The 139,588-nt window shown below is 44.3% G+C and overlaps 7 protein-coding genes, 1 long non-coding RNA gene and 2 pseudogenes across 21 annotated transcripts; 6 read left to right on the top strand and 4 right to left on the bottom strand.

Annotated features, from left to right (window-relative positions):
* Nucleotides 1-27,648: 27,648 nt before the first annotated feature.
* Nucleotides 27,649-42,148, bottom strand: ANP32E (acidic nuclear phosphoprotein 32 family member E). Of its 4 annotated transcripts, none has more exons than XM_080916197.1 (7): nt 41,802-42,148; nt 37,936-38,085; nt 37,104-37,226; nt 35,670-35,835; nt 34,823-34,980; nt 28,768-28,822; nt 27,649-28,039 (listed from the first exon to the last, which is right to left on the bottom strand). In XM_080916197.1, exons 1-7 carry the CDS (start codon nt 41,853-41,855, stop codon nt 27,969-27,971), a joined length of 777 nt encoding a protein of 258 aa, XP_080772323.1. In that variant the 5' UTR covers nt 41,856-42,148; the 3' UTR covers nt 27,649-27,968. The 4 variants fall into 4 exon arrangements, with proteins under 4 accessions (XP_080772323.1, XP_080772324.1, XP_080772322.1 ...); XM_080916198.1 differs by having other exon boundaries at nt 34,859-34,980; XM_080916196.1 differs by lacking the exon at nt 41,802-42,148 and adding an exon at nt 41,262-41,611 and having other exon boundaries at nt 34,859-34,980.
* Nucleotides 42,149-50,182: 8,034 nt separating this feature from the next.
* On the bottom strand, nt 50,183-50,519 carry LOC308419824 (cytochrome c, somatic-like; annotated as a pseudogene). The gene has a single exon. The product of its transcript is annotated as a cytochrome c, somatic-like (transcript).
* A 13,946-nt stretch (nt 50,520-64,465) lies between these two features.
* Nucleotides 64,466-67,321, top strand: LOC308419476 (annotated as a pseudogene). The gene is made up of 2 exons (XR_013975663.1): nt 64,466-64,604; nt 66,739-67,321. The product of XR_013975663.1 is annotated as an uncharacterized misc_RNA (transcript).
* Nucleotides 64,466-71,191, top strand: CA14 (carbonic anhydrase 14). 3 transcript variants are annotated; one of them, XM_080915209.1, is made up of 12 exons: nt 64,466-64,604; nt 66,739-66,759; nt 67,364-67,385; nt 67,629-67,808; nt 68,464-68,606; nt 68,785-68,880; nt 69,006-69,072; nt 69,222-69,379; nt 69,457-69,577; nt 69,755-69,775; nt 69,871-69,955; nt 70,566-71,185. In XM_080915209.1, the coding sequence occupies exons 1-12, from the start codon at nt 64,599-64,601 to the stop codon at nt 70,630-70,632; spliced, it is 987 nt and encodes a 328-aa protein (XP_080771335.1). In that variant the 5' UTR covers nt 64,466-64,598; the 3' UTR covers nt 70,633-71,185. The 3 variants fall into 3 exon arrangements, with proteins under 3 accessions (XP_080771335.1, XP_080771334.1, XP_080771336.1); XM_080915208.1 differs by having other exon boundaries at nt 67,328-67,385; XM_080915210.1 differs by lacking the exons at nt 64,466-64,604; nt 66,739-66,759; nt 67,364-67,385 and having other exon boundaries at nt 68,469-68,606; nt 70,566-71,191.
* Nucleotides 71,192-71,432: 241 nt separating this feature from the next.
* Nucleotides 71,433-74,844, bottom strand: APH1A (aph-1 homolog A, gamma-secretase subunit). Of its 2 annotated transcripts, none has more exons than XR_013974996.1 (7): nt 74,507-74,844; nt 73,789-73,959; nt 73,572-73,645; nt 73,221-73,343; nt 72,940-73,067; nt 72,337-72,544; nt 71,433-72,087 (listed from the first exon to the last, which is right to left on the bottom strand). XR_013974996.1 is itself a non-coding variant. In XM_080915211.1 (7 exons), exons 1-7 carry the CDS (start codon nt 74,617-74,619, stop codon nt 72,023-72,025), a joined length of 798 nt encoding a protein of 265 aa, XP_080771337.1. In that variant the 5' UTR covers nt 74,620-74,844; the 3' UTR covers nt 71,433-72,022. The 2 variants fall into 2 exon arrangements, 1 of the variants encoding a protein (XP_080771337.1); XM_080915211.1 differs by having other exon boundaries at nt 72,421-72,544.
* A 3,428-nt stretch (nt 74,845-78,272) lies between these two features.
* LOC308419478 (uncharacterized protein C1orf54 homolog) lies at nt 78,273-85,369 on the top strand. Of its 2 annotated transcripts, none has more exons than XM_080915214.1 (6): nt 78,273-78,370; nt 80,281-80,367; nt 81,185-81,243; nt 81,784-81,909; nt 84,432-84,530; nt 85,289-85,369. In XM_080915214.1, exons 1-5 carry the CDS (start codon nt 78,325-78,327, stop codon nt 84,525-84,527), a joined length of 414 nt encoding a protein of 137 aa, XP_080771340.1. In that variant the 5' UTR covers nt 78,273-78,324; the 3' UTR covers nt 84,528-84,530; nt 85,289-85,369. The 2 variants fall into 2 exon arrangements, with proteins under 2 accessions (XP_080771340.1, XP_080771339.1); XM_080915213.1 differs by having other exon boundaries at nt 84,429-84,530.
* Nucleotides 85,370-87,045: 1,676 nt separating this feature from the next.
* CIART (circadian associated repressor of transcription) lies at nt 87,046-90,426 on the top strand. 3 transcript variants are annotated; one of them, XM_080915490.1, is made up of 7 exons: nt 87,107-87,149; nt 87,398-87,566; nt 87,718-88,126; nt 88,269-88,344; nt 88,603-88,681; nt 88,762-88,873; nt 89,881-90,426. In XM_080915490.1, exons 3-7 carry the CDS (start codon nt 87,779-87,781, stop codon nt 90,379-90,381), a joined length of 1,116 nt encoding a protein of 371 aa, XP_080771616.1. In that variant the 5' UTR covers nt 87,107-87,149; nt 87,398-87,566; nt 87,718-87,778; the 3' UTR covers nt 90,382-90,426. The 3 variants fall into 3 exon arrangements, with proteins under 3 accessions (XP_080771617.1, XP_080771616.1, XP_080771615.1); XM_080915491.1 differs by lacking the exon at nt 87,398-87,566 and having other exon boundaries at nt 87,046-87,149; XM_080915489.1 differs by having other exon boundaries at nt 87,398-88,126.
* LOC308419714 lies at nt 87,893-94,701 on the bottom strand. 2 transcript variants are annotated; one of them, XR_013974999.1, is made up of 3 exons: nt 94,581-94,701; nt 88,780-88,881; nt 87,893-88,031 (listed from the first exon to the last, which is right to left on the bottom strand). It is a non-coding gene; the product is annotated as an uncharacterized lncRNA (long non-coding RNA). The 2 variants fall into 2 exon arrangements; XR_013975000.1 differs by having other exon boundaries at nt 87,894-88,031; nt 88,598-88,881.
* Nucleotides 94,702-94,717: 16 nt separating this feature from the next.
* On the top strand, nt 94,718-104,219 carry MRPS21 (mitochondrial ribosomal protein S21). Its single transcript, XM_080915488.1, has 3 exons — nt 94,718-94,804; nt 95,631-95,752; nt 102,516-104,219. The coding sequence occupies exons 2-3, from the start codon at nt 95,670-95,672 to the stop codon at nt 102,694-102,696; spliced, it is 264 nt and encodes an 87-aa protein (XP_080771614.1). The 5' UTR covers nt 94,718-94,804; nt 95,631-95,669; the 3' UTR covers nt 102,697-104,219.
* A 3,835-nt stretch (nt 104,220-108,054) lies between these two features.
* On the top strand, nt 108,055-131,547 carry PRPF3 (pre-mRNA processing factor 3). 2 transcript variants are annotated; one of them, XR_013975005.1, is made up of 16 exons: nt 108,055-108,181; nt 110,186-110,378; nt 112,343-112,473; nt 114,892-115,038; nt 116,113-116,196; nt 116,354-116,574; nt 118,548-118,854; nt 119,465-119,631; nt 122,364-122,443; nt 125,519-125,662; nt 126,333-126,432; nt 126,609-126,722; nt 127,872-127,990; nt 128,212-128,305; nt 129,605-129,666; nt 131,210-131,271. XR_013975005.1 is itself a non-coding variant. In XM_080915655.1 (16 exons), exons 2-16 carry the CDS (start codon nt 110,234-110,236, stop codon nt 131,354-131,356), a joined length of 2,052 nt encoding a protein of 683 aa, XP_080771781.1. In that variant the 5' UTR covers nt 108,055-108,181; nt 110,186-110,233; the 3' UTR covers nt 131,357-131,547. The 2 variants fall into 2 exon arrangements, 1 of the variants encoding a protein (XP_080771781.1); XM_080915655.1 differs by having other exon boundaries at nt 128,212-128,295; nt 131,210-131,547.
* Nucleotides 131,548-139,588: the final 8,041 nt, after the last annotated feature.

Below are 139,588 nucleotides of genomic sequence, written 5' to 3'. Positions count from 1 at the left end.
CTCCCCCTCCCCTGCCAGCTTCACGGCGCTGACATTTAGGGCTTGATGTTGCCAGGGCCCATCCTGTCGGTTCCGGTCTCTACCCCCAGGTGCTGTGCCACTGAGACCAGGTGTGACAACCAAAATAGCTAGAGACCGATCACTAACGGTCGCCAGGGAGCAAGTCACCCTGAGAAACCACCGCAGCTACAGAGATAAGAGGTAAGGAAACAGCTTGTTTTAGCGGAATATGAGCGGCAGGCAGGGGGTAGGTGGGGTGACCCGTGTATGTTATAAAGATACACGGCTTCTTTTGTTGTTTATTATTTTATGTGTATGGGAGTACTGCCTGCATTTGTATCTGTGCAGTGCCCTTGGAGGCCAGAAGGGAGTGTTGGATCTTCTGGAAATGGAATTACAGCCGGCTGTGAGCCGTCAAGCAGGTTCTAGAAACTGAACACAGATCCTCTAGAAGAGCAGTCAGAGCTCTTAACCCCTGGGACATCTCTCCAAGCACCGTTTTTTTTTTTTTTTTTTTTTTTTTTTTTTTTTTTTTTTTTTTTTAAAGCAGGGTCTCCTGTAGCTCAGGCTGACCTCGGAATCACTATGTAGCCAAAGCCGCCCTTAAATTCTCGATCTTCCTTTCTTTGCCTTCCTTTGCTGGGATTACAGCCAATGTGCCCTGTGTGCGTGTTTTACACTATTGTGGGCTCTGTTACTCAGTAGTGTAGCTGTACAGGTGCAAATTCCTGTTCCCAGGATCTTGAAATGGAGGTTTGTTAGCTGTGATCAATCACCCCCTAGCTGTGATCACTCCCTCCCTCCACTTCAGAAACTATTGCTTTACTGGCTGTTTCTATTGGCCTTACCCATCCCTCTCTAATTCAATGCAACTAGACAATCTTCTGAATGTACTATAGAGCAAATCACAGCCTTCAGACTTTTATCTTTAAAGGACTGGTTTGGGACGTACATTTGAAACTAGAACCTAGAAATGTGTGTGACTTAGCTAGAGTAAAAAGCTAACAGGAGACAAGAGAGGTGGCCTAGCTAGGTTTGTTTGGTTGGTTGTTTTTTTGAGGAAGGGTGTTTTTTCTGAGACAAGGTTTCTGTATACGTCTGGCTGTCCTGGAACTCCCTCTGTAGACCAGGTTAGTCTTGAACTCCAAGATCTGCCTGCCTCTGCCTCCCAAGTGCTGGGATTAAAGGTGTGCACCACCACGGCCCCACTATGACTCAGCTATTAAGAACACTGACTGCTCTTACAGAAGACCTGGGTTTGATTCCCAGTAGCCACATAGTAGTGCACAACCATTTGTAACTCCAGTCCCAGGAGATCAACGTCCTCTTCTGGACACACATGGTGCACAGACAAATATGCAAGCGAAACACCCAAACACATTTTTTTTAAAAACCAAATAAAAATTAAATCTGGAAAGCTGCGCTCTGGCTGGAGAAAGCTGTCAGCAGACATCAGGGGACCTTTCCCCGGCTATGTTAAAAATTCAAGCTGGGTTGTCGTCCTTCTCTTCAAAGAGGCGGCTGACTTCAAACAAGCAGATCTTCATGAAGACCCTGACGGCCAACGCCATCACTTTTGAGGTTGAACCCAGCGACACCATAGAGAAAGTCAAGGCCAAGATCCAAGAAAGAAGGCACTCCCACCCGCACAGGCTGGGAACGACAGAGGATGGCCGCACCCTGTCCAGCATCCGAAAGAGTCCACCTGACACCTGGTACTGCGCCTGCGCATTGGCAGCATCAAGCCGTCCCTTCATCAGCTTGCCCAGAAGTACAACTGTGACAAGATGATCTTCAGCAAGTGCCACACACGCTACACCCCCGTGTAGTCAACTGCCTCAAGAAGTGCGGCCACACCAACAACCTGAGCACCAAGAAGAAGGTCGAACAAAGCTGGGCCTGTACCTGGCCTGTGACCCCGGGACCAAATAAATTCCTCTTCCGAGCTGCTGGGCGGCGATGGTGCACACCTTTAATCCCAGCCCTCCAGCAGGTGGCGCTCTGTAAATTCAAGGCCAGCCGGGACTACCTAGCAGGTCTCAGGGCAGGGCTAAACACAAAACAACGCAAAACAAGTTCAAATTTCTCTGAAATGTTATCATAAAACATCTGGAAGTTGTCTTAAGCACGTAACTCTAGAAATCGGCTAATATACTCATTGCTAACTGCACAGCTCTTTCCAAGAGAGAGATTTGGTCTCCCTCCTAAAGAACGACAGTGGCCGACCTGTGGCCTACCTCCCAGACCCTGCATTACCATTCAGAACTGAAAGGGTTGCAGGTGGGGTTAAGGAGTTCAAAGTGGGCTAAGTCTGGGGCCTTGGCATTCACGGGGCTCTTTGTGAGAGACAGAGAGAGACAGGAAGTCAGGGCAGAGAAGGGAACACGGGGATGGAGCCGAGGCACGAGGGGCATGACTGCTGCTTTCCAAGAGGACGCACTCAGGGGTCAGGGAAGGTGAGCTGGGTCTAGAAGCTGTAAACGGCAGGGAGAGGTTCACTCCCAAACCCTTCAGAAGCAACACAACCCTGCAGGCATCTTCCAACTAGGATTCTAATGCCCGTTTCAAAACGCCTTGGCTCCAAAACTGTAAAACGGGTCCATGCTGTTGTAAAGGATGTTTGTGGGATTCTGTTCCAGCAACAACGAGAAGTGGTTAGAGGGGTTGCTAGTTACGTTTTTTTAGTACCTTGTCCTGTTAGAACTTCTGCATTTGAATACTCATTGGACTGTGTATGTTATAAAACTCCGTGAGTTTTCTATTCTTCCAGAAAACCAGAATTCAGTTCCCAGCACCCACAGGCCCTACACAGCCATTTGTAACCCCAGTTCCAGGGGATATGATGCCTTCTTCTGGCTTCCTTAGGCACCAGACATGCCTGTCGACAAGACACCACACACATAAAATAAGTTTTAAAAACTGTATGTTCTTTTCCTCAGTGCTAATTATTGTCATATTTCCCCTAAAATATGCATGCCATGTGTATAGATAATATATTCCAAGAGTGGAAGCCAGCGGTCAACACACGTATAAGTAAATCCTCTGTCTGGCATCAAAAGATGAACGGAATACATGCATTTAAATATGTGGCCAATTTAAAAGGCCACCTGCCACATCTCAAGAGATGACAGAGATCTAGGGACCCCAACCATCCTGGCTTTGAGAAGGCTAAACTTGGACTCAGAAAGCAGAATCTGACTTCAGAAGGCAAAGGAGCAGGAAACCGCTTCTTGGTGTTACTTTAGCAGAGCAGACCTTCTTACAGGTCACAAACAGCTGTGGCAGTCGCTATAGCAACAGCTGAACTTGATAAAAGATGGAGAAAGTCGGCCTTGCTGCTTAATACAAATGCCTGACGGTATGTGCTCTTCTTCCAGCACCCTGCCACCAGTGTGGGAGCTGCTTGGATGTTAGGCCACTGCATGGCACCCATACAGTCACCAGCACCCCAAATCCCGATGATCACAAACATTCTTCTGTCTGGTGTGGCCCACACTCTCCTAAGCTGTTCCGAAATAACAGAAGTGATAGCATCAGCTCCAAAGTAAACAGCTGGCCTCTCTGCCTCCACCCAGAGTGTTCGCTATTGTTCCGCATCAGCCCATGAGACTTCGTGAAGAAAACACTAGACCAGTCATTCTCAACCTTCCCAACCCTGCGACCTTTAATACAGTTCCTCATGCTGTGGTGACCCTCAACCAGGAGTTCATTTCACTGCCACTTCATAGCTGTAATTTTGTTATGAAGTGTAATGTAAAAATAATCTGATATGCAGGATACCTGAAAGGGTCCTTTGACCTTGAAGGGGTTGCAACCCACAAATTGAGAACCATGCTCTGAACAAAGCCTTGTTACTTACGCTTCCCATGTACTTAGGAGCAAAAATGATGGTTACTTCACTATAGGAGTTTCTCTGACCAGCAAGAAAAAAAAAAAAAAAAAAAAAAAAAAAAAAAAAAAAAAAAAAAACAACTAAGTAACAACCTGCCCCTAAGAGATCTCCAGGCAGGCAACCCACAGACAACACCAGGCAAGACTGTATCAAGAGGGTAGGGGGTCTTAAAATAGCTCGCCTGGAGGACTTGGTGAGTAGTGGCCTAGGATACTCAAAATATAAGGAAAAACAAGAGCACAAAGAAGGGTGTGTTCTTTTCCTAGACATCTACAGCCAAACAGCCCAAACTTAAACCACCCAGAACCTTCTCTCCCCATTTTGAAGACTTGACGTCTGGAATCAAGACATTCACAGGACAAGCTACTTTGAAACAATCTCCCGACCCTATTTGAACAGACTGTTATAAGGGAGGGTTTCTCCATACAGAAGACTTACCCTGGACAGAAGCAAATGAGAGAAAGGGAGGGAATATCCATGTCTACTCCAGGAGAGCCGAGCACAGCTGCTGGAGGGAGGCCTCAGTCTTCTGGGACTGGGGACAAGATGGTTGGTCTCAGCTTCCTCGGAAACTTAAGGGAGCAGGGTCCTGTAGGGGTTGATATGTAAGAAGGGAAGTTATGCTGAAGTTGGGGGCTTAAGGGACTTGAGGTGAGATTGGCCCCGCAAGTTTAGCAGTTTGGGGAGTCACAAGAATTACTTTAAAGGGGGCCTGTCATTCAGGAGAAAGGGCTGAGGGATGTTGGTCCAGAGGGGAGAGGACTTGGTCTCCAATGTTGATAGGGGATGGATAGAAGTTATCGTGTGTGGCTTTGTTAGACAGTGCTCAGTTAAGTCCCATAGGAGGGGGCAGCAATGACAGAATAAGGGAGTCAGTTGGTGATCAGGGAGAGCCAAGGGTTTGGGTGAAAGAGGAGCCAGAGCCACTCCTCCAGACATGAATTCAAATGTCCAGATAAAAAGAGGTTGCTTGGAGGGAGTTCATAGCCTGAGAAGGACCATCGGCAGGAGTCTTACCCAATCGAGGTAAAGTACCTATGAGTTTCACAAGGATGTTTTTTTGAGGAGTGGTTAGTTCTTCTGTCTTTCCCAAGGACTGCGGGTAGCTATGGGACATGAAAATAACCAGGGATGTTGAGGACTTTAGATAGGGTTTAGGAGATACGGGGGAGGGGGTTGGTAGGGGGATCAAGGAATGATCTCTCAGTGAGGAGATCAGAGACTGAGACTGCCTGAGCCCTTTCGCTGGTGGTAGGGTGCTTCGACCCACCCTCGTACTTCTCCAGTGTGACAACTGTCCCATGATGGGACCTTATGGCATCTGTTACCTAGATAACAATTCCACAGCTTAAAGGTGGAGTTGATCACAAAGCTGCCCCCTCTTCAGACACCTGCTGCAAGCTATACATACCTCTGTCCAGCCAACCCAGCCATGTGCTAGCACAACTTAGACCCCACAGAGGTCTTTACTGTACTTACTTACATTTATTTTTTTTCTAAAGACTTGTTTATTTTATGTATATGAGTGCCCAATCTGAGTGTATACCTGTATGCCAGAAGAGGGCACCAGATCCCATTACAGATGGTTGTAAGCTGCCATGTGGTTGCTAGGAATTGAACTCAGGACCTCTGGGAGAGCAATCAGTGCTCTTAACCTGCCGAGCCATCTCTCCAGCCCTGCTTAGGTTTATTTTGTTATGGGTAATAATACTGGGGTCCCAGTAAGCTCTGCTGTCAGCAGAGAAACAAACAACAAGAGACAAGAAAGAAACCCAGTTCAGCACAATGTAGCTGGGCTGCTTCAGACTTCTGCAGTCTGGCCCCCAACCCATTTAATTTTTATATATTTAAACACAGTAAAACTTTGAGAAAGTTTGCATATGACAATCATTACAACAAAGCTTTAGACATGATTGCATCAACACTCCCTTGCAAAAGACATGTCTCTTGCAAAGCACCTGTGACCTCTTTCAAAACAGTGGTTTCTATAGATGGAGACGCAACGTTCAGAAGGGCCGGGGGAGGAAGAGTTCGTAACAAGCACAACAGCAAACTCTTTTGCAAAGTACACGGGACCTCTTTCATAAGATAGGTTCCGCTGACTGAGAAGCAATGCTCAGGATAAGGGGAGTTTGGGTGAGGGTGAGGGCTGACTCCACAGAATAGCAAAATATCACCACATCCACTCCAGCCCGCTGGGTGAACGGGAGTCAGTTTTGTCAGCTGAAGACAAAAGCCTGTGTGTTTAACAGTTTTAGTTTCTTTGATGCTATCTGTGGACACATGGACCTGTGCCCTCTACAAACCTCAAAGACAACCAATGATAAGTGAACTCAGGGTAAGGTCTAAGGGGCAGGATTTGGACACGGAGGCTGGGCTATCTGTTCCTGGCACATCCCAAGTTCACAATCCAGGATGATGTTCCACTGAGCATTCAAGTCCAGAGCTCCTTGGGAGACTTCATCAGATGAGCCTGGAAATCAAACCAGGGTTTCACTCCATGGGTGTAATTGATTAAAATCATTGGCCTTATTAAATTAAATTAAATCAATCACTCCATTTTACTCCATTGGAATTCAGGCAATAAGCTTCAAAGATCATCAGAGAGAAAGGATTCAAACAGGGGGCTCACTTGACAGCCTGCTCAGAGAAACAGGACAAGGGATTCCTCACTCCTGCAGGGTCACTTAACTTCCCCAGACATAAGCTGAGCATCCAGCAGACTGAACGGCCTGGACTTAGGGATAATTCATATTCCTCTGAACTCTGATGCCTGTCCTTTGTGTCTTAAAAGCTATGTTATTCTACCTAAATTTGTGTGTGTGTGTGTGTGTGTGTGTTTTATGTATGTAGGTGCCCCTCTGATGCCAGAAGAGAGGGCATCAGATCCTCTGGAGCTACAGAAGGATGTAGCCATCTGATGTGGGTGCTTGAAAAGAACTGCCAGTCCTCTGAAAAAACAGCAAGCACTCCCCCCCGCACTAAGCCATACCACCAGTCACTACCCACCTGTTAATAAGATCATAGCTGGGTGAGGGGTTTTGGGAGGCTGGAGAGATGGCTCAGTGGTTAAGAGCACTGACTGCTCTTCCAGAGGACCTGAGTTCAAATCCCAGCAACTACATGGTGGCTCACAAACATCTGTAATGGGATCTGATGCCCTTATCTGGTGTATCTGAAGACAGCTACAGTGTACTTATTACATAAAATAAATAAATCTTTTTTAAAAAAAGATCATAGGTCACTTGAAGTGGAAATTTCTGATTTCTTTAGAGACTCAACTGTGTTGTGTGAAGTCTTCTGGAAGCTGTCTGATGAAAGGATGTTTTGCTGGAGCAGATATGTGGTGTTTTCTGGAAGCTGTCTTGTGAAAGGATGTGCAATGTTTTGCTTCATCAGACACTTGAGAGGGTGCACAGTGTTCAGAAGAGTGTAAGTATGACCCGACAACAGTGGACAACAGTATTGCATTGGTTCGCCTTGCAATGCTTTGCTGGTCTCCTCTGATCTTCCCTTGGGATTCTGTAAAGAGAAACACACCAGAGAACTTCTGGATCAGGCAGCTACTACTGATTTGTGTTTGAATCAAACCAAAGAACTACTTCTAAACAAGTCCACATTCCCCTTTGTCTTTTTTTTTTTTTATAAACTACCATTAAAAAAAAAAATTACGTATGTGAGTACACTGTACCTGTCTTCAGACACACCAGAAAAAGGCATCAGATCTCATTACAGATGGTTGTGAGCCACCATGTGGTTGCTGGGAATTGAACTCAGGACCTCTGGAAGAGTAGTCAGTGCTCTTAACTGCTGAGCCATTTCTCCAGTTGCCCCCCATCCCCATCTTATTAAGCATCTTTCTCCCCTACCATTGATAGGTGGGCTAGGAGGGAGGTTGAAGCATGTGAAAACCCGTGTTAAAGTAGGTTTTGAAATTTTTAAGCCTGCAGTCCCTATTGCCCTGTGTTTGGAGAATGAGGCTGTCCATTGTCCCCTGCAGTGAACACCTTAGTGCTCATATATGAGCCTCTTAGGAAGGCTTTTCCAGTAATAAGCTTTCTTCTGGTTGCTTTGTTAGTCTAACAGGATGAATTTAAAGTCCATTTCTTTACGTCTTTAAGAGCAACACCAAGCTATGATAAAAATATAGTAAGTTTTTGTTTTGTTTGTTTTGCCAACTGGACACATGCTAGAGTCATCTGGGAAGGAACCTCAACCAAGAAAAAGATTGGTCTATAGGCAAGCCTGCACAGAATTTCTTAATTAGCAGCTGTGTGGGGGATGGGCAGCTCACTGTGGGGAGTGCTACCTCTGGTTCTATAAGAAAGCAGGCTGAACAAGCCATGAAGAGCAAGCCAGTAAGCAGCACCCCTCCACAGTTTCTACATCAGCTCCTGCCTGCAGGTTTCTGCCTAGTTTAAGTTCCTGCCTTGGCTTCCCTTAATGGACTGCAACTAGGGATATGTAAGCCAAATAAATCCTTTTCTTCCTTGAGTTGCTTTTGGTTATGCTGTTTCACCACAGCAATAGTAACATTAACCAAGACAAATGGATATGGGTATTTTGCCTAAACATATGACTGTGTACCAAATGTGTGCAGTACCTGTAGAAGCCAGAAGAGGGCACCAGAGCTTCTCAGGTTGTCGATGGGACATGGAACTTAAAATCTTGCCTTTAAAACATTAAATTTACCTCAAGGTTTTTTCTATTTTACTCATTTAAATTTATTTAAATCTACATGGATGTCTTCCCTGCATGGATGTCTGTGCCCATGGATGCCAGGAAAGGGCTCCAGATCACCTGGAACTGATAGACAGTTGTGGGCTACCATTGTGGGTAGGAGGAACTGAACCAGGATCCTCAGGAAGCTGAGTCATCTCTGCAGCCCTGTGTCACATGTTCATTCATTCATTCATTTATGTTTTCATTTATTTAATATGTATGAGTGCCCTATCTGAGTGTCAGAAGAGGGCGTCAGATCCCATTACAGATGGCTGTGAGCCACCATGTGGTTACTGGGAATTGAACTCAGGACCTCTGGAAGAGCAGTGAGTGCTCTTAACCACTGAGCCATCTCTCCATCCTCCCCCACCGCACCCCTGTGTTACATTTTTAAGGTAACTTAAGACAAGCTGAAACCTTTACAGGGGACTATGCTTTCCATCTGAAATGAAATGTCTCTCCATTTAATAGAAAAAAATATTCATATAAAGGCAAAAAGAAGGCTTGTTCTAAATTTTCCCCTCTGATAGTAACTTGTTTCTATGTCTTGTTTTGTGTTGTTTTGTTTTGAAGACAGTCTCATCCTGTCTCATGCTCTACAGGCAGACACCACTGAACCCAACTTGCTGCTACATTTTCTCCCTAGCTAGGTATTATTAAAATATTAAATTTTTTTCTGAATCGCTTTATTTATTCAAATAGTTTGGTTGAGCATAAACATTCTATCATTTAAGCCAGGACTGGTGTGCTTGTGTTCCTAGCACTGGGAAGGTGGGAGGCAGGAGAATTCCAGGTTCAAAAGCCAAGGCCAACCTGAGTGTTGGTAAAAAGTCCTCTACAGATGCTAGTTATTGGCTTTGTGCTTGGTGCAAAAGACCCTCACAGACTGGAGCTGCTAACTTACCCTCACAGGAGAGGAGAGATAGTTAACTTACCCCCCCCCCCAGGAGAGGAGAGATAGTTAACTTACCCTCCCAGGAGGAGAGACAGTTAACTTACCCTCACAGGAGGAGAGATCTCAGATAATTCTGCCATTCCGGCCACTCACATCTTCCTCTGCCGTCTTCCAGCTCCCATACTGTTTTAGTACTGTGATCACTTAAGGTTGATGGAGGGGGAGGGGCATGGTGAACTCATCTGCACAGCTATGGGGTTGTCCTCAGTGCTGCAGTGACACTTTTGGTGATATGGCCTATTTGAGGTCATTCCTGCTCAGTAGGCAATTAAGCCTGTTGGCTCACAAAGGTCACTGGGGGCCTATCTGAAAAGAAGGGACTTTTATACACATCTTCTGAGGAAAAATCTATTCCCTCTACCCCCCAAAAAAGAAAGAATTCCATCATCAACTTTTCTCCCCAAGCTTTAAATGACTAACTTATGATGCAGTTGTGTAAGTCACCAACACTTAGTACCCTTTTGTCTCCAATGACCACTCTGAAGCCTGCAGCAAGCCAGGTTTCTATTTCAGTGACACAGAACTAGACCCCATCAACAAAAACGTGATGGAGCACAGCAACTATCCTGTTTTGATGTCTGCTTCCAACATTCCACCAATCAGAGAAAAACAAAAACAAAGAACTAAGCAGTCACATGCAAACGCCCCATGTAGTCAAAGAGCCCATCTATAGCAAGTATTCTTAATTTTGCTCTTAATTTTGATGCAAAACTCCTCCGTCCTTCTTCTTCCTTCTCTTTTTCTTGCAGTTAAGAAGTAAAAGAACTCTCTGGGCTGTGGAGTTCAACTATTAAACATTTCAGAAGACTGAAGTTTGGTTTTCATTATCAAGGGCATCTGCACTCATACACACTCACACACACTCTCTCACACACACACACACACACACTAAAAACAAATCTTCAAGGAAATAAAAAGGAATGCAGACATTTCATGGCAAGCCACCAATTGAGGAGTGGTTACAACTCTGAACTCTCACCAACACTTCCAAGGTTCAAATCCTAGTCAGGGCAGCCTCCTTTCAGGTTAGGGGTGTAATTCAGTTGGTGGAGTTCTTGTCTAATACGCATGAGTCCACAGCACTACATAAACTGGACACTGTTTCTCATACCTGTAATCCCGGGCCTCAGGAAGTGGAGGCAGGAGAGTCAGGAGTTCAAGATCCTCCCTGACTTTATAGTGAGTTTAAGCCCAGCCTGGGTTACCAAAGACCTTGTTTCTAAAATAAATTAAATAAATAAGTGCCAGAATATGCTACTTTATCATAAGAATTCTTTTGAGCTAAATGCTACCTAAAATCAAACATAAATTTACAACTTATTAATTATTTATTTATTTATTAAAAATAAATTTAATTTACAATTAAAGTTGTGACACACACCTTTAATCCCAGCATTCCAGAAGCTAAGGCCACTAGATTTTTGTGATTTTTGAGACCAGCCTGGTCTACATTGGGGAATTTCAGGCCAGCCAGAACTACATAATAAGACCTTATCTTAAACAAATAACTGATCATTGCAGAATGTGGGGTTTGCCTTTAAAAGCCCCTTGGCCTAAATAAAGAGAAGCAGTTTCTCAATAAACCTGCCTATAATATAATAATAATAATAATAATAATAATAAATATAATATAGAAGTTTCTCAATAAATCTGCCTATAATATAAATTGGCTAATTTCACCTATGCAGAAATAACCTATTACATAGATCCTGAATACCTAAGTGTAGTCCCAACCTGCTGAATAAAGATTTTCTTTCTTTTTTCTTTACTGTGTTTATTGGTATTTTGCCTGCATGCATGTCTATGAGACAGTACCAGATCCCCTGAGACTGTAGTTACAGATGGTTGTGAGCTGCCATGTGGGTGCTGGGAATTGAACTTCAGCCCTGTTTAAGAGCAGGCAGTACTTTTCATTTCAGAGCCATCTCTCCAGCCCCAGGAATAAGACTTTCAGTTAACTCTAAACTGTGTTTGAGTGATCTTCCTGGGGGGCTTCCTGTAACACCATTCTATTCCTAATAAACTTATGATCAAACGGATTACTTTTGTGAGGAGCACTTCTGGAGTTACCTTTGACTTCTTGCTCGTGATTAATCACGAATGAGTCTGTCGACACCTGTCTTTGTTTTTAATTAAAACGTTCCTCTGCTTATGCGTCTGTCCTTGAGAGACTGTCCTAGCCTGAGGAAAACTGCCTTAGTCAAATACAGATACTGTATACCGTAAGCTCAGCACGTAAGGATTTGTGGTCGCTGCTTATCTTCCTGGGATTGCTCAAGCTTTGCTTGCCTTTAAAAGATACTGAGAAAATACACTTGCTCACAGGCATGGTATTAACCTACGACACTCCCATCTCTGTCTCTTGCATCTTCTTTTGGCCTTTCCTAAAATCCTCCTCACTTCCCAGTCGTGGTTCCCACAATAACTGGTAGGCTTCTGTCAGCAGCTGAAAAGATCAGGCATGCTCGGAAGCACATTTGTGTGTGTGTGTGTGTGTGTGTGTGTGTGTGTGTACGTACACATGTGGAGGCCAGAGGTCAGTCTCAGCTGTTGTCTCTCTTGAGACATCACCTGGTCCCCCCCCCCTGCAGACAGGGTTTCCCTGTGTCGAACCAACAGTCCTGGCGGGCTGACTTTAAATTCAGCGGACCACCTGCCTCTGCCCCTTTAGTGCTGGGATTAAAGGCGTGCAACCACCACCCAGCTGGATTATTGCTTTTCAGTGGACAATTTTAAGATTGAGATGGCATCTTTTAGGTGACAAGAACTAACCACAAAGCTATAAACTGTTTACAACAGAATGAAAGATATTAAGAGCCTAACTGTAGGGCTGACAAGATGTCTTCTCTAGAAAAGGAACTTGCTATACAGACTAGCAGCCATCATTCCATCCCAAAACCCACATTAAGTGGGAGAACAGATTCCACCGTTAGCCTCTGACCTCTACACACTCACTGTGGCATGCACGCCCGCACACGAATCACCACATTAATCTCTCAGAATCTGTTATGTGGTTTGCCCACTGCCGTCCAACCCCAACACTGCCTCCAGCTTCCTAAAGTAAAAAAGACTCCACCAAGCCAGCTTCCCCAAGACAGCCAAAAAGCAACTGCCTACGAAAACGGAGCTCCGGTGTGTTCTTTCTGCTGCAGGGATAAGAAAACATATTGTTATTGGCAGGACACTGAGCACTCCACGGGTGTCGGAATGGACTCAACTCATTCCCAAGCTTCTATTCAGTAACTAGTGGGAAACACTGTGCAGGGCCTCAGAGCACACCCTCACTTCCGGAACACAGGTATGCTACTTCCGGAGGGAGACTATTGGTGCTTTGCAAGGGCCAAGTGAGGCCTATCCTGTTGGCCTATTTGAAAGCACTAACCTCTTGCTACCAAAGACAACACGTGATAGTCGGGGGCAGAGGGTCATCCTCAGCTACCTAGGAAGTTCAAACTCAGCCTATACTGCTCTACTGTTTGAGGTCAGCTTCCACTACATAGTGAGCCAGGGTTACATAGTAAGACCCTTTCTAATAAATAAATAAAAACCTATTTCATCCACATTCTCATCAGCCTGAGATGCAAGACCCAGAGTGTGGTCTGTGGGTGGACAGCTGCTTGAGTTTCTGTCCTATTTAATTGGACAGCCCTACTTGTCAAATGTTATAGATTATTGTGTGGATGTATTGTGGATTGAGAATTTAACATATAAAGAAAGATGGACCTTCTGTAACAAAGAATTTGCTCTCTGGCCTTACAGGTTTTCCACACTGTGGCCTAGCCTCCATGCCAGAAGTGATAAGGCAGGAGAAGGCATGGAATAAAAGCAGTTAGGATTCAAGGTTGTCTGGTTCCTGGGTGTGGGGGCTGGACTGGTCGCCGCTGGGTTGGGGGCGGGGAGACTACAAGGCCACACACCCTCTTCTTATCAACTCTGTTCAGAGAGCGACTTCAAGGAAGTATGGCCTGATTCCTGACGGGATTTCAGCTCAACAAAATAAGGACCTGTCTCAAGGAAAAAAAGAAGAGAATGAATGTGAAGCCGGGGGCTCGAGTACTTGGGAAGCTGAGACAGGAAACTCATAAGTTCCAATCAGCCTAAGCTGCAGTGAGAGACTTTCACCAAAAGAGAAGGAAGGAGAGAGGAGAAGAAAGGAAAGAAAGGGAGGGAGAAAGAGGAGGGGGAGGAAAGAGCACCATTTAGTCATTAAATTTTTAATAACGGGCTCTTCCAGGGATGTATGCTCCACTCCATTACCATCACTTTCCCCAGACAGCGTGTGCTTCCAAGTATGTTCCATTTTTAGTACAAACAACGGCTCCCACTGACTTCTTAGGGATGGGAGGGCTGCCAACTGACTGGGGTGACATTTGAAGGAAGTTCCCACCGTATTCTTTGACAGTTTCATTTACATAGACGACAGTTTGGTCTTTCTTGGAAACAGTATTTAGATTCCACAGACTGAAATGCAGTATTAATGACTACTAACATTAGAAGTAGGACTTAAAACTCAGAAATAACAATAGTCGTCTGATCTGGGCCTTTGATCCCAGTGCTTGGGAGTTCAGGCCAACATGGTCTACATGGTGTGTTCTGGAATGGCCAGGGCTATGTAGAGAAATTCTGTCTCAATAATAATAATAATAATAATAATAATAATAAAGCAAGGCAAGAAAGGAGGAGGAGTTCTGTATTAAATGAAACCATTTATATTCTTTACAGATTGGATTAGACACTTAGTTTTAACTTCAGAAAACTGGAAAAAAAAAAAAAAAGCCAGGTATTAATATTGGTAAACCACAGCCATGGCTTGGTACCTTGACCTGACTAGGAGTCATTAGAGAATGAAGGACACACGGATGGAAAAGCTGGGGTCAGGTGGGCTGCATGCACTCTGACGGAGCGGCACCAACTACGTGGCACCCTAAAGTGTTTACTAGGTACAGCACACGGGGGAGGGGTCACCTAATCTTGGTAGGAGGTCTCCGTGAACAAAAAGTGTCTGGCCCTGAACATCCCGGGAAGAGGAAGCTGAGTTGCTAGTCTTTGCACACCATCAATTTTGCCATTCGGACCAGAGGAAGAGTTTGCGGTCCCTCTGAGCCTCCCCTCTGGAGGAAGACTTTGCCCACGGGTCCTTGGCATGACCAAGTCCCTATCATCCAAACACACTCACTGAGAATGTCATCTGCTCTTTACAGTCACTCGAGGCCTCCTCTGCTGTGCCCTACGTTACTATTTTAAAATAATCAGATAAAAGTAAAACAGAATGAATTACATGCTTTTTAAAAAGGAACATCACAAATCATTGTACAACAGGACAGGTTAGTGTTAGGTGACTCACAATTTGAGGTTATGCAGAAACAAGATTATTCAGGGAATGGCCCTGCTTCTGACAGGCAGTTAATAGGCACCCAGGCAGGTCTGGTGTCCCGAGTGTAGCTCCCTAGAGAGATGGGATCCAAGCTCAGGACATTTGGTGTCTAAATTCAGGAGTACTGTCAAGGTCACTCCTGCATTTGAACACAGTGCACGCTGTGTACTTCGGCACATCTAGCTCTCTCTGATGGTGAGTAAAGGGCCCACGCCTGCTCCAGAACTTCCTGTCGTGAATTTCTGCTTGAACCAAATAATGTTAGCTGATGTTACTTACTGTTTAAGCCTGGGCCACACGTTATGCACATAAACTAATTCCCAACATTTAGCACATTAATAAACATAAATTAAACAAGGATCCCTAGAACAAAAGAGAATGAACTGACCCTCACATCTCTGAAAGATAAGACATTTTCTACATAAACTAGGAATAAAACAGTTTACTAGACAAATATTTTACACCTTCATGTAACCCAAATATACAGACAAAGATTAAACGTAGTACTTTCATCTAAAATGACAAAGGATTAAATATCATTATTGTTTTTAAAGTCAGTGGGATCTGGTTGTACAAACCTTTTAACCTCAACACTCAGGATGACATCTGAGATGGAGTCAGCCTGCCTTACAGCATGGGTTCCAGGGCAGCCAGGACTACATAGAGAAACTGTCTTGAAAAACAAAAATAGTGATAACTAATAAGAAGTTTACGGAGCACAAAGATAGTTGTATTTAAGGGTAGTTCCACTCTTTCCGAGTTGGCTCCTAGCACCTAAAACCACCTGTAACTCCAGCCCCAGGAGATCTGGCACCCTCTTTTGGCCTCTGTGGGCATCCAGTCTCACACACAGAACAGTTTTTAAAAAAAATATTAATGGGGTTAGAAAGAGTACTGGCTGCTCTTCCAGAGAACCCAGGTTCAATTCCTAGAACCCACATGGCAGTCCACAACTGTCTGTAACAATCTCTCTGCCACCTTAAGCACATGGTACAGGCAAAACACTCAAATGCATACAATAAATAAATAAATAAATAAACAAACAATTTTTTAAAAGAATTAGGAATCAAAGCAGCTGGCCACATGTTGGCTCTCAGAGCAGTGGGCACAGGAGCTGGTTAATGCTCAGCTTGATCTCTCTCCTTTTATGCAACCCAGGCCCCACCCACAATTCTTCCCAATAGTGGGTGTGGACATGGTGGCTTGCTGTGTACCCAGTGTCTGTGAGCGGACTGTCGCCTGTGATTGATGGCATCACTTAGAGCTAGATTGTTAACTTTCTTTTTTGCGGGGGGGGGGGGGGGAGTGAGGTGGGAGTTGTTCCCCCCTTTTTATGTGTAAACAATAAACTGTGTACTTGAAAAAGACACTTAACTGCCTCCCTGTGACAACGTAAATTATGTCTGAGACAGCTACAGAGAAAACTGTAATGTTGAGTGGGGCCTAAGGGTAAAGTGTGTGTATGCATGCCAAGTGTGCCTCACGGAGGCCTGACAACTTTGGGTCCCCTGGAGAAGTCACACATGATAGAGAGCAACCTCACAAGGGTGCTGAGAACCGAGGACAGGAAACATTCAACCGCTAGGCCATCTCTCCAGCACAGCAGCACCCTTATTCTGAAGGTGACATTTCATTACAAGTGAGAGTATGCTTGGGTTTTATTGTTCTGCTTTGAGATAGACCTTCAATCTTCCTGACTCAGTTTCTCAGGCCCTAGGATTACAAATGTGTACCACAACATACAGCTATGTGTTTTTAAAAAATTATCCAAGGCTAGGCATGGTGTCACATGCCTTTAATTCCAGCACTCAGGAGGCAGAGACATGTTTCTGTGAGTTCCAGGACAACCATGACTCTGTCTCAAAAAGTAAAAATAAATAAGAATAAAAAGTATCCCAACATTTATGGATAGCCCTGAAAGTTTGGCAGAGACTTAATCATGTAAAAATTGCTGAATAGTTAGCCTATAGTCAAATATAACTAAACATAACAAAGAAAGGAAGGACTGGAGAGCTGAGTCAGCAGTTAAGAGCAGTTAGTGCTCTTACAGAGGACCTGGATCCTGTTCCCAGCTCCCACAGGACAGTTCAAACTGTTTCAGAGGTTCCCAAACCCTGTGGGCCTCAAGGGCAGGCATCAGGTGAACACCGTATACATATACACAGCTAAAACTCTCAAACACAGAAAACGAGAACAAATACACCTGAGCTAAGCTGTAGCTCAGTAGTAAAGAGCACCAGCTTTCTTCTGGAGGCCTCCGGTTCAGTTCCCAGCACCCATATAACCATCTGTGCCTCTGGTCCCAAGGGATTCTGGTAGAGAGCCTCAGCTGTAGGCGGGATTCCTGTGAGACTGCAGGTGCCCTCCGCTCAGCCCGTTGTTATCGGTGATCCAGAAAGGAATATCTGTCTGGACAGCCTGCCTTGCAAGGTGCTCTGTCTCACCTTGTGTAAACAATTTCAGACTGCGGGAGACACACAGTATTTTATGACTGCAACAATCTCCTCAATCCCAGGCCCTCGTGACGTCCCTAGGAGGGGTGGCAGCCAACTTTTTCCCTTGGGAGAGCTTCTCAACTTCCCGAGGGAGAGAGGCTGTGTGCCCTCATAAACATGGTCCCGTCTGTGGAAGGTCAGTCGCTCCTCCTGACTTCATGTCTTTACACTGACTCAGAAACCTAAAATGTAGTGCTGGAGGCCCAAGCCCTGCACACGGACCTCCCTGGTTCTCAGCCTCAGGCCGGACTGCATGGACCTGGCAGGACTGGGCCTCTCTCCCTCTCTGGCAGCTGTTTCTTTCATTCTCCTCCCACTTCCGTTGGTCTGACACAGCCTGACCTCCAGATGGAAGTCGTTCCATGCATCCTACACAACCAAAAACATCAGGACAAAGTAAGCCGTGCGATTTAACTGGGAAGCACCCAAGTAGTCCTTGGGAGCTCTTAGGTACCATCCCACCCCCATCTCACTGAGAGATTTGCAAACTTTCCACAGCCTAGTGAGCCTGGAAATGTACAAGCCGGGAGACGCCGTTCCTGCTTTCCAGGACTGTTTGATCAGTCCAAAACCCACGGGATACTGCTGCTTACTGAACTTGAACCCTATTTTAACCTTTGGTTCCACACCTACCTTGGGTTCCAAATTATCTGTGGGAAAGGACATACCCTTAACCTGGTCTAATCTAAAAAGCTCCGTTTGAGATACTTTAGACCAGCCATACTAGTCCGCCCCTCAGTTCCAATCTGGACTCAATATACACTGAGCAATGGCCACTGCTGGCTTAAATTGGGAACTTTCTATTTTAATATCCAAACATTTAGATAGCTTCATAAGATGGAATGGGGAATGGTCCAAGGTTCCTCCTACCATATAACCCCCAGTTCATCTGAACCCTTCCCATCGTTGCTATTCAGCTTTTGCAGCCAAGCCCAGAGCTAAAAGACTCAGCAAGTCTACTGGGTGTCCAAGCCTGCTTCCTCTGAGATAGAAGTCTTTCTAGTCTTGTGACTCCTTTGTCTAGATTCCTGCAGAGAATCTCTCGTGTTCTGTATGGATGTAGTACCTGTCAATAAAATGCTGATCGGCCTATAAGCTTAGGCAGGAAACCGAAGGCGGGACATTCAATAGAGAGATTGAATTCTAGGATAGAGCCAGGCACAGGAGGGTTCACCACAGTACACGAAAGCAGACAGCCACTAAAGCTGGCAGAGGTAACAAGCCACATGGCAAAACTTAGATTAAAGAAATGGGATAATAAGTTATTAGCTAGTCGGAGAATGAGCCATAGATTATAGCCAAGGTGTTGGTAAATACAATAAAGCCCCAGAATCGTTAATTCTGGGAACACAGGCACGGCTTATAGTAAACGCCCCTCACCAGATTGCTTGAGATCCCAGCCTCTGCAGTCTGCAAGCACCAGGCACACACATAGTGTACAAGCGGAAAAAATTAAAGAATAAACTTTTTTTTAAGTTAAAAAAACCTACTAGAAAAAAAGTCTATATTAAAGGAAAATGGATCAAAGAAACATAAGTTTATCAGATTAATCTAAAAAGTGTCTCTCAAAACCAGCTGGTATTCTGACTCCACCAAGGCCAGAGAACCCCCGGGGCACGCATTCCCCTTCTGTTATCTTTTTCTGTTATCTTTATCTTATACAGCATGCTAGAGCTCTACTCTGTCTCCAAGTGCTTGAAATGTGGCTAATTTAAGACATAAAACTCTACCTACTCCAAACTATACGGGCTTGCATGAAAACTAAATTTTAGTATTAATATTTTTGCATTGCTTACATGTTGAAATTATATTTGGATTGTTAAGTAAAACATATAGTCAAAATTGTTTCTTTCTCAGTGTAGTCCTGGGTGTCTTGGAACTAGCTCTGTAGACCAGGCGGGCCTCAAACTCACAAAGATCTGCTTGCCTCTCTGCCTCCCAGATTCTGAGATTAAAGGTGTTCACCAGCACCACCCAACTGTTTCTTCCTTTTTTAACAGGACTGACAGAAAATGTGACTTGAATTCTAGCTAGCATTAATATGTCCTTTTGAGAGTGATTAATGGATGGGCATTGCAGGAACACCGTAAAGTGCAAAGCAGACAATCAGACCTTCCCTGAGATGAGCAAATTGAAGTTTTGGCATCTGCCAGCCTCCTGGGTGCAAGCTGTCAGCACAGCCGTTCCCTGGCTGGCTGTCCCTCCCCTGGCTCAAGAGCTCTGTTCAGACTTCGTTCAGGGCTGGAGTCAGGAATTATTCGCTTTGCTGTCTACTGCACAGGCGCCTCAGGCACAGGTATCCACGTTTGCTAAACTAGATGCCTGGAACAATAGCTATCTGTGCATTACCTTATAAAGGATTTGTGCGTAAGTCTGCACTGTGTGAACCACAAATTGAACACACAAAGACTAAGAGGGGAGCAAATTATTCGGTTGTGTAAAGTGAGAACTGACCAATGTCTGGTGCAGAGATCATGAGAGCTCTGACTGACAGACACCTGCACAGCAGCTCCATCGAAGGATCGAGGCACAGGCCAGACGGTGATGACACCTCTGCATCCTCTCTGCTGAGAAAACAACTTCCCTGTCCATCTGCTAGTAATTATTCTTTTTCTTTTTTTTTCAAGATTTATTTATTTCAGTGTAGAGTGTTCTGTCTCCATGCCTGCCAGATCCCAGTACAGATGGTTGTGAGCCACCATGTGGTTGCTGGGAATTGAACTCAGAACCTCTGGGAGAGCAGCCAGTGCTCTTAACCACCGAGCCACCTCTGCAGCCCCAGCAATTATTCTTTAATGGTGTGGCAGAGTCAAGCAATGCTAAACACACGATCCTTTGGAATAAAAAAAGAGGGGTGGTCTTTAAATGTTTACTCTGTTAAGCTAGGAATGGTGGTGTATACCTTTGTCTGCTGCATGAGGAAAGCAGAAACAGGGGGAAATCTCTGTGAGTTCCAGGCCAGCCTGAGTTAGTAAGATTCTGTCTCAAAAAAGGAGGGAGATTGGAGAAGACGGTTCAGAGGTTAAGAGCACTGGCTGTTCTTGCAGGGGACCCAGGTTTAATTCCCAGCAACCACACGGTGGCTTAAAATTAGCTCTAACTGAAGTTCCAGGAGAACCAATGCCTTCTGGCCTCCTCAGACACATATCCAAATAAAATGCTCGTATATGTAATTTTTTTAGCACTAGAAATATTTACTAAGTCAAAGGGGGGAAAATCCTTTCCTGAGAAACTCTATAAAACTTTGACTTCTCAACAGACATAATATGCAGTCACTGATAATTGGATACTATCCCAGAAAGCTCTGAATACCCAAGAAACAACTCACAGATCATATGAAGCTAAAAAAAAAAAAAACCAACAACTAGCAACAAGTGTATAGCGCCCACTTAGAGTGGGGTACAACTAGACTTTAAACCATTAATAGCTCGAGAGCTAAGAAGATAGCTTTGTGGCAATTTTTGGTATTTAAAAATCATTGTTTAATCTTTACACACCAAGAAAACGTTGACTATTTCCATGTTACGTTTTGTTTTACATGTATTTTATGCTTATGGTAACTAGGAATATGGTAACTAGAAAAAAATGCATACTATCAAACCTTAAAAAAATCAAGTACTGACAAAAATATAATCATATGGTTTTATGCCAAAATGCTTTTAAAAATCTGTACATGTATCTCTTTTTTAAAAAAATAAAGTTGTAAGAAAAAAAATCTTTGACTTGATTTATTCTCTTGATAAATGGCACTAGTTAGAAGTCATGTGTCCAGAATCAAAATGACAACTTCACCACCACTGCTGTAGGTACCCTTGAATCCTGGGGACAATCCACTAAAGCCTAACCTAAGAAAAGAATACACTAGTTAGTGTTTATGATCAAACTCACTGGAAAGATGACAGAGGTCTGTCCCAGCTTTTGAATCCTGCTCACCAAGAACAGAATTTCATCTACTCCCTCAGATAGCATTTTGACATCTTGGTTATGAAAAACAAGAGCTAAAGAAATATAAACTGTAAGAACAGGCCATTCACGTAGAGTTTGGAAGAAGCTTCTGAGTACCAGCTTCAGCCAGTTTTCTCTCTTTGAACTGGCAGGCAGCACAGATGTCTCCTTTATCCTTCAGAAGTGAGGTGTTTGTCAACAGAAAACAGACTTTGAAAAATATGCAGCAATGAGACCTTATAGGCCAATGATTGGGCAGACCTTTAATGCCAGCACTTGGGAGGCAGGTGGATATCCAAGTTCCGGTCCAGCCTGGTCTACAGATTGAGTCCCACAACATCCAAGAATACAGAGATACCATGTCTCAGAGTGGGCAAAAATCCAAGTGTTTTACCACCTCTCCTTCCTGAGTGGCAGGAACCAAAGTACATGCTGTGTTGAGCTCTGCTCCACCCTTGTCCTTCTCCTTGGTTCTGTTTGAGGATAGGACTGGCTATGTGGCCTAGGCTGGCCTGCAGTTCAAGATTCTCCTACCTTTTCCACATTTCTTGTTAATTCCAAAGAACGGTCTGCTGTACAAGACAGACGCAAATATTCTAGAGTGGCTTATTGGTTCCAATAAAAAGGATTTATGGACAGTTTTACTTTGATACTTCTGACAAACTACCTTCAGCTGTGATTGACTAAAAGTCCTAATCCTGCAATGGACCTTTACAAGGTCACCCCAGTGGAACCCACTCATTTGGCAAAAGAGCCTTCGTGTTTTATGTGGTCTTGGTGTCAGTTTTTTTCAGTGCTCTCTTCCAGTACCTGCTCAACTTGATTGATCGATCTAATCTCAAGTTTGATCAATTTAGCAGTTCCAGGATTGGGGAATAGATAGATAGGAGGGTTAGCTCCTATGGACAAGAGGCCGAGGTCAGTGAAGAAACTGTACAAACAAGATGGAAAATCAAAAGTGGCCTTGGTTCCAAACACAGAACTTAAAACCGGAAACCCATTGAGATGGCTCGCCAGGACACACGGGAAGAACGGACTCCCCAAGTTATCCTCACCTGCGAGAAACATTCACACAAATAAATACATCCAATGTTTATTTATAAACTAGTAAGGGGTAGAGAGAGATAGTTCCACAGTTAAGAACACTGGCTGCTCTTAGAGAGGATCCTGGTTAAATCCTCAGAGGCTCACAAGCATCTGTTCTGAGTCTTACCTCCAAGGGCACCAGGCACACACGTGATACACAGACACACGCACGCACAAATTCATGCACTTATAAAATCTAATTTTAAAAAATTTTTTTTCTAATTTTTAAAATTCTCACTGTTAATCCTATCCAGAAAGATAATCTAATCTACATGTAATTCTTAGTGCTGCAAGTCTCAGAAAAGGAAGGCGGGCTAGTGGCTTGCCCACAGGTTGGGCGATGTCCACTAGCTGACATCGCTTCTCCGCCCTGCCTGTTTCTTTAGAAGACACATGACGTTGTTGTTTCCAATTACTGGTTAACTAGGGTTGGGCGATACTTTTCAACGTCAGGTTTTACTGAAATTACGAATCGTAAAGCAAGTTACAGGATACGAAGGACAACAAAGAACAGTCTAGACGATCCTTAAGGTCCGTAACGCGGAAGCTCCAGAGCCGTACTTCCGGCGCGATTCCGCATGCGCAAGCGCTCTGCCAAGGGACAAGGTAGAAGGGTGAGGGCAAGGCCTTGTCACGTGACCGACGTCGCGGCGGTTGTGGCCCTATAGTTTAGAAAGGCGTCCTTGTGATAGGGATTCGAGCGGTCAGGTCCCGTCTGTCCCTTCTTTCTCCTTAGCCCCCGGGGCAACCGTGTCCAGCTGATAAATCCAGGCCTGGCACGTACTTACGACCTGGGCGCGATGTGACGTCACATCCGCCTTCGTTAGCGAGTGCGCCACTGGCAGTTCCGTCGCAAATCCGGTTCTCCACAGGTCACGGATCTGCTGGGGCGCTCTGCTGTAGTAGCAGTGTTTAGAAAACGGAAAATAAGATCGGAAACTCGGGGTGCCCAGGGACTGAAGCAGAGGACTGACTCCCAAGAGCATTTAGATAAATGCCACGACCTGATCGCTCAAGTCTATCAAGACCCGATGCGTGGCAGCACGCTGGGTCGCCCAGGGATGAGGGGCGCGGTGGGAATCGCGACCTTAAGAGTCTCCTTAAAAGTTGGCGTCTAGCGCAGCTTCTGAGAGAGAACCCCCGCCATATTCCGATATACACGCCTTTATTACAAAAATCTGTAAAATCACCTGAACTCGAATTTTTAAAAAATTCCCACTGTTAATCCTATCCAGAAAGACAATCTAATCTACATGTAATTCTTAGTGCTGCAAAGATGGATTTAACTCAATAGTTTCAGAAAAGGGAGGCGGCTAGTGGCTTCCCCACAGTTGGGGCGGTGTCCACTCTAGTGAAGCAGAACAATTTGAGGCCAGTCTAGGCTAGACTGAGATCCTACCTCACAAAAATAAAAACTTTTACATCAGCTTTATTTACAGGTCCTTGTTGACTCCTAATAGTCCTGACAGCATGGGCGAGGTGCTGCCAAAAGCAGCTATGCGTGTGCCCTAATACAAAATCCCAACCTTAAAACACTAAGGATTATTATTGCTTAAAACAAAACCTATTTCATGTTCTCAAGTCGGAACTTTGTAAAAGCCAACCAATAACGATCATGTGACGCTATCGATAGGTTGTATGCCCTTTTCTCCAGGTGGAGAACCCACTCCGCCCTGTGGAGTGACCCTAGGCAAGAAAAGTCACAGACTTCCAGTAGGGTTGAGATCATGGCCGCTCTGGTGGTCTGTGTCAGCCGTTAAGAGTGGATGTGGCCAACACACACACACACAAGAACTTAAGATTTGTACAAACTTTTAGGGGCTGAAGGTGGCTAAACAGGAGCACTTGCTGCTCTTACAGGTCAGGTCAGTTACCAGCTTTCCCAGCTTAAAATCCTTGTTCCAAGGGCTCTGAAGGCTCACACATACTAAGTTAAAAAACGAATCAGTAAATCTTTGTAAAAATATTTTTACCAGGGTTGGCATTGAACCTTATTGTACACGGGAGGCAGAAACAAGTTATCTGCTGAGTTCCAGGCCAGCCAGGGCTACATGAAAACCTGCCTCTGAATACATAAATATTTTACAGCATTGTAGTCTTTTTAGAAATTCTGAGATAAAAGTTCATCTTGCAATTTCCATTTGAGGCATGATCTGTTTTTCTTCAAGTAGGGCTGTTCAATTAAATAGGACAGAAAGTCAAGCAGCTGTCCAGCCACAGAGCACACTCTGGGTCTTGCATCTGGCTGATGAGCATGTGGATAAGGCTTGCAGCAGTAGGTAGTAAGAATGCTGTCCTAAGGCACAGCTGCAGAATATCACCGAATCACACAACACTAGAAACAGAAATCTCCAGCAACTAGAGAAAAAAATGTAATTCAGAACCCAAAAGAACAAAGAATAAACCATACTTAAGAATGTTTTAAATCACAACACCTCATTAAACGGACTCATTATTTAATAATTTTACACAAACTCTGTAATCCTGGCTGGCCTTAAACTGTGGTAACTGTCCAGCCTCAGCACCTAAACGCTAGAATAACTACCATGAGGCGTCACACCAAGCTGTCAATGTCTTAAAGGCATAGACAAAGGCATGGTTGTGGCAGTGCCTTTGAGAACCTGGAGTTTGGATGAAGACAAATCTCTGAATTCAAAGCCACCCTGGTTTACAGTGTGTTCCTGCAGACAGAAATATAATGGCAATGCCCCATCCCCTCAAAAAACAACAAAACCAGATTTCAGTGAATAACTGTAGTTAAAAATAGTTCAATATTGTCCACCTCTCAAAAAGAATTCAGTATTTAACATCTTCTCTATACTGCAATCATGAAAACGTTAGCATACTTATAACTTGACAAAACACATTCCAGAATCATATATAAATCATATTAGAAGCCCAAAACTAGGGGTATAAAAACTTGTTTCAAGATACGCATGTAGGGAGCCAAGATACTATGTTTAGAAGTCTAGGGTTATTCTAGAAAAAACATATACTCCTGCGAGCATTTTATAAATACTTGCTGGTTTTTTATTTATTTTTTATTTTTGGATGTTGTCTCCCCTTTCTGAAAAGATTTATGAGGAAAAGGAGTTGTTTTTGTTTTATCAGACAGGGTTTCTCTGTGTAGCCCTGGCTGTCCTGGAACTCACTCTGTAGACCAAGCTGGCCTTGAACTCAAAGATCCACCTGCCTCTACCTCCCAAGTGCTGGGACTAAAAGCATGTGCCACCACCATCTTTGGAGTATGAGTTTTCTAGTACCTATTGTCACAAGTCTGACTGCCCTACAAGCCATTTCTGTTTTTAAAGACCTTTGAAACAGTAGATGGTAATTCTGAAGAGTGAACATCACACACTGAAGCTAATCATTATTAATAATGCTTCAATTTATTCAAAGCAATGCAGTTTCAAAAACTTAAGTTACAGCAGTCAGAAGAAAAAAAAAAAAAAAAAAAACCAAAATGGTCAGAAACACATGATCAGTACTGCCTGTCCTTGTGTTTAACACTGTGGTGGCTTTATTCAAAATACAGTTGCACAAAAGTATTAACTTCAAAGTCTCTAAGGACTTAACATATTGCATACACACGCACAGTACAGAGAGGGTTAGAGCAGAACCCAGAACTTCTACCGAATAGAAACCCCGCCCTTGCTTATTTGCATGAAAATACCACCAATAAAGCTAAATAATCTTAATAGTTATCTGGAGGCCCTGTGTCCTTTTTAAACTCAAAAACTCTAATTTTGATTGCACAATAGATGATTGATAAAAAGTCAATATATAGATTTCATTTTTAAAAATAAGCATTTATTTTGAACCTGGCATAGTTTGCAAAGAGAAGTCTTAGGGACTGAAAGCCCAAGTTCCGATCACCGAACTAAGGAAATGAAGTCAGTCCTCTGGAGATCCCTGCACTTGCACTGAACTCATCACACACTTATTTCAGTCAGGCATGCAACTTTGTCATTCTCTACAAACAAGCTCATACTTCTTATTTTAAGACACCAGGTCAGACATCTTAAGTTGAAAGTTGAAAGAGCAGCAGCCCCACAATTATGACCAATTTCTTCTATGTTTCCCAGAAGAGAGGCAAAACAATTTTGCTAATACTAAGTTAAAAAAAAAAAGTCAAAACAAAACAAAAAACTACTTTAGACATAGAAAACAAAAGTTAGTAACCAAGATTTAAAAAGCAACTGCCTTAAACATGGGGTTTCCAGGACAAGGGGACAGAGGCTTGTCTCCTCATTTTTGTTTAGTAGCCATATGAGAAAGAAAGCACATACTCGCACCCCAAAAGTTTTTCTATTTTTCAGATATCCACTTGAAATAAATACCAAATTCAAGATTGATTTGCAAAGTCTCCTATTGCCACTATATTCCAACCAAATGCTACATCTGATCAAGCTTTCAAACTACAGGAAGAATAATTAAAGGTTCCACTCAGAAACATAATAAATACTTCACAGCGTTGGTATCCAAATCACCTGGGAAAACTTAGAAATTAGACCTGGACGTGTTATTAGCTATCGGTTGTCAATCAGTCTGACCTCTGAGAAAGAGGATGCTGCTGCTTTACCCTAACACAGCCTCGTGTTCTCAACAAAGCCTGTCTGCGAACATGAAGCACCCATCACTGCAGATCAGCAAATACTCCGTCTTTTCCACTTCACTTGTTAGAAACCGAGACAGATGGCTGAGGTACAGATGAAGTCTCTGGGGTATCTACAGCTTTGCCAGCCTTCTTTCGGATGCAGACAGGAGTGAAGCAATGAAGGCAACAGAAGAGGAACAGCTGGGAGGGAACGCACCCCTGACCTGACAGCCCACTCAGTCACCCACAGGGAGGGCTCCACTGCAAGTCTGGACTTAGAAAAAGGCTCCTTAGAGCCTTGAACTGTATCAGTCAACAGAACAGAGCCCTGACCTGCCTTCTGAAGAGAATCCTCTTATTCTGCTTCTACTTTCCAAACGGTGACAGCAAAGCCCTCAGATACCCTCACCCCACCCCAAAAATCTGCCTTCAAGCTAATGATCTCTGGATCACCTCTGAAAAAAACAACGAAAAACAGCTTTATCGTTCAAGACTACTGCCATTTCATATTACAACTGAGTGTAATTTGTTAATTTATAAATAACTTAAACATTATGAATGAAATGCACCAAACTACACCTGTGTCAAAGCAACCATGTTTTAATTATGGGCTAAAAATGTCTAATACATTAAGCATGAATTATAAAAATCCAGGATCTAAATACAATGCTAGAGAATTTCACTATGGGAAGATGAATGAGAATTCTAAATACATTATGATTAACAGACTAGCAAATCTTAACCGGAATGGTAAGGCCAAAATAGTAAAACCACACTTTTCCTATAAAAAGTTAGACATCATCTCCTACTGGGACAGCTATCTTACATAAAGAAACAAAGACATTGTGATCACTCTATTTCGTGCCCAGGAGTGCCAGGCAGCCGCTCTCTCCCTGGAGGGTCTAATCGTCGTCTTCCTCCCCATCATCTTCGGCATCTCGCTTTCTTTTCTCTCCCCGGAGACCCTCTTCTTCTAAAATGGAAGTAAGATACTTGATTTTAACAATTGAGTTTTTGTTATTTTACAAAGCTTTTAACCTTAGTAAAAATGTGTCATGAGAAAATATAAGTTGTTTCCACTCTGATATTTCTTCCAACTTCAGAATATAAGGGACTTCAGAGAACCAGACTCTACACAAGAGACATGCTCACAAACAAACCACAACCTGAAGGTCAATCGAGACCAAGTGCTTAACAATGTGACTCTTTTAGGTAAACACAGTTCTGAAGAACTAGGTAAAGAGGAAACTAAAGGGACATCTGTGCCCAGACATTCCTTGCTCTACCCTGAGACTGCAGAGAAGTACAAATAAGCCTTGACTTCATCTCTGTTGGTGTGTGTTTTGAGAGAGGGTTTCTCTGGGTAAACCCAGCAGTCCCCAAAATCAGAGCTCCCCCTGCCTCTGCCTCCCAAATCAAAGGCATGAGTTACCATGCCTGGCTTTCATTTTTATTTTTCCATGTGGTTGCTGGGAATTAAAACCAGGTCCTCTAGAAGAGCTGCCAGTGTCTTTAAGTACAGATTACAAATTGTTTTTTGCTGTCATTTTGGTGGGATTAAATTACTCTTTCAGAACACTTATCTATGTGTCTAAGCATATTACAATAAGCAACAAAATTAAAGGCTTAAGGACCAGGGCAATCCCCACCAGACTCTGTTATCTTTAGATTCAGAATGTGCTTATGGTAGATGCAACTCACCCTCTTCTTCCTCTTCCTCCCCTTCATCAACGTAATCATCATCATCTTCTTCATCCTTCAAAGTCAATGTGAGAATGAATAAACCATAACATGGACTTCCACTGTTTAGTTAAGAGCAGCGGTATCTCAAAAGACAGTTTCTGCGTCCTTTGCTCTTGAAGCTAACTAAGCATTCAGACTTTTATAAACATAAGCTGTGCCTTCGACTACCATGTTTGAAGAGACCAGTCTCCAACAATGCAGATGCTCTCTGTGCCGTGGGACCAGAGTGCTAGTGAGCAACAGCACCAACGAAGGAGCTGTGGTCAGTCTGTACAATTGCTTGTTTGCTTGAGGCAGGGTCTCTTGACCCAGCCCAAGCTAACTCCTGACCGCACTGGTTCTGTCTCCCGAGTGCAGGGATGACAGGCATGCACCACTCTGTCCAGCTTGCTTTTAAATAGCCACATGTGCCCAATAGTTACTGTAAAATAAACCCTTCTGCTTTACAGATGGAGGAGATGATCTGAACCCTAACATCAAATATGGTTATGGTTATATGTTGACTATAAAAATGTATTTCGGGCTGAAGAGATGGCTCAACAGTTAAGAGCACTGTCCTGAGTTCAATTGCCAGCAACCACATGGTGGCTCACAACCATTTATAATAGAATCTGATGCCCTCTTCTAGTGTTTCTGAAAACAGCTACAGTGTACTCATATAACTATAATAAATAAATCTTTTAAAAATGTATTTCTCTAGACCTGTTTTCTAATCAATAAAAGCAACCAACAAACAAAAAAATCTGAAATCCAAAATGTTTCCTAACTCTTCAAAGTTTTGAGCACCAACATGCCACCAACAGCAGAAAATGGCAGGCGACCCTGCCCACACCATCATACTTGAGTTAACACAGGACACTGTGAGGTACACACGCATCTTTACTCCCAGCACCCGGGCATTCACCTGCCCTCACTTCTCCAAGGCTGAGCTCAGGACTGCATGCCATTATGCAGCTTCTCTGTGTCCTTGCCAGATAGCCCCTATGACCGTGAACACTGTACCCATTAGTACAATTAGCACAGCAGCTTTCCTCAGATGGGTTTCTCCCTTCTAAAAAGTATTATCACTGTGTGCATGGCATTACTGCTGTTGTGTATGCTAATGTATAAGGGACATGCATAGTACGTATGCAATTGTCTTTTGACAAGTTTGTGGACTCAGTTCTCTCCACTCTTCCATGGGTCGGAGGGACTGAACTTTGGCCACCAGGCTTGCACTATGTGGTGGGTTTGAGGTATGGTCACTGACTCACGTGTTTGAGTGCTTGGCCATAGGGAGTGGCACTATTAGGAGGGGCCTCACTGGAGTACATGTGGTCTTCCTGGAGGAAGTGTGTCACTGTGGAAGCTGGTTTTGAGGTCAAGTTAATCCCAGTGTGACATAGTCTCCTGCTGCCTTTGGATCAAGATGTAAAACTCTTGGGACTGGAGAGATGGCTCAGTTGCTAAGTGCACTGACTGCTCTTCCAAAGGTCCTGAGTTTAAATCCCAGCAACCACATGGTGGCTCACAACCATCTGTAACGAGATCTGATGCCCTCTTCTGGTGTCTGAAGACAGCTACAGTGTACTTATATAATAGATAAATCTTTAAGAAAAAAAAGATGTAGAACTCTCCAACACCATTTCATGTCCCGCTTCCCACAGGATAATGGACTAATCCCCTGAACCTGTAAACCAGCCCCAATGCAATGTTCTCCTCTGTAAGTGGTCATGGTGTCTCTTCACAGCAATAGAAACACTAAGACACACCGCAAGCGCCTTTACCCATTAAGCCACCTCACTGACCCGTTCTCACCTTCTTAAAATAACTCTGGTCTCCAGTGAGGTTTTCTCTTTTCTTGTTTTTACACCCTCTCTCTTACAGTCAATTACTCTTTCAATTTTATGCTCCATAGAATCAAAAGAGCAATAAGCTTATCAGAACTAAATGCACAAGAGACAACAGAGTAACTGTCAACCTGAGCACTCTAACCCAGCTGGGAATGGGAGACTTTATTACTTCATTCTCACTGCAAATGACCGAGTGCAAGATATATTACACATCTGAAAACAAGTACTCCAGGGTCTCTCAATCTTATCACAGTGTACTCAAGCATGCTCTATTAAGCAATGTGTGCTGGTACACACATGTAATTACTCAGGCAGAGATAGGAGGACTCCAAGTTCAAAGTCAGCCTAGGCTACATAGCAAGACTGTTTTCAAACCATTCAATGGGCTAGGAAGATGGCTACACAATCTGATTGCCAACCACACACGCTGAAAGGTGGCTTGGTGTTGAATGCCTACACTCTTGGCACAGGCAAAGCAGAAACAGGAAGATCCCCGGGGCTTGCTAGCCATCTAACCTTACTAAATTTGTGCATTCTCAATTGAGCACAAAACTAATAATTAGTGGTTAAGAATGATTTCTAGAGGGCTAGAGAGATAGCTCAGAGGTTAAGAACCCTGATTAATCTCTCAAAGGTCCTGAGTTCAAATCATGGTGGCTCACAACCATCTGTAATGGGATCTGATGCCCTCTTCTGGTGTATCTGAAGACAGCTACAGTGTACTCATATATAATAAATGAATAAATTAAAAAAAAAAAAAAGCGATCCTGAGCTCAACTCCCAGGTACCAAATGGTGGCTCATAACCATCTGTAATGGGATCTGATGTCCTCTTCTGGTGTGTCTGAAGACAGCTACAGTGTACTCATGTACATAAAATAAATAATTCTTTAAAAAAAAAAAAAAAAAGAATGCTTGCTAGGTTCTGAGTGTTGGCACACACCTTTAATCCAAAGGCTAGGGAGAGAGAGGCAAGGGGATCTCTGAGTTCAAGGCTAGCCTGGTTTACATAGTGAGTTCCTGGACAGCCAGGGCTACACAGAAACCTTGTTTTGAAAAAAAAAACAGAAGAGAAAAAAAGCACTGGCTGCTTTTCCAGGACTGGATTCAGTTCCCAGCACCCACACGGCAACTTACAACTGTATGTAACTCTAAGATCTGACACCCCTACAGGACATACATGCAGGCAAACACCAATGCACAAGAAATACAAGGAAGGGGAGGAGGCATTCTAAACATCTCAAAGATGCAAATCGTCATTTATTCCTAAAGAACAGAAAGTCCTTCATACATATGAATTCCTTGCCTCTGAAAAATGACTTAAACTCCCCAGCATTACATAAAACCAGACATAGTTGGGTAGTAGTGGTGCCAGCCTCATCTACAGAGTCAATTCCAGGACAGTCAGGACCACACAGAAAACCTTACCTTGAAAGACAAAAACAAAACAATTACAAAAAAACCCCAAAACCTATGTGGTAGCTAAGCCTGTAGCCCCAGCATTTACAAAGCTTAGGCAGGAGAACCATGAGTTCAAGGGCAGCCTGAGCCACACAGTGAGACCCCACTCACTGTGGGGAGGTAAAATTAACCAGGGATTTCCCCCCAGTAGTTACACTGTGACCCATGTCTGTAATTCTAGCTCCACGGGATCCTATGCCTCTTCTGGCCTCTGCAGTCACCATTCATACAGGCAGTACACAGACAGACATTCAGACATTATATATATATAAAATAAAAATTAAATCTCTTAAGGAAAAAGTACAATACATAACCCAACCTACCATTTCTGCCTCTTTCATCTTTAAGCAACAATGGTCTCTGAAGCTTGCCTGGCACTTAGCTCCTAAAAGCAAGGACTCTGGGGTTGCTTGGTCTGTTCTGAGACAAGGTTCCTCTGTAGCCTCGAGTACCCTAGAGCACACTAGGCAGACTTTCCTATCAATAAGTCCTGCACTCCGACTGCCTCACCCTCCTGGAGACCTGGGATTATAATCCTGAGCTACTCCATCCCCTGCTAAGACTTCATTTTGAACATCTTAACTATCCCATCCAGAATGAAAAGGCTTTCTAGTCCTGCACTAACTTTATGCTGTGTGTATTCAGAGATTTATGACCTATGCTTGGCCACCACATTTTGAGTTAATATACCCAAATATTCTGCAGAACAATATTCCTAAATGCCAATCAACGCAGGTGGCTGACAGTAACTTTTTAGGCAGGAGTGGTGGGAGGCACTCAAGAGGCAGAGGTAAGGGGGTACCACACACTCCATGGCATCCTGGGATGCAGAGTAAAATCCTGCAATACTCTCCACAAAACCTTTAAAGTGCCTGCTACTTACACTTAGGGAGGAAATCACTGACAGAAAATCAAATGAATCAAACCTAAGAGAACCATTCACACTGTTTAAATAAATAGGTTTATACAGTATATACTAAATAGGTTTTTTCTATAAACACTTAAGAGACTTCAAAATTTCTCATCATTACTGAGTATTTAATGACTCACAAAGATACAAAGAAAGGGCCTCATTCTTGCACATTTATTTATTTAAAAGATTATCAGAAGGGGGTGGAGACATATCAATGGGTAAGACACTGGCTGTTCTTACACAGGACCCAGGTTCAGTTCCCAGCACCCACATGACAGCTCACAACCATCTGTAACTCCAGTTCTAGGAGACTCAAGAACCAAACACACTCATGATACACAACATACACGTGGGCAAAACATTAAATGATACACATAAAGTAAATCTTAAAAAATATATATATCAGAAAAAAAAAAAAAAAAAAAAAAAAAACCATCCATCAGATATTGTCTACCTAACCATAGTAAAAGTAATCAGAAAAACAAGACATCTGCGTGTGTGGTCCTGAAGACTCTACCCCAGGCCATTCATGTCAGATAAGTGTTCTATCATTGAGCTACATCCCTAGCGCTGAAATATTTTAAAGGGAACAAGTATTTTAAATTATGAAGATAAAACTCACTTTAACATGAAGAGAAAGTAACTTTCAATGTACTAGCTACTAGATACAAAGATTAACAGCCCCTCATTTAAAGAACTCGCCACTCGGTAAAAGGCAGATGAGACCATCTCCAGGTAACAGAACCTAATCAAGATCAAGGGCAGCAGAGAATGAAGGGCTACCATGTGTGCTTTGGTGGCAAGAGACATTGTACAACACAAGGAGAGTAATGAGCGTATCTGCACACCACACAGGTGCACAGGGAAGAAATCCTGAGCAGGGCTGCCCTAGGCAGGGACCGCTTAGAAAGCTAAACGGTATGTAGCTAAGACTCTTCCAGAGGATCTGATCTGTTTCCAAAACTGCGGTGCCCACCTCTAAGTGCAGCTCCAGAGTACCCTCTTCTGGCTTCCACAGGCAACTGCATCCACACACCACACATTCACAGGCATGCACACAAACAACTTTTTTAATTAAAAAAAGAAAAGCTACTGCAAGAGTATAAAGAGATAACTGAAGGGGAAAAAAATCTCAGGTCTCTGCGTATCTACGATGTATCAACCAGGAACTAGGTGCTTTATATATATTCCATTGTTAAAGCAACTCCATGAGCTTGCTTGTATAAATGCAGGAAGAGGCTCAGACATTCAGAAAATGTTTCCAACACCTCATGACAGTAAAGGCAGTCAATTAGATACTTTGGAGATAAATAAACAGCAAGCAATGAATGGTAGTCCCTAAGAGTCACCATGAGATTCAGCTGAGTCTGCCCACCTTTCCGAGACCCAACTCAAAAGAGGCAACTTTTCCTTTTTTTCCTCCTTCTTTTTGGATGCTGGCCAGTCTTTTCTGACTCCGGGCTTCCACATCCCTTCCTTGCCCCGTGACCACTGGTCTGCTGTGAAACCTCAATGCCAACTTTAACACCACACTGGTTTTTTTTCCTCCTCCCCTCCATTCTCCTCTCAGGAGCTGCTCAGACTTGGCTCGCCTGCCCTGAGAGTTTTTAAATAAAACTGTCCTTGAGCTAAAAAACAAAAAGAAAGCAAGTGTTTATAGCTATCTGGATGTGCTATGGGACACCCAGTAGGAGGGAGAAAAGAAACAGATGCTTATCCGCACATCAATAAACAACTCACAACCTACTCTTCTCAGCACTTAGCCCTGTGCCAACCTTCTTCAGGGCGAATAACAAGTTTTCATTCACCTGAATTTCTTCTTTCATTAAGTATGAGAGGCCCACCTCCTCTTCTCCCTCTCCTACTTCTGAACCAGCTTCATCCTCATCCTCATCTTCCTCATCCTCATATCCTTCAGGTGGACCAGCTTCATCTTCTTCTTCGTCTTCCTCATCTTCATCTCCATCTTTAAAAAACAGTGTAAAAGATGAGCAAGTATCTGGGCAAATGCATCTTCCTGGTACGAGGCACCCCCTCACTCTTGCCCAATCATTCCAACACCTTAATCAAATTGTGGCAAATGCCACAAAGTACCCCTACATACTTTGCTTTAAAAACAAAACAAAACAAATTCTGGCCAGGCAATGGCAGTGCACGCCTTTAACCCCAGCGCTGGAGAGGCAGAGGCAGGTGGTTCTGAGTTTTTTTTGAGGTCGGCCTGGTCTACAGAGTTCCAGAATAGCCAGGGCTACACAGGAAGACCCTGTCTTGATAAAACAAAACAAAAGGTCCAAATTCATCAACTTTACAGCACTGTTCCATATCAGCCAAGAAGTACCTTTTCTAGGTCTGGGGATGTAGTTCAGCACACACCTAACATGTACGAGGGTGACCCCATCCCAGCACTGAGAGGACCTCTACAAAACAGATTTCCAAACACTAGACACACTGAAGTTGGTTTTACTTTGTAGTCATTCAAAGCCTGCTTGTTGCCATGCATGGTGGTAAGCGCCTTTGATCCAAGCACGAAGTGGGCAGAGAGGCAGGTGGTTCTGAGTTTGGGGCCAGCCTGATCTACCCAGTGAGTTCAACAGACACAGTTATGTAGAGACACCCTATCTCAAAATAAATAAATAACGAAAGTAAAAACCTTACCCTCATCCTCCTCCTCCTCCGAGTCCGGCGCTTCATTGTCCTCCTGATCAAATCCATCCAAGTACGTGATTTGTTGCAGCAGCTCAAAAATGCTTTCTCTGTAATCTTCCAGGTTGGTGATCTCACAATTAAACAAGTCAAGACTTTTCAAATTTTTAAGATTTTGCTGAAAAAGTAAAGTTAAAGGTTACAATCAAGAGTTTAAACACTGTTCTTCAGTTTTAATGAAAGATCTGAAAAACATACACTTGAAGTTAAAGAACAACTTTTTGCACTTTTAGGGTTTGTAAGGTCACTCCCCCAAGCACAGGAGGCAGCTCTCTATCAACACCACTGGAGTTTTGTCACTGCTGTGTCCCCTGTATCTCTCTTAGTTTCTTACAGTCACTCCAGGCTTAAAGAATCTAGGCAGAAATAGGAAACAGCACCCCAAGTGTAACCCAGCCAGGCCAGCCCAGGCTGCCAAGACTGTCTCCCATCTTTTCCTTCTTTTTAAAGATGGCAAGGCCTCGTTACATAGCCCAAGCTGGCCTTTAAAACAAAATGTAAACCTGAGCACCTGTTTTTAGTTTTAAATTAATCTTTTCCTTGTTATCAGAAAATAAAGAGATATACTACCTCAAAATGTAGGGGAAAAATAGATTTTAAAAAAATACTAAAAACTTAAAACCAGAATAAAGTCCTGAAGAAAATAAAAGCTCATCATTAAATACATATCACTGATTCCAAAACTCTAATTCCAAATAATATTTTTTTATTATATAAGTACACTGTAGCTATCTTCAGACACACTAGAAGAGGGCATCAGATCTCATTACAGATGGTTATGAGCCACAATGTGGTTGCTGGGATTTGAACTCAGGACCTCTAGAAGAACAGTCAGTGCCCTTAACCACTGAGCCATCTCTCCAGCCCCTCACCTGAATTTATTTTACATTTTAATTAAATAGAGCAGGGAGATGCATGCATATGCCATGAGCATGTGTGTGTGTAGTGGCAGAGAACAATTTTCAGTAGTGGGTTCCGAGGAACAACTCAGGCCTTCAAGCCTGGTGGTTAAGTGCCTTTTGAAAGGGGCTGGTTTGAGGCCTTTGTTTGAGAAAGGGTCTCTCTAAATAACCCTTGCTTTCCTGAAACTCAATATGTAGACCAAACTATTTTCAAACTCACAGAAATCCATGTGCCTCTGCCTCCCAGGGGCTGGGAATAAAGGCCTGTGATTTTAAAAAAGGGTCTCAACTCTGCCCAGGCCTCAACCTGGGGTCATCCTTCCTCTGGCTCAGTTCTGAGTGCCAAGACCAGCTGGACATTTTAAAGAAACGGAGCTATCTGGATTGCCAAGAGATATTTCCAAAGTCCCAGACTTAAACAAATTAGTAAGTGTATGAACAAACCTCAGACAAATCAAGTCCACCAACAAAGCCCTCCACTTACCAGCGCTTCGACTGTACTGAGATCTTTAATTTTGTTTCCACTCAGATTGAGGTAGGTAAGGTTTGGACATTTCTCTGCCAGGACTTCCAAGCCTCCAGAAATTATATTGTCACTAAGTTCCAACTACACATTCAACATGGAGAGAAAACAAAGACAAATGAAGCCTGAGCACTTTCAAAGGCACATCACCTGAGGAAACTCCTCCTCCTCTCCTGCTTCAATAAGTCCCATCTATCTGCAAACATATTAGAACCCACACAGAGGCTTGTCTGGCATGGCTCCAATTACCGTCATTTGGATTTTCTGATGGGGTCAGTGGCAGCTATTAAATCCAATTTTATGCCATAAAACAATTCTAATTTAAACTTCTAGGCATTATGGAAACTGATTCCAAAATCCTACAGTTCCCTTTTTTGTTTAAACAAGATCTCTTTGTAGCCCTGGCCATCCTGGAACTCGATCTGTAGACTAGGCTGGCCTTAAACTCAAGATATCTGCCGGCCTCTGTCTCCCAAATGGTGGGATCAGAGGTGTGTGCCACCACCCAGTAAAGAATTGTTTACTAATTTTTATTTTATGTGCAGTGGTGTTTTGCCTGTATGTATGTCTTTGTGAGGATGCTGGACCCCTTGGAACTGGAGTCAGAGTTGTGGCTAAGACTTGTACACTGGGAAATAGAGCCACTGTTCCAGCCTCCTTCCCTGCCTTTTTCTTATCTCTAGAAACTCAAAGACTTCTAACGGGCAGGTGAAATGCTCACCTCACTTACCCAAGAACTCAATAAGCCCGGCCACGAAAACCGTCACTGTGTCCTCACACGAATCCAACTCACCTTCCGAAGCTTATTTAAGCTGGGAAGCCGGGCCAAGGAACTTAGTTCCACGTTGGCCATACTAAGAAACTCCAGTTCTTTAAAGGTGTCATTCAGGCCTTCAATTTCCCCATTGACACACAAGCAATTATCAAGGACTAACTCTGTCACCTGTCAGAAGAAACATAATTAATAATTAGTTTGCATAACAACAGACCCTTCAACACATGACTATCAAAAACACCAATCCCTGCCAGGTGGTGACCTTTTTTTAAAGATTTATTTATTATATATTAAGTACACTGTAGCTGTCTTCAGACACATTAGAAGAGGGCATCAGATCCCATTACAGCCAGTTGTGAGCCACCATGTGGTTGCTGGGAACTGAACTCAGGACCTCTTAACCACTGAGCCCCGGTAGTGACCTTTTATCCCAGCGCTCCAGGGGCAGAGTCAGGAAGACTCTCCTAGTTCCAGGACAACCTGGTCTATAAAGTAAGTTGCAGGATAGCAAAGCTACAAAACAGAGACCCTGTCTCAAAACAAACGTAAAAACAAAAATACCAAGCCCCACACTGAGTGTGGTCTATGAGGCTGTAATCTCAGCTACTTGGGCACGAAGGGGGAGGGGTCACTTGCACCGGGGAGTCTGTGGCACTGGGCATGGAGTAAGGAGGCTGTAATCCCAGATGCTAGGGAGTGAAGGGTCACTTAAGCCATGTGGTCTACAACAGCCTGAAAGCACAGCAAGACCAACCTCAAAACAGTAAGTCCTCACCCAGATCCGTCTCCCCTCCTCACCCAGATCCGTCTCCCCTCCTCACCCACACTGTGAGAAGCTAATGTAACTCAGTTATGAGAGAGACTGACTTGAAGGCATTGTGGAGATTAGCCGAAAAGAGGATCAGCAGGGTGGAGGGAGTAAGGGAGGGGAAAGAGGAATGACCGTGATCACAACGAGCTATATACACATATGAAAAGTCTGAAACACGCTATATAATTTACATTTACTAATGAAACTTAATGGGTGGTGGGCTGGAGACAGCTCAGCAGTTAAGGCACTGGATGGTTCTTCCAGGACTTGGGTTAAATTCCCAGCACCCACACGGCTTCTGACACTGGCACACTGACAGGCAAACACCAATAACTTAAAATTAAATACACATAAACATGTATGCTTAACATACATATAAACATACATAAAAACAAAATTAAAAGTATATATTAAAAAAAAAAAAAAACAATGTGATTCAGCTATTACTGTTAGCGGTCCCTTCCACCTGAACTCAGAATCACTCAGACAGAAAGCCCAACTGTATAGATCCTACTGAAATGTGTTTGACTCTGAGCAGGAGCCACTCTTTCCTGACCTATGCTTACCCAGGGAGGAGACTCAAAGATACAAGGGGGAGCTTGTAGCTTTTATCACTTTTTCAGTTTAAGCCTCTGTATCTTTGGCTCATAATGCCAGTAGAATTCCAACCTTCAGGAAGTAATATGAGAAAGCTTCTAAAAGACAGCCCACCTTTGGGGTGTCAACTGAAGACAAGCAATATCACACCAAACAATATTCAAAATGTTATTTCTCCTGATTCTCAAACAGTCCCGTGGACTGTCCCATCCTTGAGGTATGGGGGGACTGGGTTTTTCTTTTTTTTTCTTAATGTATATGGTTGTCTATGTATATGTATGTGTATGCACCCTGTGCATGTATGTAATACCCAAAAGCCAAAAGGTGTTCGATCCCTGGGACTGGAGTTACAGATAGCAGTGAGCTGCTAAGTGGGTGCTGGGAAGACCAGGATGAACAGCCAGTGTTCTTAAACCCTGAGCCATCTCTCCAGCTCAGAAGTGGATTTCTTACTATCTCTGACCTGTAAGCTTATTTTTTTTATTTTTTTGTGTATTCATTTTTCCTCATATGTGCCTGGTGCCTTCAGAAGCCAGAAGAGGAATCGGACCCCCTGTTGTGAACCACTGTGTGAGTGTTGACTCTTAACCACTGAGCCACAGATCTGAGATATAGTAACAAAACTCAGTAGGTGCACCTGAATAGATAAAATCACAAAAGCAAAAACTGGTTCTCTCTCTCCCCAGAGTGAAAATGTCTATTTAAAGGCTAAAATTCAGCCACAACTGTCATCGTCTCTACTTGAGTGTAACTTTGGCATCATTTAAATGAGTAGAAATGGTACAGTGAAATCCCTGGGATATCCTACAGGAAGCCAAGGCACAAATGACTTGCATTAGATCACACTAAGAGTGCCAGGTAGTTGATTCTTAAGTCTGTTTTGTTTTGCATTTGGTTTGTTTTTCATTACAGGGTCTCTGTGTAGCCCAGGCTGTCCTGAGACTCCCTCTGTAGACTAGCATGGCCTCTAAATCAGAGATCCGCCTGCCTCTGCCTCTGGAGTGCCAGGATTAAAGGCCTAGGTTACCACACCAAGCAATTCTTAAGCCTTTGGATTCTAGTCTTACTCAGGGACAAAGAGTTCTGTAGATCTAGTGTCAGAATCCCAGCTCTTCAATTTCACTGCCTTGAGATTCCTGTTTGCTATTTGGATTCTAGAACAAACAACCCAGCTTACACGTTTTGCCAAGGAGAAATTAAATAAACGGGGTGCCTTATAAACTATCTATATAAACTAGGCGGTTACCACACCACACCAAAGGGAGGAGACTGCAAAAACTCATCATCGAGCAGTCCTCCAAATTGAAGGTTAAAGAATGGGGCGGAGGGGACGACCCACTTTTGCGCCACAAGGTTTCTGAGAAACTGCTTGTTTTGATTTGTTTTGCCTTGTTTGACAGCGTCCCGCTAGAAACCATCGTCCTAACTCGGTCTCCCCTCCCAAAGGCTGGGAATTTCTTGATATGAGAAGTACAGATTTACAGATATACAGAATTACAGATATCAGTCACCACGTCCTGCTGACAGCTTTCAACTTTTTTTTGAGTATTTCCAGAATCTTCTAAGCTCTAGAAAACTTCTAGTCCTCCCAGAGATAACCCTCACAGCAACAATGTTTCCGCCACCATGCTCTCGCCTCAAGTCACAGAAACCCGCACACCAACCACGAAAATGAACAGGGCTCGGGGACGAGTGTCTCTGCACCGTAACCGTGAAGGCCCGGCGGACGGCCGCCTTTGCGCGGGCGTCAAGGGACCACCGCGGCGCGGACCCTCGTCCCTCGACTTCACGCCGCGGCCGCGAACGAGCGAGCCTGGTCCCCGCCCGCAATCGCCAGACCCGCGGACCTGGCGTGAACCGCAAGGGAATCCAAAGGCGGGGGGGCTCGGGGGCGACGCTTCCCGGGGCCCCTCCAAGCCTCCGGACTCTTCCCTACCATCGCACGGCGCGCAGCGCGGCTCACCCGAGCCTCCCGCTTGCGTAGAAGTCCGCGCGCCACGCGGATCGCGGCCCGCGCCGTCGGGTCCCGGGATTCCGCTGCAGCCCCGGCCCCGGCGCGCACTGCCCGCGAATGGGCTCGGTCGGAGGGAGCGCGGGGCGCAGATCCGCCCGAACCCCACGCCCCGGGCCGCGGCCGGCCGACGGGCGGCGCCGCGGGAAAGTTACACCAACTTCGCAGGTGGCGAGGGCAAGGGGGTCGCGCCCACGCCGCCCACCCCCGCGAGGCCAGGCCGCCAGTCTGCGAGGACGCCATGGGGCTGAGCCCCCGCGCGCTCACGAAAATGCCCCTAGAAACTTAAGCCCTTCGCCATTTTAAGCACAAGAGCCTGGTGATTTAAAACTTAAAATAAACACCCCGCCCCCACCCCAAGTGGGGGCGCGCTTCCCAACCTGCCCTGCGCACCCAGCCGGACCCCCGAAGCCCACCCCTCACGATCTAGGGAGGGAGGGGAAGATGGGGGCTGAGTCATCTCACCTCCTCCGGGGCTCTGTTCTTCAACTCCATGTTAATCTTCTTCTTCATCTCCATGTCCTCCTCCTTTCCCCTCGCCTGCCCTCCCAACTACCCCCAACCCTAAAAAAACCTCTAAAGGTCTGGAGATGAATGAAAAGACGCAAAGACGAACGCCCACTACCACCCGGGTGTGGGAGAGAAAGAAAAGAATAGCAAATGGAGTCTGACGACTTGGGACTAACTCGGCTGCCCCCACCTCCTAGTCCACACACCCGCGCGCGCACACTCGGGCACGCACACACTTTCACACACAGAGAGAGACACGCGCGCGCCCGCAGTTCCTTCCCCTTCAATGGCTGCTGCGAGACTGAGCCTCCATGACACGGCACCGCCAACCCCCCTAGCCTACACTCCACCCACCTCCCAACGGGATTGGTCGAGTTCTTAGCGTCACACTACTCCATTGGGCTAGAGGATTGTCCATTTGTCTTTAGGGAGGACCTGGACCAGAAACTCAGTGTCTATTGGCTCTGACCAAGCGCGCAGTTAATTCGGATAGGTCCGCGAGGATGTACGTCCCAGAGAAATGATTTTGAATCCCAGTCGCCCCCCTCCTTTTCTTTGTGTGATTGGCGCGCTTTCCCTCGCTTGTAAGACAGTTTGGGTGTCTGTTGGGTTTGTTTTTGTTTGTTTGGGGTTCTCTCCCCCCCCCCCCCGCTTTAGGGTTAAGAGGAAGGGAAAAGGCGTCGTTGGCGTTCCCAGGTTGTAAGTGGGTCATGCAACACACTACACTCAGAGCTTTCGGTGGTCTTAAAGCACAAGCTTTCAGCTCTCCGGCCGAGGTGTAAGCAAGGGCGCCAGCATGAGCTGCGTGTTCGTGACACCTCCCCGTCCCGAACTGCTTGTAGAACAAGAGCGTGATGAAGGTATTTTAACATCCACCTAAAAGGAGGAACGGCTCTGAAAGCAGTTTAGTTTAGCACGTTGAGTCAGAAGCCTTTAAATAAACTGTCCAGGAGGAGTTGATACTGAGGTCATTTGTCGCTGCTAAAAAGTTGGAATATTAGAGCCGGGCGTGGTGTACACGCCTTTTAACCCAGCACTCGGTAGGCAGAGGCAGGCAGATCTCTAAATTCACGGCCAGCCTGGTTGGCACTTTAGAGGAAAAACACCACCAGCCTAAAGAAAATAATTCTCAGAAACTGCATAGCAAACCCTCTCTTTTCCTTCAGGAATCTACTTAAAATGTTCTTTTACGTGTGGAGCTGGAGAGGCAATAGCTCTTGCAGAGGACCCTGGTTCTACTTCCAGCATCCAATGAGGTGGCTTATAATCATCCATAACTACAATTCCGGGGAATTCAGTACCATCTTGTGGACTCTACGGGCTACAGGCACAGATGTGCTGCATGTACACACTTGCAGGCAAAACACTCAAATACATAAAAACAAATAAGTAAAAAAATTTTAAAGGCTGGAGAAATTGTTGGGACTCTGTAAACCCCACCCCTCAGTTACCTAGCAGCAGCCAGGTATAACCCACCCCTCAGTTACCCGGCAATAGCCAGGTATGCTTTGCCCCAGTGACCTGACACTATAAAAGGGGCTGCTTGCCTCCTCCTCGGTCTCTTGCTCTTTCTTCTTGCTCTCCCGCCCTCCCTCCTCCTCTTCCCCTTCCCTTCTCCCCCACCCCTTCCCTTCCCCTCCCTCTCTCCACGTGCTCAAGGCCGACCTCTACTCCTCTACTCTATTCCTCTCTTCTCTCTCTCTCTCTCTCTCTCTCTCTCTCTCTCTCTCTCTCTCTCTCTCTCTCTCTCTCTCTCTCTCTCTCTCTCTCTCTCTGCCTCTACTACCCTCTTAACTCCCTCATGACCTGAATAAATTCTATTCCATACCATAGAGTGGCTGGTCCCTCAGGGAGAAGGGATTCCCAACATGGCTCCCCCAGAGGCATTCCCCTCGCCTCCAGGCCTTGCTGCACCTCCATGGGCCATATTCCCCCTCTCTTCATTCTTTTCCTAACATTGGTGCTGAAACCCAGGAGTCGTCATTTAACAACATTGGTGCCCCGTGTGAGAAGATTAGATTTCCTCACGACCCGACCAGATATCTCTTTCCTTTCAGAAATGACTCAGTGGTTAAGAGCTGTGGCTGCTTTTCCAGGGGACCTTTCAATTCCCAGCAACCACATGACAGCTCACAACTGTCTGCAACTCAGTTCCAGGGGATTCGACATCCTCACACAGACATACACGCAGGCAAAATACCAATGCACATAAAATAAACATAAATAAATGCCTTTAAATTTTTTTTTCTGTTTAATGTTCCTGTAAGACCCAGATAATGGCACATTCCTTTACTCATAGCCTTCAGAAGGGAGAAAGGCAGGCAGATCTCTTGAGGCCAGCCTCTGTCTCAAAATAACAACAACAAGAATTTCTTTTAGATTCCTTTTTCTCTGCTTCCTGATTGAGATGTGACCATCTCCTTGCAATTCCTTCTGTGATGGGCTGTACCTAGATCTGTGAACTAAAACAAACCCTTTCTCCCTTCAAAATAGTATTTTATCTTTTGGGGGGGGGGGGAATACAAAACAGTATCTTCATATAGCCCTGGCTGTTCTGGTGCTCACTCTGTAGACCAGGCTGGCCTCAAACTCAGAGGTCCACTTCCTCTGCCTGCTGAGTGCTGGGATTAAAGGCGTGCACCACAGAGCAGGGGATGGTGTGTGGATGAGTTATGATGCCTATGCTTGTTCATTCAGGAGATCCCAGTGGTGCTTCACAACCACTTCACAACCATCCATAACTTCGGTTCCAGGGGATTCAACATCTTGTAGCCTCCAGGACACAGCATGCGTGTGGTGCACAGCCACACATGCACACAAAATACCCACACACAAAATTATTTAGAAGGGGCGATACACCACCACCTAGTTTTCTTGTTTGTTTTTGTTTTTGTTTTTTAAAGTGGTTGGGTTGATAGAGACTGAGTTTCTTCTGTGTATCCCTGAGTGTCCGGGAACTCATTCTAGTAGACCAGGGCCTACTAGATCCTCCTGCCTCTGCCTCTGGGATTAAAGATACACATCACCTCTCGCCCGGCATTTTTTATCTTAAAGTTCTTTTCTTAGTTCTGGTTATATTCATTTATACCATTGCTAGGATAATTATCCAAAGAAATTCCAGGTGATTTGGGGAAGTGAGCGAATTAGCACACATTTATCAGTGTCTCAGATTAGCGACCTTTGGGTTTCCAACAGACTCTCCATTCCACAAACCTTTACCCCACCCAGGCACAGGAACAAATAAGCTTATATTTCATAACAAATAGCACAAGTAACAAGGTGGCACCTCTGTTGGCCACCCAGAGTTAGCTGGAGTTTGTTGCTTTAATGCTAACAATGCTAAAGGAAGCCAGGACATGGGGATGGCAGGTGGCACATTCCTTTAATCCCAGCACTCAGGAGGCAGAGGCAGGAGGATCTCTGAATTCCAGGTCAGCCTGGTCTACAGAGTGAGTCCAGGAGAGCCAGGGCTACACAGAGAAACCCTGTCTCAAAAACAAAAAGAGGAGGAAGAGAAGAAATAGCCTGTCAAAACAAACAAACAAACAAAAATGTCAGGAAGAGCCTAGCACAGGTTGGGCAGGGCTGGGGGTAGGGAGATAATAAAAAATTATCTAAGAACACATTTTGGGACCGGCCAGAGAATGTATCCTGATCCCACATGAGAGCTTATAGCTGTTATAGCTGACCGTGAGGGAAAGCATCCCAGGAAGACATGCATGGTAACAAACGGAGAAGAAAGCATGAATGGGGGGTGGGGGGAGAGACGTTGTCTACTACGTTGCTGTTTGCTAAGCTAAGGAATGGAAAGAAAATAGAGAGAAAAAGAAATAGGAGCCAGACAGAGGCAGGCAGATCTCTGTGAGTCTGAGGCCAATCTGGTCTATACATGGAGCTCAAGGCCAGCTAAGGAACATATAGATCCCATCTCAAAAACAAGTGCTAGAATAGTTCCCTTAATCTGCCAGTGAGAAACAAGCATAGAGGAATTAATAAATAAATGTTAAAAATTTAAAGAGACCATGTCTTTAACCTTCAAAACCTACACTCATCTTCATCCACTGCCTTACTTGCCTTTTACCAGCCCCAGGCCTGCCCACCTGCCTGCCTGTCATCCCACTCACCTGCCGGCCCCTGCCCACCTGCCTGATGCCTACAGTCCTCACCATGGTGGGCATGGACTCCCCCTCTGAAGCTGTAGGCAAGCCCCCAGTTAAATGCTTCTTCTATCCGTTGCCTTGGTCACGGTGTCTCTTCACAACAGTCAAACTAACCGAGACATCCTTCTCCAGCCTCCATCCTGCTCTCTTCCTCTGAGCATGCATGGGTTGCATTACAGTTCACCAGCACTGGTCCTGGAGGAAACCAAAAGCATAGGGGAGTGGAGTCAGGACGTTTTTGCTCCTACCTTCCTCTATTCCAGGCACCTACAAGATGGTTAAGTCCCTCTGCTAAAAGCCACAGATTCTGTGGTACCATGGAATATGCCACTCCAGATTCTCCATTAAGAATCAACCCTTCCAGTTAGGGGGGTACAACTGGAAAATGATCTTAGCAGGCAATACCCCTGGTAGTGAAATTCCTTTGCTAAAGAAATTTGCCTTGCCCAGGGTTATGCCTCTTTCTGGACAAAGTCTCCATTAATACTAATCTGGAAGACCTAGCCTGACATTTTGTCAGACTTACATAAACTGAGGATTGTTTAAGCCTAAAAGCATTTTGTGGGTTTTCTGAGGTCTTGTAATGTAAGAAGGACTCAAACTGAGACCATTTTGAATAAAAACTCTATTTTGAATAAGTGTCAAATAAAATTAAAGTTCCCAAGACTTCTCTAGGTAACTGACATCCTACTTGGCAAATTGAGATATGAATGCTTAGCAAGTCACCCCACCACAGCTGAATAACCCAACAAATGGGAACAGGATAAATGTTCCGCAAAGACACGTTCCTGAGAAAGCCCTCCATCCCTAACCCCTGACTGGTGGGAAAATGTAGCTGGAACTTGGCATAGAGGGTTGTGGTGTTCAAGCTTAAAAGCTCGGTGACTTCCCTCTGGAGTTGGAAATGGTGCTTCAGTTCAGCTCCCGACTGCACTGTGGCCCTGATCGATCAGTAGAGACTTGATTACAGTCATTTTCTGTCATCTGCTTAAATAGTTACTATGATGAATGATCCAGGATGCAGTCAGCTCCCAAGTCTGTGCTGCTGGCTCAGACTGGCTCAGACTGGCTCAGACTGGCTCAGACTGGTCAGTTTTTGCTGCTTCATTCGATCAAGCTCTTGCTCTGTGTGAATCTTCATGCCTGCTTGGTTGTTTTGGATTTTCAGACCCTAACATTAGGTCTGTGTTGTCATTCCTTCTCTGCTTAGATTCAGTGTCTGTCTCCTGCCTTCTGCATATTGGCCTGCCTAGTAGAAGGAGGGAACTATTTCAGGTTTTCCTCTGATGACCAAACGTACCAGCTGTACCACTCACATGCACATGTGTGTAACTACAGAAATAAATGAAATGATTTAACTTTGTTTTAAATAAAATACTAACTGTGGGCTGTTCTTTACTTTCCCTTTCCCACACTAACAGCAGAGTTAGTAACACGCTCCTGTAATCACAGTACTTGAGAGGCCGAGGCAGGATGACTGAGAGTTCAAGGCCAGCCTGAACTATCCAGCAAAACACACACATCAAAACTAAAAGAAAAGAAAAAGGAACAAAAAGTAGTTGGTTTGTGGTCACTTGCAAAGTAAAGTGGACCTAATGCTGAAGCTTTTTTTTTTTTTTTTTCTTCAAAGTTCAAAGTGATTTGGAGTCCCCCAAAACAGTTCTCAACAGTAATTCTCTAAAATCCTGCCCCAGAAAACAAGGGTTGGAACTGGTCCTGTTGGCTCAGGGGAAGTTACCAATTCCTAGAGAACACTAATGGGTTTTAGATACTTTTAAATAACACATTTTTAATTATTTTGTGGTGTGACCACGGTTGTGTGGAGATCAGAGGACAGTTTTGTGGTGTGACCACGGTTGTGTCGAGATCAGAGGACAGCCACGGGGGTCTGGACTCTCCTTCCACCGTGTTGGTCCCTGAGATCAGACTCAGGCCGTCAGGCTTGGCTCAAGCACCTTTGCCTGATGCTCCATCTTGACATTCTCTAAAGCATTTTTATTCTCACCAGTGCACCAGATACAATGGACAGATCTCTCTAACCCCGGTTACGATATATAACAATAATAATGGAGTATAGCCAGACATAGATTTATAGACCATAAAAACAACAAAACACGGAAAGTGGATCTTTGATCTTTAAACTTCTATCTACTTTTCCTGGCCTGTGCTAAACAATAAGATGAGTTTATCTAGTCCACATCGATTCAGCATACAAACCCAACATGCACGGTTATAAGATAGACACATTCAGTGCCGGAAACCTGGAGACAGAATCTGAAATGCTCTTCTGTTACAGGACAGTATTTCCCTACTTAGTAACACAGTTTTATGTATTGCCAGGGTTGTTATTGAAATATTCCTCATCAGTTTGGCTGGACATCTGGGTGTGTCTGCAAGGGTGTTTCCAGGGAGCTTTAACCAGGCTGGCCTTGAACTCGGAGATCCACCTGCTTCTGCCTTCTGAGTGTTGGGATTAAGGGCGTGTGCCACCACTGTCTGGCTAAATAAATAATTTTAGAGCAAGGTCCTGAGGAGGAATGACATTTAAGGGTGTGTTCTGGCTTCCATACACATGCGTACACACACATGGTTGATCACTGCATGCACATGAGCAACTAAAGCTCTCACACGCTGCTGGTAAGGGTGAGGAGCCCATGGCCCTGTGAGACAGTCTACCGGTCCCTTATATAGGTGAGCATACATTTACCATACAATCCACAAGACTCATATAAAGATGACTTCACTCAAAGGCTCCTATGTCACTATCGAAAGTGGCCCTATCCTACAAAACTGGACACGACCCACATGTACTCCAGCTTGCCAGTGAATGAGCAGATGTGGTATGTCTACACCCAGAGAAACTCAGAGATAAAGCGGAGCAAATCCTGGCTACCCAACAACACGAAGGAATGCTAAGGGTAAGAAGCCACATCTAAAGGGATGTATAATTTGATACATAAGATGTGCTGAGAAAGCCAAAATTATAGGGTCAGGAAACAGTAGTTACCAAAGGCTGAGTGTGGGAAGAGAAGTCAACTACAAAGGGGCACACGGGACTTATTGCGGGGGTGGTGGTGATAAAACTGTTCTGTATCTTGATTATGGGGTACTTACCCAATGGATTTGTCAAAACTCATGGAAATGTACACTAAAAAGGGTGATTTTACTGCATGTAAATTATACCTCCTTAAGCCCGAGTTAATTTTTTTCACTGTATAAAGTTAAAAGGAACAACTGCACTATACACTTGAGAGTCACTTCTGAGCAAACCGGGCACATGAATAAATAACATAGGGAAGAATGTCCTCACAGGGAGACACTGAGAACGACTTAGTCCAGATACAAAGGGTTGGTGAGATAGATCACTCTGGGGTTAGGGGTGTAGCCCAGTGGGAGAGCATGTACTTAGCAAAGTACCTTTTTTCTTCCTCAGACTCTTACATACCAGGCAAGCACCCTACCACTGAACTCTATCCCCTTTTGAAACAGGGTCCCACTACATTGCTTTCTTAAGGTTTCTATTGCTGTGGCAAAACACCAGGACAAAAAGAAAGTTGGGGAGGAAAGGGTTTATTTGACTACTCTTCCCTCCCTGAAGGAAGTCAGGACAGAAACTCAAATAGGGCAGGGATATGGCGGAGGAGCTGATGCAGAGGCCATGGAGGGATGCTGCTTACTGGCTTGCTCCTCATCGCTTGCTTAGGCTACTTTCTTATAGAACCCAGGACCACCAGCCCAGGGGTGGCACCACCAGCAATGGGCTTGGGCCCTCCCACATTAGTCAATAATTAAGAAAATGCCCTGCAGGCATGCCCACATGCCTGAGCTTCTGAGGGCATTTTCTTAATTGAGGTTCCTTCCTCTCAGATGACTCTGGCTCGTGTCAGTTGTTGAGTTGGCATTAAACTGGCCCGCTTAGTTACCCAGGCAAGTGTTGAACTTTCGATCCTCCCACCCACCTTATCCACCTGGAGCAAGTGAGTCTGAGCCTGCCACTTCAGGTCTGGCAAAAAAAAATTTTTTTTGCACGTTACCACAAGTCAGTTTTGCTTAAATCAGGACTGTCCAACAAAAACATTGTTAGCCATTCATGATCTGAATTTGGTGTATGAATTAAATTGTGGTACACATTAAAAGTCATGAGACATTTGTTTTGTAATAAATAAGGCAGTGAAATTACTCATTTGAAGCCTTTTTATGATAAGCTATTAGGTCTGCCCTTTCTCCCTTCTTCTTAATTCCAACGAAGATCATTTTGTCCCAGGGATGTACTTTTTGGGATTCTCCAAATACTCCATCAGGGTATGCTCTCCCCAGGTGATGCCTTTGTTCTTGTAGGCATCTGTGTAAGAGAATCCAGCAGCCTGACCTGTCTTCCGCCCAAACAGACCATGGAGATTTGGTCCAGTCTCATGCTTGCCTCCCTTTTCCACAGTGTGGCACTGGGCACACTTCTGAACAAAAATCTTCCTGCCTTTTTCAACATCACCCATTTTAAAGTCAATCCGGGCTGGTCAACAGCACAACCGTTCAGCCTCTTAGCCAGACGTCCACTCTCTCCACGTCTGGCAAAATTACGGTATTTCAGTCCTATAAAGTCACTAAACTGTTGGCAAGAACTTAATATTTATTTATATAAAATAACTTTCACAAACTATGCATATGGTATGGTCTCATATTTGTAAAATCTAAAATGTATATGAACACAAAACACATACGTTTATATGTAGCATTGCAGAAAAGTCACCATCAGTGGCATCGGATGGTGGCATGAGCATCTGTCCGTGTTCCTGGGAGGTGGAGGAAGTCCAGGGTTACAAGCCAACCTGGGCTAGGCTACATAGTGAGATTTTGTCTCAAATTATTAAATAAATAACAGAGTGTGAACAGTGGTGGTCCCTAACAGGAGAATCCCTCTCTCTCTCTCCCTCCCCCCCCTTTCATTTTAGATACTCTTGTTAGGTATCCCAGGCTGGCCTCCAACTGATGATCTTCTTGCCACAACTTCCCAAGTGTTGGGCACACATGCAGGTACTTCACAATACCTGACTTTTCAATGTTATAGTCTTCAAGTCTTCCTAATGAGGTGTGGTGGTTTGACTAGGCTTGGCTCAGGGACTGGCATTATTTGGAGGTGTGGCTTCATTGAAGTAGGTATATCACTGTGGGCATAGGCTTTAAGACCCTCATCCTAGCTGCCAACTTTCATTCTCTATAAGACTAAAAATATGCTCTTAACCAGAGTCATCTCTCCAGCCCCTTTCTTTAAATTTTTAAATAATTTGCATTATTAAAAGTATTTGGGGCCAGTGAGATGGCTCAGCAGTTAAGAACACTGGCTGCTCTTCCAGAGGACCTGGGTTCAATTCCCAGCACCAACATGGTAGCTCACAACTGTCTGTAATTCCTATTTCAGGGAATCCTACACCTTTTCATAGATATACATACAGTTAAAAAGCACCAATGTACATTAAAAAAATGTTCTCACGGCGGGAAGGGCTCAAAGATGGCCTGTTGGCAGAGCCCCAGGGATAAATAACTTTATATGCAATGGCTGCTTCCAGCAGGTAGCCAGTGTAAGATACTGAGATACCAAATATGACTCAGCAGCTTAGCCAGGGCATCTTCCATAGTATTGCCATCACTACAGGAAGACAGAAAGGCATCTTCACCAACAGTTTGACTGGGTGCAAAGAAATATCCAGTGACCAAAGCATCCATAAGCTGCCCTAACAATGACTGCACAGTGAACATTTGGCCAAGTCAAGGTGTGGCACCAACATACAATGTTACTAAAGGCAGAGCTGGGAGAGTCTTAGTTTTGCTTTGTTGAAACAGGGTCTTACCTTGTATCTGGCCTGGAGCTCACTATATAAACCAGGCTGGTCTTAAACTCGGATATTCACCTGCCTCTGCCTCCTGAGTGTTGTGATTAAAGGTGTATTCTGCCATTTTTGGTGGGTTATGGTCTTGGGGAGTGTATTGGGCCAAAAACAGGTCAGATGAGGTAGACTGAAAACGAAAACTTGCCGGTCCAGGTGTAGTGGTGCACTGTTTTAATTCCAGCACTAGAAAGACAGAGACAGGTGGATCTCTGTGAGTTCAAGTCTAGCTGGTATACAGAAAAAGTTCCAGAACAGGCAGGACTACACAGGAAACACTATCTTGAAAAAAAAGAAGGAAGGAAGGAAGGAAGGAAGGAAGGAAGGAAGGAAAAAAGGAGACGCATATTCAATGGCAAAATACCTGAGACTCTGGGTTCTAGCTGCCAGGTCAACTGTTAAGCATCAGAGGTAAGTTGTTCTTAAACTTTACCAGTTATAAGCTTAAGACTTGAATACTGGATGGTGAGTTATGAATCTGTCTTCCTTGTATATCTGTGTTAGTAAAGAGTTGTTGATCTTCTTCCCTTTAAGTAATTCTGTTCGCTTTCCTTTTCTTGTGTACCATCATTAGCTACAGTCATGGGAGACAAACTTAATAAGGAAGCATGTGGACTTGCTTTATGAGTGTCTGATGTGTAAGAAGTCTTTTCCTATCAACCAAGCAAATGCCTTCATCACCATCCCAGCTATGAACAGATGCCACCAGACTATGTAGACAGAGGCTGGTTTTCTTACCTGTTTTTAGTGTTGTGATTCCAGTTTGCCCAAAAGGTCATTTGTGTGCTAACCACTGCATCTAAGCCTTTATCTGGCATCATAATTGCAGCCCAGTTATGATTCATACACTTTGAAAATGGGTGGAGGGGCATGCCAAGTGTGGCTTCACTTAGCAACTAAAGGGATCTTGATTACAAAGAGAAGTTACATTACAAGCTCCCGGTTCTCCACCTGCTGATGGGGTTCACTTCTTCTCAGCACTTGGAGCCTTTGCTTGTCACACTCTTCCCTTGACATGTAAGGAGGGAAATGGCTCTTCACCGTCCTCCTCTCTCACCCCTCCCTCTGGAGTGAAGTGTCTGATTAACTCCCACTCTCTTTATTTAACATGATTAATGTCCTTTTGTCAATGAGTTCCTAAGGGTTTTGGGGACAGACTTGAAGAAAACAACTGTAACAATAACTTCCTCCTAATGGTCACAGTGACCATCCTGATGGGCTCCCTCGGGACATTTCACCATCACAAGTGCTCAGGAATTTTTTTTACCCTGTCTTTTTCTTTGCTCCCCAGTACTACTCTAATAAAAGGTCAGCCCCCCCACCCCTGAAAAAAATAATCTGTTTATTTTCCACAGGACCAACCTTTATTTGTAGCTTAGGTTTTTCTGTAAAGTTCCATTACTGTGGACTGGACTAGGGCTGGCTTGTGATGATTTTTTTTTCATACACATTCTGTGCCATGTTGTTAAAAGGAATTATGCTTTGTGACATGGGTTGTAATGGATTCTAACTGACCTATAAGGATTTATTTTTTGAGATGTATTTTATTTTTAGTTATGTCTGGGGTGGGGGAGGTGTGGGTGCTGAAAACTGAACTTGAACCTTCTGCAAGAGCAGAATGTGCTCTCTTTAAAAATTGTTTCCCTTTTATTATATATGAGTCCACTGTAGCTGTCTTCAGACACCAGAAGAGGGCAGCAGATCCCATTACAGATGGTTGTGAGCCACCATGTGGTTGCTTGGATTTGAACTCAGGATCTCTGGAAGAGCAGCCAGTGCTCGTAACTCAAAGCCATCTTTCCAGCCCCTGGATATACTCTTAACCACCGAACCATCTCAAAAAGCTTCTCTTCTCTTCTATTCATTCTTTGAGACAGAGTGTTTCTACTCCAGATGGCCCTGGCTATCTTTGAACTCCTTTCATAGACCAGATCTCCAACTCAGAGATCCTCCTACACCCTAGGTACTGAGATTAAAGGCATATGCTACCGTTCCTGGGCACTGCGGTTTGTTTGTTTGTTTGTTTGCTTACTTTAAATTGCATTACTTTAGGGATGTTCTAGTATTTGCTTCTACTGTTTGAACACTGTAGATAATGTACAAGTAAAAAAAAATCTCATCAATTAGTCTATTCCTTCCTCTGTATTTTGTCATATCTGAGGTAAAGCATAACTCAGCTGATTTTGTTCACATTTTTAAAAAATGTATCGCTCTGTCTGTCTATGAACACATGTTGGAGCAGCTGTCGATAGGGGCTGGAGAAGGGCTTGGATTCCCTAAAGCTGGAGTTACAGGTGGCTGTGGACAGCCCAGTATGGATGCTGTGAACTGAATTCTGCTCCTCTGGAAGAGCAGCCAGTGCTCTTAACTCCTGAGCCATCTCTCCAGCCTCTGATTTAATATGCATTTTCAAAATGTCATAATTAGCTGGGCGTTGAGTTGCATGCCTTTAATCACAGCACTTGGATCTCTGTGAATTCCAGGCCAGCTTGATCTACATAGTGAATTCCAGGCCAGGGCTATATGGTGAGACCTCATCTTAAAAAGGAAAAAAAAAAGATAAACTTTATTCCAATCAAGTTTTTAAAATATTTTATGATATTATTAATGATTAGTAAACAATATTTTATAGTAAAAAAATTTTTTTGGAAATTTAAATAACTAGGGAGGAGAAGACTACTATTCTTTGCAAAGACCTCAAGTTCAAGTAACTACTTTTTCTTTTTCTAATTTATTTAGTGTGTATGGGTGTGTGTGTGAGAGAGAGAAAGAGAGATAGTGTGCATGTCTGTGTATGGGAGTGTAATGTGCATGATTGTGTGTGTGGTGTCCAAAGTCTGTATCAGGCTGTCTTCCTTGATTGTTCCCAACCACCAAAGGGGTGCATATTTTACATGAGCTCTAGGAATCAGGATATATTTTTAATTTTTTTTATTTTTTAAAGATTTATTTATTTTATGTGTATACACTGTGTTGCTGTCCTCAGACACTAGAAGAGGGAGTTGGATTCCATTAAGATGGTTGTGAGTCACCATGTGGTTGCTGGGATTTGAACTCAGGACCTCTGGAAGAGCAGCCAGTGCTCTTAACCACTGAGCCATCGCTCCAGCCCCAGGGATCAGGATCGTATCTTCATGCTTACAAGGCATGCACTTTCTCTGCTGAGTTATCGCCTTAGCTCTCTTTTTGTTTTCCATTGATTCTTTCTGAGTTTCACATCACGCATCCTGCTCCTCTCCCCATTCTCTAATGTCCTCCCTCCCCCCAAAATAAAAAACACACAATTTAAAAAAAAAAAAAGGAAACATCTCATCATAGAAGCTGCAATATGTCATAGTGTGTCCTACGATGCATCTGCGTCCACACATCCTCACTTGCAAATGTTCGTTGTAATGAGTCATTGGTCTGGTCTGAGGCGTCAGGCTTCTGTGACGCCATCAATATTGGATCACACCCAGACTCCTTCTGGTTATCCTGTTGTTACCCTGTGTCATGAAGATCCTGCAGCTTTGGATCAGCTGGACTGGCCCTTTCACATGTCCCAACTGGCCAACTGGGCCTGGGTGGCCAGTGAGCTGGTCAGCCTGTGGGATCTCCCTCATCTGCACTACCAAGGCGAGCTCTCCAGCGCTGCTGCAGCTAAGCCACCCAGTGCTGCCATAGGCAGGAGGCAGTCGGTTCTCTGCTCTCTGGTTCTCCGGTTCTCCTGCCCTCAGACCAGCTCACCGGCACACACCTCCAGAACCAGCTCTACTGTGCTGCTCAGTCTCGGTTCAAGGCTCGTTTTGAGTCCTGCTGCCTGCAAAGGGCTGAGCAGCTCTCTCCTCCCACACCCTCGGCTGGCTCACGTTTGTCTTCCATATCAGGGCCAGCTCCATTGTGCTGCCTGGGCAAGGCTTAGGTCCTGCACTCTCGAGTGTGGCAACCTGCGAGAGATGGGTTAGCTCTCCACAATGCAACAGCCAGTGAAGAGCGGGGCCAGTTCTGAACGGCCCCGGACATCCAGGTGGTCCCAAGGCGGCTCCCCAGACCAGGGACATCCCCACGCTCTCTATATGAGCCACAGACATCTGCAGCTGCGTAGCCACAGACCCAGACATGGCCCTCAGTGGCAGCTCAGCCTGGGACCTCACCATGCAGGGCTGGCCACTCAACAGGCTACGCTCTGCCCTCCCGTTCCATCTCTCCACAATGTTCAAGCTGTTCCACGTGTCTTTCTCGCATCTGACCGCCACAAACTCGCACGTTGTGTTGGTTCCGACAGCATGCTAGCCACATGGCTGACAAGCCCCTGGGTGACATTCTTTATCCTTACTGCAATGCATGGCAGCAAGTGGGTGTCTAGAGCCCACCTGTGGTGTGCACTGGAAGGCAAGTCTGTGGGCAACATGGCAGTCCACAGGTCTGTCTTCCTCCTCCCTCACAGCACTACCTGGATTTGATTTAATTTTTTAAAGATTTATTTATTTAATGCATACAAGGACACTGTTGTCCTCAGCAGAAGAGGGCATCAGATCCCATTACAGATGGTTGTGAGCCACCATGTGGGTGCTGGGAATTGAACTCAGGACCTCTGGGAGAGCAGTCAGTGCTCTAACCACTGGGCCATCTCTCCAGCCCTTGATTTGATTTTTATGTCTCTTAGGCATCAGACAGCTTTGGCCACCGAGCCAGGCACCAAGCGATGATGAACAAAAGACTGTCACCTGCTCTGCCTCTGACTGAGCAAGAGGGCCACCACCAACAGGGTGGCTCTTTGCCCATTGCCAGTGGGATCTCTTTGTTATTTTTAAAAGCCTTTATTCCAATCACTGGAGAAGCAGAGAGGAAGAGCACAAGTTCAAGGCTAGCCTGGGTAATTCAGTGAGACTCTATCTCCTAATTAGAAGTAACAAGAAGACTCAGCTAAAACTGGGCTAAAAACTCAGTTGTTTAAGCCCTCCCAGCCATCACACACAAGGCCCCAGATTCAATTCCCAGCTCAATAAACAAACAAACAAATAAATAACAAAGCTGGGTGGTGGGGGCACAAGGCTTTAAACCAGGCAGTCGGGAGGCAGAGGCAAGTAGATTTCTGTGAGTTCGAAGCCAGCCTGGTCAAGAGAGTAAGTTACAGGACAGCCAACCCAACAAAGAGAAACTTTGTCTCAAAAACACAAAAACAAAAATAAAATACAACAATAAAATAAATAAAAATGAAAAACTAGTGAATTGGGTCAGGCATGCTGATGATACAAAGCTGCAGCTTCAGCGCCCAGGAAACACTGACAGGAAAACCTGGAGTTCAAGGCCAGTCTGAGCTACACAGTGAGATCTTCATCTGAGAGGGAGGCTGTCTCAGTCAGGGTTTGTATTCCTGCACAAACATCATGACCAAGAAGCAAGTTGGGGAGGAAAGGGTTTATTCAGATTACATTACTGTTCATCACCAGAGGAAGTCAGGACTGGAACTCAAGCAGGTCAGGAAGCAGGAGCTGATACAGAGGCCATGGAGGGATGTTACTTACTGGCTTGCTTCCCCTGGCTTGCTCAGCCTGCTTTCTTATAGAACCCAGGTCTACTAGCCCAGGGATGGCACCACACACAATGGGCTGGGCCCTCCCCCCTTGATCACTAGTTGAGAAAATAAATGCCTTACAGCTGGATCTCATGGAGGCATTTCCTCAAGGGAGGCTCCTTTCTCTGTGATAACTCCAGCTTGTGTCAGGTTGACACACAAACCAGCCAGTATGGAGCCTAAACAACAACAAAAAACAAAAATAAAAGGAAGAAATGAAATTGGTGTGTAGTGTGTGCTTGGTGTTAGAACCAGTGTGTGCAAGGTCCTAACTTCTGCTCCCAGAGATGAGGTGAGAGGCCGAGGCGGGCGTGTGGGGTGAGGAGGAGAGAAATAGGTGGAAAGTCAATCTTCCCGATGTTCTTCAGCTCAGCACTTAATAAAAGATGTCGATGGACGAGTGAAAGAAGTAGCAGTCCTGTCCAACGACAGAGCTCCGGGAGCACGGGAGGAACTACACTCATTGCTGCAGATGTTACCTTATGGTTTTAAGAACATGTTCTAATCTGACCCGAGAGCAGACTCTCAACGTGGGGAGGATTTAGTGTGTACCAATGAGCTCACACAAGGTATTGCTGTGACATCCTCTGGTCACTGTCCTCTGCAGATTTACACATAACAGTTCTTTCCCACATAAGGGCTAGAGGGAGTGCTCTCTCCAGAGCACCGACTGCTCTTGCAGAGGACCTGAGTTTAGTTCCCAACACCCACATGGTGGCTCACAACCAACTGTAATGCCAGTCTCAGGGCATCCTGCATCCTCTTCTGACCTCTGTGAGCATGCACACAGTGCACTTGTATGTGTGTGTGTGTGTGTGTGTGTGTGTGTGTGTGTGTGATAATTACACATAAAAGAAAAATAAATAAATCTTCAAAAATAAGAAAGAGAAAAAGAAAAAGAAAAAGAAAAAGAGTTATGAAAATTTTCCACTTCCAAGGACATGGGTCAGGTCCCAGCACCCAAATGGTGGCTCACAACCATCCGTAACTCCAGTTCCAGGAAAACGGGGCTCTTTTCTGACTTCTGCAGGTAGCAGGTACACACACTGCAAATATGTACATGTTAAAAAATTCATGCTTTGAAAATAAATCTAAAAAATTTTTCTTGGGGGAAAAACAAAAGAAGAACTGGAGAGATGACTTAGCAGTTAAGGGCACTGACTGCTCTGACCAGAAGTCCTGAGTTCAATTCCTAGCAACCACATAGTGGCTCACAACCATTTGTAATGAGATCTGATTCCCAGTTCTGGCCTGTCTGAAGACAGCTACAGTGTACTCAAATTCATAAAATAAATAACTAACTCTAAAAAACAAAATAAAAACAAACAAAAAAGCAGAACAGAACAGAAAAGAAAAGCTGGTGATAGTTGTGACTTTAATCCCAGCACTTTTGAGAAGCAAAGGCGGGTGGATCTCTGTGAATTTAAGGCCAGCCTGTCTGGTCTACTTAGTTCCAGGATAGCCAGAGCTTCCTACAGAGAGAAACTCTGTCTCAAAAAACTAAAAAAGAAAGAAAAGAAAAAGAAAAATCTTTTCCTTAATGGGTATTGTTAGGGTTTTGCAACAGCATATCTTGGAGGGTAGGGGCCAAGGTATGTCTCAGAGATCACACCATGAAACAGATTTTTTGCAAGAGATTTATTGGGAGAGATGTGAAAGTACCTCTCGGAGTGGGGACGAAGACAGAGAGACAGGCCGGGAGAGCAGGAGAGCCATCTGTGGTGATGGCAGGACAGCCTGGGGGTTACCTGATTTCTAACAAGTACGGTGGCACACATCGGGGACCCCGACATTCTAGAGGCAGGAGGAGAAGAGTGAGAAGCTAAAGGCCAGCCTTAATTCATCACAAGCTCTAGGCTAGTGGATGTTGTGGGCCTCTTTGACCTGACTTGGGTGACCAATGGCAGACACACACTGGTGTGATGGAAAGTCACAGCAGCTTTGTTTCACACACCACAGATGAGGGGCTTTAGCTAATCTCTGTGAGGGTCCCTGTGGGGGCTCAGTTTCCGCTGCACACATCTGGAACGCAGATGGCCGATGCTTTATGTGTACGGTCACATCTGTACTCCCACAGAAAGAAAGCCTTGTCATCCCTCTGAGCCACGGGTCTGAGGCACTGGGCTCACTCACGTCAGCAGTGCACACCCCCTCAGGAAGTTGTCAGCTTCCCCCATCTGCTGTGGACACAGCATTCAGGTTAAGACCAGAAGAGGCCCACCTGAGCTACTGAGTAAGACACTGTCTCCAAATAATAATAATAATAATAACAGTAAATAATAATAGTAATAATAATGATGATAATGGGCTAGAGAAATGTGTAGTGGTTAAGAGCACTGGCTGTACCGCAGAAGACCAAGCATCTATGTGGTGGCTCACAACCATGTCTAACTCCAGTTCCAAAGGATTCAACACCCACCTCTGGTCTCCACAGATACTTTATCTCACACGCCAGCAGAGAAAACACATAAGATAAAAGATAAGTTAATTCACCTATTTTGATAAAAATTTTCAATAAAATTTTAAAACATTCAACAAAGCCAATTTACACGCCCATAATCTTTATGTAACTCAAGCAGAAGGATTAATGATGGAAGGCTAGCCTCAGCTACACGGGGAGTTTATATCTAGCCTGGGTTACTTAAGCGGAGGATGGGAGCTTGATGACCTTTCCCCTTCCTCCTCCCACAGGACATAGATTGTTCCAGAATATCATCGAGGATCCTCCTTTGACAAACTATTCTTTGGTGTCATCCGCATAGACTGTGCAGGCACTGCCTGCCTTGATGTGGCTGTTGTTACGTTATTAATGGGTACTCAGGCCTGGTTAAACCACACTGCTTACACTGCTGGTAGGTAAAAGACGAGGACCTTCTCATTGTCTAGTGCAGACACTGAATAAAATCTGCATCCCCGGAGATATGGAAGTGCTTTCGGACAAAGGTCAAGCCTTAGTCATGTTTTTAATTTTCAAAGCCATGACTGTACCTCGTACCTAGAAGTACCTATAAGATGCTTGCGAGGGAATTGTTGCTAACCTCAGAGACAATGGTGACCACAGAGTGAATGGGTGGTTTTAATCTCTACAGAGAATAGCAAACCCATCACGTCTGCTTCTAGGTATGAGATGCTCTCAGGGGATCTCCTGCAGATGAGTAGCATCTAATCACACTAGAGATGCAGACCTCTGGGGACCAGTAAAGTGGCTTAGTGGGAAAGGATGCTTTCTGCTAAGCCTAAAGACCCGTGTTCACCGCTCCCACCCACGTGAGGAAGGAGAGAACCAAATCCCACAAGTTGTCCTTTGACTTCTACACATGTGCCCACACATGCACACAAAAATAAGTAAATTTTTTAAAGATAACCCTCTAGACAAATGCCATGGTATGGGTATGCATGTGTACACCCTCAATAGATAAATAAGTGTAGAAAGAAATGCAGACTTACAGCATTTTAATGGTAGGTCAGGTGTGGTGCCTCCCAGCACTTGAGAGGCAGAGGCAGGCAGATCTCCATAAGTTTGAGGCCAGCCTGCTCTATATAGTGGGTTCTAGGACAGTCAGAGCTATGTAGAGAGATTCTGTCTCAAACCAAAACAAACAATATTTTAAAAAACAACCAAAGACCCCCAGAACTGTGGAGAGGCAGGTTAGAAATCTGTATATTACAAGGTTTCAGGTGACTAACACTCACCTGTGCTTGAGAACTAGTGGTGCAGAGAACCGCTCACGGGGCCTGGCTTTCATTTCCGATTTAGCCCAGCAACTTTCTCATCAGCCACAGCTGAATTCCTAACTCCCTCAAAATTCATTCTCCACCGAGCATAATAAGGAGTTTGGATGGATGCCTAAGGGCCCTGCTGTATAAAGGTCTCTGATAGACCAGAGGCAGAGTGAGAATGACAAACTGTACCCCAGAGTAGATCTGTTCATTTAACCCACACGTATTTACAACCCTGCCCTTTGTTCATAAAGGGTATCTATTGAACTGGAAAACTCTGAGCTCTCCCAGACGATTGACTTTAATTTGTAAGTACCTTTGTATTTGCTGAAGGGGCTTAGGGACTGAGGAGTCAGAAGACAAGTCGGCTTTACTCAATGCGACTGCCTATCAAATTAGAATGTTTCTACCCCCATTATAGCGCCGCAGTACACAGGGTTACTGGCTTTTCTTTCTGTTTGCTAGCCCTGTGTCTCTCGTTATAAGCTTTTCTAGAAGATCTAATTCCATCGAATCCGTCCCCCTCTCAGATTGTTGTTTTAATCTGATTCCGTCCTTTCTTGAACTCCCTGAACCCCACCACACAAACTCAGGGAGCTGAGTGGGTTTGCTCCAGGAACATTCTAAAGCAGTGAGCTTAAATACCTAAGTTAAGAACTTTTAAGAAAGGATAAACAAGTCAGCACACTGGAACACTTTGATCTGACATTCATTCACGTGTCACTGCTTTGCAAGGACAGGAGATGGCGCCACTCGGCAGCGGAAGGTCTCGGGTCTGATAGTCCTTGGGCCAGGTGCACGGCGAGGAGAGGGTTCAGGAGCAAGAAGAGTCACAAGAGTTTGACAAGAAGCTACGCAAGGAGATCGCAACCAGTCACGTTCTTTTTTTCTTCCCTTTTCCTTTCCCTCTTCACATAGCAGCCCCTTTGAACCTACTCCAAATCAACACAGCTAGAAAGCAGTGACTATATCCAAACAAAAAGTCAAACCCGAGTAAGGAAATTCTTTCTTTCTCTTAGAAACCAGTTTTGTTCACTGGGAGGGATTCGGAACTCCCAGAGAGGCTGCTTGCTCCGGAGCCTAAGTGTTGACTTGGGGCTAAGACGTTTTTAAAAAGACGCATTTTAGCTTTTGATGATTGTATTTTATGTGCTTTGGTGATTTGCCTGCATGTATGTCTGTGTGAGACTATCCGGTCCCCTGGAACTAGAGTTACAGTTGTGAGCTGCCATGTGGGTGCTGGGAATTGAACCCATTCCTCTGGGGGGGGGGGGGAGCAGTGAGTGCTTTTAACCACTTAGCCATCTCTCCAGGACCAGGGCTAAGACTTCTTTGAGGCAATATTCAATAGTGTGGGCAAAGTCTCCAAACCCTCAGCACCAACTGCTGTCCAAAAGGAATCCCAAGTTTTAAAATTTAAAAAGTCGTAGAGAAGCCAGGAGGTGGCGCCAGGCGAGACGCACTTCCTGGGAGGCTGAATGTCGGTCGCAGATGCTCCGGGAGAGCTCTGTCCTGACGGGGTTATTCTATCCGAACCTATTCCTACCGTGTGGATATGTATTGTCCCTCCTTTCACCCCGCCCCATCTCCTTTTAACTTTCCAGATTCCAAGGAAGTCTTAACTCACTTGTACATCTTTTATTCTTCCTAGATGAGATTGGATGGGGCTTTGGAAGAACTTTAAGACGGAAACTTGTTTTTAGGGAATGAAGTATTCACAAAGCGATAAAAACGTTATATAATATTTTTTAATTAAAAAAAAAAAATCCTTGCTCTGAAGCTCAGTCACGGGACAGAAAAGCGCTCTGAGCTGCTGTCTCCCCAAGAGTGATGACCCAGCACATGCATTATTCTGTTCATTTGGCTTTTATCCCGTGCCCTTGTTTGGCTTCTGCTCCTTTTGTTTTGGCTATTTATTGCTACTTGTTAGGAGTAAGGAGGGCAGAAAGACCTCACAGAGGTGTATGCATGCCCTGGGCCATAAGTGAAGGTTATGGAGGAGAGATTTCACCATCTAGCTTGAAGTTATCTGTGGTCTTCACACTCACTAATGAGGGACTTAGGATGTACATTCCGATCGGGATTTCTAGTCCCGTGGGGGAGCGCACACCAGCTCGCATTCCTGAGACGCCACGCAGCCTCCATGCTCCACTAGCTAACTCAGCTCCACCGTAGCAGGTTTCACTCGGTCCCACTGGACCTGCCTGGACCCTTTGTTGGGTGGGCGGGAAGCCCCTGGACCCCTCACCCACCTGGTCACATGGCCTTTCTATGGCCCCGCCCCTCTCTTTCTTTGGAGTCCGCCTTTTTCTCATGGTGACAGTAATTGTTTCTACAGCCACCCATCACTCCTCCTGTCCCGGCCTCTCTGCTAGAGGTCAGTGTCCTCTTCAGTGACAAAAGGCGCCCTAGATCTGGGCTCCCTGGGGAGGGAGGTGGCTGGTTCTGGTAGTTAGAATGCTGTCTCTCCCTGGTGCTGTGACAACCCCTCCCCCGCTGTGCACACAAATGGGCTTTATACGGCAAACAAAACCGCACCCCCACCCTAGACTACACAGGCACGTGGACCTAAGCCTCACCAAGGGAAGGGGGTGGTGACAGGCGCCAGAGAAAGAGTGTGGAAGACAAATATCCTCCTCGCCCCACTTCTTGCTCGCCACAATCCAGATTTTAAACGTTGACTTTCCACTCCCCACCTGCGCCCTGAGCCTCCAACTTCTCTTCTCCTACCTCCCGAATCTGAATTCTTTCTGGTTCCAACCAGCTCAACTTCCCTTGGTTTCAGAAACAGGTTCCCCACCAGCTGTCCCACACCACCCGGGGATGTGCTTCTCAGGCAGGCGAATGAGAACACGGTGTCCTGGGAGGGAGAGGTGCGAAACCCCCCTTCCCTGGCCGACAGCTCCAGGGGACACACATACGAGCTGCAGTGTAAATGGCAAAGGAAGAGCTCACTCCAGCTGGGCTCCTGAGCCAGGGCCAGGGCGCTGGGCTCTGCAGGGCCATCCTGCATGCCTAATCCGCTATTTAAGGAGCTGCTCGCCTGCAGCCCAGGCACCACCCCCCTCCTCACGTACACCGGTTCCGAGCCACCTTAAAAGCGGGAGGCAACTGTGAAGTTGCTGGCCAGTAAGTGGTGTGAAGACTACAGAGGGACATACAGAGAGGGCAGAGAGGAAGAGAAAGTGAGAGAGAGAGAGAGAGAAATTTATCCTGGGATCCAGAAGCTCGTTTTAACCTGTGGAAAATCAAATCCCTGGAAGTCTGCAGAGACAGAGACAAGAAGAAAAGGGACAGCACGCCAGAAACTCCTCTCCCTCCCTCCTTACCTCTCTTTTCTAGCCCCCAAATTCCCGGCCCCCTGTGCCCCATTGTGGGGATAATATGTTGCTCTTCGCTCTCCTGTTAGAGGTGACTTGGATCCTGGCTGCAGATGGGGGTAGGTACATCTGGTCTGTGCTAATGTCCAGCATGTGTACTTAAGTGGGGGAGGAGAGGTTTGGGAAAGGGAAGCCTAGGGGTTGGGGAAAAAGGCATGGGGTGGGAGAAAGACTATGGAGGAACTCCCTCCCATTCTTTCCCTGTTCCTCTCTAGCCCTCTATTCTATCTTGCTGCAGGGGAGAGCCAGCCGGAGGCTCGTGTGTGATTGCTAAGTGTAGGAAACCCGGCCAGCCACAGCTCTGCCCGCCGCTTTCCCCACTGCCCTAGTCCCAGGCAGCAGCTCTCCTGCCCTTCTTTGTTTATGCACTCCGCTGGTTAGGGAGAGCAGGGGTCGGAAGGGACACGTGCTGCAGTACTGCTCGGCTCAGGCCCGATTCCCAGCCGATCAAAGGATAACTCCATTACCTGCCAAGGTGCAGGGCAGCTTGTCCATTTCCCTGGAAGTAACACAACTAAACGTTTGCACAGCTCTCTACAGTGTACAAAGGATTTAAAGGAGCAGGAGAGAGGTGGAGAGACATTTGGGAAACCAAGCTAAGTTGCTCCTGGAGTCCAGGAACTCCTTAAGGATTCCCACAACTTTTTTGGCTGTTGTTGTTGACTTTTATTTAGTTGGTTTTTTTGAGTCAAGGTTTCACATGGCCAGACTTGTCTCAAACTCACTATGTAGCTGAGGTTAGATTCGAACTGTTTGCCTTTGCCTCAGCTCTGCATCACCATGCTTGGTTTTTATATCCTGTTTTTGTTTTTTTTTTTTTTTTTTTTTGGTTTCCCAGGTCTCATTCTATATCTAGCACATAGTAGGTGAAGGATTAAAGTGTGTTGGAAGAACAGGTTGGGAGGGGGATTATCTAGAAAGATGGGACCAAGGGATCCAAAAGAAAATGAAGAGCCGTAAATCTCTTCTGCGAAGAAACAATTTGGAAAGAGGAAAAGGAGGCATTAGAATCAGCCCATTCCACAGGAAGGGCAGGGCACCCTCACAAAAGCCAGAGAACTCTAGTTGTTGGGGTATCCCACCGGGATGGTGAATCGGCAGGTGGGCTATTTGCAGAGGTGCTTGAGCTGAAGAACAGGCTGTGTGGACAGACCAAGGACAGAAGGACAGACGAGACCCTGAACCTCTTACCAGTGTGAGCAGCTAGAAGCACAGGAGTGAGATGGGTCCTGTGCCACATGCTTGGAATCCCAGCTCCCAGGAGTCTGAGGCAGGATTGCCACAAGTTCGAGGTCAGCCTGAACCACACCATGAATACAGGGCCAGTCTGGACTACATAGCAGAATAAATAAAGGACTAATATGGGGGAAAAGGGATTTAGGATCTTCTTCCCAGTTTCTAGATTTAAATAGCACAAGTCAATCTACAAGAAGCAGGTTAGCCACAGGGGTCTGGAGGTTGATCCACAGACCCCTAGCGTTTTTGGCCAGAGACAGAACTGCGTGAGCTCCTGGCATGTGACCCGGCTGGCAACTCTCCTTGCTACACACAATGCTTCACTTTCATCCCGCCCTTACCAGCCTGGCTGCCTGTGCCCACCCACCACCCTCAACCTAGAATAGGCCCTACCCTGACTCCTGCCGGAGCAGAGGCTCCTGACGAGGGAGCTAGTGAGAGCAGAAAGAATGAAAACTTTGGCTGAAGGTGCTGTGCCTTCATCCCTGCAGTGACCAGCCCAGGCAAAGGACTAAGCCCCTCCAGTCTTCCGTAGCATAGCCACACATGGAACTTTTCCCATCTCCTTCTGTTCTCTGTGCTTCCAAGCCCTCTGCCCACACCCTTACTCTACCCCACCCCAACCTTCTAAGTGTTACACTGACTTGGCTGCAGATGGAAAAAGTAAGGGTTGGGCCGCCTGCACATTTGGATCCAGGTTAATTTTAGTCTCCCGGTTTTATCTCTTTTCCTTGCTCCTCCCTCTTTACTCATTAACCACAGGAGCAGCCTGGCTGCTTGTTTTAAGTAGGACCCCAGACCTTTCCACAAAGGTGCGTGGTGGTTTCAGTGCTTCCCTGGGGAAGCGCTGGAGTGGAGGTGGGCAAGAGCAGAAAAGGAGGAGGTGCCAGCCCGGCCGCCTGCAGGGAGAGCAGAGGCCAGGCTGCACTGGCCACAGCCCAAATCACTCTCTTACAGGTCACCACTGGACGTATGAAGGTGAGACTGGAACTCCAGATGGACTGGCACTCCTATCACCCTGGGACCCCCTCACCTGGCATGAAGACTTGTTCTAGGGCAGGGGAAGAGCTTTTCCTGAATGTTCTAGCTCCTCTTTTCCTCATTACACACACACATACACTGAGGTTTACACAAGTGGCTGCTAGACCCTGCTGTAATCATTAAATCCCATGTCTCCTGATTCAGCAAAAAAGCCAATTCGTCCTTCGTAAATCCGTGTGGAAATGGACCTGGGCGGGGAGAGGCTCAATGAACTCTGCTGCTATTCTTCTGCCTTTCTTCCAGTCCTCCCCCAGCCTGCCTCTGAAACTGGACAGGGCCTGAGGTCAGGAGGGAAAGGCCAGCAGGATACTGTGACTCTAGGGACAGTGGAACTCAATCCCTCTGAACTTCTGATTAATGACCTATCTGGAGTCAAAGCAAGGTCCAGTGTGAGAGTAACAAGTGAATAATAGAAAGGGTATCTGAACCCCAAGATTACTGGATAGGGTGCCCCTAAAGACACTCCATCTGTTAAGGGCCATTTGTTCTCTGATTCTCCTCCAAGAATTCAGGCTTTCTGTTTCCTCTTCCCCTCATTCAGCTTCATTGGCTTGAAACTACAGGTGAGTGAAAGCTACCATTCTCCCACATACTAGAGTAGCTGGAGAATCACCCCCTGCTTCTGGGGAGATGAGGGGTGCTGCAGCCTAGAGGGCAGTGGGGACTCACCTTACTCAGCCCTACCCAACTGAGTGCTGAGCAGTGCGTTTCTATTTCTACCACAACATTGGATTGGGGCTACTAAAGGGTGGTTGGGGCTGTAGGGCTGGACAAATGTCCATGGTAACTCCCCCCACCCCCACCAGGCCCACACGGTCAGGACCATTGGCCAACTTCTTACCCTGAGTGTGGAGGCAATGCCCAGTCCCCCGTCGATATCCAGACAGACAGTGTGATATTTGACCCTGATCTGCCTGCTATACAGCCCCACGGATATGACCAGCTTGGTACTGAGCCTTTGGATCTACACAATAATGGCCATACAGGTAAAAGACCCAGCTCCAAATAACTGCAGGGTCCAGTTCAGATCTTAATGAGCCAGGGAAAGCCAAATGGTGGTGGAACATGCCTTGGTCCTAGCACTTGGAAAGCAGAAGCAGGCAGATACCTGAGTTCAAGGCCAGCCTGGTCTACAGAGTAAGTTCTAGGACAGCCTAAGGTACAAAGAAAAATCCTATCTTGAAAAACACAAAAACAAAAAAGCCAGGGAACACAGAGTTCTGACTTGTAAAGTGTCAGAACTATCCACCAATGAATGTGGACATTAGAATGAGGTTCAGAGCTGGGCAGTGGTGGCACACTCAGAATCCCAGCACTCAAAAGGCAGAGGCAGGCAGATCTCTGAGTTTGAGGCCAGCTTGGTCTACAGAGTGAGTTCCAGGACAGCCAGGGTTACAGCCTGTGTACAGAGTAACCCTGTCTCAAAACAACAACAAAATGGTGAGGTTCAGCTCCTGCAGCAGAGGTGGGACTGGATGTCCATGATCAAGCTCAGTGTGCAATCAGGTTCACAGCACTGACTTAGGAATCTTAGAATCAGAGAGACTTTGCTAGAGTAGAGCCGGGCAACCCTGGGCCGAAGGAAGAGGAGAACAAATGGCCCCACATTCCTTCGCCAATCCTAGCCTGCTTTCTTCACAGTGCAGCTCTCTCTGCCCCCAACCCTGCACCTGGGTGGACTGCCCCGAAAATACACAGCAGCCCAGCTCCACCTGCACTGGGGTCAGAAAGGATCCCTAGAGGGGTCAGAGCACCAGATCAACAGTGAAGCCACAGCTGCTGAGGTACCCAGGAACTTGGACAAAGGATGGATCTGGACCCTTGAAAAATCCTATTGAAGAGATAAGACAAGGCTTTGGGGACAGAGACTTAGGTTGGGCAACTGAGGTGGTGACTAAAATCAAAGCCTTAGAGGGAATGGAGTAACATTTGGTAAAATGGTTTCCTTCTGCCTTCCTTCAGCTCCACATAGTCCATTATGACTCGGAGTCCTATGGCAGTCTGAGTGAGGCAGCTCAAAAGCCTCAGGGCTTGGCTGTCCTAGGCATCCTAATTGAGGTCAGTAACCCCTAACCCTTTATTTACATACATCCCTTAGGCCTATCTTGACTACTGGCCACTCTAAAGTTTACCACAAGCACTTACTCCAAACACCTCGCTTCTATCTTACATTCCTTTTATAGGTGGGTGAGACCGTGAATCCAGCTTATGATCACATTCTGAGTCATCTGCACGAAATAAGATACAAAGGTGAGTCCTAAAAACCTACAGTAAGAATCCAACTGCTGAGAAACTTTCAAGACTTGACCTGAGGCTTGGGAGGGGGAGGTAGGTAAGTGGTAGATTCTGCTTGGAGGAATCCTGTCCAGGAAGGCTGACCCTTGCTCTGCCTTCCTCAGATCAGAAGACCTCTGTGCCTCCCTTCAACTTGAGAGAGCTGTTCCCCCAACAGCTGGAGCAATTCTTCCGCTACAATGGCTCACTCACAACTCCCCCCTGCTACCAGAGTGTACTCTGGACAGTCTTCAGCAGAAGGGCCCAGATTTCAATGGGACAAGTGAGTGTAGGTGAATACACTTCAACCTCAGATTCTTGCCAATGCCCTGGAGTGATTTCTCCACTTCTGTTCCCCAGTTAGAGAAGCTTCAGGAGACATTATCCTCTACAGAAGAGGACCCATCTGAGCCCCTTGTACAGAACTACAGAGTCCCTCAGCCTCTCAACCAGAGGACCATCTTTGCTTCTTTCGTCCAAGGTGACTTGCAGGGCTCAAAAGAGATTGGAAACTGGGGACCCCAAAGGCATGAAATAGTGAGCCCTTGGGAAGAAGGCTGAGGGGAAAGGGTTCCCAGTACATCCCTGACTGGGAATCACCCCAGCAAATGGGATAATGTTCTGAAACATCTCTAACCCATGTTTTCTTCCTCTGCAGTGGGACCACTGTATACCACAGGTAAGATGGCCCTATGTTTCAACATGAGGGAGACCCCAGAGAAGATGGAAAGCCACAGGACCTTTTGACTGAGCTGACATCCTTGTCTCCCCCAGGAGAGATGCTGGGTCTAGGTGTGGGAATCTTGGCTGGATGTCTCTGCCTTCTGCTGGCTATTTATTTCATTGCTCAGAAGATTAGGTGAGATCCTACTTTCTAGCAGTGTTTATTTTCTAAAAAGCATTCTCAGTGGTGGGTGGTGACGACACACACTTTTAATCCCATCACTTGAAAGGGGATCTCTGGGTTCAAGGCCAGCCTGGTCTACAGAGTGACTTCCAGGACAGCCAGGGCACACAGAAGCCCTGTCCCTCACAAAAAAAAAAAAAAAAAAAAAAAAAAAAACCAAAAAAACAAAAACAAAGCATTCTCAGCCAGGCATGGTGATGCAGAACTTTAATCCCAACACTTGGGAGCTAGAAACAGGATGATCAGTGTGTTCAAGGCCAACCTGGTCTACATAGTGAGATAACTCAGTCTCCCCTGCCCCCCAACAAAATTCGCTTGAGGTTGTAGCTCACTGGCGGAGTACTTGCTGGGCATTCCCAGAGCCCTGGGTTTGATCCCCAGCATCACATTAAACCTGGCGTAAACTTGTAATCCCAACACCCAGGAGGTGGAAAAAAGAAAATCTAAGGTCATGATTATATACTTAGTGAGTTCCTTAAAAAAAAAAAAAGTATTTCCTGGTCTACTTCTGCTCTCACTTAGGACACTAGTCACTCCCATGAACCATCGCTCCCTTTTCCAGGAAGAAGAGGCTCGGAAACAGGAAAAGTGTGGTTTTCACCTCTGCTCGGGCTACCACAGAGGCATGAAGATGCTGTGGATGTCAGGGGGCCTCTCTAATAAGGGGGTGCAGGCACTAGGCTACCAGCTGCTGGCAGACACGTCCTAGATACCACCTCAATATACATGTGCCAGAGAAGCAAGGGTCCCAGTTCCTCTTCAAAGAAGGCTGAGCCTTTGGGCTTTCGGAGCTGTTTTCATGTTTAGTTATGACGGAGCTGAGGGTAAGCTCTGCTGTCCTCCATCTCACACTGCCATGTCTCCTCCCCACATACACACTGTAGTTTTATCCTCTGGGAAAAGGGGGCTGCTGCTGGAACTTTCATTATTTTTTTTTTTTTTTTTTGTTCAATATGTTTGAAAATTAAAAGGTTCTGACCTTAATTCTGAACTGTCTTTTGTGGCTTTCGAGGGTTGGAGGGTTCCTATGTCCTTTGAGGGTAAAGATAGGGATAGAGAAATAGGAAACTGGGGATGGGGTGGGGTGTGGTTATTAACTCCTTATATCCCATTCCTGGACAAGGGAGATAGCTTCTGGGAAAAGTTAACTCAGCTTGCACAAGTTACACCACCAACCGATGCTTCTTTCATCACACCCAGGCGTCCAACAGTGAACATTGGTGCTAGACTAGGAAGGATGGACCAGACCCACCAGGAGCTAGAAATCTCAATCCATTAGCCCCTCTTAAAGCCAAGTTCCCCCACAATTATAAAGTCCTTTTTATTAGTCAAAATCACAATCACCTTGATTAAAAGGATGGAATATCCCACCCTCAGCAGAAAAACAATACAGTAATAGAAAACCTCCCCAGCCCTCCCACACCCCAGTTAAAAACTAGAAAAAATGTCTGCCCTCTTGGCCTGCGATGCCATGGTAGTCTGACTCCTCTGGGGCACTGCCATAGAGTGGACCGACCCCCACAGCACCCTCCACTTCACCTTGGGGAAAGGAGGGGTGCTGATGATCATGGATGTTAAAATATGAGTTCCAGTGGTACCAGTTCCCAAACATGCACTTCCTTCCTTTTCCCCAGGGCCTGGGACCAAAGGGAAAATAGGATAGAAATTAGCCACAATCAGCAGATTCAGGAGCAAAAACACAGTTAAGGAGGCTCCTGGCACACCTCTTCCTTCTCCCCACTTTTAAAAAAAAGAAAAGAAAAGGCATTTTGAGGTCTTTATCATACCAAAAAATGGTTCCTTTCAGACCTGAGAAAAAGACCGAGATGTCCAGTCTGGGCAGGAGATTCTGAACTGAACTCCTCTACCCTTGAGCCTCCAGTAACCTCATCTCCAGGGCCATGGCTAAACTAGGTCCCTTTTCGTGACAACCTGCACTGTCCAGAACTGGAGATGGAGAAATACAGGACGAGGAGATCGGGAGGGCACCCCAGGCCCAGGGGTCCCCCCCATGTTCCCTCAGTCCTCGGGTGGGATGCGCAGGGCAGAGTACACCATCACCCGACTGTCCTCCTGCCGACGGCCTGCAGAGGGGAAGCGGGGTGAGTCATGGGCAGGGTGAGGGTAGAGCACTGACACATGGGGAGACCTGGACAACAAAGGGGTCCCCAGGTGGTGGGGAGAGATGCAGATTCAAACCCACCAGTCCCTGACGGGCTGCACCCAGGCTGCTCCTGAGAAAGCTTAGAGACTACAGGTCACAAATGGACAACGCCAAACCCGGAAGGAAGCGGGACACATCAGCGAGGAGACGGAGGATGAGGGCAATGGACCTGGGCTGGGGCTGGGTTCAGTCATGGGCAGTGGACAGGCAGATGGGAGCTGTCGGGCGATCAGTCCAGGTAGTCAGTCCTTACACGAAAGGCTGCGCTGGATACTTCGAAGGGAGCCTCCGGCTGTGACGAACGCCCAGAGCCCCATGGAAACAGTGACTGCATAGATGGGCAGCAGGCTGGCCTCATACCAGGGGTTTAGGAATGTCTGAGAGGACAGAAAAGAGGTTAGATTCTCCCCACATCTAACAGCGACATGCACTTTGGATCTCTGACCCAACTTCCCCCAGACATCCTATTCAGACTCTGTTTCCCTTCAGAGCACTAATATCTTATAGCTAAGGGAACTTTTGATTTCAGATTCCCTCAAAGGTTTCAGCTCTTCCTATTCACCTTAGGACTTCTGTGATAATCTGAGTAAGCAATGCAAACTCTTCCCCAGAGCAGGTGACCTAACTGAAGCTGAGGCGGCAGGACTCCGGAGACTACCTTTCTGCCTCCACCCAGAGTACGCTAAGACCACTTACTACGTGACAACACACATGCCACCCCACTCACCATTAAATGCTTTCTCCCTGGCTCAGGCCCCTATCTCCAACTCACCAGTCCTGATGTCAGAAGGTGACTCCCAACCACCAGGCCCAAAGCCCAGTACCGTCTCCTCTCACAGGCATCAAAGAACACAACTCCCCAAAAGGTATGGAGCAGGATAACGGCTGCTGTCAGAAAGGCTGCAGGGAGGGAGATGGGGAGGAGGTACATCCCTGATCGCCTCCTAGCCTCCTGAGATGGTGAGCCAGAGGAGTCTCCCAGGGAAGGTCAGTAAGTTAGATCAGGGCCAGGGAAGGATAGGGCATAAAGGCAAGGTTAGAAGTGAGCCTTACCTGATGTCAGGAAGTAATAGGGTGAGTCTCCATGGATCCCAACCACACCTGGCCCAAGTGCATCAGCCAAAATATTGATAACAGAGAAGACACCACTGATGATACCGAAGGACAGACCAGAAACTGGGGGGAGGGAAGGTCTCATCAGTGACCAGGCTCACCACAACCTCATTACCAGTACCTACTCCCCATGCCCAGGGAAAATTTACCATACCTACTCTCCCTCCAGACCGCCTCTCCTTGGAAGTCAAGTATGAAGAAAAACACTTAGCACAAGTGGATGTTTAAATTACCCAGAAAGGGAGGAGGGGGTGTCCAACTCCCTCCTCTGGTCCCTCTCCCTTGGCTCACCATAGGCCATCTGTCGGATAGAGATGGGTGATCTTCCGTCCTCACTTAGTGATGCTAAGCCCTCATCTGCCTTCCTGGGAAATAAAAGGAAGGGCAGAGATGTTCCTTTCCGTCTAATACCTCCCTTTAATGCCCCTTATTCCAACCACCCTGCAAGGGCTGGCCCACATCCCATATTACTGTCCCCTCTCCCTTCCAGATTACCCCTTGTCCTTACTTAAGGAGCTTGTAGTAGGCAAAACGGAACACTTCCTGGAGGAGGACAGAGACAGCAGCACCAAAAATCAGGAGGCCATACTGGAGCCGCGCATCTGATCGGTCTGTCACATGGACCAAGATGAACCAGACCACAGAGGCCAAGAGCAGGGAGACCAGCCAGAAAAAGGCTCTGAGAAAACACAAGGGCAATGAGAGAGGCAAAGAAAGGAGCAAGTGGAAAAATCAAGGAGAAAGCCAGCCTAGGACCGAATGTATGAAAAGTGGAAGTTGGACTTCCGGATGGTTAGGGAGACAGGGACTAGATAGGATAAGTGTCTCCACCAACAAGACACATCTGTAAGAATCTGAAAGCCGCAGAAGGGGTAGAAAATCTGGTTAGAGTTTTCAGTGAGATGAGAGTCAAAGTGTGGAAGCACGAACGGAGGGACAAAGTATCCATTCCAGGATCCTTGGCTGGCCGAGGTCAGCACAGCCCCCTCATTAATCTTGGCCTTGGGCCTTCTCTGACGTTGCCGGGAGGACTACAGGAAGAATCTGTGAAATCCCTGGAAGGCGGAAGCTAACTGCAGGAAATTCTCCTAGATCACGATTTGACCCTATCCAACCCTTTCCGACTTCTGCCCCCAACTCAGGCTCCCAAGCCTGCTCCAGTTCCTCCAGTCCTTTCTGTACCCCTTTCTCTACATTCGGGCCCGTCTCCACCACTCGACACTCACCCCGCCACCAGGATGATAACCCGAAGCGGGTCTCCAGCTACAGTGATCAGGAAAAGAGCGAAGGCTGGGCCGAACGCGACGAAGGTGCATCCGAAAAACACAGCAGCCCCCATGACTGGGCAGTTGGGGGAGGGAAAGAGCCCCGGCCAAGGCAGGCCAATGGGAGCAGCGCTCCGAGGGGGAGTCCGCGTGGGGCGGCGACGCAACCCCAGGAGGGGCGCGGTGCAATGTCACCCCCGGACCCCGGGGAAGGGGAAGGGGGGGTGCCAAAACCCCAGACGAAGGTCCGCCCGACCTCGTCTACGGAAGCCGAAGAGGGAACAACCCCCGGTTGCTGCCCCATGGCCACCTCCCATCTAATCCCCACCTCCGGAAGGCCAATGAATACTTGGTGGGGCGGAACTGCAGAGGCGGGGTCGTGGCAGCATGGCCATCTGGGAGTTGTAGTTTCTCATCCTCGGAGCCTTCCACTTGGTACTGGGAGTGGCTTCAGAAGAGTAGGCTGGGTGACTGAGCCCAATCAGAGCAAGGATTCCTGGGTTTGTTTGTGCCTTAACCACGGTTTCCTTTCTTCAGTCGGTAGAGAAGGGTGATAACCACTTTACCTATGACTAGAGAATCTTTGTCGGCGGCCGGGGGTGGGGTGGGGTGGGGGTTGGGGTGGGGGGAAGCGAGGGAAGATCCTGTTTGAATCTAGAGACAAATAAAAAAGAGCACAGGATAGGGATTGTGGGAAGATAGGGACAGACATTGTTCTTAACTTGAATTAGAGGAAATGACCCAGAGAAGCACCCAGAGGGATCAGAGTTAGGCTTAAAAGTTGGAAGTCTTTGGGCAGCCTAGTATAGGAATTATGTCTCAAATGAAGCCTCACTTGTTCTGTAATGACAGAATGAGAGGAGCAAGAGGAGCTGGGAGAGAAATATTAGGAAAATGTTTAGAAGGAACCCTGGAGTCACAAAGCTACTAGAGCAATGGGTCTGAGGGGAAATGACACCCGCCCCCCGCCCCCCGCCCCCCGCCCCCCTCCCTGAGCTGCTTAGTTCCTTTGATGTCATACTTCCTTTATTTATAGTCTGGAAAATAAACTTGGGGAGAGGGATTTCATATTAGCACGAATCGTCATTTGTATGAGGACAAGTTGGTCCTTAGAAGGCTGCCGAACAAAGAAATCCTACGATGGGAACTGATCATTTTGATCATATTTGAGAAAACCGTTTTTGAGGCTATACACAAAGCAATTATAACAAACTACAAAAAAAAAATTAAAAGATTGCCAGACTTCCTGGAAGTGATTTATGATGTAATTAATTACATACATGTAATTAATTACATACAAAATTAATACATGTGTACCACTCATGTGGGTGTCTTACACTTTTTCTCCAGTAAACTCTGAGGGGAAAGAAATGGAGAAAGGGGGTTTTATAAAAAGTCACTAGGCACATTGCTCCCCAAGATCAAGAAGATGGGAGCATCTCGGCCAGTGTTCAAGATCCCGTGTGTGTCCTGCTTCTAACCTCAACAGGCTGGGTCTGGGGAAATATGGATAAGGCCACTCTTCTCTGTGAGTTGTGAACATCTGACTATAGGGGACAGTCTGTAAACCTGTCCTGTGCATGATGAATCCACAGACACGTGCAGAGTGGTCAAGGACTCATTTTAGATGCTCATCAAGTATTTATTAAGTATGTGGGGCTTGTGGGGCTTTTGTTTTAATATTTATTTTATGTGTTGGGAGGGGCTGTGTCATGTATATCTGTGCAACACAACATGTATGTGCTTGGTACTCTTGGAGACCAGATGGACACATCAGACACCTCAGATCTAGAGTTACAGATGATTGTGATCCACCATGTGGTACTAGGAATCAAACCTAAGTCCACTGGAAGAGCAGCAGTGCTCTTAGCCACAGAGCCATCCATCTCTCCAGCCCCTGGTTTTGGGTGTTTGAGACAGGGTTTCTCTGTGTAGCTCTGGCTGTCCCAGAACTCACTTTGTAGACCAGGTTGGCCTAGTACTCAGAGATTCACCTGCCTCTGCTTTCTGAGTGCTAGGATTAAAGGCCTGTGCTACAACTTGGCGTATGTGGGTGTTTTAAAGATATTTAATTTTCTTCTTGTATTTGTTTTACAAAGTTGAAGTTCACAACATTATGCCAACATATAAGAATAGTCCTTTACTTAGTAGTCATACATCATCTGACTTCTAACCTATATTTTCTTGTTTGGTGTGTGTGTGTGGTTTGTTTGTCTATTTGCTTTTAGGATTTTGGAGACTTGGTCTCTCTCTGTAGCCCTGGCTGGCCTAAAACTCACAATGTAGATAGAGCAGGCTGGCCTCAAACTCATAGAGATCCACCTGCCTCTGCTTCCAAAATGCAGGAATTAAAAGGCTGTGACACCACATCTGACTGTGACACCACATCTGGTAGTGTTTTGTGTCTCAGTCATCATGCCTGTGAGGACTAGACCTAGCTTGTTATGCCCAGTAAATATGCTCTTGCTTCCAAACTGAGCAGAATGAAGACAGGAAATGCAGAAGGAGACAGAAAGATGAGGAACATCTTAAAGTGGGAAACAGGCATGGCACCCAACAGGAGAAAAGATAAAATCTGCTTCCTCTTTTCTTCCATCCTATGTCCAAGAAGATGGGGCAAAAGGGCAAGGTCAACACACAATGGAGAGAAATAACTGGCCCGGGCTGTTGCACGCCAGGGGCTACAACAAAGATACTGCCAAATCTACGTCTCCAGGGTTTGGTTAAGGTTTTATTAAGAGAGAGAGAAGCCAGAGGCGTTAGGAAGAGTTCAGAGAGGAGAGAGAAAGAAGCAGACTGTGAGCCTGGGCAGCAGACTGGATGTGGCCAGGGCTGCCTGTGAGAGGGGGGAGAAGAGCAGGGGCTGGGGAAGAGAAGGAGCACAGTGGGAACAGAAGAAACCAAGAGCAGTGAGTGTCCCTGTCATGAGAAGGGTGACAGCTGTGGGGAGGAAGCTGGATGGAGCTCTGGATATATGAACTGCCTTTTGAGGGTTGGGAATTGAAGTTTCCTTTGGACCTGAGAGTAGTAAGATTTTCTTTCTTTCTTTCTTCCTTCCTTTCTTTCTTTCTTTCTTTCTTTCTTTCTTTCTTTCTTTCTTTCTTTCTTTCTTCTGTGTAGACCTAAGTGTCCTGGAACTCATTCTATAGACCAGGCTTGCCTCCAACTCACATGCTTCTGCCTTCTGAGAGTGGTGAGATTTTATTTTATTTTTATCAGTAGCAATGCAGAAGGAAACTTGGGGAGTCAAACAATGGTTCATAAACACTGCTTCCATCCTCCAGAGAAGACCAGCAGAGAAGAGGCACTATTTATTTACAGTCTAAAAAAAAAAAAAAAAAAAAAAAAACCCTCACCCTTCCTCTCATCATTCCCATAGTGATAAAAAAGATCATGTTTCCCTCGAAGTAAAGAGCGACCCTGCATGGCAATGATAACTCAAGGCCTGCAAGAGGGAAGGTGAACTTTTGGGAGAATTGAGAGGGAGGAAGCAAAGGAGAGGGGAGGGGAAGCTCTGGTCCCAGCAGTGAGAGTCCTGAGTGGACCTAATCCGGGGCCAGGGGCTCTCCAGGAATAACATGTTAGCATCCATTAAGGGGGTTGCCTCTCAGTCCAGCAGCTGTGTAAAGATCTCCTGAGCAAGTAGGCGGAGAATTCCGTCCCCTGGGAGAAGAATCCAGTACCCTCCCAGCTTCACAGCAGCAGGGGAGGCGGGGTAAGTGTGGTGGGAAACAGCAATTTCCTTTCTTTACTTTTACAGTGATAGTGCAAAATCCAGAATGGATGTCCTCTTTACAGCCCTCCTTGTTGCACCTCTTATCCTGGGTAAGTCTCCTTCTGACCCCGGGCTTTTGTACCAGGTCTTTCGCTATAAGTGGGACGAGAGAAAAGATACAAAGAGAGCTAACCCTGGCATTTCAGCAGGAGCGGGACTGCTCTTCCCAGCTGTCGGAGTCAGGGGTGGGAGCAGAGCAGGGATCTGGAAACCAAAGGCAAAGCAAAGTCTTGTCAAAGAAGAGACAGGCTGGGGGAGGATGGAGCCCTATAGAGAGTTCCCTCAGCAAGTCTGAACTCGGATTTCTGTTCCTGTCACTACAAAGCTGAGCAGAAGAGTGAGGAGCTGTAAAGGAAAGACATGGGCACTTGGAAGTCCAGGGAGGGAGATTAGTGAGCGAAGCTAGAGTATCTCCTTCCCACAAAGTAGAAGAAAACAAACTTTCTATTGGCAAAGACAGGTGTGAGAGCCAAGCTTGATGGCACATGCCCAGCTCTTGGGACAGAGGGGAAAGGGTCAGAAATTCAAGGTCATCCTTGACTACATAGGGAGTTCCTGACTAGCCCCAGATAAATAATACTCCCTCAGCTGGGTGTGGTGGTCCAGGCCTTTAGTCCCAGCACGCTGGAGGCAGAGGCAGGCAGAGCTTTTGAGTTTGGGGCCATCCTGGTCCACAAAGTGAGTTCCAGGACAGCCAGGGCTACAGAGAAACCCTGCCTCAAAAATAAATACATACGTGCATACATAAAAATACCCTTTATACTAGAAAGAAACAAAAGCAAGCTTGGTGTGGTGACTCACTCCTTTCTCCCAGCACTCCTGAGGGAGAAACAGAAAGGTCTCTGAGAGTTCTAGGCTAGTTTGGTTTACATGGTGACTTCTAGGTTAGTTAGGGATACATAGCAAATAGTGTCTTTAAAACAAAAAAACATAAGTATGGGTTGGCTTAGGATAGTAGAAACTGGCTGCCTTCAGGGACAGAGTCCCAAGAGTAGCTTGGCTCCTTCCCCTCTTTGTTTTCTAGTCAGCCAGGTGTGTCACTGTTTCCCTTTCCTTTAAATCCTGTGTCCTTAGTTTGGGGTTGGAGGGATGTGTTTAGCCTAAGGCCTAGAATTCTGGATTCAATAATCAAAGCCACACAGTGTTAGTTTTGAAAGGGGAGACGAGCTATGATGGGTCATCTGGTCCAGCTGACTTATTTTTAAGGAAGGTGATATGAGGCCAGCTGTGGTAGTGCAGCCTTTAATCCCAGCATTTGGCAGACAGAGGCAGAAGCAAGCAGATCCCTGTGAGCTGGAGGCCAGCCTGATCTACACGGTGAGTTTCAGGACAGCCAAGGCTACATAGACCCTATCTTAAGGCAGGGGTAGATGGGGTATGAAGCAGACTTAATAAAATTCTGCTTAGTTAGTAATGGAGCTGGAAAAAACAAAAAACAAATCTGACTGAGTGTAAAAAAAAAAAAAAAAAAAAAAAAAAAAAAAAAAAAAAACCAAATCTGACTGAGTGTCAGTCTTTTGTGAGAAATGCTGGTAAGATTTTTCCCAAGCATAAAAAATTTGGTAGCATATGGAATCTATATGGCTTTTCTGAATTTTTGTCTCTGTCTTCCACTTTTAAAGGGTTTACATATGTCTCCCCTGGGGCTTAGAGTATGTGAAAGAATCTGCTTTCTATCCTGAGAGTTCTGCGCTGAGAGTAGAGTACTGGCCTCACTGTAGCTCGGAGCTAGGAGACTTGGGCCAATGTGGATGTACAGAGGCAGGGAGACCTGTGGAGAGGAGGCAGAGAGAAGGAAAGCTGGGAGATCTCGGATCAACAACATGTGTCCTGTTAGTGAGGTGCTCCAGATGCCTAGCTCCTCGTGCACTGTTGCTAAGGAACTCCAGATGCCCAGTTCCTTGTGCACTGTTGCTAAGGAGCTCCAGATGCTTCTGACCTACCTTCTTGTTCTCTGCAGGACAGGAATACGAGAATGAAGAACAGCTGGAAGAGGATGATTACTATCAAGTGGCATATTATTATTACACAATGACCCCTAATTATGGTGCGTATGTGAAATGCTCTGATTCTTAGTGGGGTAGAAAGATTTGGGGACTACTTAGTTCCAAGATTGTTCTTCATTTTGCAAAAGAACAACGGGACTAGTCAAATTTGGCTGTTAGCAAAACTTTCAAGACTCTTGGTATTATTTCTTAGGCTCATGATTTAAAAAAAAAAAGTAAGAATTTTATGCGTATGAATATTTTACCTGCATGTATGTGTATCACATGTATACCTGGTGCCTACACAGGTAGAAAGAGGGCACTGGAGTTGTTGATGGTTGTGAGTTAACAGGTGGGTCTGGGAACTGAATCCACGTCCTCTGGAAGAACAGCCAGTGCTCTTAACCACGGAGCCATCTCTCCAGCCCTTTAAGTTCATTATATTTTTGTGTTTTGGGACAATTTGGAAACTTTTTAATCTGTAAATCATTGTATATATTAGATTGACAATATAAACCCATACCCACGCACAAACAGTTAAAAAGATTTAGTTTTCAGTATTATTTTAAATGATGCATATGTGGTAAGGTATGTGCCTGTAAATGAAGGAAGACACTGTAGAGACCAGAAGTGTCAGAACTGGAGCTGGAGTTATGAGGGACTAGAGCCGCTCAGTGTGGATTCTGGAAACTAAACTGAAAAAGCAATCCATGTTCTTAACTTCTCAGCCATCTCTCTGGCTTGAATTCACAAACAGTTTAACACTAGACCTAACTAGAAGTAGTTTACACCAACACATTTTATAGTGTAGGTTAGGTGAAGTATCCTGAGAGTGAAGTTTCTTCTCCTTTCATTTGTTTCTTTTCTCTGCTTTTACAGATGAGTTTAGTGTAAACTTCACGGTTGATTACTCCATGTTTGAGTCAGAGGATAGGTTGGTGAGTAACTTCTTTATCTGAGAGGGCCAAGGCAAATAGCACTCAAGCAGAAGCAGAAAGGTGCTAAAGTGTGAGGTGGTGTGGTAGTCAGGTTCTATAATCACGGCTCTTGGGAAGCAGAGGAAGGAGTATTACCATGAGTACAAGGACAACATGGTCTACATAGCAAGTTCAAGTCCAGCCGTGACTATATAGTAAGACTGTCTCAGGGAAATGAGAGGGGGGAGGGGGAGAAAGAGAGAGAATGTGGGTCCCAAAAAGACCTTTAACTATAGCTGGGAGAAGGAAGCCAGAACCTAGTAGGCTCACTAATACATAGAGGAGTGGCAGTCAAGGGACTTGATGAATGGAATATACACACATTCAAGCCGTGCTAGCACCAGGCCCAGACAACCCCTTAGCTTCAGTTTTAATCCTGTGGGGTTGGAGGGTTAATTAGGAGGGTTGCTTGTAGGAAAAGATGAAAAACTCTAACTAGATTATCTATGGAGATATTGGATGGAAGAAATGATAACTATTTCCCGATCCTACCGAGGGCAGAACAGGTTGACTAAGGAGGTAACAACAACAGAAGCCATAGAGACTACTGCTTCCTCATACAGTCTTCAAACAGAACCTGTGGACCATCAGAATCCTGTAACTACAAAACCAGTGACCACAGAACCAGTGAGTCAAGTGGGGGTTGAGGAGGAGGGCAATATGGCATCTCTTACCCAGACAGACCCCAGGGCTGGTGTCCTGCATTAAACAGAGGGCAGGTCTTGCAGGAAAGGAGAACTTTATCATTAATATTCCCAAATATTCCCATGTAGGTGTTCTAGTTTGGTTTTCTTTTGCTGTAATAAAACACTGACAAAACCAACTTGGGGAGGAAAGGGTTTATTTCGTCTTACAACTACTGGGTCACACTTCATCAATGAGAGAAGTCAGGGCAGGAGCTCGAGGCATAGCTTTGGGAGGGACCCTGCTTACTTAGAGGGACATGGGTTGCTCCCATGGCTTACTCAGTTTGCATTTTTATACCACTTGCCCATAGTGGGCTGGGTACTCCCACATCAATCATTCATCAAGATTAGTCAAGAACATTCTCCCAAAGACATTCACACAGTCCAATCTGATGGAGACAATTCTCCAATTGAGGCTCCAGGTTCCCATGGGATTGTGGATGTGTTTGTGTGTCTGTGTGTGTGTGCACGTGCTGAGGCCAGAGGACAACTTTAGGGACTCAATTTGTTGAGTCTGAGTGGCGTGAGCTTCTGCCTGCTGAGTTGTTTTGCCAATCCAGATTTTGCTTTAGATATAACTTGAGACTAATGCAGCTTTGGCTTTTTTGGTGTTCTATAAGGAAAAGTAAACTTAGAGTAGTTTCTCCCACCTAAATAAGTAAATGTAAAAAAAAAATTACACAAGGCCTTTCACAATTGCATAATAACATGGTAGACATCAAGTTAGGGATAAACCTACCAATGGTCTGAAATGTCAGGCAGGACTTTGGGCTTATAAGCAATAAGGAGCCTAGTAAGTCTTTCAGCAGGGGGAAGACAGTGAAATCGACAACTGGGAAACTCATCTGACCATATGGAAGTACAGAATGGAAAGGTGTATACTATCCCAGGAACACCCGTTAAAGCCTGGACTAGGAAAGTGCTGATGCAGATTGAGAGGAAAAAAATAAAGTTAGGGGCTGGAGAGATGGCTCAGTGGTTAAGAGCACTGACTGCTCTTCCAGAGGTCCTGATCCCAGCAACCACATGGTGACTCACAACCATCTGTAATGAGATCTGATGCCCTCTTCTGGTTTGTCTAAAGACAGCTACTTATACGTAATAAATAAATAAATCTTTTTTAAAAAGTTAGAAGAAGAAAATGGTTTATCTTCAGTAATAAAGAAGGAGAATTAAAATAACCTACAGACTTTAATCATGTTTGGAGAGGTCCAGTGAGAAGGCTCAGATGGTAAAGATGTTTACCAGAAAGACAATCGGGGTTCAATCCCCAGGACCCATGTGACGGAAAGAATGAACTCTCACGTTATCTATTCTCTGATCTCTATGCATGTGCTAATGCACACACACGTGCATGCACACAGACAAGAAACAGAAATAAAATCAATAAACATGTTTGGGAAAATGTTTGATCAAATTGGTAACTGTTGGAGGCCAGAGTGGTTTAGGGGGAAATGATAAACTGGACAGTCCTGTGTATGTGTTCTGAAGGCAGCTGAACTAGATCAGGAGTAGAGACCTAAGGGCAAAGTTATATTGTGAAAGTAGAGAGGCCAATGACTAAGTCAGCGGAGGCAGATAAATCAACCAAGGAGAGAAGAGACAGGCAGACAGCGAAGGGACTAGAGGAGAAAGCTTGATATAATCAATCAAAAGCTACTGAGAGCCTGAAGAGAAAGGGGCATGAATGTCCCTAAGAACGTACCTTGAGTTGTTAAGAGAAAGTTAATTTTGTGGAATAAGTGATTGCAGAGTGTAAGCTGTGCGAAGTGTCCACATCTCCAAAGGCAGAGGCAGTTGATCTCCAATTAGAGGCCAGCCTGGACTATAAGTCAGAAAACCCATCTCAAGAGTAAGGAAGGCCCATGAAGTGGCACACACACCCTTGATTCCAGCACTAGGGAGGCAGAAGCAGGTGGATCTTCAGCTGGAGTTCCAGTCCAGCTTGGTCTACAGAGCAAGTTCCAGGATGGTCAGGGCTATGTAGAAAACCTCTACCTCAAAACAAAAAAGCAATACGACTTTATAAAGGACAAAAGGACCAAAGAGCAGCATACATGTAGTTGAACACAAATGGTAGATTTGGTAATATTGACAAGCAGAAGCCTGACAGTAAACACCCCACACACATTTGCAAATATGTGATAGGTTCTTATAGATGGTACTCTCCTCTTAAGCCCAGGAACTAAGTCTCATTTATCTCCCTGTTCTCCCGAAAAGCACCTATCACAGTGACTACTACAGTCATGCACACAAAGAGTAAAAAAATAAGTGTTATTGAGAGTTGTGGCCTCCCAAGTAGGAAGAATTCTTATTGTGATAGGGAGGAGGGCAGAATCTCCTTTGAGACCAGAGGTAAAGAAGGGATTAGTGTAAAGAGGTGGCTATCTTCCTGGAGCGGGAATGACAATTGCTAGAAGGATGACAATGACCTATTTGTGTATGTGGGGGGTGTTTTAGCAGAATCCAGGTCCGAACGATGCCATGTCTACTCTGCAGAGTCCTGGGTCCTGTCTTCTGTTATGGACCCTCCTTCAAGGAGGGGTGCATCTTTTGTAGAAGGTAAGAGGGCAGCCGCTGGCCTTAGTGGTGCTGTAAAGTAAGTCTTACCAGTTATCTTTGGTTTGTATTTCCAACCTGGACATCAGTTCTCATACGGTTAAAGAAAGAAGCAGGATCATCTTTAGAATATCTAATTATTTGATCTTGAAGAAAATTGAAAGATGTTGAAGCCAAGACCTTTGTGATGTTATTTTTTATTCGGATCTGGGAGGACTTTCAAGACCTCCTAGGAGAGAGACAGGCTGAATGGAGGCTTTTCCAAACACCCAACAAGCCTAGAAAATCAGAGCTGGTTCCATTCTGCCCAGGTTTGAAGTTATAGCAGGTGCCAGAGGTCAAAATGGGTGTGTCCTACAACCCTGTAGAGCCAAGAGGCAAAGTTCAGCAGTAGGAAAAAGGAGGCACCAAAGGGGCACATCTTTCTAAACAAATAGGATGGATCTTAGAACATGAAATCTGCATAGAGATGGGAGCAAAGATACTTACTTGACTTCCTACTCATTATTATTATTATTATTATTATTATTATTATTATTATTATTATTATTAACTATATGTGTGTGTAGGGAGGGCAGTGTTCACCTGTGTACTGGTACTCAGGCTAGAAGCACCAGAGTCCCTGGAAGGGAATTACAGGGGTTTGTGAGTCATCTGACATGAGTGCTGGGACTGGAACTTGGGTCCTCTGTGAAAGTGATATGTTCTCTTAAACACTGAACCAACCAACCTGACCCTATTTTTATCCCCCTTCCCCCCAGGTGAGAGAAGACTGCTATGACTCTTCAGAATTCTTTGGCAAGAATTTGTATGAAAAATAAAAAATTAGTTTTGCGTACTTCTTAATGAGTTTGTTCTGAAGTCAACACTGACATGTACACCAAGACTTGGGGGGTATGAAGGGCAGTTTAGAAGAATTACAAACCAGGGAAGCAGAGGCAGGCAGATCTCTGAGTTCCAGGGTCAGCCCCTGGTCTACAAAGTGAGTTCCAGGGCAGCCAGAGCTACACAGAGAAACCCTGTGTTAAAGGAGAAGGGAAAAAAAAAAAAAAAGAATTAGATATCAATTAATTAGACAGAAAATACCCTATAGAGTTTGGGATAGAATAGAGAATATTCACAGATGACAGGTTCATTCTGAGCCTGTAATTCTAACTCTATTTTGCTTCTTTATCTTAGGGTCCCACGTGGCTCAGGTTGAACTGATTGATCTCTTTGCATCCAACCCCTAGGATTACAGAAGCATGAGCCACCACACTTAGATTCCTTATATTTTATTTGATATTGTCGTGAAATTGTGTTTGGGGAAACAGTGTTGAGGTTTAATTTAGAAATCCTTTTCCTTTTACAAAAATAACCACATTGCTAAATATAAGTAAAAAAGCATTAGAGCATATTTAAAATAACCACACGTCTTCCAAACCATGACTTATATCCCTGTCCAACTTTTTATTTTAGTAAGACTATGCGTTTAAAAAAAAAAAAAAAAAAAAAAAAAGTCTCTTCTCTCGACCCCAATCAGAACTAGAGTGCCCCCTTGCGATTCTTCTGCTGTCTCCAGTCTACAGGGTCCTGCTCTCCATTGTTTCCTTTAACTGTGACTTGGTGCAACGGATGTTAACGTCGGTTGGTGACTCTAAACTCTTGATTTGCCCTTTGCCTTCCTCAACGTTTTTCCAGTGTTCTCAAAGGAACAAATAAACTGAAGCCAGATAAAAAGGATCCAAGATCTACTCTGTTCTCTGTACCAAGAATCTGAGAATTCTGAGTGAAGGGTCCGAAGGGCCCGGGGCAGAAAAGTCAGGGACAAGTTCGGCTATGACCTCCAGAGTCTTGGCGGGCTGGCATCAGAGCTGGTAACGTGCGTGGCAAGTTATGTAAGAACCGGCTGAAGAAGCCGCGCGGCGGGAGCCCCGGAGAGGACGCGGTGTTCCAGCCGCAGTCCCCACCCTCCTCGCCCAGCAGGGCAGGAGGCACCCAACTTGGTGGTGAGGAGGGGAGGATGAAAGAGTGGGGAGTCACGAGGGCGAGCCGCCGACAAGGGAACGGATGCCCGGCGTCACACGTTCGTTGTCACACACGTTGCGGACACGAGTTGCTGACGGCTTCCACGTGCTGCGCCCGTGCGCGGAGGCGCTCAGAGGGGGCCCACGTCCCGAAGCGCCACCTCCATGGTTCGGCCCCGCTCTGCACACTCCAGCCGCGCGTCTCCCGCGCAGTGCCGTCCTATTTAAGGCTACGAGCTCCACCCTTTTCCGCCCCTTCCTTCATTTTCACTTTTTTCCATCCTCCTTTTTTATCACCCGAGGAGCCGCATGTACAGGCGGAGCATGGACTGCTTCCCATCCAGCCAATCACCACTTGGCTGCCTCTCTATTGGCCGAGCCCCCGCATGCCGCAGCAAATGGGCTGTGAGCGTCTGTATCTCAAGTCACGTGTTGCCGGCAAGCTGTCCAATGAGAGCGCAAGGTCTGTGTACGCAGGGGGAGGCACGTGCAGAGCCGCACGTGTCTGGGAGGGGGAAGGGGCGGGACCCACAGAGTGAGGCGGAGGTGGGTCGGCTAGACCCGCACAGACGGTGAAGGAGCTGCACACCGACCGGGGCTGAGCTGACAGACCCAGGTAAGCGGACCGGAGCCAAGCGCTCTCCGGAAGACGACCGGAGGGGGTGGGCTTGTGAGACCGCAGATCGGGGTGTTGGGAGGTATTGCATCACCTGACAGGCGCGATCAAAGACTGACCGGCTCAGTTTCACCTGATGGTGAGGGATGCGAAAGCTATGGAGCCGGGTGTCTGTGGGGGCGGTACTCTAGGGACCCGAGGTGGGTTCTGATGAGCTGAGCAGCCTCTAGCGGTGCCGTTTTTTTTAGGTCGGTAAGCTCCCTATGAGGTCTGGCCGGGAACAGCCCAGAAATGCAAGCTGAGAGGAAGGTGTAAAGTCGTTTATTCACTCTGAACCCTAGGGAAGAAAGGCTGTGTGGGGTCAAGAGCTCTGCGTGGGCTGGCGGTCTAGATTTTGAATGCGGGTGGAAAAGCAAGGTGTGTTTTTTTTTCCTTGTTTCTGTTAAGAACAGAAAAACAAAGCAAAGCAAAATTCGTGTTAGTCTGTCTAGAATGCCCCAGGCTCCCAGCCCCTTTCCTAATCCTTCGACTCTGATTTCAGACTCTCGCTCTGCTTTTTCAATTGCAGGTTCTGATCTTTGGTACTACGGGAGCTACTCTTCGCCCCCCCCCCCCTTGCTCCTAGACCTATGGATTCTCCATCTAGCGTTTCTTCTTATTCCTCCTCCTCTCTCTCCCCGTCATTTTCCACGTCCTCTGTGAACAGTGACTTTAGCTTCCCTTCTGATAATGAGAGGGACGGCAAGGGCACCCGTGAGCTCAGGCCAGACACTGTGGGTCAGAGAGGAGGTTCCAGGCCCAGTCCAGGCCCTATCCGCTGCAGACATCGACCCAGGGTTTCTGGTAACCAACATACAGCATCTCATCTGGAACAGCAAGGATCTGAAGTCAAAAGATCAAGAGAACACGGTGAACTGGAGACAAGTCTAAACACCCAGGGATGTACTACAGAGGGAGACCTGCTCTTTGCTCAAAAGGTAACAGAAAGCAGAGAAGGTAGTGCAGTGTCAAACACCTAATTGGTTGATAAGGATCCTAAGATGATTGTATTGGCTGCCAGATACATTACAGCAGAAAAAACTACTTCTGGTCTCATAGTCTTGTGCTGTTTTTCTACAGTGTAAAGAACTCCAAGGGTTCATACGGCCCCTCACAGACTTATTGAACGGACTGAAAATGGGTCGCTTTGACAGAGGTAATAACCTAATTACATTTCTAGGGTGTAGCCCCCTTCTCTGAGTGAAATCTTACATTTCTCTTTGGGAGTCTGTAACTTAATTTCTCCACATGAATTCATTTGAATGCCATCTATCTCTGTTTTTACATTTACCTCAGTCCCCACCTCTGCTGCTGCTTTCCTGTGGGGAATGAACCTAGAACTTTGAGACAGACAAGCTCTCTGCCACTGAGCTACCTCCCACACCCTCTAATCGCCCTCCCTCTTTCACCCTAGGATTAAGTAGCTTCCAGCAGAGTGTGGCCATGGACCGGATCCAGCGTATAGTGGGTGTTTTACAGAAGCCTCAGATGGGGTAAGTCTCTCTCTGTCCTTCTTCCTCTCCTCTGGTATCATTGAGGGAGGCCTGTGCAATTCTGTTTCTTTTTTTCACAGAGAGCGTTATCTAGGAACCTTGCTGCAGGTAGAAGGGATGTTAAAGACTTGGTTTCCTCATATAGCTGCCCAGAAGTCATCCTCAGGAGGTAGCAGGCATCAAATAAGCAAGGTATGAACCTAAAAACCAAGGAAGAGACGGGAGGGATCAAGGATGGACTGTGTCTAGAGACTGTTCCCCTTCCATTTTCCTAACATTCTTTCTCTCCCAGGGAAGGGCATGCCTGCCTAACTTTGTGTATTACTGTGATTTTTAGATTTAGCCTAGATGTTGGGTCTGTTGCGATCTCACAAAATTTACCCCTGCCCTCCTGTTGAAGCTCATCTGCTTTCTGCACAGATACATAAGGCTTTTAATCTGACCAAATGACTCACACAGGAAGATGCCTCCATTTTTCTCCATAGATCCTTTCTTCTTGCCCTCCTCCTCAAATCCTTCCCCTTTACATCTTTTGACCTCTGTCAACATAACTTTCACCAAACCTTACAGAGTGGGTTTCTTTTTCTTTTTTTCCTTTCTTGTGTGTTTGTTTGAAAACAGGGTTTTCCTGTGTAGTAGCTGACCTGCAACTTGCTCTGTAGACCAGGTTAGCCTCCTGAGTGCTCCGATTAAAGGTGTGCACCCTCATGCCCAGCTCAATCAACCATAGTATCTAGTGATGTGAAAATGACTGATTGAAAAAGTAACAGGACCGTGCCTCATAATTACACATGGGAAATGAGAACTTTCAACACAGAAATTAAATGTCATTATAATTTCTCTGGCTGGCGGTGTGGTTTATGAGACTGCTTTCCTGCCACATAGTTGGCCCTGGGTTTGATTTGAAGAAGTTGAACAGAATCACTGTATAAGTAATGAGAGCCATCGGACTCCATTTCTAGTAGCCTCGTACAATCTGTTACATGGAGTCGCCTCCAACTTTCTGTTGAATAGGTAGAAGCATTACCTGATTGCTAAAATTTTTACTTCATCATCACTTGGCAAGAACACACCTGTTGCACAAAACGATGTTTGTTTGCAGTGCACAATGAGTTCTCAAGGAAAGCAGAGGGCTAAGTCTCAGTGGAGCTCATCTGTAAGCGTTTTTTAACTTATTTTCCTTCCCCCTCATTGTCTAGCACTTTCCCAGCCAGCACAGTGATTCGGGCGCTGCTTCTTCCCCACCTCTCATAGAGAAGATGGGCCAAACACAGCTGGGACATTTAGTTTTGAAACCAAAGCAGCCTTGGCATCTCACAGGATGGCCAGCTATGAACCTCACCTGGATTCATAACACTCCAATTTGTAACCCTCCCCTCGGTTCCCAAGGCTCCACCTCTGGCCACAGTCCCATAGGCACTGGAGCCAGCATTGGTGTCATCCTTGTCCTCCAGAAAGGAGGACAGGCCTTCACCCATTCTGCCCCTGGCACTCCGATCCCACCAACTACACTGTCTCCTGTCATCCCTGGTGAGCTGAAGAGACCATCTGGGGAGGAGCCTCGTTGCCACAGCTTGCCAGTAACACTGCCATCAGACTGGAGTTGCATCCTTTGTCCGCCTGTCCTACCTACCACAGACAGAGAGACTAAAGGACACTCAGAGACACAGATGATTAAGCCATCCTCCAATTGCTCCTGATCCTCAGCCCTAACCCAGGCTCTGCCACTGTTCCCTGATTCCCAATTTGTATAAATATATGTGTTTTTTTGTTTTCATTTTTTACTTTTAATGTATTTGTGGTGAGGAAAAATAAATCCTTTCTGATTAAAGACATTTTTTTACTTAAACACTTCTCTGACTGTTGTAAATTGAGCCTGGAGTACCCATAACTCTCATCCACTGAGCTGAGAAGATAGGACAGATGTGTTCCCGAGCTTGAGCTCCGAAAGGTAGAGTTGGGCCGGGACCGTACAAAACCTGTGAGGGAGCACACTTGGAACACTCAGGTTCAGAGCTGACGTGATTTGGTGTTTTTGTCTGATCACACTCAGAAACTATACCTTTCCCTTTGTGTCTCTCCCTGTGGAATCTCCCAGCTGGCCAGACAAGCAGGTTCTTCTGCTCTGGCACACTTCTGCTTTGATGGGAGCTGTTGATGCTTGGGGGTAAATGCACATGTAACCTGCTGCTGCCTCCAGAAGAGGGAAAGCCCAGTCACTGGGGTGCCAGTTTTGAAGAGGGCATAGTGCCCTAGAATTGTTTAGGTCAGGGTAGGAGGACTCAGTCTCCGGGCCATATCCCTACAAACAGCTGTAAGTGCTAAATGTATGCTAGGCCAAGGAAAGCTACTGCAGTGTCACTAACTGCAGCTGGTGAATAGACCTCCACCCTTCTCTGTGTATTCCTTCCTTTCTTTTTGTCCTAGTTTCTACCAAAGCGATTTCCTCTCCCATCCTCAGCCTTCCCGGAGCATCAGATAATTCTGTCCTCTTAGTCATTGCTTCTTAGCTGCTCAGCATGCTTCTCAGTCAGCTTTCCCCATCCCTCAAGCCTGCTGTTATGGTAAATTAATCACCTCCCTTTTATTTCAGAAAATATGACCTCCTTTCTGAGGCAAACCTTTATTTGTGTAGGTCATGCTGGCCTGGAAATCAAGGTGATCCTGGTTCCCCACAATGACTGTGTGAAACACCACTCTTAGGTCCATTTATGATGTCGACGGCTTTTTATATCTTATCTTTTTACACAGGATTTCACTACGTAGCCTTGATTAGCCTAGAACTTGTCACACAGACCAGGCCTGCCTCTGCCTCCTGGCTCATCTTATTTTTTTAAGTTTTCTAATTTTATGTGTATGATTATTTGCCTGAGTGTGTGTGCACCATATGCATGGCTGATATCCAAGGAGTCCAGAAGACCCCCTGGAACTTAGTTACAGACGTTTGAGGTACACCCCAGATTCTGGATTGCCTCTTATTTGTGAAACTTGTAACTTATATTTGTTACCCATAATAATTACTTCCCTTGTGTCACTAGTGATTGGCTTGCTGAAAATACTGCTTGAGCCAGAACATCCCCTTTCTCCTCCTTGCACTATGGTTCCGCCCCAGCTCACTACCACTCACTACTGAACTCTGGTTCCCATGCATGCTAGGCAAGTGCTCTTCCACAAAGCCCACAGCCCCAGTACGAACCGTAATTCCTCCGAGTGTTTTTTTTCTAGTACCACACTACCACTGCAGTCACAAAGCAGCTCACACTACTTTCATTCAGTAAAATCTTTTATAACATACCTTCCCCCTAATCAATAGTGAAACCCAGGAGCCTTCACAAAGCCTGTGTACTGTATCACTTGACACTTAATGCTACCTTCTGAAACTTCCCTCCCTTAGATCTTGTGACTACACACAGTCCCAACTCTCCTCTTACCCAACTGGCAGCACTTTCTAGGTTTCTTAATGGCCCCATTTCCACCTACCAGAGTGTGGGTGTTCTTTGAGGTCCCAGTCTTGGCTTTTCTCTATATATATATTCAATCATCTTAATTTTGCATCATCTGTCCTAAGAAGGCACACCTAACTTATGCATTTCTGTTGGGGAGTTTATTTATATACTGCTTATACAAAAATGACTGAAGGGGCCAGCAACATGGCTCAGTAGATAAAGGTCCTTATAAAGCCTTACTAACCTGGACACCCAGAGAAAACCAACTCCCATATGCTGTCTTTTGACTTCTGCACATGCACATAACCATTTAGGCTTGTACGAGCACACACACACACACACACACACACACACACACACTACTCTCTTCTGCTGGTGAAATATCTAGGCTTAAAACCTGGGGGCACTGGAGTTGGGCAGAAGGCTCAGAGGTTAGTTAAGAGTACCGAGAGCTCCTACTGAGGACCTAAGTTACATTCCCAGCACCCATAGGATGGTTTATAACATCTCTAATCCAGATCCAGTGGGTACAATGCCCTCTTTTGGCCTTCCCAGACACCAGACATGCATGCACACAACACCCCCGTAGACATTTAAAAAACCTTTTTTTTTCTTTAGTCCAGTAGAAAAGAAGAAAATAATAACAAAGGGGAGAAGAGTTGGCTCAGCAGTTAAGAGCACTTGTGGCTGTTGAAGAAGACCCAAGTTCAATTTCCAGCATGTCCAGGGTGGCTCACAACCATCTATAACTCCAGGCCAAGGGATTCAGTGTCCTGTTCTGACCTCCAGGCACATATGTAGTATATAAACATACATATAGATGAAATACTTATATACATATAATAATAAGATAAACCTTAAAATTAAAACAAAAATTAATGTACTTTTATATCCCATTTGATTCTTATGACCAACTTTGTGAGACCAACAGAGTAAATGTTAGTGTCATTTCACAAATAAGGAACCAGATTAAGAGTTCATGTCTAGGGCTGGAGAGATGGCTCAGTGGCTAAGAGCACTGACTGCTCTTCCAAAGGTTCTGAGTTCAATTCCCAGCAACCAAATCTTTAAAAAAAAAAAAAAAGAGTTCATATCTAAAAAGATCTAGATTATAAATATGTAGGTCACAGATCTCCATTTCTTCTACCCAGATCTACCACTATAGCCCAAAACAGCCATACACAATCAACAAATAAACATGATAGTATTCTAATATTTTTAAAGATTTATTTATTTATTATATATGAGTACACTGTAGCTGTCTTCAGACACACCAGAAGAGGGCATCAGATCCCATCTGGTTGTGAGTCACCATGTGGTTGCTGGGATTTGAACTCAGGACCTCTGGAAGAGTAGTCAGTGCTCCTAACCACTGAGCTATCTCTCCAGTCCTAATATTTTTAGACAAAACGTGCAGACTCCTAGTTTGAGTAACTTGCTCAAAGTCACACCTGATAACTCTTAGAATCTGAATAGGGCCCAGAACTTCTTCCTAACACATCATGGACAGTAGTCCACACCATTCATCTTGCACTTATACTCTACCCAGCCTAAATTTGTGTCTACATGCTGTCAGCTGTGCAAGAGACAGTGGAATAGTATCAACAGTGCTTAGCAGAGGACAGCCATTCAGTTAAGTTTGTTGACAAGCACAATGGTGTCTAGCTTCTGTTTGGTACTTTGGATTTGGCTTACTATGAGGCAGGCTTAAGTTTTGTGTGAGGACCTATTAAATTAACTGATGATCTGGCTAGATGGCTCAGCGGTTAAGAAAATTAATTGCTCTTGCAGAAGACCTGTGTTCAGTTCACAGTACCCACATGACAGCTCAGGACCACCGATTAACTCTAGTTCCGGGGATCCAACACCTCTCCAATCCATCTCGAGCTCCTGCATGCACACGGCGTGGGCATACATACACGCAGGCACAAGTACATACACATAAGAGAAAAACAAATCTTTTAAAGAAATAACAGATGCGGGTGCATCTGTGTGTGTTGTGGGTAAGCTTTTTCTGTATTCATTACTTCTAAACCCATGTAAATAACTATATCTGAATATGTGGGTATCACATACATATAAGGTTGTCAAGACAGGCAACAATGTGGAAGAAAAAAAAAGATCTTACTAGGCAACAAATGGCAAAGTTGGCATTAAAACAACAACAATATTTTTATTTAAAATTCCGCAGGCGTTTCCCATTTGTTTCTTTTACTGATTCTACTTTATTAGTGAAATGGCTTAGGTAACTGATGCAGTGGGAAACTCACAGTGTGCAATTTCTTAAAATGTAGGTAGATGAAGGGTGTGGAGCTGTTTTTCACCCGGTGAGCAGATCTGTCCCCTTTAAATATAAAATAATTCTCAGGACGCTTCCCATTTCCTATTCAGAAAACGGAATCGCTCAGATCTAGTAAAGGTTTAACAGAATTAGAGCTACGGATCCGGCTGACCTTCTCGCAGACCCAACGACCGCGACTCCATAGGAAGGCGAGGACGCTGTTTCTCTGTCAGGCGAAGTCTCCAGCGCCTGCGCCTAGAACCGAAGCTTTGCAAGGTCAGACTGTAAGCGGTACTGTGCGGTGTCTGAGCCTTCAGCGCAGCTTCCTCCCGCCGCGAGACTCCGTAGCTTCCGCTTCCGGTCCGGAGGGTAGCGGACTGAATTCCGAGGTTCCAGGTAGGAATCGGGAGGTATGGGGGTCACTGGGCTACAGAACGTGTATGGCGGGAGGGCAGGATTTCGCGTGGCAGCCTGGTGCCTAGAGACGGACGGAAAGTTCTTTCCAACTCTCAGCGGAAACCTGTATTTTGGTTTGTTTTTTCGAGAGTGTTTCTGTGTAGCCCTGATGCCCTAGAACTTGCTCTGTAGATAGGCTGGCCTCGAACTCAAAGCCTGCCTCTGCCTCCCAAGCGATGAGATTTAAGGTGTGCGCACCACCGCCCGGCAATTACCTTTTAATTGTTTTTTTGGTGTGGCCCAGGGTGAGGAGCGAAAGTCAGAAAGAGTGCAGGAGTCTGTCCTCTCCACCAAATGGATGTAGGTCTCCAGCTCAGGTCGTGAGACTTAGCGGCAAGTGCCTTTACTTGCTGAGCCATTATCACCGTGCAGTGAAAGGAATGTTGGTAACAATTTGCTTGTACTTTTTCCTTTAAAAAAAAAAAAGGTTATCTATATCTTATGTGTATGAGTGCTTTGCTTGCATGTATGTCTGTGCATCACAGAGGTCAGAAGAGGGCGTTGGATCCCCTGGGAACTGGATGTGTTGTGAGCCGCCCTGTGGGTACTGGGAATGGAACTTGGATCCTCTTAACGGCTTAACTACTGAGCCATCTCTCCAGACCCACTTGCACTTTTTAAGATAGGAAGAATTCCTTCTGCCCAGTTGTATGTTTCCTGAGCTGGTTCTATTTCTAGATTCTAGTAAAACTACCTATGGTAATGTGTGATCTGCTGGGCTTTGTTCTCTTATATTGGGTCTCTGGTTTTCATGCTCCTTGTCCAGTGTATAGGTCCTGAAGAATGAAGATTTAAATACAAGGCCATGGCTAAACATCTGAAGTTCATTGCCAGGACTGTGATGGTTCAGGAGGGGAACGTGGAAGGTGCCTACAGGACCCTGAACAGGTAAAACGAGTCAGAGTCTTGCCTAGACCAGCTGTGGGGATCATAAGGCAATCCTCTTCCCAGCTTAGCACCTCATAAACTGTCCTCACACTGGTGCCAGTGTGTAGGCACTGGACACTTTTTAGCCCCTCAATTTATTATCCTAAAAATGAAGTTCTCCAAATCCAACTCGATGGAACCTATCCCATAAGCAGCCATCATCCCTTGATGATGAACCTGAGTTCTATCCAAGATTTTTGGAAAGAGCCTGTAAGCCTGCGTCTGCCTGTGCACGATATAATCCCAGCACCTGGGAGGTCGAGGCAGGAAGAATCTGAAAATAATGTAGACGGTGTTGGTTAGATAGTGTCTCAGTTGACCCCTCCCCATGTCAAAAAAAAAGAAAAAGAGAAGCTGGAAGGGAAATGAAAAACAAGGAGCAGAGGCATAGCATGGGACACAGCTGAGCCAGTTTCTGTGGAATAAGAAGATTAGTAAGAATCCTAGAGAAGATGAATTGCTTTGTGGTTTTGGTCGTCTCATGTAGTTCAGGGTGGCCTAGAATGAGCAGTGTAGTCAAGGGTAACCGTGACTCCTGATCCTCCTGCCTCCATCTCCCATATGCTGACGTTGATTGTATGTCACTATCATTTACCTGCCCGGCTAGAAAAGGTGAATTTCAGTTGGGCTCTTGAAGGAACAGATGAGAAGACATTTCAGGTTCCAAAGAGAGTTATTGCATAAGCAGAAATATGTAGCTAGGGCTGGAGAGATGGCTCAGTGGTAAGGAGCGCTTGCTGTTCTTTCAGAGGACCCAAGCTTGGTTCCCAGTACCAACAACTGATGTCAAGGATCCAGTACACTCTTCTGCCTGCCATAAACAGACATATACCTACACTTAAACACAGTGACACAGCCAAGAGGAGGGACTCTGTAGAAAGGTCTGGGATAGAGACTAGTCCTGATGATCTTGTACTATTCTAGTTCTAGGCTTCCCTAGTCTGGCATGCCTCACTTTTAATGATGTGTGTGTATGTGAGTGTGTGCACATGAGTGCAGGTGCCCGAGGCTAGAAGCATTGGCCCCTGGAGCTGGAGTTCTGCAAGTTGTGAGCCACTGATGACGGATCTGGAAGAGAAGCTCACTTGTGACCAGTGAGCCATCTTTCCAGTTCCTGCTTTGTTTTGCTCTGCTGTTGATTGTTTTGTTTTTTTGTTTTGTTTTGTTTTGGTTTTTGGTTTTTTGTTTTTTGTTTTGAGAGAGAGAGTTCTCAACTGTGTAGTCCTGGATGGTCTGGAACTGCTGCACAGACCAGATTGGCCTAGAGCTTACAGAGATCCGCCCACTTTCCTTCCCGAGTGGTGGCTTCTCTTTTTAGCTTTTCTTTTTTGCTCTTATTTCCTTGGCCATGATGCCAAAAGATATAAGAAGCTTTACTTTAGCATGAAGATTGCTTTGCTGCAGGTACTGGAGAAAGACAGTTCTCTTATGTGGCCAGTGGTTCTCTGCAGCTTAAGTCCTCCCCTGGTTCACTTAATGCTCATTCTCAGCAGCACTTACTTCCTTTGCCCATTTTTTTTTTTTTAATACATAATGGAACATGTTCCTCCTTTTTTACTTTCAAGACTATAAAGCAAAGCTTAAGAAATAGAATATTTCTCATCCCCTCTCTGAATGAGGTGGCCATCTATTCTTTGAAACCAGGTCATAGTCTTATTTAGTCATTACTAGGAGATTTATTTATTTACTTACTTACTTATATTTAGTATGAGTCCTCAGTTCCATTTATGCTTGCAGTCCAGAAGAGGACATCAGATGCTCTCATAGCTGGTCATGAGCTACCATGTGGTTGCTAAGAATTGAACTCTGGACCTCTGGAAGGGCAGTCAGTGCTCTTAACCACTGAGGCATCTCATGTCCATCACCTTCTTTGCTCCTTGGCATAGTCTCAGGACAAACTCAGAGGGGCCAAACAGGGTTCCTTTCAGGGCCTCCTGGGTCAAGGACCTTGGCAAACTTTGGGCACGCTGCCTTGGCCAGGAATCGAACCCAGGTTAGCTGCTTGGAGCAGCTGTCCTCTCCACTATCCCACCAATGCCACTTGTTTCTGTTTTTAAAGATTTATTTTATTTCTTTAATCCCAGCACTTGATCTCTGTGAATTCATGGTCACCTTGGTTTAGATAGTGAGATCTAGGTCAGTCTGCGCTATGTCTCAAAAAAGTAGAACAAATATTTTATTTCTGTTTACGTGTGTGTGCGTGTGTGCTCTGTGTACTCAGGTACCCTGAGGAGGGTATGGCATCCCCTGGAGCTGGACTATCCTGGGCCAAGGCTGCAGCTCCATTGGCCCCTTGGCTCGTTTGCCTGAAGCTTTGTGTTTCTTCTCTAGTACTCTGAACTGTGTGGTGACACACCCTTACATGTAGGGAGCCATTTGTGCCACACCCAAACATGGCGCCGGCTTCCCGCCGAGAACTCAGCAAACAGAGCTGTTGCCCAGCCAAGAGACTTAATGCGCATGCGCCACATACGTCATAGCCTGCTCTCGGGGCATACTATTGAGTTACTGGAGGGCGCACCAATCAGGTAGCGACACGAGTCTCCTAGGCATATATAGCAGTGCATTTCTCCCCCACGAGAAGAGGAAGATAGTGGAGAGATTGCGGGAGACCCCACGTGGAGGGATGGCGGAGAGGTACCACGTGGAGAGAGACCCAATAGGAGAGATTGCGGGAGATCCCGCGTGGAGAGAGACTGGACAGAGAGATCGCACGTGGGAGACTGCACGTGAGAGGTCGCCTATACAGTAGACCCCGGTAGGGAGTCCCTGGCTTAGAGAGAAGTTTCCTGCTCAAGAAGTCCCCTGCTCAAAGTGCTGTACAATAAAGGTTATCCGCAGAAGAATCTGTTTGTTTGTTGCACGCCTGTTCCTATTGGCGGGAAGCGTGGGCGCGTGACACTTACAGTTCCAGCAGTTAGGAAGAGGGTCTGCAGCTCAAAGTTGTTCTTGACTGTATTGCAACTTTGAGGCCATCCTGGGCTACACAGCTCTGGGGAAAGAACCCAGGCCTCCATACATGCCAGGGAAGCACGCTACCAATCAATCATAAGCTGAATCCCCAGCAGAAAAAAAAATTTATTCTCTTTAAAAAATAAGTAAGAACAAAGCCTTACACGCACAGCCCCAGTCCTGGAGGCTGAGGCAGGATGGATCTCCAGCTTGAACTAGACAGACCCTGTCTCAAAAAATGAGGACGGAGAGTACTTTTTTCTAGTAGAAAGGCACTGGGCCAGCAGCAGCATAGAAAATGACAGGCAGTGCTGGTGCCTGTAACTCTGGCACTTGGAGTTGGAAACTGGACGATCAAGGTATCCTTGGTTACAGAGCAAGCCTGAGGCCAGCCTGGGCTATGTTAAGACTACCAGAGAGAACGAATCCTGGAACAAGGAAGACTTGGGTTGTGCAGAAGAGATGTTTATAAGAACAAGTGAAGAAAGTCAGGCCCCTGGACTCTGAACCTGAGCTTTAAGCTTCTTGGGGTTTCCCTATGAACTTGAAACCATGGCTTACAGGGAACGTATTGGCAGCTTAACGTCACCTCAGAAAGCTGCATTTTAAAAATAGTAGACTGATCAGGGTGGCACTTGTTTGTAATTCCAGACAGTACAAGGAGGCTGAGGCAGGAGAATCAGGAATGGAGGGTTATCCTTGACTACATATTAAGTCAGAGGCCAGCCTGAGATATTTAAGACCCTGTCTTCAAAAACTAACTAAAAGGCTACATTTTTTAGTGTAAAAATATAATTTGTTTATAATTTGCAAAGAAGAAGAAAGCTGCACTTCTATACTTTTTAAAAATCTTGGGGTGTTATGGAAATGTCTTATAAATTGTACTTCACCCTGGTTGGAGGAGGGAAGTGATCAATTCTTTGCTCTTAGGGTACTGCCAGAGGCAGTCTTTCGTGACTTAGCTTCTCTTACATGTCTTCTCCTCTGCTGCTCTCTAACATCTTCCCCTTGGGTCACCTTTTCTGCATACCTGTCTCTCCCCAGTCTTTTCTTTCTTAGCTTTTGGATAGCTGTGTTTTAAAAATAAGCCTCTTGTTTTGTGATCTGATTACATTAGCAGTTGCAAGTGAGGGGAGCCGTGGTTGAACCTTTACAGTGTTTGGAGCACAGAGGGAGCCTTACAGAGAAAAAAGCCTATGTGTCTACCCTGGGAGACTGCCACAGATGCCTGTTATATAACCAGGGGCCTTCACTGGAGCCCTGAAATGAGGATGTGGAGAGTGGGGGTTGCTAGAAGCCTTGTGTGATTGGCTGGCCCCCAAACTAGGAAAGACAAGAACACTGGAAGCATGCCCGGTTGACCCCTTTTACTCTTGATGGGCCAGCTTCTGGGTTCATTGAGTTCTTTTGCATACACGGTGGCTGACGTAGCCTGGCTACACTGACATGTGAATCTGCCACCCCCAGGTTCCCCTTGAAAGCAGCTCGGCTCCTTTTACATAATCAGTTGAATTTTACTAAAACTGGCAGCTGGTTTCTCCTTCATGTAAGGTTGCCAGGCACCAGAACTCCAAGCTGATCTGTTTACACTAAGCTCTCATCTGCTAGTCCTTGAACTACCTTTGCAGACCAAAGTGACACTAGTAACACCTTCCCAGAGTGCCACCATTGAACTCCTCTGCAGTTACCCCACTGCCACCCCTGACCTGGGAACTAGACCCAGGGGTCTTGCATATAACTCAGGCAAGTGCTCTACCCCTCAGTATTACTTCTTTAGTTCTTTTGGGTTTGTTTGTTTGGTTAATTTTAGGGTTCTTTTGAGACAGGGTCTCATGTATCCTAGGCTGGCCATGTATGACTTTTGAACTCCTGCCTCCCCAAGTGCTGGGGTTAGCCAAGTTACATCCCCAGCCCCATACTTTACTTCTGCCACAAAGGTTGACCTACATCCTTGCCTATTAGAGATGAAGTTGAATGTGTGTGTGTGTGTGTGTGTGTGTGTGTTCATATGAGTATCAGGCATATGTGTCAGAGGCCAGAGGACACAAGGTGACCTTCCTCAGGCACCATTTACCTTTTGTTGCTTGTTTGACACAGGGTCTGACTCGGTAAGCTGGGCTGGCTGTCTAGCTGTCTGGCTCTACCTCCCCAGTGCTGGGATTACAAGTGGGGCCTTTTTACATGGATTGTGGAACTGGAACTCAGATCCCATGTCAATTCAGCCATCTCTGAAGCCTAATCTGTGCTTTTAGTTGTTGTTGGTTTTTTTTCGGTTTTGTCCAGTTGTTTGTGACAGGGTCTCACTGTGTAGTCCTGGCTGGCCTAGAACTCACTGTGTAAATCTATCTGACCTCAAACTTAGATCCACCTGCCTTTTCCTCCCAAGTGCTGGGAATAAAGGTGTGCTCCATCTTGCTTATCAATGCTCTTGTTTTTATCTCCAGCACTAAAGAAAAAAATGCTTAGGTATTGGAGATTATAGCCCATCTTCTTGGCATGTATTTTATCTTCCCTAGATGGGAAGCTCCTCCCAGCTCTTCCCTCTCATTGTCTAAGTCTTTCAGCCTGGCCCAATGGGTGCTCTCCAGGCCAAGGAGGATGGGCCTGAGGGACAAACACCTCAGGCAGATAGATCTCTCACCTCCACAGGCACCTAACGTTCATGGATACACAGTCATGTGATTAGAGCATGTGGGACATGGGAAAAGTCGAGGGACACTATTACAACCCTCTCATTTGCATCACTGATATGATGAGGGCCAGTATTTAGAGAGCCCCCACAATTGCTCAAACTTCAATTGGACATTTTCTCTCTCTAAGGTTTCGTACTTGTAAAGCAAGTACTTTACCACTAAGCTATATTTCTTTTATTTAGGTGGGGTTTTGTTGTTGGTTGGGGTTTTTTTGTTTTGTTTTTTTTTTTTCAGATTTATTTATTATTATATTTATATGAGTACACTGTAGCTGTTTTCAGAAACACCAGAAGAGGGCATCAGATCCCCATTACAGATGGTTGTGAGCCACCATGTGGTTGCTGGAAATTGAACTCAGGACCTCTGGAAGAGCAGTCACTGCTCTTAACTGCTGAGCCTTCTCTCCAACCCCCTGTTGTTTGTTTTTTAAAAGCAGGATCTAAATTACTAGGGCTGATCTGAAACTAGATTGTCTCACATCTGCCTCCGAGCCCTGGGCTGACAGACATGACCACCACACCAGTTTTCAGATACAAAGAGGAAGGAGCTATGTTTTTCACTAAGAATCACCCAGGAATCAGTCCATTGAGTTTTGTTTTGTTTTAATTACAAATGGTTTGCCTCATTTGTGGCAGTTTTTGTTTGGTTTTGTGGGACAAGGTCTCTCTGTGTAGTCTGCTTGGCCTCCAACTCAGAGATCCACCTGCCTCTGCTTCCCAAGTTCTGATAAAGGCATGCTCGCCACACACCAAGCTTCACGTGTGCTTTGCCTCCCTTGATTGGAAAGCACTGCACAGGGAACCGCTGTCCCTCCGAAGCTGCCCATACACCTCAGGTGTGTCTTGGGAGTCAAAAGTGTGAGCGCCACTCTGACTGCAAGCTCCCCAGGAGTAGGAACTTTTATAATTTACCTCCCGGGTTCTTACTGGAGCCTCTAGAAAGCAGTGCTATGTTGTTACCTCTTCCCGCCGTAATTTTCAAACACAAGTTATTTTTTTGCCTCTTGGCTTCTGAGAGGCTGTGAAACTGGTAAGGAACAGTGATGAGCCACAGCATCTGACTTCACCTGCTTTATACAGAATCCTCACCACCGACGGGCTTACTGACGTCATAAAGCGACGACGCTACTACGAGAAGCCTTGCCGCCGCCGCCAGAGGGAGAGCTACGAAACATGCCGGAGGATCTACAACATGGAAATGGCCCGAAAGATTAACTTCCTGATGCGAAAGAACCGTGCAGACCCATGGCTGGGCTGCTAAGTCTTGGGGATAGAAGCCCACATTATTTCTATGTCCGCCTCCTTTCTTTACCCAACTAATTTCTGTTTTGTCTGTACAATAAACTCAATCACAGGTGAACAAGAAGGCTTGGACATACAGAAGCTATTTTATTGATCCACAGTGGACTCTTTCTTTGACTAAAAGGAAAAAAAAAAAAAAAAACCCGAAACAGGTGCAGTCATATTTGTTGCCAGCCTGAGAGGGGTCAGTTCGAAGGTATATGCCATGGTAAAGTTTCTGTTTATAAATATTTGGAAAAGTTCTAGAAACTATGGTGGGAAAGAAAGAAAAAGGAAATTAGGGTTGGAGAAATGACTGGCAGTTAAGGGTTCATAAGTCCTACTGGGTGACTCATGAGGTCTGAAACTCCTGTTCCAGGTGGCCTGTCGCCACCTTCTGGCCTCTTTGGGCACTTCGTGCATGTAGTACATATGTATCCTTGTGGCTCCCAACTGTCTGATGCCAAGGGAATTTCTCTTTGACCCCCATATGCACCATATACACTGTGGTGCACAGACCTACATGCTAGGCAAACACTCATTGCATTAACTGAATGGACTTAATACTACTGAGCTGTGGCTTGCTTAAACTGCTACATTTTATTACTAATTCTTTTGTTCTTTATCCCCAACAACAAAAACCTGCATTTCCTACCCAATTTTTATGAGTCCCAAAGTGACACATTAGAAATGCAGATGTATCTTTACTGAACTACCCTTCTCTACCCTTTGAGTAAAGTACGTATGTGTTCTTAATAAATTCTCCTAAAATACCTAGCTACCAAACTAGACTCCAAAAGAATCCAAGAACAGACCTTTCGATGATGCTAACTCCTGTTTCTGTCCTTGAATCTTCATAGAGGGACTAAGGGGAGGGGGCAGAGCACAGGTGCGCTGGATGGATGATATGCAGCAAGTCAATCACAAGCAAGGAAGGTGTGCTTAGAGGAAGGAAGGGCTCGGTGAGACGTAGACTGTCAGCACAGGAGCTGTGCTGTTTGTGTTAGGGCCCCTGCTTTAGGTCCAGTCCAGCAAGCTGTTAATAGGCCTGTGCATAATTGTAATTCCTGCTGGAGCAGAACCTTTGTCCCGTGTGTACTCAGCTTCTAGTTGGGGATGCCTACCGTCAGCACCTTTCCACAGCAAGCATTCTGACCCCTGTGAGGAAGCCTGCTTTCCTCATGTTCTTTCATTGCTGCCATCTGCTTCCTCCTGTCTTGGTCTCCAAGCAGCAGCACCAGTACTTGAGGAGTTGGCACCAGCATCTGCAGAAGACTGGCAGGGAAGAGACAAAAGGCTAGCTGCTCATCTCAGGATGCTACCCTCTGAGCGTATGGTTAAGGGACAGGACTTAGGGCTAGTGGAAACACCGCCCCCTGGTGGTGTAATATTGATTTCTAGTCCTGGCTGGCCTCAAACTTGCAATCTACCTGCCTCATTCCCTCCGGTTGAGGGTAGAGGTTTGTCCCTTTGCTACTGGCTAATGCCTTTGAGCCCTCTTGTGAGTTTATTTACCATTACTCCTTTGAAGAAGTGTTCAAGTTCTTGGGCCATGGTCCTTTCTTAGGTACCTAATATGATGTTGCCTCCCACTCGGTGGGTTGTCTCTTTATCCTGTTGATAGGTTCCTTTGATGTTTGCTGTGACAGGACTTTGGCTGGCTTGCAACTGGCCATCCTCCTGTCTCAGCCTCACAGGGACTATGATTACCTGCCAGCATGCCCAGCCAAATGGCAGAAGTTTTCATGTCCAGTTTGCTTTGTTGCTCTTGTTTTTTGGTCACATCTAAGAATTCAGTGACAAATCTAGTGTCATAAAGACAAAAACCCTTTCTAGGAGTTTTTGTTTTGTTGTTGTTTCAAGACGGGGTTTCTCTATGTGGCCCTGGCTGTCCTAGAACCCACTCTAGACCAGGCAGGCTTTCTCTAAATGCTGAAATTAAAAACTATACACTATCAGCCAGAAACTAACTTTTACAAATTACACTTATGTACTTCGCATCTGCACATACATGACATATCACCTGAGGAAGTCAGATAGCTTTCAGGAATCGGTTCTCCTTCCACCTTGTGGGTCCTGAGGATCAAACTCAGGCTGCAAGAATTGGTGGCCAGCACTGTTACCACTAATCCATCTCACCAGTCCCAGCGGAGACAAGAAGATGTCTTCTTGGGGGCAGACTAATTAGAAAGTTTTCTAATTGTTTTCTAGTAAGATGGAAATTAGAGTTTCCCAATAGCATGAAGGTTTTGTTTATTGGGTTTTGTGTGTGTGTGATATAAAAGTTAGTTGACTGACTTTAAGAGGGAGATTCTTGCTCTATTACTCAGGCTGGCCTAGACTCCAGGACTCAATAATATTCCTACCTCAGCCTCCTGTGTAATAGAGCCCAGTCCTTACTAAAGACACAGGGCACCATGCCCAGATAAAAGCTAGGTTTAATCATTTGAAAAATACAAACTAAAACCCACTTTCCCTGCGAGGGTAGTGTTACAAAACCCAATAAAGCCTGCCTTCTGAGTGACACACTGGGGGAACATGAATGTATTGCTCAGCTCACTCAGTTTCCTATCTGCAGCACCTAGTAACCAGCATATCACAAAATGCTCACAATCTATTGAGGTCAACTATTTTGATAGAGTAACTTCATTTGAGAACACTGGTCATGGTGGGTTGGATTTTCTACAGACTATCACCATAACCTACTACAACCCCAAGAAAGCTGTTTGTTATTTGGGGTCATAGTTTTGGCTCAATAACTGTGCAGGTTATTCACCCATATCTGCATGTGAATAAAGCTGGAGAGGTTTGTGCCGGGATATAGCTCAAGATCTCAGCACTCGAGACTTGTCTTCAGTATAGTTTTTGGACAAATATACCTGCTCTTGACAATTTTTCACAAGAATCTCCTGACCAAAAAAAAAAAAAAAAAAAAAAAAAAAAGGTTCTTGATAATAGTACTGGAAATTTCTCAAAAATAAAATGGATTCCCTGGCCCCTAAGTGTCTTCTGATTCATGTATTCCAGTTTCACAGTTGTAATGGCTATTCCTGGTTGTCAGTCTGACTTTATGTGGAATGAACTACAATCCAGAAATGAAAGGCTTACCTGTGATCCTGATCTTGAGGCTGGAAGATACAAGTTTCTGATGTGGAGATCCTGAGACTTAGTGGCTATGAATCCTAGGAGCTTGAGGCTAGGCGATCTCTGAGCTCAAGGTCATTTGGGACAAAGCAAGTCCAAAATCCAGGTGTGGTGGTACACACCTGTATTTTGAGCCAAACCCACTTAAAGAAGGAAGATTTTATCTTCTTCACCTGCTTGCTTTGTACAACTGAGCAACTACTAGATCCTTCAACTAGCTGACCACTGTTGGGGAGCTGGACTACAGACTGTAAGTCATCATAACAAATTCCCTTACTTATATAGAGACTACACATAAGTTCTGTGACTCTGGAGAACCCTGACGAACACAGCAGTTGAAACAGGGTCTCACAGAGATCCTTTGCTCTCCAGTGCTGGAATTAAACGCTTGAGCCAATATGCCCTGTGGTCCTTAGTGCTTTCTAATAATCTGAATTCAGTTTTCTATGGGAAATGTTTTCAGAGGAATCAATTTTTAAAAAAGATTTATGTATTTTATTCATGATTCCACTGTAGCTGTCTTCAAACACACCAGAAGGGGGCATCAGATCCCATTACAGATGACTGTGAGCCACCATGTGGTTACTGGGAATTGAACTCAGGAGCAGTCAGTGCTGGAGGAACCAACTTTATTTTCAGTATCTAATCAGGTAAATTTAGAATAAGTGTTAATCTTCCCCTAGCTGTGATTCCTCAACATTTTTTTTCTGAATTGTTTCCTCCATCAGGAAATGACAAGAAGAGCCAGGCACGGTGATGCACATACACACACACACACACATTTAGTTCTAACTTCTCAAGCTGAAGAATGAGGTTTACCTGAGCCCAGGGATTTAAAGACAATCTGGAGAAAACACCATCTCCAAAAAACATCTCCAGAAGGAGAAGAGAGGGGAAAAAGAGGAGCCTCTTCTTCAAAGGGGTAATAAGAGGACTAGATAAGATTTATCAACACAGATGGTTGATGTTATTGGAGTGCTGACATCAGATCCAGGGTCTGAAGCATGCTGGGTAAATACTATTCTACTGAGCTGAATCCCAAGTTCTGGTTTGCTGACTTAATTTTTTTTTCTTTAAAATTTGTGTTTGTGTGCATGTGGAATCCTAAAAACAGCTCTGCGGAGTCAATTTTCTTCTGCCACCTTCAGGGATCCTGGAATCGAACTGGGGATATCCCTTATCAGAGTTTTGACAAAACTGCCAAAACTATTCAAAGAGGGAAAGGACAGGCTTGGCAGTTCAGACCTATAATCTCAGTATGTAAGAAATGGAAATGGGAATATCAAGAGTTCAATGTCATCTGCATAGTGAGTTTGAGGCCAGCCTGGGCTACCTGAGACCCTGTCTCAAATGAAACAATTAAATAATAGTATCAGAAAACCGTATATTCATGAGCATAAAAATGAAGTTAAAGTTGGGCATAGTGGCACACACTGCAGAACACCAGAAATACTTTTTCTCTTACCTAACTGCGTTTGCTGTCCCTTATCTAACCTCTATCCACCCCCCCCCCCCCGCACTGTCATTCTTTTAAAAAAAATTGTATTACATTTTATTTGGGGGAGGTGTACTGCGGTGCAAGTTAAGCCTAAGTTAACTAATGTGGCTATGGTAGATACTGTAAGTACGGTAAGAAAAAAGGAAAATGGAATCAAGAGCGTCACGTGTCAAAAAGGGTGGCCAGAAAGGTTTCTCTGGGGCTAAATCGAGCACCAACACGAAGGTGAGTGCAAATCTTGTAGGTTTCTTAGTAAAGCGCAATGCAAGGCAGAAAGCGACAAGCTAGGAAGTGGTCTGGTTTCGTAAGCAATCGCAATACTAAGTGTGATCACCACAGGTCAGGAAGAAATGGGGCAGGGGATAACTCTGAGTCTGGGCTCTTGGGTCGCTTTTAAATTAGGGAGACAAAGTTAAGGGGGGATAACAACTTTTTTTTTTTAACTAGAAAGGACACTTTGGCTACGAAGGCGGACGTCCTTGCTTTTAGTTCTAGCAATAATCTTAGCGCTCTAACTCTTGACTCGAGCAAATGTGGTGCCAACCGGCTTGTGTTCCGGGCAATAACGACTGAACTAACCTTGGCACTGCTCTGGGGCCAGTCAGAGGACTTAGCTTTAGGATCCCGCCGCGCATGCGCCCCGTCGCCGGCGCCTTGATACCGCGGCTGCGCGGCTAAGGCCCCGCCTTCCCGAGTCACGTGCTGTAGGGACCGCAGCGTGGCGATGGCTGTGGCGGTAGCGACGGCGGGCCGTAGGGCAACCGGAAGGTTTCCGGTTCCGGTGTAACGTTCGGGCTCCGTCTCAGGGGCTGAAGTTTGTGAGGTGAGTAGTGGCCCCGCGCCCGAGAGCTTAGCCTTTGGTCCGAGCGGCTGGACATGGCGGGAGTGCTCGGCGGGAAGCAGGCTGAGAGGAACCCCTGGTTCTGTTGGGGGAAGGAGTCAGAATGGGCTTGCTGAAGGAAAAGGGCGGGGGCGGGAAGGAGCAGGGTGGGCAGACCTGCTCTGAGGTGAGGATTTAGGTCGGACTCGGTGGGCGGGGGCCAGTCGGAAAGATAGTAAAGGCGGGAACATGGGGGTTCCAGGAGCTTGCAGCTTAGAAAAGTAAGGGATTCCTTCGGAAGTGGGATTCTGCCACCTGCTCATTCAGAAGACAGCGTTCTGCCTGCCTCCCCTTTCCCTCCATCCTCCAGGTCCCCACCGACACTGACGCCTCCTCGCTATAATAGTTGAACATTTGGTTACTGACAACTCTAGTGACTGAAACTTTATCTTACCCATTGACTGTTTCGTTTGCACATTCGGGTCGAATTTGAAGACATCTATTTGTTAGTATATTGCTTGGGCTCATATCCAATATGTTTCACCTATTACTTTGAATTTTAGAAATTGCTTAAACTTTCTAGCCTCTTATTCAATTGTAATATGTTGTAAGTCCAATTAACGTGAGGGTTCCTGGCTGTTTTGTTCACTGCTGTATGTGTCCTTACATGTAGTTAAGTAGTCTGCTTGACAAATAATAGTAACTTAAGCATTTATTGAATGAAGTGCTGTCAGATGTTCCCATTTTCTCAGATAAGTATACTGAGGCTTGCCTAAGGGTTTGTAAATGGTGGTGCTTACTATATATTCTCTCTCCAGTGGGCTTCCTTCTCCACTTTTAGGGCCTGTGTTTGCTTTCTTTTTGATAGGCAGTATATTGCTATCTCATGATGGCCCCAAAAAGCTATCCCAGGATTATTCATAAAACTTATTATTGAGGAACAGCCTTCCAGCTTCATCAGCTGTATTAAATACTGTATGTTGACAGAGGTTATGAGAGAGAAATCTGTCAAGAATATAGGAGCTAATTAGACTGCATCTTTTTGTTTTTATGACAAGGTCTCATGTAGCCACCGGTGACGTTGAACTCTGTAGCCAAGGCTGGTCTTGAACTTCTGATTCCCCTTGTTCTGGGATCATAGACCTGTATGATCATTCTGAGGTGGCATCTTTTCGATGTCTTTAAACACCTTGAAAAGGTCATATCCAGATCACATGGCAGTGCTAAGAGGTTGGCTGGGAAGTTGAGGTTAATCGATTGACATACAGCCATTAGGAAGGAAATCAGAAATTAAGTTACCTTTATGCTGGTGAATGTTTGAGATTTTAACATTACCCAGATATAAGCACGAATAGTGTTGAAATTTTACACCAAATTGCATTAAGTAATATAAAATTATTCTGGTGTATAGAATGCTCACTACCATGAATAAATAAATCTACAGAGAAATGTGACAGCCTTCTTAAGGATTATGAGATTTGACACAGGAGGACTGACTTGAATAAACCCTCTTATTTGCATCCATTAGAAAAGTTTTAGATCAAAGTTGGGTTAGGGAATGCCTTCCAGAGAAGTAATAGTAAGGTTGACTTCTAGATTAACTCTTCATATGTCCTTTGTATGACAGGAGCAGAAGTTAGAACCCATTCCTCAAAATAGATTATTGCTAGCTTGTCTATTCTTCAGATAGCATTGATGACTGATGCTGAGTTAGAACTAAATCAAATGAGTGGGGCATGGTGGTACTCTCCCAGAATTCCTCACTTGGAAAGTGGAGACAGGAGAATTGACAAGTTTCTACATTGTAACACCATATCTCAAAAATCAGCAAAGCTGGTGGGATATCACTTGTGTTTTGAAGCTTGGTTTTAGGCAAAGTATTCTTCTGCATATGGAATGGAGAGACATGCCTATGGGTTGGAAACAGGAGTGAGGAAAGCACCTTAGGATGCTATTGTCTTGACTGATTGTTTTCCTTTTCTCTGACTCTTGCTTGGTTTCTTTTAGGTGTAGTATTTTGTGCAATTCGAGCTCTCAGTCTCCGTTTCCTCCAAAATGGCACTGTCTAAACGGGAGCTGGATGAGCTGAAACCATGGATAGAGAAGACCGTGAAGAGAGTGCTGGGTTTCTCAGAGCCCACAGTGGTCACAGCGGCATTGAACTGTGTGGGGAAGGGCATGGACAAAAAGAAGGCGGCTGGTGTGTACCTCTCTGACTCTTCTGACTTAACATGTATATTGAGTCCAAATACTGACTTGAACTTCTCTAGGCTGTTCCTATTAGAAGCATCAAAGGAAACGTTGAGCTAGCCCTTTTCTCCTTTGGTTGTTGTTTTGTTTTGTTGTTTTGAAACAAGGTCTCCAGTGTAGCTGTGTCTGGCCTGGAACTCAGAGATCCGCCTGCCTCTGCCTTCAGAGTGCTGGAATTAAAGGTGTGCGCCACTCCTTCCTCCCACTTTTCTATTTAAAAGACAGGGTCTCATGGAGCCCAACCTGGCTTCCAGCTCACTAGCTGAGGATGGCCTAAGACTTAGGAGTCTACTTCCTCTACATCAGCAGCTTTCCACCTGTGGGTCATGACTCCACAGGGGTCGAATATCAGATACCGTGTGTATCAGGTGTTTACGTTATGATTCATATTGGTAGCAAAATTACAGATATAAAATAACATCAAAATAATTTTATGGTTGGGGTCACCACAACATGAGGAACTTTATTAAAGGGTAGTCATTAAGAAGGTTGAGAACTGCTGCCCTACATCGAGAACTCTAGGATCACAGGCATGCACCACACCTGATTTATATAGTATTGGAGATTGAGGAAGCCAGGACCTAGGCAAGCACTCTACCAACTGAGCCATACCTCTCTCCTTATTTTCTCTTCTGTTACAATGGGAAGAGCTTATACCAATTTTTCTCTTATTTATTCATGGTTCATTATGAATTACAATCTTTGGTCACCATGCCGAGTCACCTAAGTCAAATTTGCTTAGGAAATATACTGCAATCAAAGACTGATTCTGATTGACATCTCAAAATATGAAAGTATAAGACACTTGAAAGGTGCCGGGAGGTAGATTTTGTTATGGGTAGTCTTCCATAATTTGTTTTGTAAGTTAACATAAAATTTTTATCTTAAACTGGTTTTAGGGTGCTGGGGATTGCACCTAGGCCCTGGTACCTGCCTAGCAAAGAATTTTTCCACAGGGCTACATTCCCAGGCCCTCATTTTAAACTTTGATGTTTAATTTAAGTATCAAAAGTAGCTGTCCTACTTTCTGCTCAAACAAGAAAAAGAAAAAAGTACCTTTTACCTCATACAGCAGGGTGATTAAGTAGATCAGAAACTGGGAATTCTGCAAAGAAGATTGTTTACTTAGTTATTATGAAGACAGGGTTTTTCTATTTAGCCTTAATTGGCCTCTATCTCCTGAGTACTGGGGTTAAAAACTGTGTATTATTGTATGCCTGGATGTTTTTATTTTATTTTTATGTGCTTGAGTGTTGTTTACATTTGTGTCAGTGCCCTACAAGCTAGAAGGAGTCAGATTCCCCTGAAACTGGGGTTAAAAAGACAGTTGTGAGCCTTCGTGTGAGTTTTAGGAATCAAACCTAGGTTCTCTTGGAAAAGCAGCAAGTGCTCTTAGCTGATAGGCCATCTCTTTGAGCCTCTACAGTTTGTGGCTTTAAGTTATGCGTCTGTGTATCTGTGAGGGTGGGTACATGAGACAAGATGCCCTCAGAGAGATCGGATTCCTATGGAGCTGGAGTCTTGGGCAGTAAGACATTCATTGTGGGTTCTGGGTACCAAACTCGGGTCCATTGCAAGAGCAGTATGTGCTCTTAACCATCTCTAGTGCCCTACAAAGACATTCCTAAAACTTTTTTCCTGCTGGGCAGTGGTGGTACAAACCTTTAATTCCAGCATTCAGGTGGCAGAGACAGGTGGATCTCTTGTGTTTGAGGCCAGCCTCATCTACAGAGTGAGTTCCACAACAGCCAGGGCTACACAGAGAAACCCTGTCTCAAACCCACTGCACCCACCCTTACTCCCAAATAAAATAAAAACTTTTCCCCTCTTCTTTTAGTCTGTTCTTTATTACATGTCTGGTATTGGACTATATAAGTTTGTCTTTTTAACCTATGGTCTCTTTTATCCTGTCAGATCACCTGAAGCCTTTTCTTGATGATTCCACTCTCCGATTTGTGGATAAGCTATTTGAAGCTGTGGAGGAAGGCCGAAGCTCAAGACATTCCAAGTCCAGCAGTGACAGAAGCAGAAAACGAGAGTTAAAGGTGGGTTATGGTTTGTTATCTAATGAGCTCAGTAGTGTTCGGAACAATAAGAAACGTGCTGAGCTTACCTGGCTCACACTTGGCATCTACTATTAGAACACCTAGTGTTGGGGCTGGGGATATAGCTCATTAATAGAGTGCTTGCCCGGCATGCATGAGGCCGTGGGCTCAGTCCAGTACTGCAACAAATAAATAGAGATAAAAACAACAAAATAGAATACCCAACGTTCTAGAAGGATCCTTAGGCATTAAAGTAGAGGGGTACGGTTTTTAATACCTTGGTCTTTGGATTATGAGTGAAGTTCATTTGAAGTAGTTTAAAGACATAATTGACAGCTTTCCTCTTTTTCATATGTTTTATTTTCACCATTCCTTCCTTCCTTATTACCTATAAATGATGGATCCAAGAGTCTTGGACTGCTTGAAGCCTAGACATGCTTCAGAGTGTCTCCACTGCTTCCTGACTGTAGACCTCATTCTTCCTCATTAACAGAGATTTCTGTTTAATGTACTTGTAGATAAGATGCCTAAAAACAACTACCATGTACCTACATTGCTCTGTACCCTACTGAGGGTCACTGTCTTCATGAGTGGAAGAGTTAGAAATGCTCCCTTTTCTGAAGTGTGCATTCTGTGGTTGCTCTGTAGTGGCCTCTTAACATGAGCAGTGTCAGTGGCTGGTCTCTCTTATCTCACTTTCCTAATGTAGCCAGTTTCTCTATCTGGCTTCCCTTTGGCTTTCTTAGATGCTTGGTTGGTTTGTTCTGAGATAGGATCTTACTATATAACTAGCTCAAGCTGTCCTAGAACTGTGGTGCCCAAGTGCTAGGATTACATGTGTGTACCACCATGATCAGGTTGTCTGTCTTCAGTACGTTTTCTTTTGCTTATGGATCTTTCTTAAAGACTCATTTAAAATTTTTTATTTATGTATATTTATATGTATGCACACAGGTGCCTGCAAAAGTCAGAAGAGGGTGTCAGATCCTGTGGGGTTTAAAAGTTACAAGTAGTTTATGAGCTACTACATTGTCCCTGGAACACAGTGCTTACTCTTAACCTCTAAATCATCTGTCCAGACCTTGTTTTGGATTTTTGAGACAGGTTGTCTGTAAGCTCGGGGCTCTCCTGGCCTGCCTCCTAAGAGCTGAGACTCTAAGCATGTACCATCATTGTACCCAGCCCTAAATTATTTTGATGCCTTGCATACCAGTTGCTTTTCTTAAGATACATGCAGAAAAATAAGCATTGTCTGCTTGGGGTCTAGGCATGCTATATGACCGAGAAAAATAGAAATTCCTGTCCCTTTTGTTTTTTGAACATAGGGTGATCAGAGAAAGGAGTCTTAGACCTTAAGTCAGTCTGCTATTTATGAGTGAGGAGTTGCAAAAAATCAGTCACAGGTTACAAAATGTGAGTAGCAGTTTTGTATAAATTTACAGACTTGTGTTAAACTTGATTAGACTACATGTACAGATCAACACAGTGAAGATTATGTTACAATAGTATATGCTGCTGTAAATGCCAAGCCCATGCTGTGAATGAATGAACTACATTGGGTGGGGTAGTGGAAATGGTTTCTTGAGGGAGATACCTAGATAGCATGGGATATGGGTCCCATTTTTGGTCCATTCAAGTCCCCACTCCACACAATATATTATGGGAGAGTCCTTTTTCTTGAACTGTAGGAGTTCCAGGAAGCGCTCGCCCCTGGCTGAGGATATGTCCTTGCAAAACACGAGCCCTCCTAGTGAAGAGGGGATGTCACCCAAAGCCTACCACCGGTGTGTACATTTGCTTTTTCCCATTGTCCCTTCCAGTTGGCCACTCTTGGTCCTATTAAATTCAGTTTGCAAATTAGTCAACATATTTGAGTTCCCATTGTATGATAAGAAGAAAATGTTACTGGGGAATACTAAAAAAGAACAAGCTTCTTTTCTGGAAGAACTTAGATTTTAATTGGGAGAAAGTAGTACCTAACACTTGGCAAACAGTGTCAGCAGTATAATGTGATCTAAAGCGAGTCGAGCTCTAAATGCTGAGACGATGTGAAAGAGCAGGTGGATCAGAGTGGGATGAGATAATGAGGAACTTCCTGGAGGTGAGTTTCAGACAGGATTTGTGGGAAAGGAGGAAGAACATTACAAACAGGCAGTAGCACTGGTGAAGATCTTGAGATGGGAACATTTATCAGAACATGGGAATGAAATTTGCTTGAATTGGGTAGGAGAATGATGAAGTTGGGTGAAATGGTCCACTTGGTGGAATATCTAGAAGACCCTGCTTCTTGCAAGTAGTTATTTGAAAGATTGTCATATTCCCCTGGGAAAACCACAGGATGCTGGTAGGGGTTGGGATGGTTCTTCCTTTTTCCCCTAGGGAGGGATACAATTCTTCTTTCATCTTGGGTTCCTTTAGGAGGTGTTTGGTGACGACTCTGAGATCTCAAAGGAATCATCAGGGGTAAAGAAGCGGCGAATACCCCGTTTTGAGGAGGTAGAAGAGGAGCCAGAGGTGATCCCTGGACCTCCATCAGAAAGCCCTGGCATGCTAACGAAACTCCAGGTTAGTTCAAAGATGCAAAGGGATTTTTATGAGTTGAAACACATAGGTCCAGTGTCACAGTGATCGTGATTTGAGTTTGTGTTAACCATTTGGGGAAGTTTTATTTTTTCCTTTATATTTTAGCAGTTCTTGGTTTGATCAGAAGTAACCCAGCTAAGAATTATTGAAATTGTATTTATTGAGTACCTAGTGTGTTACATCATCGTTTGTCAAATTGTCTACCTTATCATCATTGGAAAAATAAAATGAAATGATAGCACTTAGCTTAACATTATCTTTAGAGCTTCTTTCTGATTTTGTTAGGACATAACAAAATCACTTAAAGAGCCTACACCATTGCCCAGGCTTACCTACAGTAGGAATTCAGGGGCTAATAACATGATCATTAACATTTTTAAAGACAAGGTCTGGCTTCATATAGACTAGGCTGGCCTCAGACTCAGAGCTCTGCCTGCTACTGCTTCCGAGTGCTGAGATTAAAAGGAGTGTGTTACCATGCCTGCCTGATACCATGATAATATGAACTTCTTATGTGCCTGCAAGAACCTGTGGGAGTTACAAATGTCATTAGATACTCTAGAACTGGTTAGAAATGGTTGTGAGCCACCATGTGGATGCTGGGACCTGAACTCAGGTCCTGTAGAAGAGTGGTTGGTGCTTTAGCTCTGAACTATCTCTACAGTCTCCCTGCCCACTTTCATGAAGAAGTTTGTTAGAAAGTGTGCATGCACTGCTTTTCCCCCTTTGAGATTTGTGAGAGGTTAAGGTATTAATGCCTTATCCAAAGACATAGAGGCAGAAAGTGTGGCACAGTTGTAACCTCATATTGTCTAAGTCTCAGTCACCATAATATATACTACCTATGTACCAATCCTAACTTGGGGAGAAAAGATTGAAAAAATCTAGAGCTTAAGGGTATAGGGTTACCTTTAGTAAATTTTCTGTCTGTGGTATAGATAATGTATTTATTGTGGAGGCATTCACAAACTTAGGTCTCTAGAACTGAATGCTTTTTCATTTAGGACCATTTCTGGGAGAAATTAATCTTTTCTACCCTTTCCCTCTGGAGAACAGATCAAACAGATGATGGAGGCAGCAACACGACAAATCGAGGAAAGGAAAAAACAGCTGAGCTTCATCAGCCCCCCTGCACCTCAGGTATTGTGCCTGATTGCTCTGAGAATAGTTAGCACACAATTTGTCCAGATAGTCCAGAGAGTACTCTAGTTGTCTACTATAATCTGCCATGGTATGTCTGTATCTGTATGCCTATCTATCTCAAAATTTCAAAATTGTTTTAATCTCTGTCTTACAGCCAAAGACACCTTCTTCTTCCCAACCAGAGCGACTTCCAATTGGTAACACTATTCAGCCCTCCCAGGCTGCTACCTTCATGAATGATGCCATTGAAAAGGCAAGGAAAGCCGCTGAACTGCAAGCCCGGATCCAGGCCCAGTTGGCTTTGAAGCCAGGGCTTATTGGCAATGCCAACATGGTGGGCCTAGCTAATCTCCATGCCATGGGCATAGCTCCACCGTGAGTACATTCCACACAGTCCCTTATCACTTTTAAGTTTTTCTGTGGTAGTTAATTAAAGGTAATTTACTTGAATGCTACATTTTTTTAAAAGATTTATTTATTTATTTGTTTGTTTATTTATTTATTTATTTTATATATATGAGTACACTGTCTCTGCCTTCATACACACCAGAAGAGGGCATTGGATCCCATAACAGATGGTTGTGAGCCACCATGTGGTTGCTGGGATTTGAACTCAGGATCTCTTGAAGAGCAGTCAGTGAGTGTTCTTAACCACTGAGCCATCTCGACAACTCGTTACTGACTTTTTGCTTTCTCAAAGAACTTTAATAATTTATTAAAGTTTTATATTTTTAATATATGATATGAGGCCTTATTATAGTTTGTTGTCTGCATATAGCTAGTAGAACTAAAGTAATATTATTTACTTAATAATGGAGGTAAGAATAGAATCAGATTTCTGGACTTATTACTTAAGAGCTTCCGCCATTAAACAATATTTGTCAAGACCATATGTTAGACTTGTGTGGCACATGGTGAAACATATCTGCAACTCTGTTACTCAGGAGGGAGAAGCAAGAATAGTGAGGTAAATAGGAATCTAGACTAGTCTACATAAGTTCTAGGCCAGCCAAAACTACATAGCGAGAAAGACCCTGTCTCCTTTGTGATTGGTCTGGCATCTCAAGACTAATTTAAGAACTTGGGGCAGATGATAGAGTTTTTTCCCTGTGCATCCCAGTAGTGGAACATCTGACCAGTATGCATGAGGCCTTGAATTCTCAGTCCCTTGAACCACCACAAAAGGGGTGGGGGTGGAGAGGAATAGCCTGGAAGATGGCTCAATGGTTAAACCACTGTCTGCCCTTCCAAAGGATTTGGGTTCAATTCCTAGTATCCATATAGTGACTCACAATTGTTTGTAACTCCAGTTCTGCAGGCTCTAGCACACTCACACAGACATACATGTAGGCAAAACACCAGTGCACATGAAATAACAACAAAAGGATGGGGTGAGGGTAGGGGTGGAAAGGTGGCTTAGTAGTTAAGAGTACTTGCTGCTCTTCCAGAGGAACCAAGGTTTGGTTCCCAGCGCAGGTTGGCTAACAGCCAGGACCTGAAAATACATTTTGAAAAAAAGAGAAGAATTTGGGAATAAAATAAGATTAAATAATGGCCAGGTGGTGGTGGCAGCACATGCCTTTAATTTCAGTACTTTAATTTCAGGAGGCAGAGGCAGGGAAGTCTGAGTTTGGGGTCAGTCTGGTCTATGTTCCAGAATAGCCAGGGCTATCTATTCGGAGGAACCCTATCTCGAAAAACCAAGGAGAAAAAAAGAAAAGAACAAATCTCAATATGATTTTAGGATTAATTTCATTTGATTATGCCCTGTATCCAAATACTTAGTTTGATATATTTTTTTGTTGAAGCCCATGAACTTGAATGTGCTATGCAAATGCTCTAATACTAAGTGAGATAGATCCTTAGCCAATACTGAGGTAGATGTTTGATGTTTTATATTAACTCTTAGCTAAAAAACAACTAATTTACATTGGGTTTTTTGCTGTTTTATTTTGTTTCAGGATTTATTTATTTTATCTGTATGAATATTGTGCCTGCAGGCATATCTGTGTAGCACATGGGTAAATGGTGCCCTCAGAGGTCAGAAAGAGGCCTAGGATTCCCTAGAATTCAAGTTACAGACAGCTGTAAGTCCCAAGTGGGAGCTGATAATGAAACCCAGTCCTCTGCTAGAGTAGCCAGCGCTCAGTTGAGTGATTTCTTTAGTCTCCCTACTTTGATTTTTTTTATAAATGGAGATTAGACTAAGCACTGATGAGATTGCCTTCCCTAAGGTTAATTTACAGTTGTCTTTGATAAGTCTGGTTTCTTTTGTTTTCTGTTGGGCTTTCCTTGCCTCAGTGTTCCATGTAGGATTTATTTCTTTGTGGGATGTTTTGTTTTTTCAGGAAAGTAGAGTTAAAAGATCAGACGAAGCCTACCCCACTGATCCTGGACGAGCAAGGCCGCACTGTGGATGCCACAGGCAAGGAGGTGGAGCTCACACATCGCATGCCCACCCTGAAGGCAAACATTCGGGCTGTGAAGAGGGAACAGTTCAAGCAGCAACTAAAAGAAAAGCCATCAGAAGACATGGAATCCAATACCTTTTTTGACCCCCGAGTCTCAATTGCCCCATCCCAGCGCCAAAGACGCACTTTTAAATTCCATGACAAGGGCAAATTTGAGAAGATTGCTCAACGATTACGGACAAAGGTAATTTAGAAGAAGCTGACACAGAGACACTTTTGAGGTCTATTATTTTTGGGAAATAGAAACATAATGTAAAACAATGAATAATTGGTTTGAGGTCTATTATTTTTGGGAAATAGAAACATAATGTAAAACAATGAATAATTGGTTTAAGTGCTATATTCATAGAATATTTGTTGTTTACTAGATTTCCTGACTGCTATCTGCTTGTGTAGATATTTTCCCATTGAATGACAGTTGAGGAAACCAGTTCAAAGCCAATTTTCTTGACTTCTTTTGATGAATGATAGTCTGATAAAATTTACTACAGAAGATCTATGTGCTTGAGAGAGTTGGATTGACTGTAGTTAGTTAAATTGACCCTTTTGTCTCAGAGTGAGGTTTTCATAGACTCCCACTAATGCAAACACACACTATAAGTGAAAGAGACAAGAGTCGAGGGAGTACGTAAACAGAAAAAAAAACAAGGCAGTTTCTCTTTCAGATCCTTTTGAAGTTGTGAATTCATGACATACGGCATTAGAATTTAATAAGAGTTAAATTTGTTGTTAAATTTGTGACTATACAACTTTGCTCCAACTTACCTTCCTATCTTGTTTGATTTTGCTCTTAGGCTCAATTGGAGAAGCTGCAAGCAGAGATTTCACAGGCTGCTAGAAAAACAGGCATTCATACTTCAACTAGACTTGCCCTCATTGCTCCTAAAAAGGAGCTAAAGGAAGGCGACATCCCTGAAATTGAGTGGTGGGACTCTTACATCATACCCAATGGCTTTGACCTGTGAGTTTGTTAGCTACCAATAGAGAGGTGCTATATACACATCAAGTAACACTTTAAATGCAAAGGAAATAGATAACTCCACAAGTATATTTTCAAACTATCTTGAGTTATATTTAACTTTTGGAGTTAGTATACTAAAATCAGACAAATAATGCAAACTGAGTCTGAAAAACATATATTTATTTCTTTATTTTTGCAGTGCTGGGAATGAACCCAGGGCCTGTTTTATCTTGACATATTTTAGAGTTTTATGGTTTTTTTATTGCTATGTATTCTGTGTATTTTACATGTTTATAAAGATCCATTTATAGGGCTAGAGACCTAGTTCACTGGTTAAGCATGTGCCTAGTATGTAGAAAGCACTTGGGTTTGATTCCCCAGAACTGCAAAAAAAGAAAGAAAACTATACATGTGCTCATGTATAGTTTTTGTCAGTTTTTCCTTCAGCATTGTTGAGAACGGAGGGGGTTTGGGGCAGGCTTGTAGAGAGCCTCTCTATCTCTCTCTGGTTACCTCCAGTGTGTTCCACATAGAATTTTGCCAGCCAATTCACTTTTTCCATTTCTCATTTTGTTGTAAGAATGTTGTAATTTCAGGTGTGTGCCACTACACTCAGCTTTTTTTTAAAATAATTTATTTTTATTGTATGTGTATGAATGTTTTGCCTAAACAGCCTGCATGTGTATGTGTGTGCCCACGTTTCCCTAGTGCCTGAGGAGGGCAGAAAAGAGTGCCAGATGCCCTGAACTTGGAGTTACACCTGTTGACAAGTCATTGTGTGGATCCTAGGAACTGAACCCATGGCCTCTGGAAAAGCAGAAGTGGGCTGTTTTGGTTGTTTGGTTAGTTAGTTGGGGTTTTTTTTTTTGTTGGTTTTGTGTTTTGAGGGAGGATTTTTCTGGGTAGTCCTGGCTGTCACTTTGTAAACCAGGCTGGCTTCTGCCTTCTGAGTGCTGGGACTAAAGGTGTTCAACACCAATGCCCAGCCTAGTAGAAGTGTTCTTAGCCATTAAGCCATCTCTCTAGTCCACTTGCCTTATTTAGTAACTGACTTCTTTTCATTCTTTTTCTTTTCATAGGTTTTCTTGTTTTGTTTTGTTTTCCAGGGAGAGATTTGATAAAGTCTCACTATGTAATTGTGGCTGGCTTGGAACTTACTTTGTACAGTAGAGTGTCCTTAAACTCAAAGACATCCACCTGCCTCTGTTTCCTGGGTGCTAGGATTAAAGGTGTGCACCACCACTCCTGGCATCTTTGAAGTATCAGTAATATTAGACATACTCAGAGCTTTATGCAATTGAAGTGCTTTACTACAGAATTATATCCCTGTCTCTGGGACAAAGTGTCTTAATTTATTGGTCAAATAATGATAATAAACCTATAGTTTATTTAGCATAGTGTAACTGAGTTTGCTCAGTTGGTAAACTACTACTTACTGTTTAGTATAGGATATGAATTCAATAGTTAAAAGGCCAGGTATGGGAATTAAGAAATTAAGAGTATTTAATTAAATTAACCTAGCATCCACACGGTGGCTTACAACCACCTGTAACCAGTTCCAGGGGATCCAACTCTCTCCTCTGACCTTTGCAAGTACCAGGCACACACGGTCCACATACATAAATGCATACAGAACACAAAAGAACCTGTGTGTGTGTGTGTGTGTGTGTGTGTGTGTGTGTGTGTGTGTGTGTGTGTGTGTGTGTGTGTGGAGAGAGAAAGAACACATGTACATGCTAGGCATTGTATTCCGGTGTGGGCCTGTTATCCCAGCACTAGGAAGGACAGGGATAGGAGGATCCCTCCAGCTTACTGGCAAGCCGGTCTATAAGGTAGAGAACGATTGAGCAAGTCACTCAGTGTCAGCCTCTGGCCTCCACTCACATGCACACTATACACATAACAAATGCTTTATTGACAACTTTGCATCTGTTCTTTCGTTCTGATAATACTTTCAGGAGCCTGTGTCATAACATTTTCTTTTCAAATCATTTATTTGTCAGCCTGTTTCTCGGTGACTCATTGTTACTAATCAGAAAATACAGTTGGGTCTGGAGAGAAGGCGCCATAGTTAAGAGCACTGACTGCTCTTCTAGAGGATCCAGGCTCAATCCCCTGCACCCACATGGCAGCTCACAATTGTTTTCGCTCCTGTTCTAGGGATCTGTGAAGCAGGATCTGGAGCCTGTACGCAGACATACGTGTAGGCAAAGCACCAGTACACATAAAATAAAAATTAATTAAAAAAAAAAACCTAGGCTGCCTATCAGGAATATTGAGGTTGATATTAAGATTAGAAATGCTATTATAAAGATGTGCAACTTTTTTTTAATCTTACTTATTTTTACTTCATGTACATTGGGGGTTAGTATGTATGTCTGTATGAGGATGGTGGATCTCCTAGAACTGGAGTTTGAGACACCTGTGATCTGCCATGTGATTGCTGGAAATTTAACCTGAATTCTCTGGAAGAACAGCCAGTGCTTCTAACCACCAAGTCATCTCACCAGCCCCAACATGTGCAACTTTTATGCGATCCCATTTTCTTGTTTTGAAAATTATGTGTAACCTAAGTACATGGTATAGGTGGCATATAATAAATACAGTAGGATACAGAGAAAAGGGATGTTTTTTAGTGTGTTTCTAGGCTGGTCTTTTTGTTTGTTCTCTAGGCTATTCTTGATATCATGTCTACCCACATATCTTGTTTTCTCTTCTTCCTCCAATTTTAGTACAGAGGAAAATCCCAAGAGAGAAGATTATTTTGGAATCACAAATCTTGTTGAACATCCAGCCCAGCTTAACCCTCCAGGTAATGTACAGCTTCTCCAGCTAAGGCTCTGGGGCAGCTGCAGAATGCATGAGCTTCTGCTTGTGCTTTCCTGCCTATAACCACATGGGATTTTTAAAAAATGATTTATTTTTTAGTTGCACTGGTGTTTTGCCTGTATGTATGTATATATGTATGTGAGGGTGTCAGATTTTCTAGAACTGCAGTTGCAGAGAGTTATGAACTGCCATGTGGGTGCTGGGAATTGAACTTATGTTCTCTGGAAGAACACCCAGTGTTCTCCAGCCATATCTCCAGCCCCTTGTATTTTAAATTTTAATTAAGCTAAATGGTAGAGCTGGCCAGTGGCTACTGAACAACATTGAGATAATTGATTTGTGGATATTAAAGGTTGAACTTTTGTCAGTGCTAATTCCACCACCAAAAACTGTCTGTTACCATTTTGGTTTTGCTTTTAATTTTTATTTATTTTGATATATTATTTGTTTTGAGAAAATGTCTCACCAAGTAGACCATGCTTGCCTGGAACTTTTAGAGTTCCTCCTGAGTGCTGGGATTAAAGGAGTGCCCACCTTGTCCCCTGCCTCCTTCCCATCTTTTTGGTTGTTTTCATGTCCTGGCTTCCTTTAGCATTGTTAGCATTAAAGCAACAAACTCCAGCTAACTCTGGGTGGCCAACAGAGGTGCCACCTTGTTACTTGTGCTATTTGTTATGAAATATAAGCTTATTTGTTCCTGTGCCTGGGTGGGGTAAAGGTTTGTGGAATGGAGAGTCTGTTGGAAACCCAAAGGTCTCTAATCTGAGACACTGATAAATGGAAGATGTGTGCTAATTCGCTCACTTCCCCAAATCACCTGGAATTTCTCAGTAAAATTCTAACAATGGCCACCCCATGTGTATGTGAATCATATGTTGCTGGCCCCTATTTGTGGTATTTGGCTTTATTCAGTCTTTTTCCCCCATATATATGTATATGGAAATATATAATATATATTATATATAAATTAGTCTGTTAGTTTGGTCAAAAGAAATAGATGTTCTAAGTGGTTGTGTTACTACATGTCTGTAATCCCAGCATTGTGGGGAATTGTGATTAATGTATTTACATAGGCAGTTCATAAATGTCTCTAAATTCTAGTTCCAGTAGATCTGGCTTCCAAAAGCACCTATATATGTATGTTTGGCATACACTCACATACATGCACACTGCCCAACTCCCTATAACACCTAAATAAAAATACATTTATTATTTTAAAAAGTATACACTGCTCTTACAGAGGACCTAACTTTGGTTTATAATACCCACACTGGGTGGCTCACAACCAGCCACCTGTAGTTCCAGCTTCTGATCACTAAGGGCATCTGCACACACACACACAGTACAACCCCAAGATACTTACACAGATTCTAAATAACCTTTACTAGCATCACACTCTTAACTGAACCAATGGCTTGATAGTAAAAAAAAAATCTCTTATACTTTTAAAGCATATTTACTTAATAGTTTTTAGAAAATCCCATATTCCTCTGACACTTGTGGTCAAAAAGAGATCAGTGGTTTAAGTGGTTGTGTTACTACATGTCTGTAACCCCAGCACTGTGGAGAATTGTGATTCAGTGTAAGCAGTGGAGTACAATGAAGACTATCAAAAAGAGAACAATTTTTGCTCACTTGACTTATATACTTTAAGACGAGACAGCAAAGGTTGTAGTTATGGGTCTGTTTTCCACTAAGTGACTCAGTAAGTCACTTATAACTTTAAGAATTTTCCCATAGAACAGTTGGCATGCCTTCTTTAAAGGTTATATGCTTACTGACAGGGCATAATGATGCATACTCTTATAATCCTAGCATCAAGAAGTTGATGTAGATAAATCACTTCTAAGTTTGAAGCCAACCTGGAGTGCATAAAACCTGTTTCAAACAAACAAATGAGAGATAATGTAGATCCTAAAGGATTTTAATACTTTTTTTCTCAGGATGAACTGAAATAATACCATAGTAACAAAGTCACTTAGCCATAGTTCCAATAAGTTCAGAAAAATATATTGAGATCTTGAAATAAAGGTCAGACATGCTTTCTTGAAATGCTTGGGGAAAAAAGTGTTTCAGATGCTGCTTTTTCAGTCTTTGACATTTTCATAGCATTTGATCACTTCTCATGTGGGAATTTGAAAATATAATAGTCAAAAAGTTTTAGTTTCAAGAGATAGGGGTGACTCATCCGGTCAAGCACTTGCTACACAGGTGTGAGAGACAGACAGCCCTAGAGCAAGCCTCCTGCCTCTGTGCAAAGTGGAGAACAATCAGAGAAGACACCAGTTAGCCTCTGGTCTATACACACAGGCACACACATGGGTGTACATGCGTGTCTGTTCAAAACAGCTTGAATTTGAAATGCTTCCTGGACTTCTGAAACTGGGACTATAACTCAGTTGGTAGAATGCTTGTGCAGCATGCATTAACCCCTAGGTTGGATCTCAACTCTACATAAACCAAGTGTGGTGCCACACACTTAATGTCGGCACTCAGGAAGTTAGAGACAGACAACTAGAAGTGCAAGGTCATCCTCATACTGTATTGAATAGCTACTGAATTTCAGACCAGCCTGGGATACATGAGATCTTGTTCAAAAAACCCCTTTGGATTTTGGAGTATCACAGATTTTAGGCTTTTTTTTTTTTTTTTTTTTTTAATGTACAGCCAAGTGGGGGCTGCCTGTGCTCCTGACACTGTGCAAGCAGCAAGCAAATGCAGCAAGATTGTGATGCACATACACTTTTAAAAGATTTATTTATTTTATATGAGTACACTATACTGTAGAGGCGTCAGATCCCATTACAGATGGCTGTGAGCCACCATGTGGTTGCTGGGAATTGAACTCAGGACCTCTGGAAGAGCAGTCAGTGCTCTTAACTGCTGAGCCATCTCTCCAACCCAGATTTTAGGTTTCTAAATTAGGGACATTCAGCCTATAATACAAATTAAAAACAGAAACTAGGCTTAATCAGATTTTATTTAATTGTTTTAAGTGATGGATAACCTAAACCTCTTTATAATTTATGCTTTGGTAACTCATTTTTCTTTTTGATAGTTGACAATGATACACCAGTTACCCTTGGAGTATATCTTACAAAGAAGGAGCAGAAGAAACTTCGAAGGCAAACAAGGAGAGAGGCACAGAAAGAGCTACAAGAGAAAGTCAGGCTAGGTCTGACACCTCCTCCAGAGCCCAAAGGTATGTGCCTGATGCCTGCTACCACAGAGTGAGTGAGTGAGTCAGTCAGTCAGTCAATCTGTTTTCTAAAGGCATTTTAATGTCTTTGAGGTTTTTTGTTTGTTTTTCTGAATCATTTACAGGATTTCTTTTTACTTGTGCTGTCTTCTTATAGCAGAACAACATTCTAAAATACACATTCATTATAGAAGTCATTTGGAGCTTGTTTGTAATTATTTTGTTGTTTGTTCTTGGTTTTTCTTATTGCTCTTATTTTAAAAATTTCTTACTGCTTATTTCAAATCTCTGCTCAAAATTCACTTTTTACAGTAATTCCTATGTTGAAAATCTCACCCTGTTAACTCAGATTTTATGGGAGTTCAAACTATCTAAAAAATTTAGTATACTTGCATCATAAAAAACCTAAAACTTAATTTTTTCTCATTCATCAGCATTAAAAATAAATAAACGAATTGGAGAGATGGCTCAGTGACTAAGAGCACTGAGTGCTCTTCCAGAGGTCCTGAGTTCAAATTCCAGCAACCACATGGTGGCTCACAACCATCTGTAATGAGATGATGTCTCTTCTGGTGTGTCTGATGACAGCTACAGAGTACCTGTATGTAATAAATACTAGCTAGAGAAGTAATTTAAGATTAGGAGATTGATTACTACTTTCTTTTCATTGTAGTGAGAATCTCAAATTTAATGCGAGTATTAGGAACAGAAGCAGTTCAAGACCCTACAAAGGTAGAAGCCCACGTCAGAGCTCAGATGGCAAAGAGACAGAAGTAAGTGGGGTGTGGTGGGGTGCGATAGGGCAGAGCCCAGGATACTACTCTTCCCAACACTCCTGGGATTGGTATTGGAGGGAGGGGAGAGTCCTTTGTTGCTCTCTCTTTCCCTTAGCCCTGCCTCTGATCAGCAATGCCTTTCTCACTTGTGGATGTCCTTCCTGTCACAACAGAGCGCATGAAGAGGCCAACGCTGCCCGAAAACTTACAGCAGAACAGAGAAAGGTCAAGAAAATTAAAAAGCTTAAAGAAGACATTTCACAGGGGGTGCACATATCTGTATATAGGTAGGTGTCCACATAGGCAGCTATCCCTGTTGCTTTTTTGAGACAATGTCTCTCTACCTAGTCCCAACTATCTTGGAGTTAACTAAATAGAACAGGTTGGCCTCGAACTCAAAGATCCACCTGCCTTTGCCGCCCTGGTTCTGGGATTAAAGGTGTGATCCATCATGCTCTTCTTGCACCTAAATTCTCAATCTCTTCCCAGTACTTAGGGCAAAACCACTGTGGACTAAAGTATGCCTACCACATCTTTCTTTTGTGATGAATACCTCATTTCTCTAGAAAGCACTAATTCTTGTCTTTATTACCCTGCCTTTATCCTGATGTTCTGTAGTAATAGGCCTTTACTTTTGTGTTAATATAATGTCTTCATTTTATTTTCCTAGGTTAAGTTTATGTATGTTTTCTACTTTTTAGATATGCTTATTTCGACTAACTAGCTCTTTATCAGAAGTGTCACATTATTATAGAACTACTGTTTATTCAGATTAAAATTTTTGGATCAGATGGGATGATGCACGCCTGTAATTCCAGCACATAGGAGGAACAGGACAGTTCTGAGTTTGCAGATAACCTTGGCCACATAGCAAGTTTTTGGCTATCTCAAACTGGAAAACAGCAAGATAAATTCTAATAATATAGAGGGGCACTTTCTGAAAGAGTTCCTTCCCTATTCTCTGATCTGATCTATAGGTAATTACTATTTACAGTTTTTGATGTCTCTATTTAGAAAGTTTTATGAATATATTACATCTACACTATAGGCATCTAGAGGGGACAGAATTTAAAACCTTTTATACCTTATGGAGCACTGAGATTATAAATATTTTTAGATGATAGTAAGTACTTCTTTTCCATAGAGAAAATTCTAACTACTTACTATAAAGAACTATATGACCAGCACTTGGGAGGCAGAGGCAGGCAAATCTCTTGAGTTCAAGACTAGCTTGGTGTATGCAGTGAGTTCCAGGCCAGTCAGACTACATAATGAGGCCCTGTCTTTAAAGAGTAAGTTAGAAAAGTATTTACAAGGGAATAGAAATATAACTGTGTTTCAGAGATCTTGATTTTTAGACCCTTTGTAGTTGCCATTTCATTCAGGCAGCTTCTAATGGTAAAACTGAAGACATAACTAAAATTTCCCTCTTCCAGAGTTCGAAATTTGAGCAACCCAGCCAAGAAGTTTAAGATTGAGGCCAATGCTGGGCAGCTGTACCTGACAGGGGTGGTGGTGCTGCACAAGGACGTCAACGTGGTGGTAGTGGAAGGGGGTGAGTGCAAAGACTTGAGGGAAACTAGACAGCCCTACCCCTAGAGTGATCAGCATGGTGGAGAGAGGGGGAGGGATGTCTGTGCAACTGATTCTCTGCTTCTGTGTGTCTGCAGAGTCTGCCCTCTGCTCCTGGGGTCACCTACCCAGTACTGAGTACTAGATGGGCTCGGAGGTTCTTTCTACTGTGTCATCTTTCCAATTTTCAAAATTCTCTTTCAGGCCCCAAATCCCAGAAGAAATTTAAGCGTCTCATGCTACATCGGATAAAGTGGGATGAGCAGACATCTAACACGAAGGGAGATGGTGAATTGGGGTTAGAAGGGATTAAATGGGAGAGCTGTGGGAGGTGGGATAATAGTTCTGTCTGTTCTTCCACCTTTCCTGGAATAGTCTAGTGTTCAGGAATTTTAGACAGACTACTTAGGTTTTTTTTTTTTTTTGTTTTGTTTTGTATGAGACAGGGTCTCACTGTATGGCTTTGGCTGGCCTTGAATTCATAAGATCCACCTGCTTGTACTTCCTAAGGGCTGAGATAAAGATGTGTGCCACTCTGCCCGGCTAGACTGACTTAGACAGCACTGCTACATGTATCCTTTAAGGATTCTCCTCCCAACTGGCTTTCCTCTCTGTCTTAGTTGTAAGTTCTGGTTAAAGTCAGCAAACTATGCATTCATGTGTACAGTACCAATATCTACCCCGTATTATTCTTTAGTTAAGTTTCATGTTAGCTATGTCTTGGGAGTTCACACCTGTAATCCTGCCACTTAAAAGATCTCCTAGGAGTGTGTAGTCATCTTGAGTTATGTAGCAACTTTAAAGCGGCCTAGGCCACATGAGTCTCAAAAAAAAGTTGATATTTATTCTAGTCACTCCAAAGGAGAATCTACCCATAACCCCAGCAATCAGAAAATGGAAGTAGCAAGATCATGGGTTTGAAACCAACTGAGGACACATGCCAATTTAAAGCAGATACGGGCTACAGAGAAGACCCCCCCCCCCAAAAAAAAAAAAGAGTATTGAATGTATAAAAAACAGATTTTCAGATCAACATTTTTCTACTTTAATCAGTAAAGGATACTTTGGGTTTTGTTGTTTTGAGACAAGGTCTCACTATGCAGCCCTGGCTGGTCTGAAACTATATAGACCTTGCTTTGACTACCAAGTCTTAGGATTAAAGGCATAGGCCACCATGCTCAGCCACAGGAAAGATAACTTTGGAGCTATAATAGTTAAGCATTTGTCTACCATATTCAAGATCGTGGACACTGAGGGACAGGGTGTGAGATGCAAATAAGGAAAGAAAAGATTTATTTAGTGAGATATGATTACTGAAGCTTGTGATCCCAGCTCTCAGTTGGCTGAGTCAGGATGGCCTCAAATTGAAGAATGGGCCTGGGGTACAGGGTAACGCCCTATCTCAATAAATAAGTAAACAAGCAAGTTTTTTGGTTTTTGTTTTGTTGCATGTGCCTTTAACCAGCACTTGGGAGGTGTGGAGGTAGGCAGATCTTGCTAAGTTGGAGGCCAGCCTGGTCTATGTAGTGAGCACCTGTCTCAAAACAAAACAAAACAAAAAACATATTGAGCTTGTTTGTTTATTTGTCTTTTCCAGATGATGAGGAATCTGATGAAGAAGCTGTGAAGAAAACTAACAAATGTGTGCTAGTATGGGAGGTTAGTGTCTTTGTAAAATGCTGCAGTAGAAAGTTAGCTGGAATGTTTATTTAGAGCAATTTTTAGAAATTGGTCTTTAGAATATACCAACCAGGAAAGTGTATGGAAATTGTTAATAGAAGTTGAGTACACATTCTGAACTGGAAGTTAGTGTTTCCAGGCCTGGATGGACAGGCACAGATGGAAGTATCTGGGGTTGGGGTGGGTGGGAGCCCGGTGGCCAGTGCTTATCTAGTTTGCATTAGAATCCAAGTTTGGTCCTCAGCTCTGTGGCAAAGTAGGAATCTGTCAGTGTCCATCAGCTATTCAATCTGAGCCAGACCGTGTGAAGCTTCGTTGCCTTACCTATAAAATGTGGGTGTTATTTGATCTACTTGGTTTGTTGGTAGTGTTGAGAATAAATTAGAGCAGACCCAAATTCAACCTCCTGTAACTCCAGCTCTAGGGCATCTGACCTCGTGGACTTGATAGGTACCTGCTCTCACACGAACACATTTTTTATTTAATTTTTAAAAGAGATTTATTTCTTGTGTATGAGTGCTTTGCTTGTGTGTATATATGTATCTACATCACATATATGCCTTAATGCTCATAGACACCAGGAGAGGGTGTCAGATCCCTCAGAACTTGTACAGATAGTTGTGAGTCACCATGTGAGTGCTTAAAACCAAACCTGGGTCCTCTGTAAGAACACTAGTTGCTCTTAGTTTTTGAATATATATATATATTTTTTTTAAACTTTAAAGGGGGAGGGTGGTTCTGGAGAGATGGCTCAGTGGTTAAGAGCACCAACTGCTCTTCCAAGGGTTCTGAGTTTGGTTCCCAGCAACCACATGGTGGCTCACAACATCTACAGTGTGATCTGATGCCCTCTTCTGGTGTGTCTATATAAAATTAATAAATAAATAGTTTAAAAATTAAAAAGTTCTTATGGCTAATGCTGTTACTCAGTATAGAGTGTTTTTCTTACATACCTGACACCATAGGTTCGATCCCCAGTACTTGAAAGAAAAAAAACCAAAAAACTAGAAACCCTTTATATATAATCATGCAAATATTTAAGATATGGGGTTATAATTACTTTATCATAGGATCACATTTCAGCTAGGGATGTGGCTACACAAATGTGGTTAGGTGACTGTATACCTAACATGAATAAGGCTCTAAGTTCAGTTCCCAGCACTGGATAGGGATGAATTAGAAAGCTTATTATAGGGCTGGAGACATGGCTCAGTGGTTAAGAGCACTGAGTGCTCTTCCAGAGGTCCCGAGTTCAATTCCCAGCAACCACATGGTGGCTCACAACCATCTGTAATGGGATCTGATGCCCTTTTCTGGTGTGTCTGAGGACAGCTACAATGTACTTGTATACAATAAATAAATAAACAAACAAAAAAGAAAGAAAGCTTATTACAATTCTGTTCTCTCTTGGGCATGGTGGTACTTCAGGATGCTGAGGTAAGATTTCTAATTCAAAGGGAGTGTAGGCTAAATAGGAAGTTATTCTTTTCAAATAAATAAATAAATACAACTTCCTACCTAGGGTACAGCGAAAGACCGGAGCTTTGGAGAGATGAAGTTTAAACAGTGCCCTACAGAGAACATGGCTCGTGAGCATTTCAAAAAGCATGGGGCTGAGCACTACTGGGACCTCGCGCTGAGTGAATCTGTGCTGGAGTCCACCGACTGAGACTACTGCTAGCCCTGTGTCTTTGCCTTTGTCTCCTCCGTCCTCTCACTCTATTCCCAACCTTACCCCACCGTGCGTGTGATTTCAGAACTGTGCCAGGCCAGTACTGGGGCAAAGAGACTATGTTCACCCAGTCCAGCCTGGTGCTACCCTTCATCTGTATGTGTATAATTAAAGAGTTATTTTTAAAATTAGTATGATTTTTTTTCATATAGCCATAGAAATTAGAATTTGGTTCTGAGGGTGATTTTTTTTTTTTTCCATTTTTCTAGCAGTTGAGGTCTATACATATCTGACTTCTAAGCAAATGATAAATACTAGTAAGTCAGAATTGTTTGTAGGATGGGTGGCCAAATGCAGTGTGTATTTAACTTTCCTAGCTACAGTAACAAGGTCATATATTGGTCTCCTTAGGTCAGGTCTTAGGAAATTAGTTCTTCACATGGGTATGGCTGTTTTGAATGAAGTAGACTACATACTATCCAGAGGCATCAGTTTGTAGACAAAGACAGGATTCAGTAATTCAGTCCAGTTTTCACAGGTGGATCTGTTAATGATGCCAAGTGACTCCTCTCAGTGATATGCTAAACAAGATTTTAAGATAGGATGTCATGTAACCTAGATCAGCCTCAAACTTGCTATATTTAGGGTTATAACTCTTGCACTTCTTACTCATTTCACCTCCAACCTGCTGAGATGACAGCTCTTGTATGTGTTGTTGGGGATATTGAACTCAGGTTTTTTTGTGTGTATTAGGCAAGCGCTGTACCTGTTGAGTTCATTTCCAGTCCTTAATGTCCTTGGCAGGTGGTGGGAAGCCAGGGAGTCAGGCATGGTGGTTTGTATAGGTCTGTAATTCAGTACTAAGGAAACTACATCGAGCAGATCCCTGTAACTTTACTGCTGAGCTTGGACTGTTTGCAGGACAGCTCGGGCTATCTCAAACACACACCCCTTGTAATTAGTTACTTTTTTGTTGCTGTGATAAAACACCATGACTAAAGTTTGTTTTGGTTTATGGTGTCAGAAGAGTTGTGTGTTGAAGAAGGTCTAGCAACAGATGAACAGAACAGGAAGCTGGTTGATCATATTTCACCTGCACACAAGAAGCAGGGAAGTCTGTAGGAAGTGGGGTAAAGTTAAAACCCTCAAGGCTCGCCCTCAGTGACAGTCTTACATCTGCAAAGCTCCAAGCCCTAAGGGTTCCATAGCTGCTGCTCCCAAACAGTGCTGCTACTTAAAGGTCAAATGTTCAGATACATAAACCCATTTAGGCACTGCTCATTTGAACTAGAACACTCCCTCAAATACACACAAAACCTAGTCCGCTTTTGCTATGCATGGTTGTGTACACAGACCTATATATCCAGCACTTGGATTAAAAGTGGCAGAATTTGAGGGTAACTCAGGATCATGATAAGGCTTTGTCTACAGAAGAGTAGCCCATTTGTCTTATTAATATAAATCCCACCTGCCCTAGCTCCCATGGTGGATATAGTTAAACCCATCAAATCCTTTTGGAAAGGACTGGGAATGTAGCTCTGCAGAATACTTGTATGGAATGTAGAGCCTTGACTTTGACATCTACCACCCCACAAACATTTGGTGCACACCTGTAATTTCAACACTGGAATTACAGACAGGAGGATCATGATGAGTTCAGGATGATCTAGGTAGTTCAAGTCTGACCTATGATTCATGAGAACCCTACTTCATCTAGAGAGTTCTAGGATGGCCAGGACTACACACAGAAACCCTATCTCCAGAAAGAGTGCCCTATCTCAAAAGGGTTAGGAGGAAAGAGCCAGATGTGACAGACACCTTTAATTCTGGGACTTGGGAAACAGAATTAGGTCTTGAGTTTAAGACCAGCCTGATTTACATAGAGGTCCAGGCCAGCCAAGACTACAAAATGAGACCCTGTTTCAAAATAAATGAAAAGACCTGGATATGGTAGCATGCCTTTAATCCCAGTACTCAGAAGGGAGAAGTAGGTGGATTTTTTTTTTTTTCAAAGCTAGTCAGAGCTATACAGTGAGACCTGATTATATATATGAGTACACTGTCACTGTCTATAGACAGACCAGAAGAGGGCAGCAGATCCCATTGCAGATGGTTGAGAGCCACCATGTGGTTGCTGGAGATTGAACTCCGGACCTCCCAAAGATCAGGGATCAGGTCTCTCTCTCTCTCAATCTCTCTCTCTCCCTCCCTCCCTCTCTCTCTCACACAGCTAGGAATTTATTCAGATCAAAGTCTCATTGGTCCAAAAACATTCAAACATTCAAATAACAACTTAAATCAGAAGTTAAAGATTGGTCTTCAAACATCATAGCCAACAATGCCACATTTGCCTGTGATCTCTCCGATATAAAACCACATCCACACCTCAGTGGCCACCAAACCATTCAGCACAGCTTAACTGTAAGGTGCCTGAAGCTACCAGTTTTAGCACTCAGAATTATTATTTTTCATGCTCTGAATAGCTGTAGGGAATCTCATCAGGGGTTGAGGGGAACCAGCTCAACCTTGGCTGTAATGCCAAAATGTGGCCAATCTAGGCTTGAGATGGCTCAGTGGTTAAGAGTACTGACTGCTCTCCAGAGGTCCTGAATTCAATTCTCAGCTCACATGTGATGATCCCTTTGGTTGATTGCAGAGCTGCCTGTGCCTATCCTACCACTTCATGTTGCCTACTGAGAATATAACAAAAATGGCTCCAACCAAAGTCCTGTAGAGCACCAACAACACGGGTACATTTGGTGTGAATACAGAAAAACACAAGGCCTCAGAAAAACTAGTACAGTCTTTTGCTTGTGTTTGGTCTAGAACTCAAAATCTTCCTGTATCTACCTCCTGAGTGCTGGGAATACAGCCATATACTATCAGACCCAACATGGGATATATTTAAATGAAACCTTTTGCATTGTACAATGAATTTACTCTAAATTAGTAAAGACCATGGAGTAAAGAATTTTTCTTAGTGACTAAGAACACTTGTTGCTCTTGCAGAGAACAGGGGTTCAATTCCTAGCACACATATGATGGATCACAACCATATTTAAACTCCAGTTCCAGAGAATCTAATGCTCTTTTCTGACCTCCATGGGCTCTGCATGCTGATAGTACATATACACAGGCAAACGCTTATGTATAGGAAATAATAAATACGTAAATAAAAGTAATATATAATAAAATTAATAAATACATAAAATTAAATATAAACTGAATTATAAAGATTAGTAATTGTGAAAAGCTAAGAGGATTCATGTTATAATACATTTTTTATCCAAACAGAATGTTCTGGAGTGAACCCTAGCCATACGAGATTGCACACATCTTAGCAGTTAACTGAGGCAAGAAGATCATGAGTTTGAGTCCAACGTGGGCCACAGAGAGCCCTTGTATTTTGTTTTTAGAAGAGAACAAAATGGCTTGCTGCTGTTCGATTCCAGGACACACATGATAGAAGGAGAGTATGCTGATGCAATGTTATAAAAACATTTCTTCATTCTAAGAGATGAGCAGCCTGAGTTAATCATACACCTTGAAGTCACCGATAGCCTACCGTGTACTCAGACTGTTTAACCTACGCTTAAGAGAAAATTATAATCTTCATACTTATTTGCCTTGGATTTTTCATGTAATCAAGTTTTACATCCTAAGCCAATATATAGCTGTAAACTTAAATTAGACACTCTTCAGTGCCCATGACCCACAGAGCTTGCGTATCATTTGCTGAAAGCAGCAAAAGGAGAGATTGAGAGCAATGTTCTAAAATGAATATTCACCATAAATGTTGGAGTGCAGTGTTTAGATATTGGATGATAAACAATAATGTGTATAATGTTCTCTGGGACATTTGTGGTCTTTGGAGTCCAAAAGACTGTCCTGCAAAACTGTTCAAGGTTTCTGTTGTGTCCCATATTCCTCCCCTTGTGATGATTTCTAGGCTGTTCCATAAAGACAGCACAGCCCTTTTGTTAGGGACAGATATATAAACATTTGAGAGACAGCCTTTGGGCAGGCACAGACTCAGCTTAAACACAGAAGATGAAACACACAGGGCACATGAAGCAACGAATCTAAATCTAAACTCACTCTTGGCTAAGTGACCCAAGGGGATTTGATTTCTTAATGCAAAAAACAACACATTATTGGTAACTTGGAGTTAATCACTAATGTGTTTAATCCACACAGAACAACTGCAAGGTGACCTATGACTTCCACGAGTGTCCTGGGGCATGCATCTATCCCTCACATACAAGCATTTTTTTTTTTTTGAGATGGTTTCTCTGTAGCCCTGGCTATCGTGGAACTCTGTAGATCAGGCTGGCCTTGAGCTCAGAGATGCACCTGCCTCTACCTTCTAAGTGTTGGGATTAAAGGTATGAGCCAGCACTGCTTGGCTTTTAAATCCTAAAATCCAACCTTCGGTTGATACTCTTGTGTCCTTTTGGGAAAAAATCAGGGATGAGGATTAAACCTTAAGCCTCATGCATGCTAGCAACTACTTTAAACAGGCATATCCCCAGACTTCTTTTTATTTTGAGAAAGTGTCTTAAGTTGCTCGTGCTGTCTTTGAACTCACTCTGTAGTCTAGGTAGAACTTGAATTTATGATTATTGGTGTTTCTGATGATAATAAAAATATACAAATAATTTTACTTGAGAGAACATAGAAAATGTCTGGTCTGTAGTTCAGTAGTAAAGTATGCTCAATGCTCTGGATTTGGATCTGAAAATCTTAGAACGGCACTGAAAAAAAGCAACTATTATGGGAAGTGAACATCTTATATAGAATAATTCTTGCTAGAAAAATTTGAGATATGCTAACTGAAAAAAAAAAAGCTTAGAGTCCAGGGAACTATAAATAAAAAGTCATTTATTATTGAAAAGTTAGGTTATGGCTTTGGAGAAAGTTTGTGTTTAACTTGGTAGGTTACAAGAAGTAACACTTTTTTAGTTTTATTGTGTGTGTGTGTGTGTGTGTGTGTGTACATGCTCAGGTTCAAGCAAGCTGTTTTAACCAGAGCTATCTTGCTGGCTCATTTGTGTGTGTGTGTGTGTGTGTGTGTGTGTGTGTTAATTTTTTTGAGATAGGAGTTTTGCACTGTGGTCCAGGCTGGCCTGGAATTCTTAGTATCTCAAGTCTTGGAATTATGTGTGTATGCCAATATACCTACCTGTTTTTATTTCTGAAGAGAGACTAGAGATGCATCTGGTACCGGTGTATAAACCAAAGACATTGGATTGAGAGGCTGTGATGATTAATTTTCATCATCAACTCAACTGACCTTGAAATCTTCCAGAAGGCTTTGTGAGTATGATGTCATCTCCAGGTTTACTGAGGGAAGAGGTGCAGAGTACATGCAGCACAAGCAGGTGAAAACACTGTGAACACCCGTATGCATTCCTCTGGCCTTGACTGCAGAAGGAGCAATGCAACCAGCACCTTCAGCTTCCTAGCAGTGATGGGCTTTAACCTCAAACTATGAGATAATGTGGACCCTCCGTGACAGGTAGTCAGGTGGTTCTGGAACTTACTTGGCTAAAGCACCTTATCTTGTAAAGATAATGGTAGCGTCAGAAAGCAAGGGGATCAATGCTAAAGAATCTAGAGCGTCTGAGGTTTGGTAAGCAGAGGAAAAGAGTAGATTCAAACCTGGAAAACCGGGTGTGGTATGTGCCTATTAACCTGATACTAGGGAGTTGGTGAGGCTCAAGAGACATTCAAGGTTGTCCAGGGCCAAGAAGTTTGAGGCCAACCTAGACTGCAGAAGACCTTATTTTAAAAAAAAAATCAATAAAAGCTAAAATATTCACCTTAAATAAAATGTAGCTAGTAAACCAAATCTTTAGAAAAGAATAGGAGAGAAGGCAAAGGGAGATGAGTTTGAAGATTTAAGTGGGCTTTCCTTTACCCCAGCACCCTGGAGGAGAGGTAGGCAGATTTCTGAATTCTAGGTCAGCCTGGTCTACAGATGAACTCCAAGACAGCTAAGACTCACAGAAAAGTCCTGTCTTAAAAAAACATACCAATGGCATTCTCTCTTTCTCCCCTCCCCTCTCTCCCCTTCCTCTCATACATATACAACTTTTAAATTTTCTTTTTATGGGGGCTGGGAGATGGCTCAGTAGTTTAAGAGCACTGACTGTTCTTCCAGCTTCCAGAGGTCCTGAGTTCAAATCCCAGAAAGCACATGGTGGCTCACAACCATCTGTAATGAGATCTGATGCCCTCTTCTGGTGTGTGAGGACAGCTACAGCATACTCACATACATAAAATGAATATATATATTTTAAAAACATCTTTTAAAATAGGTTTATGTGCATGACATCAAGCCTTCACCTATGTTAAACACTTCTCTATGTTAAGCACTCCACATGCACCAACTCATGTAATTACTATGACAAATTGGAGAGGTTTTGAAAAGATCCCTGTAATGAGATCTGATGCCCTCTTCTGGCAGCAACACTGTATCCATATGCATAAAATAAACAAATCTTAAAAAAAAAAAAAAAAAAAAAAAAAAAGACTGAAATTGAAGCTGCCAGTGAAAACACCTAAATTTCAATAGTATGATTTCATTTTATTTTCTGGTTTTTTTTTTGTTTGTTTGTTTGTTTCTCTGTTAACAACAGCTCTGGCTGTTCTGGAACTCACTATGTAGACTAGGCTGGTTTGAACTCACAAAGTCCTACCTGCCTCTACCTTCTGAGTCCTGGGATTAAAGGCATGTACCACCATGTTGGGCCAACCAGTCTGATATTTAGATGTCTTGTATGAGAGCATGTGTAAGAAAGCTGTGAATATACCGTGAACTGGGGATGGCTCAGTGTGCAGAATGTTCTTCCTGAGAGGTAGCCCTTCTAGAATTGCATAAACTATGATAAGTGAATGCACTTGAAAGTCAGGACATGAAGGGGATGCCCTGGCATGTCTACATTATCTTCGTGGGAAAGGGAAAATCCTGGGAGGAATATTCTTGGCTCTTTTCATAGGACCAAAGATGATAAGACATAAGGTATATTCCTTTGCTGTCCTTGTATTCTTGTAGGCTAACTGTAAGCATCACCTCATGCTTGCTTTTATAGTAAAAGTGGGAAGTGCTTTTGTCTACACTACTTTTGAGCTCTGAACCCATTACATGAACAGAAACATGGAATGTTTAAGACCATAAATGGCCATGGCGAAGCATTCAGTAAATCCCATCATTCAGGAGGCAGAGGTTAGTGTATCTCTTTGAAGCCACAAAATGAGATTATTTCTTTAAAAAAAAAAAAAAAAAAAAAAGACAAAATAGACAAGCCAGGTGTGGCAGCTAGAGTCTGTAAACCCAAAACCCCAGCATGTGTTGGGTAGAGATTGGAGAATTGCTGGAGCTTGCTGGCCACAGGCAAAACAATAAGGAATAAAATAGAGCAAGACCCATGAAGTCCTCCCAGTGTATCCAAGAGTAAATGAACACAGACATAGACAGATAGACACACATACTCCAGCAATGCTCCCAATTAAAAGGGTTTGCTTACTATTTCATTTAAAGATGGTTAGAATTTACAGAAGGCTACTACTGCTCAACTAAATAAAAATGGAGTCACAGGGGCTGCAGAGATGGCTTAGTGGTTAAGAGCACTGAGTACTCTTCCAGAGGTCCTGAGTTCAAATCCCAGCAACCACATGGTGGCTCACAACCATGTGTAATGAAATCTGATGCCCTCTTCTGGTGTGTCTGAAGACAGCTACGGTGTACTCATATATAAAATAAATAAAATCTTTAAAAAAAAATGGTGTCACATCATGTTAAAGCCTCATGTGATAAAGTGAAACTTGTTTATTTTGATCTCCCAAGAAAGCAGGAAAGAGGTAATAACCAAGCAGGTAAGTTTCACCTAGCATGATAAGGAAGTCCTGCTTTTAACCTTTGGAACAAAAATAACTTGAAAACAATGTGATTCTAGTTGTTTCTTCTTTCCTCAGCTCTTTTCTATTTGCAATGTCAAATTGCTGTTCAGCTCATCAGAATGTTCACTGCACAGAATGAGAAGCTGACTGATTGTAGGATCATTAAGGCCTTTAAACCTGTTGTGATTTTTTTTTTTTCTTTTAAGAAAGTCAAAGTCGATCTTCCAGGGACACTTAGAGGCACTCAAAATGGACCAGCATTTGACCATTGTAATACAATAAAATAAAAATACAATAAATACAATAAAATACAACTAAAATACAAAC

Source organism: Micromys minutus, assembly GCF_963924665.1.
Source record: "Micromys minutus genome assembly, chromosome: 4".
In the NCBI taxonomy this organism is placed as follows: domain Eukaryota; kingdom Metazoa; phylum Chordata; class Mammalia; order Rodentia; family Muridae; genus Micromys; species Micromys minutus.
Note: the sequence above shows the minus strand (reverse complement) of the source record. Positions and strands in the feature narration are given on the sequence as shown.

What these genes read in the sequence shown, in the direction of transcription:
- ANP32E (XM_080916195.1), bottom strand. Translation starts at nt 41,579, where the DNA reads ATGGCGTCCTCGCAGACTGGCGGCCTGGCCTCGCGGGGGTGGGCGGCG. An exon ending in TCAGTACAGTCGAAGCGCTG is followed by an intron (nt 35,836 to 37,103) that starts GTAAGTGGAGGG and finishes TTACTTTTTCAG; the next exon opens with CAAAATCTTAAAAATTTGAA. An exon ending in GGAGGAAGAGGAAGAAGAGG is followed by an intron (nt 28,040 to 28,767) that starts GTGAGTTGCATC and finishes CTTCCATTTTAG; the next exon opens with AAGAAGAGGGTCTCCGGGGA.
- CA14 (XM_080915208.1), top strand. An exon ending in TCATTGGCTTGAAACTACAG is followed by an intron (nt 67,386 to 67,628) that starts GTGAGTGAAAGC and finishes CACCCCCACCAG; the next exon opens with GCCCACACGGTCAGGACCAT. An exon ending in TTCATTGCTCAGAAGATTAG is followed by an intron (nt 69,956 to 70,565) that starts GTGAGATCCTAC and finishes TCCCTTTTCCAG; the next exon opens with GAAGAAGAGGCTCGGAAACA.
- APH1A (XM_080915211.1), bottom strand. Translation starts at nt 74,619, where the DNA reads ATGGGGGCTGCTGTGTTTTTCGGATGCACCTTCGTCGCGTTCGGCCCA. An exon ending in GTTATCATCCTGGTGGCGGG is followed by an intron (nt 73,960 to 74,506) that starts GTGAGTGTCGAG and finishes GTGTTTTCTCAG; the next exon opens with AGCCTTTTTCTGGCTGGTCT. An exon ending in ACCTTCTGACATCAGGACTG is followed by an intron (nt 72,545 to 72,939) that starts GTGAGTTGGAGA and finishes CTGTCCTCTCAG; the next exon opens with ACATTCCTAAACCCCTGGTA.
- LOC308419478 (XM_080915213.1), top strand. Translation starts at nt 78,325, where the DNA reads ATGGATGTCCTCTTTACAGCCCTCCTTGTTGCACCTCTTATCCTGG. An exon ending in TTGAGTCAGAGGATAGGTTG is followed by an intron (nt 81,244 to 81,783) that starts GTGAGTAACTTC and finishes TACCGAGGGCAG; the next exon opens with AACAGGTTGACTAAGGAGGT. An exon ending in AACCAGTGACCACAGAACCA is followed by an intron (nt 81,910 to 84,428) that starts GTGAGTCAAGTG and finishes GGGGTGTTTTAG; the next exon opens with CAGAATCCAGGTCCGAACGA.
- CIART (XM_080915491.1), top strand. Translation starts at nt 87,779, where the DNA reads ATGGATTCTCCATCTAGCGTTTCTTCTTATTCCTCCTCCTCTCTCTCC. An exon ending in ACCTGCTCTTTGCTCAAAAG is followed by an intron (nt 88,127 to 88,268) that starts GTAACAGAAAGC and finishes GTTTTTCTACAG; the next exon opens with TGTAAAGAACTCCAAGGGTT. An exon ending in GCAGGCATCAAATAAGCAAG is followed by an intron (nt 88,874 to 89,880) that starts GTATGAACCTAA and finishes CTCATTGTCTAG; the next exon opens with CACTTTCCCAGCCAGCACAG.
- MRPS21 (XM_080915488.1), top strand. Translation starts at nt 95,670, where the DNA reads ATGGCTAAACATCTGAAGTTCATTGCCAGGACTGTGATGGTTCAGGAG. An exon ending in GCCTACAGGACCCTGAACAG is followed by an intron (nt 95,753 to 102,515) that starts GTAAAACGAGTC and finishes TGCTTTATACAG; the next exon opens with AATCCTCACCACCGACGGGC.
- PRPF3 (XM_080915655.1), top strand. Translation starts at nt 110,234, where the DNA reads ATGGCACTGTCTAAACGGGAGCTGGATGAGCTGAAACCATGGATAGAG. An exon ending in GGACAAAAAGAAGGCGGCTG is followed by an intron (nt 110,379 to 112,342) that starts GTGTGTACCTCT and finishes TTATCCTGTCAG; the next exon opens with ATCACCTGAAGCCTTTTCTT. An exon ending in CGTGGTGGTAGTGGAAGGGG is followed by an intron (nt 127,991 to 128,211) that starts GTGAGTGCAAAG and finishes ATTCTCTTTCAG; the next exon opens with GCCCCAAATCCCAGAAGAAA.